We start from the raw sequence: 144179 nt of genomic DNA, 5'->3' as shown, positions 1-144179 counted from the left end.
GCTTTCTGGCCTTCTCAGCCTCCCGGGAGCCCTGCAAACCCGCACCGATGGGTCAGTCCGACTATCCGTGGTCTCTCCTCTGTAAGCGTGCCCGAGACCCGGCTCAGGAACAGGCACCACCACAGGGTCGTGGAATCTGCCATCCGCTACCCCCGCTGCACCGCCCGGTAAAAGCAATGCCCCTAAGCACCCTCAGTCAGCTGCTTTTCCATTCGTCGCCGTGGCTATTACAAACATTCACTGTGCCATGACCTCCCCCACGATGACGACCCCGGTACCTACTTGGCAGAGCTCCCTCAGCGTCCCCCTCACCCCCTCCACAGATAAGCAGGTCCAAATACCAGCCCTGCTCACTGCCTCCTCTCCAGCCTCTTTCCTTCCCGTTTCCTCTGGGCCCTTGTTCTGCTTTATCTTTAACCTCTCCTTAGTCTACCGGCTCCTGTTGCCCAGCACCTCATAGGAACCGTGCTCTTGTCTTTCTCATCTGAAAACTAAACAAAGCAAGAAAAAAATAAGACAAAAACTCACAACTTCCTCCAATTATCACCATATTTCTCACTTTCTTTTTATAACTAAGTGTCTAGAAAAACAATCAATGTACGCTCATTTGTCTTCACTTCATTACTTCACATTAATTTCAATCCACTTAAATCTGACTTCCCCATCACCCGCTCCACTGAAACTCCTCTCAAGATTCTGTCCTTCGTTGGGGTGTCAGAGACTTTTAGTTGTCCATTCCATATTTATTCTTCCCCATTTCCCTACCCCAATGTTGTCAGGAGCACTGATGTACCAGCTGGAAGCCCACAGTCACCAGACCCAATTTCCACCAGAGACGATCAATGAGTGAAAGCAAAAGCCACCAGATGGGGTTTCCAGTAAAATTCTTTAAAGGGGACTAACCCAGCGAGGAGGTACACCTCTTCTGCCTGCCCCTTTCCCCTCCTTCCATACTCTGTCTCTTCCCTCCTCCTCCTGCCTGAAATGTGGATGTGATGGTTAGAGCTTCATCAGCCGTCTTTCACCCACGAGCAACCCTGAGGAGGAAAACTAAGTGCTAAGAATGGAGAGCGGAGACAGAAGCCTGGGACACTGAGGGCACTGTGGAACCACCAGGCCTGCTCGGGACTGCCTGCCTCTGGGCTTCTCCCGTTTATGAGAAAGTAAACCACTTTCTGTTTGAGTCACAATTTTCGAGTCTCTGGGACAAGCAGTCAAATGCAACCTCCAGCCAATGCACTTGGTTTTCATGGTCCTCTTCTCCCTTGACTTCTCCTACTACCACACGGGCAACCCTTCCTCCATCCATCCCTACAGGGTGGAGTTTCTGGTTTCAGGCCCCATCTCTCTTCACCCCCTATGTGCCTCCACATTTTATGGGCTAAGTATCCTGAACAAACCACAGTTCTGTAAATGGGCCATGTGCTCTCACTCTCTTTATTTCACTCCAATTCCTCCTTCAACACTGAGCTCAACTGTCACCTCCTCCCAGAAGTCTTCCCTGATCCCTCAAACCTGAGTCAGGTTGTGTCACAAACATTTATCATTCAGTAACAGTATGTTTGTCTCTCCACAGGCCTGCGAATTTCTTGGGGTTTCCATTTCAGTATTTTCATTGTGTATAGCTGTGTACTAAGGATATACAGATGAAATAAAACATGGCCCTGTATTAAAGAGGTACCCAACTACATGAATTTTCTTAGTAAATATTATAGACATGTGAAATGTGCTTAAACACAACAGGTGTTAAGTTAATGTGTTGTTTCCAATGCTTACAGTTCTCCTCTGGCATTTACAACATACCACTCTTGTATAACAGTTCTCCAGATACACGGCTTTTCTTTAAAGGTCAGGATTAGAGCCTGTATTTTCATATCTCCTATAGAACGCGAGATATCTTGTATTTAATTACACCTTTCAAAAATATATGCTGAATGAACAAAATGATACTAGTTGTCACTCATCTTTTTACGGCATTCGTTATAATAGTATTTTATTGTTATGAAATAGAAAATCACACTCACCTACGGTTTCAATAAGAATGATGTCATATCCCCCTCCTTCACACAACAGAATAGCTTCATTTGTGGTCCTTGTCACACCTCCTAAAGTACCGCTGGTAGGAGATGGCCTGATGTATGCATTCATATCTCTTGATAACTCCGTCATTCGGGTTTTATCACCTAAGAGTGATCCTAAAACACAGAGTTAAGATTTTCTAATCATGGAACACCTATAAGCGCCAATTATCAATCAGCTAATTCCCAGGTGAAGTGCTTTATGACATTTCTCCCCAAATCTCAAAATGATTTCATATTATTGAGCTTTAGTGCAACACAGCATGTATGATGCCAAATTAATCGTTTTAACATTTCAAGCCCTTCAAAATTTATAATGGCTTTCCACTGACTAGACGTTCAAATCTAGATTCTTCAGCCTAGCACTAAAGGCCCTCAGAATGCAGCCCTGCCTTACCTGCCCATTTTCAGCTTCCACTAGTCCCCAAATCAATCTTCCATTCCAGCCAAGATGGGTTCTTTACTGTCATCTTAACATGGTTGTCTTTATGGTTTTCAAATGGGGATGAGTTTGCCCCCAGAGGAAATCTGGCAATGTCTAGAGAGATTTTTACTTGTCACAACTGGGGGTAGGATGCTACTGGCATCTGGTGGGTAGAGGCCAAGGATACTGTTAAGCATCCTTCAATGTCAGGAAGCTGCCCAAAACAAAGAATGTCATTAGTGCCAAGGTTGAGAAACTGCTTTAATAGAAGGTCTTTGCCCATGGGACCATGTCTTACATATTCTGTAATGAGTGTTTATGCACAGTAGGCAATTAATTAATTAATTAATTTAAAAAAAAAGATTTTATTTATTCATCTGAGAGAGAAAGAGAGAGCATGAGCGGGGGAGGGGCAGAGGGAGAAGCAGGCTTCCTGCTGAGCAGGGAGCCCAATGCGGGGCTCGATCCCAGGACCCTGAGATCATGACCTGAGCCGAAGGCAGACGCTTAACCGACTGAGCCACCCAGGTACCCCTAGAGTTCTCACAGGTTCTAATTCTAGAGCAGACACCTACCACATATCTCAACTACCTTATTTATTGCACACAAAACTTTTTTCTAAAGTGATTTTCTGCATGAAATCCTCTCTGTGTAAGTCAACAAGCTGCCAAAGCCGTACTTTAAATTATTATCACATAGATCCTAACACACTGAATTAAACATTATGAAATTACTCTCCCGTCTGTCTTAGCAGTGAGTCCAAAACTGTCAGTTGCAGACCCTTAGGGAGGTCTCCAAGCTACTGCAGGGGGTCTGTGAATCCAAAGCACAACAAGGACTGAACTACAGGGCAATAAAGTAATGCTTTTCAACTTTAGCATCTTGCTGCTTTTCAAATGTATGGTACTGTAGCAATAATAAAGTAGAAATGGAAACTTACGGTTAATCCTCACGTATTTTTTCTTTCAAAGTCTACATATATATTTTTTTTTTTACCTGAGAAAGGGACCTTCATTTTTAGTGTAAGAATTAAGAATCACATGGTTATGCAACTTTAATCAGGCTATCTTGTCACCGTATCTGCTATTACTATCTCAAGCTATTATTTTCTTTTGCTATTGCAAGTATTCTAGAATATTGCAAAGGTAAGAGAAAAAAGGCCTTCTCCCCTGTATGAAAATGAGAGCCACTATAAAAAAATTCTTTGTTCAAGTCCTTACCTTTAACAAAGAAAGTTCTTAGAATGTAAATAAGACGATACATTGACATGGCTTTAATCTTGAACCTTGTGAGTATAATTTTATTTTATGGTTAACATTTTTATTATTGTGACTCAAAAACTGTGCATGTTCTCAGCTACAGTTCTCAATGGGTGGTAATAGGAATTGTTGTCCACCTCTCTACTGACCTAAAGCCCTTGAAATATGATTATATCATCTCTATTTTTTTTAGCACGAAACTCACAGTATGCAAACCAAACACTTCCACAAAGGGCCCTGTATTTTCCCCTCACAACACACGTTACATTGTAATGGCCTGTGTTCACATGTCTGTTTCCCTCATTTGATATAAAGCTCCATAAGGCCAAGACGACTGTGTCTCAGTCACCATTACATGACACAGTGCCTTCCTTGTACAATGCCTCACCTATATCAGACATTCGAATACTTGTTAAATGAATAACTGCAATGTGAGAGGGGTAGGGGGAAGAAAAAACTTTCCTGAGTATTTATATGGAATGCTTTATGTTTTCCTTAAATGATCCTTTGGGGAAACAAAGTTTATTCATTTTCTCTCTGAGCTGCAAATTAAACTAAACTCGGAGTGACTGTGTGCCCTCAAACCAGTAGTAGTTGCTGAGCCTGAGATGTGATACACCACACTAAGTGCTGTAGGGAGAAGAGCGGTGTATTACATGGTCAGTCCCTCTAAGAGCTTTCTGTTTCACTGAACATGTAATATGAACCGGTGACAAGTTAGAAAGAGCAGTAAGATTTTCTTTTAAGCTTAAGAGATGTTACAACAATATAAGAAAAAAGCGAACGAGGGATGGACCCATTTTCTGAACTGTGTAGGGGCTGATACAGCCAAGGAAAAAACAGGAGGGAAGAGGGCCTAGTGTCAGCTTTGATAGACAAAGAGCTGAAAGTTGCTTTTGATTATCTTCAACTTCTGGCACCCATTTTCCTAGTTCTCTAAGTACCCAAGCTCGTCCTGGACTACCCACAAGCTAAGGAGCCCAAGGCCCCAAACCACCTCCCTCCATCGCCACCTCGCCGCCCCCAAAACTCCCTTCTTTCAGTGAGATCAAACTCAGAGAGAGATTAGAAGTCACCAGACTGTGCAAATTCCCATTAAATTATAAGAGAGCCCTATGAGCCCCTGCTCTGCAATTTAAAAAAAAAAAGAAGTCAGCGATACTCACCACCACTAGTACAAGAAGAAGGGTCCACAGCTAGCACAGATAATTTGTGCCCTCTCTCAGTAAGCATTTTTCCAAAATACTCTATAAAGGTTGATTTTCCAGCACCAGGGGGCCCAGATAATCCTACAGTAGAGAGAGACCTTCTAATTTAATGAAAGAAATGAGAGCAGCACAATGATAAGTTCTATTCAAATATTAGATTTATCTTCTATTTCTCCTCATGTATTAAAACCATCGTTAATATATTTTAACATTTCCTAAAGTAAACAAAAAACCATTTATTTATCTAGTTCCTGAGCAATAGGGACATGGGAAGAAAACAATTCTGAGTTCCCTATGTTCTCCAAATTCACTTTGTAAAATTACAAAATATGATCGGCCCTTTTACTATAACATAGATCTTTCTGGAAAGACTTCATTGCCTATACTGTTAATGTGCTGAGTTTCCACATCTGCCCACCTCTCACCATGATCAGTAATTATCCCACCTACCCCAATGCTGGACACTTTGCTCTTCCCACCAGAAAAACAACTCAGTACTCTGGAAATTCCCAGGGATTGAGAAAATAATTTTCTATTTATGAAAGGTAATTTTTTTTCATCCTACCTGTAACTCAAAATATAGGATTTAAACTGAACCCTGAAAAAATTAGCTTGTCTTAAGAAAGGCAGAAAATTCCCCTGCTTGGAGAGTTCACAGAGCATGGCAGATAAGAGCACGCACTCTGGAGCCAAGTGGCCGGTTCTGGTTCCAGCTCTGCCTCTTATGAGCTGTACAATCGTGGTGAGGTTACTCAACCGTTCTGTACCTGAGTATACTCTGCAATAAAATGCATGCGATAGCACCTATCTCTTCAGGTTGTTGTAAGAACTAGAGGAGGTGATATTTGCAATGTTTAGAACAGCACCTGGCACAAAGTATATAACACTGAAGCATTTAATTGTAATTACATTCAAAAGTATGCGTAGGTCATACGGCATGCTTGGCTCCTTACTGCAATTTTCAGGGCAGGTCTCTGTCTTAAACATCGGTATGCCGAATAAACATTCGTTACTTGTAGTTATGATGGTGATAAAATAGCTACCATAAAGACACAGGTTTATCTGGCCTCATAACACCAAGATGAAAGAACCAGAATAGCAATGAAAATTTGTGAGTTACTAGCTACGAGTGAGTTGCTGGTTAACTGTATATTTCTGGGATGTTTTCTCTTCAAATAGTGTTTAGGCGTAATAAGTAAACACTCTGTCATAACAGGAATTTCTCTTTGGGAGTCTACTATTTTGTCTGTCTACAATACATAAAGATTATTAACAGTCAACGTAGTACTCTCAAAACGAGAGTTCCTTCAGTGAAGGAAGAAGCCTAGGATGCCTGAACAATGCAGACTAGTACCAATATCGGGTTGGTGAACTCTTTTTGAAATAATCTTTAAAGATTCATACCCTGTTACCATAAAATTAGAAGGTTTTAATCCCATATCATTAAACTGAGATTTAAGTCTAATATAATGCCAGTCAATTTTTAAGTATTTACTCAATCCTCACAAAATTTCGGCACTTTGTCCACCATTTCAAGTTTTAGTGGGAAAGTTGGTTGGAATCACCTACTTTGCCATCATGAAGAGCTCTCATCCCACCTAAACATATCTAAACTGTTTAAAAATGCACAATTAAGAAAATATAGCAAGCTTATTTGCAATTGCGGAACCTAGTCAATTGTTCAAGAAATCAAGTGACTTTCTAATATTTTTAGACAGCAAATGAACATGGTCTCTCCTTTAAAACACATTTTGGTATTGAGATGGCTGCGCTTAAAGCCAAGGAACTCCCAGAAACTCTAACAAAAAGTACCTGAAAGAAGAGAGACTTGCCCTAGAAAGACTAATGAAACACCTAAGAAGTAGAATGTTGAAATGTGATATTTAGAGTTGATATAAATACAAAAACAAGGCATTCACTTCAGACTCTCAAGCAGAAGGACTACCAAGAGAAAGGAGTAAACCAGTTAACAGTTCTTCATATGCGTATTCTATTCTGGGAGCCACAGGTTCTTGCCAAAATAGAAATCTTGTATTATTCTCTTAAAATACAGAGACTTGGTTCAAATGACCATAACATTTTCCCCCCCAACATAACAAGACCAATATTTGCAAAAAAAAAAGGGGGGGGGGATTAAAATCCAGCCCCAAATTCTGAAAAGAAAAAAAGAATTCCCATTAGATTACAAACTATGTAGACTTATTTTAAAACAGAAAATTTAGAAAAATATTTGCTGAACAGACTGAAAGGAAAAAAAAAAAAGACTGACCCACTCGAAATGCTAGTGGTTTTCCTTTATTTATTTGTTCTTGTTCTCTGTGGTAGACTAATACTTTTTGAAGAAGCACCTGGGCTAACTCTTTTTTCCTCTTGTGTGTTGATTCTATAAGAGTTATGGCCTCTGCTAAGCAGGCCCTGTGCCCTTGGATTAAACCAGTATAAAGTTTATCCACAAATCTTTGTTCTTTATCAGAAAGTTCTTCTGTGTGTTCCTTTAAGGTTGTTTGTACACATAATTTTCTCTTTAAACCATTTGACAACAACATCCATTTTGTACAATGGAGTCCAAGAGAATTAAATGGCCGAGCACAAGGGATTCCTGATCCGAGATGAGTACTTGAGTGAAAGATGAAGTGGTAACGACGGAAAGGTGTTCTTAAAAGGTCTTTTAGGAAACGCTGGTGAGAATGTTGCAGTAGCATGGGAATATTCATTTTGTTTGTAACTGCAGAAAACACTGGCTGCTTTTTGGCTCAATGTGATTTGTGACTCCCTAGAAGAAAGAAAAACGTATTTTTGCCAGTTCAATATACAATTAAGATACTGAAGTTAGTAAAACTGCAAGCTTAGTGTTTCCCCTATATTCTAAAAACACACATAATCAGGCTTCTTAGCCGTACAAATGGGTGAAAGTTTCTTACCAAACCGAAGAGAGAAGATCCCCCCTTGCCTACAGTTAATATTCAGAGTAGCCCAAATGATGGATTATTGCTCTACTGTAAAATAGAATGTACATTAAAATTTTCTTCCAGGGGCACCTGGGTGGCTCAGTCATTAAGCGTCTGCCTTCGGCTCAGGTCATGATCCCAGGGTCCTGGGATGGAGCCCTGCATCGGGCTCCCTGCTCGGCGGGAAGCCTGCTTCTCCCTCTCCCACTCCCCTTGCTTGTGTTCCCTCTCTCGCTGTGTCTCTCTCTGTCAAATAAATAAATAAAATCTTTAAAAAAAATAAAAAATAAAATTTTCTTCTAAACAAAAAGTAAATATACAAAAACCCTGTTAGGGTAGAAATTTTATGTCATGCTTATTTTCTTGTCTACAGACTACAATTTCCTCAGATCAAACAGATCAAACAGACCTTATTTTAAGGCTCATTCAAAAGGTAAACAAAACAAAACAAAACAAAACAAAAAAACACCAAACTTCTGATGCTAGCCTTTTATTCTTTCTCTACCAAAAAAAAAAAAAAAGTGATTAATAGTGTAGGCACTTGAGGCATAAGTTTAGATAAATGTATGTCTTCAATGGGCTCACCCTGGAACATAGATATATGTAAAGAATGGCCTAACATAAGCACACCATTAGCATCACCACCACCAACGCCACCACCCTGGGCCTTCATGTGAAATGAACGGTGAGGTTTGTATGGTAACTAGATCAATGTATTTCCAAGTAGGACCCAAACTGCCTGGTACTTAACTAAAAATGCATATTCCCAGCCCCACGCATCAGAATCTCTGTGGGTAAATAAGCACACTGAAGTCTGAACCACTATGGAATTAGATGAGGATGCTTTACTTAGATTTACTGATAATCTCCATTTCAAACTGTATTCAACAATGAAAGCTGACATAGTACATGGAGAGTCAGAAAAGTACAGAGGGTATGAGCCATGGCCACTTTGAGTCTCTGCCATGTCAGCTATCGTGATATTGACCACTCCGTGCCTCAGCATCAACTTTGAGTTAAGAGAACAGGTAAAGAGAATAGGATGGCTGTGAGAATGAATTCAGTTAATTCATGTAAAGAGCCTCATGCAAAAAGCTTGGAACAGTGCCTAGCATAGAGCAAGAGCTCAATAAACATTAGCTTTTATTATACTAATTTTTAAAACATTAGTAAAAATTAGGTCATAGACCTAGCTTCCAGTGGCAAACCAAAATTTACACACAAATGATACATAGGGCCTACCAAATTTGGCTTTATAATGACTTGAAAATTTTGCTTTTCAACTACCTCATAGCAGAATGAAATAAATTACTTTATTGCTCCAAAGTACCTCTCTAAATTGTATTTCAGGGCCAATTAGCACGAAATTAATTTTACTAAATAACATTCTAACGGGAAAAAGAAGACATATTTTAAGTTTTTTTTAATTGTTAGAACTGTAACTGCTCATTTTTCTGTTTTGGGGGGAACAGGGGGCATTATGACTTCTATATTGACAAAATTCATCTTATTCTAAAAGGAAAATTTATGGAAAACCGTGTAAAAATGGTTCTAAAAAAAAACAATTTAAAACATCCACTACCACCCTTCACACAGACATACAAAAAGACATTTAAAACAACACAGTTAAGAGGGGATCTATTTTGGAAGCTCTCTTTAAGCACACTTCTTGACAATGCCATGGACAACACACTGGAAGCTCATGGGGAAGAACTGTATTTTTACTCAACCAGTCACTATTTTCTGAGCATATACTGCTCTTCAGGTCCCATCCTAGGTTTAAGAATCACAGTGATGACAGTGTTACTGTTGGTGATGACAATGATGTTTACTACGTTCCAGTCATTCTGCTATGACCTTCTGTATTAGTTTCCTAGGGCTGCTGTGACAAATTACGACAAACTGGGGGTGCTTAAAACAACAGATCTATTCTCTCACTGTTCTGGAGGCTGGAAGTCAGAAATCCAAGTGTTAGCAGGCCTGCGCCCCCTCTGAAGGCTCTAGGGGAAGCCTCTCCCCTCTTCCCCCAGCGCCTGGTGGCCGTGGGTGCTACACAAGTGCAATCTCTGCCCCTGGCTTTCCATGGCCTTCTCTTCTCTTTGTGTCTCTCCTCTGTGTGGAGATTTGTCCCTGAATTGGCTCCACTCAGATAATCCAAGATGATCTCATCTCAAACTCTTTAATTTAGGGGCGCCTGGGTGGCTCAGTCAGGTTAAGTGTCTGACTCTTGGTTTTGGCTCAGGTCATGATCTCAGGGTCGTGAGACTGAGCCCCAAGTCGGGCTCCGCACTGGACGTGAAGCCTAAGATCCTCCCTCCTCTCCTTCTGCCCCTGCCCCTCGCCACTCCGCTCACACACTGTGTCTCTTAAAAAAAAAAAAAAAAAAAAGATCCTAAGGGCATCTGTCATCTGCAAAAACCCCTTTTTCCAAATAAAAGTCACATTCACAAGTTCTAGGGATTAGGACATGGGTATATCTTTTTGAAGGCCACCACTCAATCCACTACACCTTCTTAGGTGGACTATCACATTATATTACCCTAAATGACATAATCCCAGCACTTCAAAAGCCCACAGAATAATAAACACTATGTCCAAAAAAAAACCACAAAGTGCTGTGGGAACAGACAAAATTATAGAAACTAACTCTCCTTGGGGAATAGAAGGTTCAAGTCATGGAGGGGTCAGTGTCAAGGCTGGGTCTGAAAGGATACAAAAAAACAAAACTGGAGGAGGCAGGCCTTCCAGGCTGAGGACTTAAATGTACAGAGTCACAGGTGGTCTCTTCCCTGCCATATCAGAGAAGACTGAGCAATTCAGTGAGACAGAAGCCTGGTGCCTACAGGGAACTAGTGATAGGAAATGAAGCTGGACCAGGATGTAAACTGAGTCTCCTTGTTGGCAGTGGAGAAATGACAGAGATCTTTACAGAGATTAGTGACATAATCAACTTGGGTTTTTAGGGAGATAACACCAGGAGCAGTGGTGAGAAGTCCAGAGGAATCAGACCCTGGTAACATAAAGCCCAGCTTAGGAAACCCTAGCAAAGACCCAAAAGAGATGATGAGGACCTGGACTTTGGCAGGGCATTAAGGGAAAGAGAAGTCACATTCAAGACCTTGTTGCCCACATTAGAATCCTCAAAGCTCACGATGGAGGCTGGCACATTGCAATTGTTGAAAAAACACAAAAAAAGGCTGATCTGAACCTAATTTCATTTCCCACCAGCCTGTCACTCAAGAGTTTATAAACCATTTCCAAATACTTCATCTCACTTTACTCTCCCAGACAATTTTATGATGACATTATTATTTATTCTCATGTAACAAGGGAGGGAAAACAAGAGTGAGTTAGGTAACTAATGTCATAGCCAATGAGGGCCAGGACTCAAACCCAGGTCTTTTGACTCTCTATGGCATTTTTTCTTAATAAATTATTTCAGGATCAAGAAGAAGTCCTTTGCCTAAAAGGTAAAGAGATATTAGTAACCCTGCCCCTTCCAAAGCAAGTAAAAAGCATTTTTAAAAAGTGTGCAGTGAGGGTGCCTGGGTGGCTCAGTTGGTTGTCTGACTCCTGGTTTCAGCCCAGGTCATGATCTCATGAGTCATGGGATCAAGCTCAGCGGGGAGTTTGCTTGAGATTTTCTCCCTGTGCCCCTCCCCCAACTCTCTCTCTCTCTAAAATAAATAACCTTTTAAAATTAAAAAAAAAAAAAGTGTGCAGCGATAGTGATGGCATTAGGAAGAGCCAAAGACCAGAGGAAGAGGAAATGCTGACAAAGATACAGACCATTCTTACCACCAAACCAAGTCCTATCCTTCCATAGGAGAGATGCTATCTATGTAGTCCAAGAAAAAATTATAACGATCTAAAATATGCCCTTTAATTAACAAATCTTACCATGACTACCTCTTGTTACCCAACAAAGCTATGATCAAAAAAGAGAAAGTAATATGTTGAGAGAGAGAGAAACAAGATTACAAAGCATTCATTCAACAAAGATTTGACCATTTACCATGGGTCATGCAAGAGTCTAGCACTGGGGATACAACAATGATCAAAATAGAACAAAGTTCTTGACCTCATAAAGCCAACATTCTAGTAAGGGAAGACAGACTATAGACGTATAAATAAGGAGGCCAGTGTGGCTAGATGTGAATAAGCAAGAGAAAAAGTATAAGAGAGAAGGTTAAAGAGGGGGTCAGATATACAGCCATAGATATGACTGAAGAACTTTTGACTGTGAACGAGAAGGGAAGCAGTAAGACCAAGAAGAACCTGATTTGATTTCTGTTCTAAAAGGATCTGATGGGGATGCAAGAACTGAAATGGGAAGACCAGCTAAGAGATTAATGTAATAATGCACATGAGAACTGATGAGGACATGGACCACATGGGGATGGTGTTAAATCAGATTCTGGATGAATTCTAAAGGACCTGCTAATAAATGAGATGTGGGATGGAAGAGAAAGAGAACAGTCAAGGATTCAGCACAGGTTTTACTCTGAGCCACAGCAAAGATGGAGGTGCCCTTTAATGAGCTGAGGAAGACTGCAGGAAGTCAAGTTTCAGGTAAGATCAGGCATGTTTAGTTTCCGATACCTTAAGTTTGAGATGCCTACCAAATATCCCGGTGGGATCCTGAGTGGGCAGTTGCATTACTAACATAAGGAAGAGGTCACAGCTTCCGTGTAAATTTGAGAATCATTAAGTATTTAGGTGTTAATTAAATCCATGAGACCAAATGAGATTAGCAGAAGAGTGGCTGGAGATAAAGAGGTGTTATATCATTTTTCATAAAATTTTACACACACACAAACAGAAATACATATGTCAGAATGTTAACTTCGTCTATAGGTAAGTGGTATTACAGTGCTTACATGTTGTTTATTGGCTAATCATATTTTTCTGTTGAAAAATAGAATAATGCCACTCCCCCAAAGACGTCCATGTCTTAATGCCTGGAATCTATGAATATGTTCCGTTAAATGGCACAGGGGAATTAAAGTTGCAGATGGAATTAAGGTTGCTAATCAGCTGACCTTAAGATAAAACAATTATCCTGGATTATCCAGGTGGACCCAATATAACACCAAAGTCCTTTAAAGAAAGAGGGAGGTGGAAGAGCAAAATGGTGTTATGTGATGAGGACTCAGCCCACCCTTGCTGAACCTCTAGGATGGAACAAAGGGCTACCAATGCCTTGATTTTAGCCCAGTAAACCCCATGTCAGACTTCTGACCTACAGAACTCTAAGATGGTAAGTCTGTGTTGTTTTAAGCCATTAAGTTTGTGGTTATTTGTTATAGTAGCAAAAGAAAACTAATACAGTTGCTATGGCAAAAATATCTTTTTTAAAGCTAAAACATTGAATTTGTATACTTTTAATAAGAAATGTCAATAAATTCTCATGATTAAATTTTTACCTCTGACTGTATCTATAACCTGTAACTTGCTTCCTTCTGCATTGAGATTTCTTCATAATGTGAGAATCAAACTTGATGAGTCCTTAAACAGTTACTATGACCATCAGCATTACATTCAATGTGTATTTATATGTCAATTTCTAAATTAAACATAAAATTAGCATATATACTTAAAAACCTAGTAAAAAGAATTATGTACAAGGTAAAATAGTGATAATCATATTTTAGCTATGCTTCTATGCACATTCTATCAGAATCATCACATTAAGATATGAAGTCTAGTAGTACTCTGAAATGATGTGATACACACGGACTAGTAATCATTTTGAGCACGGTAGCTTAAAAAAAAAAAAAAAAAGTCTAAGGGTGCCTGGGTGGCTCAGTGGGTTAAGCGTCTGCCTCCGACTCAGGTCATGATCCCAGAGTCCTGGGATCGAGTCCCACACCAGGCTCCCTGCTGCTTCTCCCTCTCCCTCTTCCTGCCACTCTGCCTACCTGTGCAAGCTCTGTCAAAGATGAAATAAAATCCTTAAAAAAAAATCTATATGCTTAATAAAAATTAGGTGTCTAGAACGCTTATCTTCCACTTTTTTGCCTGACAAAGTCCTACTCAGTTCAAATATCACCTCTTCTAGCACACATCTTCGCCACCTTTCTCAGGCAGTCAACTGTTCCATCTGCAAGGCTCCACAGCCTTTTATTCATTTTGTTTTCTAATTCATCTGTTTACAGATCTCTCCTCACAAATTGTCCTCCCTCAGCCCAGTTGATGATCCTCCCAGAGAAGAGACAATGTCTTATTCTTAGTTTCCTCAGAATCCAGTACAGTGTTAGGCACATGGTAACCTGTTAAATTTTTTTAAGGTTCATGAGTGGGTTCTCTACTTTATGTTGATCTAATATACTAGAAAGGAAAGTCTGAGTAATGTCCTTAACCTGTGTGATCTGAGAATCTTTACTAAAAACATTCTAAGTTCCCGGTTTTGAATCAAGGCGACTTTGACATCTAACTAATGTTCCCAAACAGAAAAACAGATAAGTTTGTGAGGAATCAAAACCCAGTAACAAGAGCTTTACTAGATGAAAATATGTCCACTGATAATAATGCAAGCAAACAATATCCCCTAAATAAATGAGATGAATAAAACTTGTCTAATAAATAGTACACAGGTTGCTCTAACATTTAGTTATTTCTTACAACAATTTAATCAAAGTCTTTCCCAGAAAATCCATGCCAACAACCTGACAAGCTTGTGGTTTATATTGCAGGGTTTATCACAATTTGGGATTGTGAAGTTCTCTATCCTCTGATGCCAATACAAATCTTAAAAGGCCTTTAAGTGAAAACAAAGAGCCAGGAAAAGGATGCTATCATTTTCCCCCATTCTTCTGCCAAAACCAAAAGGCTACCCAGATGTACATAATTCAAGGTTTTTACCCCTTCAAATCTCTCCATGGGGGCTGATTTCCTTGGTGGCCCCAACCCTTCTGGACCATGTGAATGGCAGAACAGCAGCTGCTACCTTTCACTGACCGTTTATTATGTGTGAAGCATTTCCGCATATACTTCTACAGCTAAGCCTCACAACCGTACACAGGATTCTATTTTACAGGTGAGACTCAGTAAAGTTACACTGATTGACCAAGGCCTCACAACTAGTGGCAGAACTTGGGAAAAACAACGGATTTTAAAAATCCAGATGTATATGAAGAGAGGTGGTATCATGTCACACCAAGGGAATATGAAATAACCCTTTACATTTAAATATGGAATGATTATGGCAAGCTGTTTATCTTCATTTTGTTTTTTTTTTTCTTTTTTGCTTAGGCCAAAATGAGAAATTGGTTTACATTTTCTGTGCAAACCTTATCAGTAGGCCATCCCAATAGTGTATAAGGTGACAGAACAGACCAAATTTCTACAATTTTTAAATGTTTTTCACTCCACAGAGAATAATTCACACCTGATAATTAAGTGCATAACACACTTAAACTGATTAGTTTAACCTCAGATTTTAAAGAAGTCCATAATTTCTGGGCGCCTGGGTGGCTCAGTTGGTTGGGCGACTGCCTTGGGCTCGGGTTACGGTCTGGGAGTCCTGGGATCGAGTCCCGCATCGGGCTGCCGGCTTAGCGGGGAGCCTGCTTCTCCCTCTGACCCTCTCCCCTCTCATGCTGTTTCTCTCTCTCTCTCTCAAATAAATAAATAAAAATCTTAAAAAAAAAAGAAGTCCATAATTTCTTTTAAACCAATGTAACTCCTCCTTTATGAACAACTCTCTACCCTTATGTCACTGGCAGAACCGACTACTAGAGTGGCAAAATCATGGAGGTAGGGAGAAAGACTTCCCATCTGCTTGTGTAACTAAGCATCTTTTCCTGCTTTCTTATGGAAAGAAATTTTAAAACTTAGCCAATAATCAAACTGTTTCAATGAATTTTCATGATTCCTGAGAATCACGGAGGTCTCATCCTACAATTTTAAGTTGAGTACTACCAGAAAACAAGAGAAATTTCCAGCATTTACAACATTTAGTAAGAGCCCTCAAAGCACTGCCATTCTTAATAAACCAGAATGTTAATTTATTAATATACAATGAAAAATATCAAGTGGGCAAAAATACTAAAATGAATAGGTAAGTGGACCCCCCTTTCAGGCAAAAAGGTTCCTATGGACAGCAGCATTTTAAGATTCACATTTGTTGGGCGCCTGGGTGGCTCAGTCGTTAAGTGTCTGCCTTCGGCTCAGGTCATGATCCCAGGGTCCTAGGATCGAGTCCCATATCAGGCTCCCTGCTCTGCAGGAAGCCTGCTTCTCCCTCTTCCACTCCCCCCTGCTTGTGTTCCTGCTTGTGTTCCTGCTCTCGTGCTCTCTCTGTCAAAAAAAAAAAAAAAAAAAAAGGATTCACATTTGTTTTACTCCAATCTCTTTTTAAATTTTTTTTTTTTTTTTTGAGAGAGCGCGTGCGCCCGGGTGTGTGTGTGGGGGGGGGTGCAGAGGGAGAGAATCTTAAGCAGCCTCTATACCCAGCATGGTGCCCAAAGTGGGGTTCTATCTTACCACCCTGAGATCATGACCTGAGCCGAAATCAAATGTCAGAGGTTTAACCTACTGAGTCACCCAGGCGCCCCTCCAATATCTCCTTAATATCCATCCCCTCTTCCCCAGCCACCTTCCCACATTTCTCTACTATAATGGCTTTCAAGCTTTGATCAATGTCCATAGGAAGAAATGCACTTGCATTAGTGTACATGTAGGAATATAACTCAAACAAAAGTTTCAGAAAACATTTCTTACTGCTAGTACATGTGATACACTCTAATATTATCTTTTCTATTGTTTATTTTTTATTTTTTAAATATTTTTATTTATTTGAGAGAGAGAGAATGAGAGAGAGCACAAGAGGGAAGAGGATCAGAGGGAGAAGCAGACTCCCTGCTGAGCAGGGAGCCCGATGTGGGACTCCATCCCAGGACTCCAGGATCATGACCTGAGCCGAAGGCAGTCGCTTAACCAACTGAGCCACCCAGGCGCCCTCTATTGTTTTTTTTTTTTTTTTTAATGCACACTACCACAGGCACGATCTTAGGTTTGAAAAATGCTGATCTACTCTAGATACCTCTATGACCATTATTAATTCATCTTCCATATTACCACTTAACAACATAAAATGTCAATCTATTTTACTCATCTGCTTAAAATACATAAAACGTTCCCTCTGCCTTATTTGTAAAATACATACATTAATTAATTTTTCTTTAATTCAGCCATTCATTTACTCAGCAGCTATTTATTGAGAACCTACTGAATGCTAGGTACTGTGCTATACATTGGTACATGGGTCCAACATAGGTCCTAACATTGTAAAGTCTACAATCCAGCTAAGACAGTTACTACAAAAATATTACATACTCTTTAGGAGTGCTCTTATCTACCTCTCCAACTTAATTCATTCCCCTCCTTCACTTTTACCACATTGCTATAGCTATTCTGATTTGCACACAGGTCCCAGAAAAACCACATACTTTGGCCATTGTCCACAATGTTCCTTCTGATTAGAATGTCCTTCTTTCCTTTAATCATCTCACAAATTCCTCTTCAGCCTTCAAGAATCAAGTGTCTCCTCTAGCAACAGTTCTCCACTCCCTTTCCATGCCCTTTCCGTTGTCACTCCTCTCTTGTCATCATGTATAGGTCACATCCCTCCATTATAAAGCTGGTCACATTGTTTTAAGTTGTTAGTCTTGCCTAGACTATGAGTTATCTTTGTACCCACAGCACAGTTTATTGCTCACAGAATAAATTAACGTTTACTGTAATTGTATATGGGTCAATAACTCCATTATGCTGATTACCCAATGTTTGAAAACATATTTTTCTAGATATTTACAGTAAATATATATTTATTTTAAGGACTTTCTTTTTAAAGTCTTATTTCAGTATGTGGATGTTTTTCCTTCATTAAAAATTTGCTCAGCAGCAGCCAGTCTGACTTGGGATATTTGTCTTGAAATTGATCCAATGAATATTCTCAATTTCAATAACTACTCTGGCAAGAAAAAGCATATAGGATTTCCAAAATCAATACATTAGGTCAGTGTCTGCAGCACAGCACAGTTCATGCAGGCAGGGCAGTATTACGCCATGTGTTTCCATTTCTCAATGCTAATCATTTTTGATTTGAAGATAAACTGTCAGATGCCATTAATCTGTTTACTAACTCCCACCATCCCCCACAGAGGGTTTTACATTGTTCTTTTCCAATAATCTCAGGAAATTTTGGTACAGCAGGACTTCTTAAATAAGCAACCTTTAAATAGGTCATTGTTATATGAGTAGCATCAAATACATACTGAACTCATGCAGGGTATATCCTATGGTTCTCTGTCCACTTTACCTTTTATCACTTTTCCAGTTAAGACTCAGATCTCCCCACTTCCACTTTTAGGATTCTAAATCTGTTTGGGAATCTCTATTTTTCTAAATTTCATCATCGTTAAACATTTTCATTCATTCCCATTGCTAACACTGAAGTTCAAATCCAAACTGGTCTTAGGGAGCCCTGTGTACAATCCGCATATGAGGGACCCACATGCCCACATGGCAACGGGCAGCTAAGGGGCAAATGTTTCAAGCACTCACCGGCCCTTTCCATGCCAAATACAGGTTTTCTTTGGACATCATCAAATATCTCAAGTTGAGATTTACATTTCTTATGATTATATAATGTTTCACGTCTGTTTGGCCTCTAATAGAATACAGCCCTTAAAATAATTGAGTTGTTCCCTTTTTAAAATTCTTATTACCTTGAACACAAAACGATATTAAGTGTTACCAATAAAAGAGTATTTTGGACATTGTAGATGATCCCAAAATGATTAAGAATCTGCACAGGCTTTCGGGAAACGTGGTTTCCTACCAACTTGGAAAAGCTACAGTAATCTATTTGTTTTCCAGAGTATATGTATTTGGGCACAGCTCTTAAGAAAGGTACTATAAGTTTTATGCCATTTTTGCTTAGGTGGTCTTTCATTTCTAATGAGAAATATAAATCATTTGAATACAGTACGTCTGCCGGAAAGGACTTACCCCACGCCTCTCCAGGGTATTTGACAAAGCCTAGACACTCCTTGCGACTTTCAGTTTGAACCCTACTTTTATATCTTGGATTTTATTCCATAAAAGAGGAGTTTTAATTTCACTCTTGGGGAGTAGCTATCGTGCCTTTCTCTGATCCATTCTCTGGTTAACCATTCGCCAGGTTTGGCAGCGGCAAGGGACCAGCAACCTTACCAAAACCTCCTTACTGTGGTACAACGGTAAGCTCACAACCCTGCCTAGAATGATGTAAATTTTAAAACACTGCTTACAGAGTATTTCCTTTTTAAGGAAAAAAACAACGAAACTTCCCTCTGAACCCATTTTGCCGACGCCTGCCTGTCAGCACATATCCCGCATTCCCAGTATCACCCAATTCAACAATATTCTCCTTTCCTTCCCCCACCCCAAATCCTCCAGGGGGCGCCCCCGACACCGGGGTGGGCCCCCACCCGCAGCCCGAGGCGGGAGCCCAGCTTCGGATCCGGACTCGCGCAACCCCCGCCCCACACTCACCCGCCGGACGACAAGGAAGTGCGGCCCTGCCCCGCCCCTTCCGCCGGACAGAGTTCGCCCCGCCCCGCGCTGGCCGCGGCGCGCAGGCGCAGGGCTCACTGCCGGACGCGAGAAGCCCAGGGGCGCCCGGGGGCCGGACGGAGGCATGGGGCGGGGCCAGGGTCTCGGCGGACGTGGCCGCGGAATTCCGGCGTGTGTGGAGGACGCGTGTGCGTGAAGGCCTGCGGTCCTGCGTCGGGGGTGGGAAGTCGGTGGGGCGCCGGGAAGCTGCCGGGAAGTGAAGGGGGGGAAGGTAGTTTACGGCTTTCGGGTAGCTTTTCTCCGGGTCCCTATTCGGTCATCTGCCTCCAAAGCTGGAGGGTAACATTCATACCCTTCCGGCCTTGGCGCGTTGAGAAGTCCGGGAGACGGAGCCAGAGTGCAGCCCCGGGGCCCCGCGGCATCGGCGGGCCGCAAGTGCAGACCCCTTTTTTCCAATCCCAGAAGCTTCGAGTGTGGGGTAGAGGGCGAGACGTAGGATGTTTGACAAACGGTAACAGCAGGAAGACCCCAAAACTTCGCAAAGCCATTTCCAGCCTATTGGAATAAATGCTCAATCGAAATAGAGCTCAAGTGTTTAAGCCATGGCATAGTTTTTTTTTTCTCTTAAGAGTTACCATTCGTATTAACATTTGTACCAAAAGTAAGGACCCGCGACTGCCCTCCGAAACTCGCCGAAGGGGAGAGGCTCCCGGTTGAAATGGAGATGAAAACGAACATGCTTAGTATTTGCGACCCCACTGCGGGACTGGAATGATAATGATAACTACTTTTGAAAATCTGTTGGATTATATAATAAGTAGTCAAACCTGAGTTTTACCTGAGTTCTAGGATTTTTAGGGGGAACTCAAGTCTCCCAAATGTATGCTGTGATGTGATAAAGACAGCACCAATAGGCATTAAATATAGCGAGGATCAAATTATGGCAAATAGAAATGGTCCTAACTGGGGGCTATATTATAATTAGTATCTGGAGCCAAGACCACAATCAGCCCCCTCCCCATGATAAGCATACTTGAATGCATTTGTGAGGGGTTAGGCCTTCCTCAAGTACTTGGTATGGGTTCGTTCTTGTTGGGACATAGAAGAATAAAAAATAATGAACTGTTGGTTTTCATTACTGTCTTCGTTAGTATTCAGACTAAAAGACAACCACTTTTACCCCAATTGTAATTGACCCAAGTATAGTAAATTACGGAAAACTAAACAAGTCTTAAGTGAAGTAGAGGGCCTAGTGGAAAACATGGAAGTAGATCTGGTTTCAAATCTCAGCTCCTGAACACTGTAAATACAATAAGGATAAAAACTTGGTAGAAGTTACTTCCTTTCTTTAAGTTTGGAGTTATTCATCTGTACAATAGTTTGTGTTTTGTTTTTTATTTTTTGGTATTTTATGAAAGCCCTGTTTGCATTACCTAAGGAAATGAGGAAAATTTGTTCATTTAAAAATGATTTTTAATCCTTACCTGGTTTTTATTCTACAAACTGTTAAACACTTTAGTTCATTTCACCTTTTTTTTTTTAATCCAGGTGTTTCCTAAACTGTTCTATGGAACATTAGTCCATTGCAAAACGTTAATAGATGCTTCGTGGAAAAATTTTCCAGCATCAGTACTGGGAAAACACATACCTGTTGCTGTGAGGTTATTGCACGTACATCCATGTAGCATTCTTGCCAAAAACATTTAGTCTGAATCTGTGAGGAACACTCGGATAAATTCACAATGTGATTTATTTGGACTTTTCAGTATAAGGTCGAGGCACAGAAGAAGTGAAAAAAGGACCAGTTTGCAGGTAGGGCAACTGAACTGGATAGGATCGTGGATTTTTTAAGTTTTAGAAGAATTCTGTGGACAAGTGAGGAAATTTGAACATGGAAGCAAAATTAGATACATTGTTGACTTAAGTTTCTCAGGTATGATAAATTGTGTTTATTACAAGCATGCTTTTGTTCTTAGGAGGTGCATGTTCAAGTCTTTAGGGGAGAGATCATGATATCTGTATGGGAACTTCTTTCAAATAGTTCAGGCCAAAAAAAAGTATGTATGTAAAGAGAAAACAGCCCTGTGTTAATTATGGTTCTAGGTGAAGAGTATATGAATGTTTTTTCAACTCTTCTACAGGTTTGAAATTTTTAAAAATTAAAACTTTTAAAAATTAAAAGTTGGGGAAGAAATTATAGCTAGCAGCTACTAGTTTTCCTTTTTTTTTTTTCCTAATTAGCAATTACTTTAAAATATACTGGTAATGCTTATTTATAGGAAAATACAAAATTCATTATATACTAGTTTTCTTATAATCTGACCTTGAGAAATGGTGTGCCATGTCTCAGAACTGTAGGAAACTGAGAAATTACCTCATTCTTAAAGGCATAATATTGAATCTACACTGAGGCCTATTCACTGGGTAATGTTCAGGTACATCATCCAGTGACCCCTGCTCTATGCTGTGTATGTTGCGTTAGAATTTTACCAATATTAATGAATTCTTTGTAATCTGTTAATAGTTTTTAAAACGTTCGTTTATTCCTAGAAATATTTCTTTACTGCTGTGTGCCCAGGCACTGTACTAGGTTCTAGAGATAAAGCTGCCATCAGTAATGTACAGATAAAGTTCCTGCCCACACACAGTTTACATTTGGGGAACAAGAAAGAACACAGAGTACAAGCAAATACCCATCAAATGATAAGTGCTATGTAGAATAATAAACTAGGGTTTAGAGGTTAGGGGACACCAGGTAAGGGTGGGCAAATACTATTTTTATACAGAGTGAACAAAGAAGACCTCACTGAGAAGGTGACAGTTGAGCAGAGATCTGAAGGAAGGGAAGGAGTGGGTTGTGGATATCTAAGTCAGGTGCGGACTGAGAAGGAGACAGCATGCTTGGCATGTTTCAAGAATAGCAAGGAGACCAGAGTGAATGAATGATCGTAAAAAAGAGAGTCGTAGTCGATGAGGTCAGAGAGGTAGCCAAGGCCAGATTATATAATACGCTTTCAGAGATATTTTAGCTCCTTTTTAAATAGAATTGTCTGGGAAGCCTTTGCTGTAGTGCTAGTATATGTAGAACATAGTAGCTGCCAGCTGTTTTGTATTCGTTTTCTATTCCACAAACTCGGTGGTTTAAAAGAACGCAGATTTATTATAATTCTGTAAGTCTGAAGTCCAACACAGGTCTCACTGGGGTAAAATCAAGATATCAGCTGACTGCATTCCTAGAGAGGACAGAATCCTCTCTAGGGAAGGCTCTGTTGCTTTTGCCTTTCCTGCTTCTAGAGGCCACTTACATTCTTTAGCTTGTGGCCCCTTTCTGTCTTCAAAGCCATTAACATTGGTCAAAGATTCTCCACTGTTCAGGATTCCTGTGATTAAATTGGGCAAACCCAGATAATCCAGGATAATCTGTCCATATCAAGGTTCTTAACCTTAATCACATCTGCAAAATCCCTTTATCCTTATAAGATAACATTCACAGATTCTGGCAATTAGGGTGTGAACATCTGGAGAGGCATTCTTACCACAGCCCATCCTCCGACCCCCAAAGATTTCATGTCTGTTCACATGCAAAATCTCACCCCCCTCTCTCAGTCCCCCCCAGTTCTCAACATATCACAGCATTTCATCTAAATTTCAAAGTTCCCAAACCTCATGTAAATTATTTACAGGTAAGGCTCTGAGTACAATCCATCCTGGGGCAAAATCCCTTTCCATTTATAGACTGGGAAATGAGAAAACGAGAGGTCTGCTCCCAAAATGCAAGGGAAGAGGAGGCACAGGAGAGTAATTGTAGCCATTCGCATTCACAAAGGGAGAGGTGGAAGGAGAAAAGTAGTCACCAGTCCCAGACAATTTCAAAATCCAATCAGGCAGCCTCTATTAGTTTCAAGGCCAAGGGATAATCTGTGGTGCTTGGTTCTGCTCTCTGGGCTCACAGGTCCACTCTGGGCACTGCGGATCACAGCATGGCTATCCTTGTGGGGGCTATTATTAGGACCATCACAAGCATCGTTATTAGATTTAATATTTTTTTACTAATCTTCATTCAGTAGTGGTTCCTTAGCTCTTAAATTTCTCCATTAGCCCCAGTCAAGAGGTTAATTACCTTTACACAAATACACAATCAGTACTTGAGAAGCTCACCATTTTAAGGAACTTTATTGTACATCATTTCATGGTATATGCAAATATCCCATCTAATTTCTCTTAGATGAAAAATATTGCACTCCAAATTTTATACACAGACCATATTTTCTTTACCTGCAGTTAATTAATTCTAAAATTCTTGATTTCTGAAAAAATAAAATAAAAATAAAATTATTGATTTCTTTCAGGCGCAAGGGTACCTATATTATCCTTCATTTTATGGGATAGGCAAAGTTTTACAACTTCTAAGGTCATCGCCCTTGCCCTTTAAGGACACTGGAAACTCATTTCTGCCTCCCAGCAGGTGGCAGCAAATCAATATTCGATAAGGTGCAGTAAACTTATAATTTTCTTGTCCTGATAAACGTTCTGAGTGTTGCAGACTGTGGCTATTCTTAGCTAGAAGAGCAAAAAGACTATTGTTACCAGATTGTAGGAATTTATATCGGTGTATCAACTACTTGGAAGAATGTACTTACATGACTAAATTTTATTATGTAGTTATATTAATATTAATTGTCTCTCACAGAACCCAAAGTCCATTTGTAAGCAGTTTTGTTGGAATAACAATAATGCTCATATGTTCTCTCCATAGATAATAATTCTCCATTGCCATTATTTGGCTAATATTCATCAACACAACACAACCTTCAAAATTTATGGGATACAGATATGGTATTCTTAGAGGAAATATGTATAGCTCTTTTATTCCTTTATTAAAAAAGAACAGTTAATGATCTAAGTCAAGGTCAGCAAAATGATCCATGGGCCAAATGTGGGGCAGAGCCTGCTTTTGTACACCCTACAGATCTCTTAACAGAGCTCATTTAAAAATAGAGACAAATTACCAGTGTCTGGAATGAAAGATCACTAAAGATCTTACAGACATTAAAACACTGGCTCTCAACTGGAGGGGTTTTGTCCCCAAGGAACATTTGACAATGTCTAGAGACGTTTTTGGTCATCACACCTGGGACTGCTACCAGCGTCTAGTGTGTAGAAGCCAGGGACACTGCTTTGCACAGGAGAGTTCCCCATGGCAATTTTCTGGCCCCAAATGTCAATAGTACTGAGGCCAAAAAATTCTATTTAAAACCACAGAAGGAGACTATTACAAATTTAATAAAATTTGATAACTTAGAAGAAATGAATAAATTCTTTGGAAAACAAAACCAAAACTGACTAAAGAAGAAGTAGAAAATCTTAGTAGTTGTACACCTATTACAGAGCAAAGAACACTTTGCAAAGAAAACTTCAGGCCCCGATGCTTTCACTGGTGAATTTTATCAACATTTAAAGAATACATACTGTCAATCTTGTATAAACTCTTGGAGAAAACAGAGGAGGAGAGACTACTATCCCACTAATTTTATAATAACAGCATGACCATCATAGAAATATCTGACAAAGACATTAGAAGGAAAAGATCACAGACCAATAATCACTCATGAATATAAATGCAAAAATACTATATAAAACACTAGCAGACTGACCCTAGCAATAAAGGATAAAATACAATGGCCAACTGGGATTTTTCCTAGAATGCAAGGTTTGTTCAACATTTAATAAGTTAAACAATGTACCTTACCATATTAATAAAAGAAAAAATGTTATGATCATTTCAATAAACTTAGAAAAAGCCTTTGACACAATTTATTGCCAGCTTATGTGGGTGGAAAACATTCACAAAACTAGAAATAAAAGAGAACTGACTTCATTTTATACAGGGCATCTATGAAAGACCAATAGCTCCTATCATGCTTGATGGTGAAATATTCAATCCTAGGATTAGGAAAGTTGAAAATGTCTGCTCTCACCACTTCTATTCAACTTTGTCTCGGAGGTCTTAGATACTGCAATAGGCAAAAATAAAATTATACAAGGTGTAAAGATTAGAAAGGAAGAATAAAACTGTCTATTCACAGGTGTCTACATAGAAAGTTATTTTTAAAAACTATAATTACTTGTCTTTAGATTAATAACTGCCCATATAGAAAATCTTTGAAATCTACTAGAATCAATAATTGAAATTAGTGAGCTCAGGATAAAAGATCAGTATACAGAAATCATTATTTCTATATATTAGCGAGCAGCAATTAGAAGATGGATTTTTAAACATAACATTTAAAATAGCATTATAAATACCTAGGAATAAATTTAATGAAAGACATGCAAGAACTGTACTACTCTGAAACACTGCTGAAATGAAAGACCTAAATAAACGAATATGTGTGTGGATGGATCTCTCTCTCTCCCCTATTTGTGCACACAGAACATATACCAAGAAAGACCATATTCTGGGCTATAAAACAGGCTCAATTGATTTGTAAGGATTGAAATCATGCAAAATATGTTTCCTGACCACAATAAAATTAAAATAGACGTCAATAATAAGTTTCTGGAAAATTCCCAGATCTCAGTAATCAAAGGCATAGATTTTCTAAACTACTGGCCAAAGAAGTTCAGGTTGACAGTGAAGACATGTTTCTTCTCTCCACAACCAGTTGAATCACATAGGAATTGACTGATTGATCAACTGATCACATTCTAACCAACTGCGCTAAGCTGGCACTGCGCTGAGATTGGGGCATACTGTGAGCAACTGTAGACGGCTGTTACATACTTGAATCTTGCTCTGGGACAGAGTTTCAGCATATTTAAAATTCATGAGATCATTCCCATTCCTTGCTTTCTTTCCCTCACAGCCTGAAAATACTGATGAAAAATCTGGGAACAAGACTGTGGGTGTAGTTGACAAAACAGAAAATCTGTTCCAGAACAGCTTTTGATGAATTTAATAAGTGAAAGATAATGAACATAGACTACATTTGCATAATGGCATAACAAAAATGCATTGAACAATGCCGACTCTCTGGGGAAACTACACTTTGGAAAGTGAATGTATGACTGGTCCTGGCAAGACTATCCATTCTATCTAAGGATGTGCATGGTTTGAAAAGAGGGGGGGAATCCCCCACATGCTTTATTCTCACTGATCTTAAATATCTTTCATCCTATTTTTCTGGAAATAATTAAAATTCATTTTCTAATAGAAAAATTCCCAGCATCTGGAGTCATCCAAATGTATCTCTTTCAAGGATTTATAAAAGTATACATTTCTCTTTAATAGACCTTCAGAAGGATTTGGTATAAATCATGTTCAATATTAAAAGGTATTTTTCCACCCTTGAAAAGAATTTTAGGTTACCCCCCAAATTATTTATTTTGACTGTCAATTATGGTTAATTTAACCAGATAATTTTCAAATTTCACTTTGTAAGAATAGTTTAGAAGACCTTTCTTACCAGAAGTTTCCTTCCTTTTTTCTAAAAAGGCACTATTATTTGAATGTTCTTTCAGTATCTACCTTTTGCAGTTTTTAACTTCATGCTACTTCTGGTCATTCTAAAGATAATTATACCATTTGGGTATAATGTTATGCCATTTTGGCATAATTTTCTAAAATCTCAGGGGAAGTCTTCTTTTCTGATACTCATTCTATTTTAGATTTGAACATAAAGAAAAAACCAAATGTGGTGGTTTTTTAACAGTCAATCATAACTGATATTATTGAGCTATTTGATGGCCATTTTGCTATTATCATAAGAGTAATTTTTCCTCTCAACATTCCTGTGGGATAGATACTACTGGTATCCCCATACTTATGAGGAAACTGAGACTCAAGGAGATTAACCAAAGTGCCCAAGGTCATATCTTAATGAATAGGAAAGCCAGGGTTTGAGCTCTTGTAACTGACTACAGTGTCCACATAATTCATCATTGATGTTTACTAGCTCTCATTTTGCTGTGCATTAACTAAAGTAATAGGACTACTGTTTCAGATCCCCAAGTTATTATGAATCTCCAATTTCAGGGCTCTCTCTCTCTCTCTAAAATGTACTATAATGGTACCTTGTCTTCCTCTACGTGGCAGGTTTTCCAATGTGATACACAATTTCACCACATGGTGGCGCCATTTGCTGATAGTAGTTGACGTTAGGCTCAGACCAAAATAGAAATGTAAACGGAAAATAATTAAAGGTGTTAAAAAAAATAAGATTAAAAAAAAAGTGGCCACAAAGGATTACAGTCTAGAATATCTTTTTAAAACATAAGGAATGAAAAGATCATAATTATAAAAAGGGTAAGAATAAATGACTCATAAAAGCTAAAAATAAAAAGATAAAAGATGAGCCTTTGTATTCATAAAGAAGTATGTGGGACAGATGTCAGAGACTTCCCACAGGAAGGAAAACACCAAAGGAAATGAACTAAATGAGAGCAGGTGACTTACAAAAAGAAGAAGAAGAAGAAGAAGAAGAAGAAGAAGAAGAAGAAGAAGAAGAAGAAGAAGAAAGAAAGAAAAAAAGAGACCAGCTGTATAGTGATGTAGCTCCAGGGTCAAATGAATAAGTAAGATTCCACAGTAATTGCAAATGTGGTAGCAAAAGCCAGTGAGTAAGGATTTTAGAGAACCTTTTAATAGACATTACTATTTCTTTTTCTAACCAAGATAAGTATTATTATTTTTCCCCCTGCAATATCAAAGATAGAACTTACTGTGGAAGGAAGAAGCATTGTTTTTCAGAAATGTATTGAAACTAATCTGTATGCATTCTGTTCATTACAGCTATTCCAGTGACCCAAAATGTTATCCCTGGACAATCTGCATCACCTGAAGTTGTTATAAATGCAAATTCTTTGGCCCCATCCCAGACTGAATCAGAAACTCTGGGCATAGGGCCCTTCAGGTGCTTCCGATGCAGCTGGAAAGATCCAAGTCCACTTGTATCACTTAAGAAAAACAGAAGAAGAAAAGAAATCCATCGAAACATTATTAATATAGAGATATTAAAAATTATAACATTAAAGGAACATTAAGTAAATAATGAAATGTTATCAGGACATTTAAACAAGTCTGATGGATAGTTTTTAATAATGGAAAATATATATCATAGTGGAAAATTCAGAATACAACATTGATCTCAATTATGTAAAAGTAGTTCTGGAAAAAATAGAAGGAAACAAGCAAGACCAGTTAACAGTGGTTGCCTTGGAGTGATGGGATTATATGCACCTTTCTTTTCTGCTTCTTTATATTGCAGGTGCTGTTTTCAAAAGTTCTATGAGGAGCCATTTTACAAAAAAAAATAATAAATCATTAATATACTGATTTTTTAAAAAGTAAAAAGAGACTTTCTAAAGTCAAAATACTATTTACAGATTATATTTTTGCTCATTTTTTTTCTGCATATGCGGTTAATTAGGAAAAAATTGACACAGTGACAGTCCAAAGCATAAAGAAGAAACGCAGTCATGATGTTGCTTACTGGAGAGACAAAGCACAGAAAGACCATGGAGTTGATGTATTCAGTGTTGAAAGTGGTACAGGAAGTAAAAATTTGAGAGGGAGAGAAAATAATCTTTTTACAGACACTAACCATGTGCTTTACTCTTTCAAGTATCATTAGTTAGTGAAAATATTAAGCATTCTAAAGAAATGTAAAGGGAAATGTCTTCAAATTTAAAAGAAAATAGGCTTAAACATGTAACCCCTAAGAAAGCTGCTTATTTCGTCCCTATGTCATTTGAACTCACGGCCTGACAAACCAACTAGGGGAAAAAAATCCCTCATATGACTACAATGGTAAAGATTAATATCTATGTTTATGAATATCTTGAATATCAGACCCTACATATGATTCTTTTTTGACAAGTGCCTGTAAAATATATGTTAAAATTGATAAATATATTAGGCCACAAAAACTCAGTAATTTTTTTAAAATCTAAAACTAAACAGGCTACACTCTCTAAAAATAATAAAAAACAATAAAAATCCATAATAAACAAAAAACAAGAGGGGGGAAAGGGAATCGTTTGAAAACGGAGGAGGGAAATGATTCCAAATAAGTCTTAGGGTAAAAGGGAAATCAAAACTACAACCCTTAAGAAAAGGCACATGTGAAATAACAGAACTAATGGATGTATCCAAAGTTGAAGTCAGAAACACATTTATTATTTAAATATTTTCATTACTTAAAAAAGAAAGCTTAAAGGTAAATGAGGTATTCAGACAAGGAAAGACTCTCCCTGAGACCTCAGAGGGAGTACAGCTTGACCATCACCTTGATTTTGGATTCCTTGTTTCCAGAACTATGAGAGAATAAACCTCCTATTTTAAGCCATAAAAAAAAAAAAGTAAATGAAGTATTTAACTCAATAAGTTAGAACTTTTTTTAGTTAGAATTTTTTTTAAAAAAATCATAAGAAAGCAAATAAAAGTAAAAACAGAAATTAAAGAACCGTGAAATAAAAACTATTAAGAGGTATAAGTGGACCAAGATTTGTGTCATTGGAGGAAAAGTACTACAGAAATGCCCTGGAAATTTCTAATTAAAACACACACACACACACACACACACACACACACACACACACACACACACACACTCTAGTACATTAAAATGAGGAAGGGGATAGAAATACAGGTTGAATATAGTTTTTAAAATTATAAAATAAGACCTACCTTTCCAATCATAGGGCAGGCTACATTATTCAGGCCAACCCTCACACCTGGAGGGAAGAACAACTTAAAAAATGAATACACAAAAAACCAGTTCATAAAAGCAACACAGATCTGCTGAGACAGTAAGGAATTTCCAGGCCAAAATCTAAATAGAGGAGGACCCTCAGAGATGTTAGCAGAGCACTTCAGTTGCTTTGCCCTAAGAGCCTTTGCTAAACTAGGCAAATTTTCACTTTAGTGGCCTGCAGAGTGTGGACAATGGAAATCAAAGCCCAGTGTTTACCTATGGTGAAGATCTAAAAGGAAACCCTCCCTGAATAAAGCCAAGATACTCAAGGGATATCCCCTCAGTCTAAGAATGAGCCAAAAGTTAACCTACCCCACTTCTGCAAGGAAGGTTTTCTTAGCTCTAAGCAGAGCAGGGATGGGAAATGAAAACCATCCCTGAGAAGTTTTAACCAGATGAATGCTTCAGGAGCTTGCATACCATAGTTACATCACCAAAGTGGTTCCAAAACCCTTAAGGCATGAATTTAAGCTTTTTCTGAACTGGTAGTGTTCTTATGTACCAGGCAGAGACAAAAATATCTTCACTTTCAGCCTGTAGGAATTCTTAAAAATAATTTTCCAAGGGAAAACAAAAAGCAGTTCACAGTCAAAAGTAACAGAGTGCCACAAGGAAATCACCAAGAACAAAACCCAACAGAAACAACAAACTGCAGAAACAAAAAACATATGTTGAATTTAGCTATTTGAATTTTTCAGGGACAGATAATACAATTACTATGCTTACTATGTTTTTAAAAATAAAAAACAAATTTAAAACATCTTCAGAGAATAGAAAACTATAAAAATAGAAGCTAGCACATTTGCAAGAGAACTAAACAGAACTTGTAGAAATAAAAAATAATTAAAATAAAACACTCAACTGGAGATTTAACAGAATTTTTATTAAGAAGTAGTTGAAAAAAGAATTAGTGCATTTGAAGACAGGTAAGAAGAAATTATTCTAAATGCAGAGATACAAAGGGGTGTTAACTATGAACAAGAGTTTATCTAACATGGAGCTTAGAGTAATAAAGTCTACCACACATCTAATAACAGTTCCAATTAAAGAGAGAAAAAGAGATGTGGCATAGATAATGGCTGAGAATTTTCCAGAAGTATACCCAAAACACTCAAAATAAATCTCCACCTGGAAACATAGTGTCACTGCAGAAAACGAAAACTTAAGATTTTTTAAAAAGCCAGAAGGAAAAAAAAAAGACATTATATTCAAAAATCTTCGGTTAGATTGACAGCAAATGATGAAAGCCCATAGATAGTGAAATATCTTTAATTGTTGAAAGAAAATCACTAATCTAAAATCCTACATCAAGTAAACATTTTTAAACAAAAAATGGAGAGAGTTTACAACCACTGCAAAATCCCAAAAAAGAAATTGCAAAAGATATAATCCGGACTGAAGGAAAGTGATTTGAAAGGAAGAGCCTGATAGGCAAAAGGAAATAAAGGGCAGAGGAAGGACCAAATGGTATGAGTAAATGTGAACAAGTATTGCATGTTTCAAACAAAAATGATAGGTTTAGTGGAATGAAAAATAACTTAGACTTAAAATCTATTAAAATAATGAAATGTTATTTGGGCACAAGAAGTAAATGGACTTAAAAGTGTTGTAGGTCCTTGTAGATAAATATATTGATTAACTTTAGGTTTCAGTAAGTTAAATATTTGTATTGTAATTTCTATGTAAAAGGAATGGGGGAAACCAAAATGATAAAAATGACTGAATCAACTCAAAAGAAGACCCAAATGTAGTGAAAAGGAAACAGAAGAAATAAACGCAAAGCACAAAATAAAATTGTAGTTTATAATGACTTACACAGATAAGCCCCTTATCTATTAGGAATTATATTTAATGTAAATGGATTAAATACTCAAGTTAAAAGACAGATTCTGAGACTGGATTTTAAAAAATCAAAGCATATGCTTTTTACAAGGGGCACATCTAAAACGTAAGGATACAAAAGTATTGAAAGGAGGAAAATTGGCAAAATTCAAATAAGGTGTGTGGTTAGTGTATAGTATTATATAAAGATTAATTTCCTGGTTTTGATAACAGTACTATGATTATGTAAAATGTTATAATTAGGGAAATCTTAGTGAATGGTATATGGGAACTCTCTGTACCATTTTTACAACCTTTCTTTTTTTTTTTTTTTTGAGGGTAGGGAGGGGCAGAGGGAGAGGGAGAGAGAATCTTAAGCAGACTCCACATCCAGCCAGGAGGGGACCCATTTTTAGAACTTTTCTAACAGTTTAAAATTATTTCAAAATGAAATTGTACACATGCAAGTCTTATGATGCAGTAATACCACTCACAGGTGTATACCACAAAGAAATGTTTGCAGTCATGTCCCTGGAGGAACGTATAAGAATGTTCAGGGGCACCTGGGTGGCGCAGTCGGTTGTGTCCAACTCTTGGTTTTGGCTCAGGTCGTGATGTCAGGCTCATGGGATTGAGCCCTGCATCGGCTCCGTGCTCTGCATGGAGTCTGCTTGAGATTCTCTCTCCCTCTCGTTCTGCCCCTCCCGCTTGTGATCTCTCTCTCTCTCTCTCTTAAATGAATAAATAAATCTTAAAAAAACCCAGAATGTTCACAGAAGCATTATGCCCTAAAATAGAAAGAAACAAATGTCCATTAACAGTAGAATAAATAAATTGTGATACTTTCAAATAAATAATCTGCTACATGGGTGAACACTAATGAGTCACAACAACCAAATACTCAGGGAAAGAATCTAGATATAAAATCTTTATGCTACGTGATTCCGTTTAAAGTTCAAAAATAAGCAAATTATAATGTTTATGGATACATACTTGGGTGGGGAAACTAAGGGAAAAAATAGAAAAGTGATTATTTTAAAAGTCACTATTATGGTTACCTTTAGGAGCTGGAGGGGCTTGCGTCTGGGGAGAGGAATGAGGGAGCTAAGAGAAGGCATGGAAGCTCCGTGCCCCTTCCTCATATACTCTGCTCTACGCATCTCCTCATCTGGCTGCTGATTTATATTCTTTATTGTATCTTTTAATACACTGGTAAACTAAGTGTTTCCCTGAGTTCTGTGAGCCATTCTAGCAAACTAAAAGGACCTAAGGAGGAGGTCGCCAAAACCTCCAAACCTCCAATCTGGAGCCAGTGGGTCACAAGCATGTTACCAGCCTGGGACTTTCTTGCCACTGGCATGCGTGGGGCATACGTGGGACACAGTCCTGTAGAACTAAACCCTTAACCTGTGGGATCTGATGCTGTCTCCAGGTAGACAGTGTCAGAAGTGAGTGTTTTGTGTGGGGTTCCCCCCAACCCATGTTGGGATTGGGTCTGGGGAACCCAAAAAGAACTGGTATCATTAGAAGGCAGGACACAACAGAAGGAACACTCTGAAAGTATAGAGAGGAGATGAGCTGATTTAGGACCCCAGAACAGGAGAACATCTAACGCATTTATCCAGTTTTGTCGTTGCTGTCATCGGACCCAGAGAAGTCTTTTCTAAATAACTCCAATAGTAGATAAACAGCTTTGTTCCAAAGAGGTTTTAAGCAAAGAAAACGTAGGGGTACCAGATTTAGCAAATAAAAATACAGCATCTAATGCAATATTCCAAATGCTAAAAATGTTTTTATTATTTATCTGAAATTCAAACTTAACTAAGCATCCTCTATTTTATCTGGCAACCTAACCTAAACCTAAATGCATTTAGGACTTCTGTTCAAATGGTTACATTACCACAATTATTACCTTAGGGCAGTGGTTCTTAACTTTGATGACAGATTATAATCAACTGGGGAGCCAGAATCTCAGGGGTGGGAACCGGGCATCGGTATTTTTACAATCAACCCTCTCCGCCCTCTACCCCTCTCCCAACCAGGTGATCCTAATGTGCAAGGTGTAGAAAAACTGGATCAATGTTTTCAAATGTTTAAATATTCTCCAGTTTACACAAAAGTCCATAAAATGAAAAATCAATTTTCCAAAATAGTTGTCATAATTTAATTTTAAATGTCTTTAAATACATTGTCTTAACTTGACAGTAGTACGTGCAATGTATCTGACATGACCATATCGCTTTACAGGCAGCCTGGTTTTTACATTTCTCTGGAAACATTCAAGCTTCCTTTCCTCTCATTCAGGAGAAAAATTGCTAAAGGTGATGCTATAAAAGCAAGCAAGGGCTCTTCCCTAAACTGAGATGAAAAGCAATTCAATGTATTTTTTAAATTGTATTTGGTGATGGACTTTTATTTCAAAGTAGAAGGAAATACATTTTTAAAAAACAGATTATATTAAAGTATGAGAATTGCTTTGAAGCATAATTCAATATTTATCAAATTGTTTGTGTATTTCTGCTGAACTTGGAAAGAGTAGCTTTGGTCTCAGAAGACTAATATTAAACTGTCTATGATAAATATCCTTAGTCCCTTTTACACCAAATCCAAATGTGCTTATTTTGTTTCTTTTCAATTTCAGAAAAAAGGGAGACGAGACCGAACTGCCGAATCCTTTTTTTTTTATCTCATACATTATTTCAGCTTGTTAGAATAAATAAAAATGTCTATTTATTTAATTAAAAGAACTCCATTGGCTGTGTTAGCCCGTCTTCCTACTGATAGTGAAAGCAACTATACTTATAAAAGGAAAGGATCAAAAGTTGCAGGTTCAATTTCTCCAACATTTTCTAGTCTATTCTGACAGTTCTTTGGAGTATCAGCCAATGTTTTGAAAATGGTTTCTTCTGAGCCTTGAAATAACCATTTCTTACCTCACATTTTTAAATCATTATTTCCTCCCTAGGGATAATTGATGGAGTGCCTCCCAAATATCTCCTGATTATTGATTAATGCAAATTGCTGATTGGAAAGAGAAGTTACCCTAAGCCAGGAGTCTCATGGGGAAAGCCTGCTGGTCAACCCGACATGACTACCAGGGTGTGCCACCCATGGTTGACTGCTCTTCTCTATCCAGGGCCAGACTTCAGCCTGGCAGACTCACACTTGATTTATGATCTCTCAGGTAAAGACTCATTTTAAGCACACTCATGGACACTGAAGTGTGTGACAGAACACCAGTTTATTGATTGGTTATAAAAATATAACGTGTACTTCTGAATAATTCTCTCTACAGGCCAATTTCCATTTGAGGCCAAATTTCAATCAGAAGAGGAGTAAGATGATTTTAGTAGTTAGCATCATTGATCTATAATACCTGATATACCAGCTCCATTTTAGGGTTTTATCTCCTATGTTGCTGATCACCAGTTTTGAATGTTATATACTTTTTTTCTTTTTACATATATCTAAACATTCGGTCAGATGACAGTGGAGTGTTGTTGGGCAAGAGTACTTTTCTTTATCCCCATGGTGAATTTGTGTTATTGATGAAATGATACTTCATAAGCTTTTTTAATGGCTTACTCCAGAGTTTAGTCATATTTTTTTTTTCATATTCTGAGAAGCATCTCAACACTGAACAGAAGCTGCATGAGAACAGAACTCTTGTCTGTCTCATTCACAAGTATACCTCCAGAGTCTAGAACAGCGTCCATAACATAAACACGAATAATAATAGTAATAGAACAAAGGAACAAACGCTGTTTTTAGTTACTTCTACATTACACAAATATTATTAGAAAAAAGAACATGGGGGCGCCTGGGTGGCTCAGTCGGTTAAGCGGCTGCCTTCGGCTCAGGTCATAATCCCAGGGTCCTGGGATCGAGCCCCGCATCGGGCTCCCTGCTTGGCGGGGAGCCTGCTTCTCCCTCTCCCTCTGCCTGCCTCTCTGCCTACTTGTTCTCTCTCTGTATCTCTCTGCCAAATAAATAAATAAAATCTTTAAAAAAAAGAAAGAAAAAGAAAAAAGAACATGCCCTAAGTTCCCATGGATTATTCGTCTTTGAGGATCTCAAAGGAAATAACTCACATAGAACTTGCCTTTGACCCATCAGTTTAAATTGGACCTTTCCATCCCCACCCACCACTTTCTTATTCTCTCTCATCTTTTTTTTTTCCTTCAGCACTTACCACAGTTGGTAGCTTGCAATTTATTTAAGATCTGAATCATAAGACCTGGAAGGTAAAGACTGTCTGTTTTATATATATAGTCCATGTCTATAGCTTATCTTCATGCTATGGGTTTCATGATATTTAATAAAAATCACTTGATCTGGGTGCCTGGGTGGCTCAGTCGGTTAAGCATCTGCCTTTGGCTCAGGTTGTGATCCCAGGGTCCTGGGATCGAGTCCTGCATTGGGCTCCCTGCTCAGTGCAGAGTCTGCTTCTTTCTCTGTCCCCTCCTCAGCTCCTGCTCTCTCTCTCAAAAATTAGTAAATAAAATCTTAAAAAAAAATCCTTCGATCTATCTTGAAGTTGTAGGAGGAATAACAAATGACTTGGGGATTTTGGATGTCAGGCTAGTTGGATGATGAGCTATTTTGCCAGGTAGCCATTCCAATACCCCAAAACATACCCCACAGAGAAGTGCTGCTCACAGGCAAACCATGGGTCATTGGTGTTCCCCCCGCTATCTATAAGAAGGAAAGAGCAAGGAAACAATTTCATGTTCATTTTGTAAATTTGAAAGTTAAGATTAATTTATTATATTCTCTGGAAATCTAGTTGCATACTTAATAATCATTATGTTCCTAAAAGTTGTTCATCCCAGCTACTGTTCCGTTCATGGTGCCCTTTGCCTTGACTATTGCATTTTATACACTGAAGTGCTATTTACATCTGTTAATTTTACGTGTTTTATTGCATGTTATGATGGCCAATTCACAGAAATAAATCAAGTATTCACAGGTAGTTAAGTGTTAAGAGTTGTGTTGCAATGATAACGTCAACATAACAGAGCCCTGTAAACGGTGAACAAGAGTCCAATGCAGATATCGAACATGAAACCATGTGTGCTAGAACAAGGGAATCTTGATGAATATGTGAAAATTGGATTTTATCAGACCAGCAATCAATTTGCCTCTAGTTTCTATTGCATTGTCTGTTACAAAACTTTGTTAAGGAATGGCAAGAAGCCACAGAAGCTTTTGCATTGCTTTCAAAGTACAGTGACCTTTCTGATAAACCAATTGAGTTTTTCCTGAACAAGCATAAAATAATGCTTTCTAATATGAAATTGATAAATTTTGTCATTTAAAGGTGAAGAGACCCAACCTAAAGAAACATTATTCGAAATTGTAAACCGAAAACCAAAACCACCACCACCAACAACAACAAATAAGGAAGTCACCCTGTTGCTAAAAGGTTTATAAATCCAGCTGTAAGGCTAATGATAATTACCATGCCCGGGAAGAAACTTAAATTCGCTACTGGGAATTTCATAATCAAAGAGTGCCATTGTACATCATGTAATATTCATGGCATATAGCACAGAAGGGCAATGTTTATCATGAGTGCCCACTAGCAGACATTTGGCTTACATTTGGAGAGAATCACAGATGTGCAGAGTATCAATCAACACTTGGCAGAAATATGCAGAAATGTAGAGAAGGGAGGTGCTCAAGGACTCACCGGTGAGTTTAGCGCTCCGCCCTCGTGCTAGAGGAGATATCTCACGTAATTGGCAATTATTTTGTAAGCCATGATGCAGGCTGGAAAGACACCCACGGTATCAGCCATGTTTTCAACAAGGAAGTGTTTGCCCGTTGGAGAAATTGTCCCTTTACCTATTGCTTCATCTCAGGACATAGTTGGTGAACATGGTTAATGTGTTCAAACTGTGGTCACTGAGTGTTTACCTTTGAAGCCTGCTTTGTGAAGAAACTGTCAGTCAGTACAAGCCTTCTTTTCCACACAGAAGTAAACTGTTTATCAAGGTGAAAGTGTTTAGACAAGCTTTTGAAATCGGGGATGAGATAGAAGCATTTCTTCATGACACGGATAATGGCAATTTTTTTAAATAAGTAAGTAGTGTTTTCAAGTGGCACATTTCAATGATATATTCTATTTTTTAATAGCCTCAGGTTATCACGCCAGAGTGTAAATTTTCTCATTTTAAGTATTGTCACTATCAGGACTTCTTAAGAAGACCAAACTGTGGGGTAAATCTTTTAATCAACAAGTTTGATTTTAACACTTGATTTTTTTTTCATTCATTGGGGAAATCCAAGACAGTATGGGACATCCTTATATGTCATATTCTCCAAAAATAAAATAAAAGAAAGCAATCCAAATGCTTTTCCCAAACTAGAAAAACACTTTTTAGAGCCAAATGAAATCAAAGTGAAGTAGGATTCCATTTACCATCATCTCTGAGGTTGAAACAAAGCATTCCAAGTATCAGGTATGGACCTCCTTTTTTTTTTATTTTTCACATAGCATTTTGTGGGACCTGTGGTCTGGGAAGCACACTTTGGGAAAGGCCAGTCCTACAGAATTGTGAGATTGGGATTTATAATAAGAAATACACATGTGGTCTTCATCCCCATTTCTGGCACAGAGCTCCCTAAACCCTTGGAATTTCCTAAGTGATGAGAGCAATGAAAGTGTGTTGATATGCTTAACAAACCCTTTTCAACCTCACCTGAGTTTATGTTAATGAGGTGACTTATGGAAAGTACATAAGGCTGGGAGCTGGCTGCCAGGGGAATCGATCAGTTGCTAAGAGGGTTGAAAATACCTGCTCCATCCCACCGACCTTGGAGATGGGAGAGGAGCTGGAGGTTGTTGAATCAATTGCCAGTAGCCTATGATCTAAATCAATCATGTCTATATAATGAAACCTCCATAAAACCCCCAAAAAGATGGGATTTGGAGTTTCTCTATTGCAGAACATGTGCAGGTGCTGGGCGAAAGGCTGGTCCACAGAGCTTGTAAGTTCTGCCCTTTCCCCCACACTTTGCCCTCTGCAGCTTTCCGTCTGGTCCTAAATTATATCCTTTTGTAATAAACCAGTGCTCTAGTAAGTAAAATGGTTCTCTGAGTGCTGGGAGCTGCTCTAGCAAATTACCCAAGCCCAAGGAGGGGTCGTGGGAACCTCTGATCTATAGCTGGTGGGTCAGAAGCACAGATGACAACCTGGACTTGGCATTTGGCATCTGAAGTGTGTGTGTGTGTGGTGGGGGGTGAGAGATGTCATAGGACTGAACCCTGACCCCATGGGATCTGAGGTGATCTCTTGTAGATAGTGTCAGAATTGAATTGAATTGAATTGAATTGTAGAACACCCAGCAGTGTTGGAGAATTGCTTGGTGGTAGGGAAAAAACCCACACGTTGGAACTGGTGTCAGAATGAAAGGAATCATTTATACTGCCATTTGTTTGTTTTTCACCTGTTTTATGCGATCACTGCAGGTTATCAGTGGCTCAGTTGCTGTCAAATGATCTTAACACTTTTTGTTATACAGTATGTTTAAATGACATTAATTTTTTTTCTTATTAGAAAAGCAATGTGATCTTATGAAAGAAAAGTTGGAAAACACAGATCAGCAAAAAGAGTAAAACACCCATGATCCCACCATTTGGGGGTTGTCACTGTTAACAATATCTAGGTATCAATTCAGCCCTCTTCTTATTATAAATATACACATTTATATACTACAAGAAGATCATTCTGTACACACTTTTGAAACCTGATGTTTAAATTAACAGTCTACCACAAACTTCTTGCCATGCCAGTATTTGTCTACAGTATTATTTCTAAATGGCTAAAAATTCCATATTTGTGAATATGTAAGTATAATACTAAAATGCAGGTCTGAACTATTGGCACAGACTTTGTAGGTTCAGGAAATACATAAATGTCTCCATTCGTTTTATCTCTTCTGGGTTGCATTTTAATGCCATTATTTTAAGGAAGGATTTGGTCAGCTTTTCCTAATCCCTCCACAGCTGCATTTTGATTTAGATAGAGCCACAGCTGATCAAGGTTATGTGTGTCTCTAACATATTTGCCTATGACCTAGCTCTTAGATGAATCCCGAAAAGTGACTATAATGTCTAGAGACACCTGTTAGCAATTCATGTATATTTATTTGTGCATTGGTTGTCATCTCTTGCGCACTCTGGACGGACGACTGATGGTGGTTAGCAAGAGAAACTCAAAGTTCAAGGGAGAAAATGGGAAAAATGCAAACCATCTTCCAGGAAAGGAATTTGGCTTTTGAATTGAAATCTGTAGAGAAATCACCATCTTTTCCAAAGATGATGCTCCCTAAGTATTTCCATGTGCCACCCAAAACCTTATGTGTAATTATGTTCCTATTTCAAAGGCCCTTGGAGATCAAAAGGGATTGACTTGGCGGAACCACTGTTTTCAGGAAGGAAAGGATGAGCTGGTGAAAGCCATAGTCTTTTGCAAGGACTTGAGTGAGGGCTCTCCCCTGCCCTTGTCATCATGTCTCCTCCTTTCTCACTGCCTCAGCAACACCTATAAAAGTCATAGTACAGCAAGGTACTTCTGCGAGTACGCACTGCAAGGTACAGTGCGAGTACACTGCACCTGAGTTTCTCACACTGACTGTGAGTAGAGGGACGGCTCCTCTGGTGAAATAAACTCTCTTAAATTTGAGGACCCGGTGGGTCACCAACCCTAAGCTCCTGAAGGATAGAGGGTTTACTCCAAAGTAGGAATTAGAAGTAGGGACACAATCAGGCATACTTTGAAATTAATTTCAAAGATGGAAGTGTGTATCTTTATTTTAAAAAATATATGGGCAGTTGATTCACTTAGGGATATCATTGTTTCTAAACCATAAACATTTCTGATCAGGTATAACAATAAGCACAAACAAATAGAGGATTAAAGATCACACACTTTAAGAAACAGAACTAGCTTAATTCTAAAATCTATTTTGGCTTATTGATCACGTAGAAGTATTCTCTTTCAATTTGCCAAATCACTCAGTCCATTTCTAAGGATGTTTTTATGGACTTAGAAAATAAATCTTGTGTTGCTGCCAAGGAGGGCTTTTGTTGCCAATAAATAAACTCCATACACATGCACACATGCACATAGACACAAGCTTCAATCTAGTTTCATGAACAGTCCTTCAAGAGCAGTCAACACTATTGTATGTTAATAGTTTAGAAACTTTTACAATTTAAAGTGAAGTCAGCAGCAAAAGTCCCAAAGGAATAATTAATGCTCAAAAAATAATTGTTGATTGAAACCCTGTTCAGTCAACACGTCTTCGAGAAAGAAAATACGTATTTGCCGACATAGAGATATATTTCTACTTTCACTTAAAACGGCTCATCTTACTCACATGTGCTTAGTCGTTCCCTTGTTTCTCTCTACATGCTCATGCAATTAGATAATATGCACTCAAAAGATATTTCTTGAACAAATGATCCTTAGAATTGCAAAGTATATGTACCTGACCTGAGCAGAATTATTTCTTAAGTCAAGACACTTAAGGGAGACAAAACTCTTAATGAAATGTACATATCTTGAGAGACTTTTAGATCAGAAGATGACCCAACAGATCATTTCATCCAATCCCTTCATTTTACAGATAAAAGGACTCTTGCCCCGGGGAAGTCAAGTCGAATTGTCTAAGGCCAGAGAGCCATCCATTGGCAAAGCTGAAACTCAAAGACTCCGGGACTCCCAGGTCTCCCGACACTTAGGCTGAACAATTTTCACTCCTACTCTGACCATTTCTCACGTGGTGTGTGTTTTAGGAAATCCATATATGCAATAATATTATACATCCATGTTTATAAAATATACACTGGCATGTATTGAAAGTTAAGCTACTCCTAAGTCAGTTCCTTACAGAAACCTTCGCCTATCCCTCAGACTTGGTCAGCAAGCTCCCATGCACTCTCATAGACTAATGTCCCAATCATTCAGAGCACTAACCCTGGTCATAATTTTACATTTTCTTGTATGATCACAAGACTGTTAATTCTGTGAGGACAGGAAACACATCTATTTTTGCTATTATATGCCAAGCATCTAGCACAGCATCTGGCACTAAACAGCAAACTCTCTGGGAAGAACTGGGTAGCCACCGTGGGTCTTGGACTCCAGAATAAAACTCTACTCATTTTGGCATTTAGGATGCCCCTAACATAATGGTTATGAAGGGACCCCTCCTGGTCAACAAGCCCCTTGCTGACACTCAGAGGGTGTTAGGCTTCTAATCAGCCTTTTCTTTTTGATTGCCTATTTCTTTAGGATGAATGGAGAATAGCAGTTCAACAAACATTTGAGAAAAGCAAGCACCATGATGTAGAAAGTCCAAGATTAAACATCAACAACAATAATAAAAACCCAGAAAAATCTGTAGCAGATAAAGAAAAAAAAATTAGAAGATATTTCAAAAATTTTCGGAAAAAAAGAAATTTTGAAAATAAAAGATATTCACTTTGAGATTCACTTTGAGATACTCTATCCGAAAGAAGATACATGTCCATAAAGTAAGAATTGGATCCTATAGAAGAGAAACAATCAAGGAGTAATAGGTCTTGGAAATGAAATACGATATCTGAAATAAAGCATTCAATTGAAGGGCTGGATGACAAAGATGAATAAATGTCTCAGAAATCTGTATTGGTTTCATATTATTGCTTTAACAAATTGCCACAAACTCAGTGGCTTAAAACAACACAAATTTATTACCTTATAGGTCTGGAGGTCAGAAGTTTAAAATGGATCTTCTTGGGCTACACTCAAGGGGTGGGCAGGTTCCTTCTGGAGGTTCTAGAGGAGGATCGGTTTCCTTGGATTTTTCAGCTTCTAGAGGCTGTCTGCATTCCCTAACTTGTGGCTCCTTCCTCTGCTTTGAAAGCCAGCAGCATGGTGTCTTCCATCTGACCCCTCTCTCTCACTTCTGCTTCCCAGTCCCAGCTCCTTCTTTGATTCTGACTCTCCAGCTTCCCTCCTTCCCTTATAAGAACATTTGTGATTTCATTGGACCCATCTGGCTAATCTCTCCATCTGAAGATCTTCAACTCACATCTACAATGTTCCTTTTGCCATGCTAGGTAACACGTTCACAGATTCTAGGGATTAGGCTGTCCCTAGCAAAACTGATGAAATAATTTTAATAACAGCTAGAACTATCATTGTGACTTTCACCATGACGAAGAATGAAGAGAATTCCACAAGCTTTCAGTGGAAAAAGAGATCCTCTAAAAAAGATTGATAAGCAGTCTGGCATCAGTTTCTCACCAACAATCCTAGATAGCAAGGAAAAACTCTAACAGTGCCTTCAAAGTTCTTTGGGGGAAGTATTTTCAACTTGCAATTCTTTTTTTTTTTAAGATTTTATTTATTTATTTGAGAGAGAGAGAGAATGAGAGAGAGAGAACACAAGAGGGGGGAGGGTCAGAGGGAGAAGTAGACTCCCCGCTGAGCAGGGAGCCCGATGTGGGGCTCGATCCTGGGACTCCAGGATCATGACCTGAGCCGAAGGCAGTCGCTTAACCAACTGAGCCACCCAGGCACCCTTCAACTTGCAATTCTTTAACACAAACTATCCATTGGGGGGAGAGTGAAATGTAAGACATTTTCTCAACGTTGGCCTTTATTTATTTTATTTTTTTAAAGGAAATAACTTTTAGCTGAACTCCAACAAAATGAGGAAGAAAGCCAACAAAGAGGATGATACAGAATCCAGGAACCGTAAATTCAACCTGGGACAGCAGTGAAGGTAAGTCCTGAGAAAGTGGTCATCCGCGCCTGGGCTGACTTACATAGACGGAGGGCCACGGAGACAGTTCCAGGAGGGAGGGCCCCAGAAAAAAGGGGGGGCATTTGGTAGACTAAATAATAGGATGAAGACTTTGGTAAAACTTGAAGATGTGACAAAGGACCAGAAGTGTTCAAGGAGAAAAGAACTAGTCAGAGACAATAGAGGATTGATAGATAATAGATTAGATGTAGGGATAGAGAGATGAGAGGTAGATAGAGAGAGAGATTTGTTATAAGGGATTGGCTCGCACGATTGTGGGGGATGGCTCTACAAGTCTGAAATCTATAGGCCAGGTTATCAGGAAGGGAAGATGACTGCAGGTTGAAACCATGGATACAGGCTGAAAGCTGGGAGGAATTTCTTCTTTTTTTCTGAGGGAAACTTCAGCCCACCACTTTAATCTCCCTTACTTAGAATCAACCGATTGGGGGCTTTAATTGTTATCTTCAAAATCCCTTCACGGCAACACCTAGATTGGAGTTTGAATAACAGGACTCTAGCCTAGCCACGTCACAATATCAAAAACCTCATGACAAGCAAGTCAAAGAAAAGAAAAGAAAAGAAAAAATCAGTAACTCTAAGAAAAACAAAAAGATCCCATCATTAGAAAGTTATGGTCCCGGGGCACCTGGGTGGCTCAGTCGGTTAAGCATCACCCTTTGGCTCAGGTCATGATCTCAGCGTCCTGGGATCGAGCCCCGTGTCAGGGTCCCCACTCGGCGGGGAGTCTGCTTCTCCGGCTCCCTCTGTCCCTCCCCCCACTCCCCACCCCCGCTTGTGTGCACTCTCTCTGTCTGTCTCAAATAAATAAAATCTTAAAAAAAAAAAAGAAAGTTATAGTTCAAATAAAAAGCAAACTGCACTCAAATGTTATTTTGATTACACAGTAGAACACACAAAAGGAGAACCCATTTGAAGTTCCCTCCAGAAACATTTCCCTCTGAGGGATGGTGTTGTTGAGATATTAGAACCATAGAGCCGCTTGGCTCTAGCTGGATATTATTTACATAGTTATGATAATGTAAATGCTGTTTATTGGCTTGGAACAATTAGAATCAACCTGGGGGCAAATCTCAGGAGACTTGACTCTGTTTAAGGAACACGGTGTAAATCCCATCAACCCTGACTTTGTGAAAATAGAGGTTCAGGTTACAAGGCTGGGAGGAGAAGCTGAGGGCAAAGTGAAGGAAACAAGAATCATGAAACTGCTATCCTGGGCGGAGGCAGGAAGGGGATGTGGGAGCCATAGAGTCTAGCGAAATCGTCTGTCCCGGGGGATCAATAAACGAGGTCTAGAGTCGATAAATCAAGAAATGGAAGTAGAAGCTTATTATTTAGAGCTGCGGAGATGGCAAGCAAAAGAAAAACAGTCACGGATGACAATGATGGCCTCAGGGCAGCAAAATTAAGAAAGGGGAGAGCAGAGTCTGACCCTGTAGCTTTGCAAGGGTAAGTCCCTCTGTACTGTTCGTTAATGAATCACAGGCATGTCACCTGAATGAAAAATGTAAACAACAGTGTTTGTAAACAAAAATCTCAAACAAAACAAAAGGCTGTGTGAGAGAAGTAGAAGATGAAAGTTCGAGAACACTGTAGGAATCACCATATTTACAGTGGAAATCCAGCATTACCATCCAATCCCATCTTCTGTCTCCGTCCCCAGTGAAGCCCCCCCACCCCCGAGATTGGTGTTTGGGGGTCAACATTCAGCATCGGGCACACAGCTGGCCTGGGGGTTGGGGAAGAATGCTAGAGGACAAGTCAAGTATCACGTGGTAGTAACATAACATCTGACCCCTGGTCAAGATCACAGGGCATTTCTCCAACTGCCCGGCTTCCCAGGCCATCTGCCTTTTGGCCACTCACATGCACAGTCAGCTCTGATCAAACGGCCACTTGGCCACCACGGGAAGGAACCTGGAGAGAGGAGACTGCTCTGCCAGTGACCCCAGTCCTCCTAGAGGGTCACCACATGCTGCAGGTGAGTAAGGCTTTTGTTGGAACGGTGCCAGGTCTGACTTCCTCATCGCAATTTCCTGGCAGCTGTGCTCCAAGGCTAGATGAAATCTTGACTCTTCCCAGAAGCCACTCTCAATAAACATTTGCTGAATAAATGCTTGCATACATGAATGAATGATTAGAAGGTGGAGGAGAAAAGCCTCCAAGACGGGCTTGGAGGGGAGCGGGGCGGCAAGTGGGGGCACCCCATTATCTCTGCAGGTGCAGGAGCAGGGTGGGCAGGAGGAGAGATGTGGGCGGCACGGGGGCAGGCAGAGGGCAGACCACGGAACGCTGGCTTCTCCTATCAGTCTTCTCCTCTTCGTGCTGTCCGCTCTGAACTCCTCTTTCTCTGCTGCCCTGTGACGCTTGGCCCCGGGCCCCGGGCTCTCAGGCCTCTTCCCGGCCACCCCTTGGTTCTGCTCTGCATCTGCAGTGTGCATGCAGTTGTCCCTGCTGTGCACATAATTCTAATGCTTGGCTTCTCCACATTCACAGAATGTTCCTCTGCTCTCCCTTCTGGCCTTTCTTCCTCCATACCATCTAGTCTTTTCTAGGAGTTCTGAGAGAGGGAAGACAGGTCCGCACACACGGAGCCCTCGCCCCGCAGCTGACCGGCTCATGATGGCGACATACCTCATTGAGCTGTTCTGCGGTCGGGGTTGGGAGCGTTTTTCTCCCTCTCTCCCCCCATGAGAGCACCTCCGGAGGGAAACTTTTTCAGCGGTAGTTCCGAGCTGCAAGTCGAATCCCCACAGGCAGTTGTGCAACCGGGGAAGAACCTCCTGTTCTTCGGTGTTACGGCAAAGCTTCGAACATGGCTGCCCCGTGCTAGACCGTTCTTGCCACTCTCCACGGCCACTGTCTCAAGGCTGTAATTCGTTAAGAGAGGCGCGTTCCATGAGCAAAAAAGAACCTCAGTTTTACCATTCCAAACCGAAGGGCTGTGAGGCTTCTCTCTAAAAGCATAAAAATGGACTTGGGACAAGAATTTTCAAGGGAACTTGTAACTGTCACTACCTACAGAGAGAAGGAAGGAACAAAATGCATAGTCCTTTTTTAAAAAGTTAAATAACTTGGCCCATGTATAAATAAAGCAAGTCATCACAATTTCAGAAACTAAGAGCCTATGAAACTGCAATTTTAAGAGCTGCAACACAGCTCAGTAATTTTATTACAGAATTTGCATTCTGACCTGCGGTACAAATTTAAACGTAATTCAGAAGTATCTCCAAAGTGTGTGTGTGTGTGGGGGGGGGGAATAAATGAAAGTACCAAATAGCACTCAGTCGTAGTGCGGTTACATAATCCGGTGTAAAACAGAGATCAAGCGCAGTAAGCAGATGCCTTAGCCCCAGTTTTAAAGTGGTACCCTTGATATTATAGTTAATCAGTTTAAGAAGCCTTTCTAAGAAAACTGCCGGAAGCATCAGGCTTCTCTGATGGGAAGGCAACATGGGCAAGCAGTGGAAAGATCCCTGGAGACCGGCTTCCAGACAGAGCTAGGACGCTGAGGTGCCGCGCGGCCGTGGGCAAGTCCCCCAACCACCCAGGACGAAGCTTTCTTCATCGAGGGAGGGAAGTCGATATTGGGTGAGATCTTAACCTTTTATTGGCCACAGATGGTTTTGAGAATTTAATGGAAGCTATGGGCCCATCCATCTGCGGGGAAAATACACCTCAATACGTGCACAAAACATTTTAACTGCAGTTTCAGGGGCTCATCGCACCCCCCCACAACCCTCCTCCTCTTATCCCGCGCGCGTGGGTATCTGAGGGTTTGTGGCCTACCCGCTCTCCCTGGTTCTTCGAGGTCTCTCCTTCTGTGACTGTCTGCTGGGCCGCCTCAGCTCAGTTGTGCACCAGGCTGGGCCACATCCTCCACTCTTGGAACCCCCCAGTATAACCTTCCGGTCACAAATGCCCTTGATGAAAGCTTGTTGAATTAAGCCTTCGCAAATACTCACCTGCCTTCACGCATCTCCTGTGTTTTTACTGAACACTATTCTGAAGAAGTAGAACATGAGAATCCTAAGGAAATGAAGCTCAGATCTCACATTCAGACTCAGGGTGAGACTTCCCTGTGGAAAAAGCAAATCGTGTTCAAGGGTGAAAAGACAAAAATCATATTTAAAATAGCAGTTTCTGGGATGTCAGTTTACTCCAGCAAAAGATCATAAACCTTTAGTAAATTCATTTTTTCATTCAGACAAGCATTTACTGAGTGCCTATTGTATTCTGAACCTCAGGCAACACTCCAGCGCCTAAGAAGATGAACGAGATACGGTCCTGCATTGAAACAGCAGCTAGTGGAGTGGAGGACTATGAGGAGAAAATTACAGTAGGAGCATTTTGTCACTTATGGTGGGAGTATGTCGAGAGTGTTATAATACCATAATGGAGGGGGCAACACTGCCTGAGACAGCTGCAGGAGGTCCCAAATACTACTACTACTACATTTTTTTTTTAAAGATTTTATTTTTTTATTTGAGAGAGGGAGAGACAGAGATAGCAACAGACAGCACAAGCCGGGGAAGTGAGGGAGAAGTAGACTCCCCCCTGAGCTGGGAGCCGGACATGAGGCATGATCCCAGGACCCTGAGATCATGACCCGAGCCGAAGGCGGACGCTTAACCGACCCCAGCCCCAAATACTTCTTGATAACGAGTTGGAATTTTCTGGGCAGCAGAAGGACCTCTTAGACGCTGCGTAAAAGCAAGTGGTCGTCAAGGATGAGGAGAACAAATTTTCCAGAGTGACTGGAGCTTAGGGCCTGTATGGGGACACACTAAGAGGCAGAAGCAGCCAGACTATGCTCTGCAAGAGGGTGGCACTTCATTGACCTCATTATTTTACATGTCATATATGGTGATAAGGACTAACTGAAGGATTTTCTTCGGAGTAGAGTGATAACACTGGTATTTTACAAAGAGCGCATAGAGGATGGATTGAAGATGGGGGAGCCTGAAGGCAGGTTAGTTAACACTCTTTACACACATCTCTCTTTGTATGCTCTCTTGAGAAAAGTTTTATTTGCCTAAGCCCTATGCTTATATGCCAGTTTTTGATAAATATTTCTTTGCTTAATTGGTAATCACGGTTTGCTGGGAGACATTTGACCTCATATTCATCCATGATGATTTTGTTTTTCACCCCAGTTTGAACAAGAAATCATTTATATGAGCTTTTATACCCGGCATATGTGACCACAAATATATTTTAACTAAGAAATACCATACTTAATTGGAAAAAAGAGCCTGCAAATCATTCGTGAATGTACATTCAGTTAGCTCTAATTTGTAGTCTCTGAAATGGTGAGCATGGGTGCCATTGATGGCACCATATTGTTTCAAATGTCTTAACATTTTATTTCGTAATCCAAGCACTTACAGTTTTATATGTTATAAAACTGAATGCTAGTTGTGTGCTACCACCAAGATGCTTTACCTTGCCTCATGTTATTCATTCTTTAATTCCACAAACATTTACTGGGCCCCTACCATATTCCCAGGCAATGTTCTGTGTTCTGCTGTATCCGACAGAGAGGATCCCTGAGCAGGTGGTGACCACTGGTGATGTGATGGAGAGTGCATTGGGACTACCACGGCCAGAGAGGTCAGCAAGGACCGAAGGAAGTAATACTCCAGGAGGAGTCATCGTGCAAACAGCAAGGAAAAGAGCATTGGAGGAAGGGGGTGGCTGGTGCAGAGGTGTTCACGTGGGAATGAACCTGGTATGTTTGAGAATTTGGATTGGGGTGGGATGAAGCCGGGTGGGAAAGGTACTTCAGAGCCAGAGCACACAGGACACAGGACACTGAATCTCAAACCTGAGACCCACTGCCTCTTTAAAAAGAATTGTAGTGCTCCTGCTACTGCTGAAGATAAAATTCCTATATATGTTAATTTCACCTTCACTGTTTTAAAAGTTAACAACATATTAAGAAGACAAAAGCTGTCTAATTCCCCTAGGAAATGTAAGAATGGTATTAAACCATAAATCCTGCCCCTACTTTGTAGGTGGCCAATAAATTGATGGACCTCATCTGCATTTTTTCCCATGAGAAGAGTAAGACATGTCCTACGAGGCCCGCGTTGATTATTGTTTATTTTGTTAGATGATTGTTATGACAACCATAGTCTATGCATTGGGAAATAATTTATGCTTCATATAGTAGTTCCCTCATCTCATCTCTCAATGGATGAATATAACTAGCCCAAAATTTTTGCTCATAAGCCCAAACTGGTATCATCAATCAGCCATTACTTCTTCTTAAAAGAGTAATTTTTAAAAAAGCAATTTATAATAAAGTACTTTGTATTTCAACATGTAAATGCTTAGGCACAACTCCGTTAGAAGACATACGTAAGCACCTAACGGCCTAGTTAGGCAGAACCAATGTGCATGTGAAGGGATGTTGCAATAGTGAATTAAACACAGCCAGGGGCTTCCTCAACAGTGAGGTGATTTTCTGAAATGGGCAACAGTTCCAGAGAAAACTTGGAACAAAACACAGCACATCCTTTTCTGCTTTGCATTTAATATATAGTATCGAGTCCAGATCCAGCCTCAGATAATGATCGACAGGTAGAATGAAGGCCCATCCTGCAACTGTAGGACATCTAGCATTCTTCACCCTGCCCACTAAATGCCAGGTGCGGCACCCCCTCTCAAATACTATGACAATTCCAATGCTCCCACCAAACTCCAATCTCTCCCTAGCAATGAGAACCACCGAGGCATGGCCTTATGAGACATAGGAAGGAGTTTGGATTTGATTCTAAGCACCTATGGGAACTTAATGAAAGGTTTTATGCTAGGAAGTAACATAAAATGATTTGCATTTTTAAAGGATTTCCCTGGATGCCCTGTGGAGAATCAACTGTAGCAAGAGCAAGACTGGTGATAGGGAGACCAGCCAGAAAGTGATGGTTGTAGTCCAGGCAAGAGATGATGGTGCCTTGGGCTAGGATGGAAGGAGCAGAGGTGGAAAGAAATGGATAAAGATATGCTTTGAGGGTAGAGGTAAGGGATCTACTGATGGAATGGATTGGGATGAGAAAAGATTTTTGGCTTTAGCAACTGGATGAATGATGGTGGTCTTTGCCAAGAAGGGGAAGAGCATGTGGGGGAGTGGCATGAGACCGTGAGTTCAGTTTTAGCCATGTTAAATTTGAGAGGACACCACGTGGAGATGTCAAGCAGACAGTTAGATGTCTGAATTCCTAGGGGATGCCCTGGCTGGAGATACGTCTGTGAGTCAATGGTATATAGAAGGCAACCCAAGCCATGGGACTGGAGAGTAGAGGAGGTCACCTTGAGAGAGTGGGTGTATGAAGGAGAGGAGGACAGCCAGGACAGAGCCTTGGGGCCCTCCAACACCATTAAATGAGGCCTCTGCTCTATTAATTATTCCATTAAGAGAAATACCGAAGTTTTTACATTAATTTTAATGGGAATATTTAATGATTAATGACACCAGTTTTGGCTTATGAACAAAAATTTTGGAACTAATTATACTCATTTATCAAAGCATGAAGAGGTACTTCTTCATGAATTTCAAATTATCTCCCAAAGCATAGAGTATGATTATCCTAACAATCTTGTGATGCAAAAGTAGTAATCAATGTTTGGATCAAGGGCAGTCTACATAAGGGAGAACTGGGGCTTGTGTTCTCATGAAAAACTATAGATGAAGTCTATTAATCAATCTTTATTCGTCCCCTACAGAACAGGCACTGAGATTTTTCAGCTGAAAAATCACTTTTATATTTTCTAAGGGAATTTGATAGATTCTATTTTCTAAGTTAAAAAAAAATTTCTTTTTCACAGCTTTATTAAGATATAACTTTCATACCATACAACTTTAATTTTTTTAAAGATTGATTTATTTATTTTGGAGAAATTGAGAGAGAGAGAGAGAGAAGCAGAATCCCCACTGACCGCACAGGGAACCTGATGTGGGTCTCGATCTTACGACCCTGAGATCATGACCTGAGCTGAAGGCAGACGCTGAACCAACTGAGCCACCCAGGTGGCCCCATACCATACTACTTTAATGTTTTTGAATTTGAAGGCAGTTACAGTGAACTTTCGAATAGACATATATAGGTTAAAAAATAAATCACCCTGGCAGCCTAACCAAACATAACAATGACATCTCTTGTTTCCTGGGCACAAACTCAGGTAACAGTAGGACAAGCCGACTTTATATCATCGTCCCTCTTATTCACAATGTTCCTGATAGGTATGCCTCCCATTTTACAGAGAGAAATCCGGGCCCAAACAATTGGAGAACTTCACAGAGATCACAGGAGGTCATCGGGGCCAGGGTTTGGATGCAGGTCTCTGATCAGACCCTTTCTCTCTCCCTTACTTCCTCTAGCTCCCAGTCTCCCGGAAGACAGAAGCTCCAGCCTGGAATATATATAGGAACCCTCCACCCATTTTAAGGGTAGATCAGTGTCACAACCTATTGGGATTGGCGTCTCAGTGATTCAAATTTTAAAGCGTTTTACTGTCACAGGGGATTAGCTTTAGAGCCATTTCTTAGTGGTGTTACAGTTAATGCCTTATGCTTAAGTAGCATTACATATCCTATAAAGGTTAAATTGGTTTATCTTGTCTCCTTCCTCTCAAAAGGCCCTATGCGAATTCCAATTTCTAAAATACATTTAGGCAAGTGAGGGGGTAGAGTAGGAAAATTGGTAGGGACGTGAGTTAATGGATTTTACTAGATGCCAGTGAGTTATGAATATATGATGACTGGTAACTGGTAGAATCTGCTGTGTATTTAGGCAGACACCCAGGGCAGAGTGGCTGCCAGTTCACCCAGTTAGGAATCATGCACTTCCAGAAGTAGAATAGGAGCCTTCCATGTCCTGACCAGAGGAGACAGAATTACACTACCAAAATAAGTCCTTGCCTAAAAGGGATAAACAAGAATTTGGAATGTTGGAACCACACAGAAAAAGAATGGCTAAGGTTGTGGGAAAGGCATCCACTGGATGTGAATTTCCAGTGGGGTCGCCTTTCAACAGACGGAGCAGACTCTGGGTAAGAACTGAAGAGTAGCTTGAATCCTTTGGGGTCAGTGACACTCTAGGTTGGTTAGTGTGTGTGTTGGGGGGAGTTACGGTTCTGTGATCAGGTTTGGCGAACATTCGAGATAGAAACCACCAGGATGGAACTGGTAATAAAGAAATTATTTTAATATTGGCAAACACAGGGTAAGAGGTGGCCTAACGTGCAGCTAGCCTATAAGTTAGGGGTGGCGCTGGGAGGAATGTAAATCAATATTTATAAGTACTCTGAAAACACAGTTATTTAGTAAATAGAAAAAAATGGCAATATTGTCACATCAAGATTCCTCAGTCAAGAATCCATAGGTGGGATTCTTGTTGGAAGCCGCAGGGGAAAATGGACAAGATTTATGTTTTATTAACATCAGCTGTGCTATATACACTGGGCATTGCTTTTTTTTTTTTTTTCCCCTTCTACTCTAATGCTTACTATTGTTGTGGGGATTTAAAAAATTATTGCTGGGTTTCAAATCATCTACCATATCCGAAAGATAGTGAGAATACTCAAGAGTTCATTAGGCCTGTATTTACGAAGCCCTCCAGGTCATCATCATCACTGCACCCAAGCCACTATTAAGTGCTTACTGTGTGCCTGGCTCTGTGCCAAGTATTTAGTGTACATCACACCTATCACACAACCTATGGGCCTGACTGTTCTTTTCCCATTCACGGATAATGAGACTGAAGCTCGTACCTTAATTCACCTGCCTGAGATGACACAGCTGGAAAGTGACGGAGTCAGCATTAAAAAATAAGTCTATAATAACTCATGTGCCCAGACTCTTTAACTATGGCATCGGCGACGTTAACTGTAAATCCACGGGATGGAAATATGGTAGAGGTGAATCTATTCTTTAGTTTCCATCTGACCCAAGACCAAGGGAAGAAAGAAAAATTTCTCTCGTGTTTTCACAAGGCATCTAGTCCTAAAGAAGAGCAGCAGCTCAATTTCAATTTTTTTTTTCCTAAGAGAGAGAGTGGGTGGGGGAGGGGCAGAGGGAGAGGAAGAATCTCCAGCAGCCTCCCCACTGAGCAGAGCCTGCCTCTGTTTTGGGGCTCCATCTCAGGACCCTGAGATCATGACTGGAGTTGAGATCAAGAGTCAGATGCCTCATCGAAAGAGCCACCCAGGTGCCCCCCCCCCCCTTTTTAAACTTTTTCAAACTTACTCTGTGTTTAGGGACAAAGAAGGCTATGTTACTTTGATTTACTTGTTTTTCGGATCAAAGTGGAGGGGGGGATTTACAAATTATCAGCTTTTCACAAATTCTTAAGGAAGTCATTTCCGAGCTTTTAAATATAATAGGACCCTGCCTTTTAAATAGCATATTGCATCTCGACAAGAATGTATGATGGCTTTTCAGTTGCTAGCACTGAGCTTCCAGATCTGCTGTGAAGAGGTTTTCAGTTCCAGTGCTTGGAAACTGCAGGCCTGACAATTCCCTACATCACCATCCTTGGGGACCACTGCCTTAAAAACCACTTAAAAATTATAAAAATTATAAAATTACAAAGTCAACAGACTCAATAAAAAAAAGGCTGTTTTCAGTAAACTGCCTACAATCCCAATTCTCCCAGAAAAATAAGAAATGTATTTGTAACAAAGAAATCAATAAACATCAAGGCCAGCAGCTCATCTGCGTTGGGTGAAACCTCAGAGTTAGGAGATCTAAATCTGGTACAATATTCGCAAGGCATTTGGCAACCATCCCCTCTGAGAAGTCTTCCCTGACTCTTCTGGTCCTGTTTATGTTCCCTTCTGTGTCCTTTGCTGACATAGCACAGTGTTATTGTCTGTTTGCTCGCTTCCCTTTCTCTTTAGAGTGCAGGCTGCTTAGGCGGGGCTGAGGATTTATTCACTTTTATCACCCAGCACAATGGTCGGCACAGGGTTGGTGCCAGTAACGGCTCAACAAAGGGGGCCGATCACCATCTCTGGACTAATGGGACTAACCTTTAGACCTGAATTTCCTATAGCGTGCTGAGGATCTCTGTGCCAGCTTATCATAACCACCTGGTTCAAGGACAAACTAATTTAATTACCAACGGTTAGTACAGGTGACTTGGTTTCTTGTTTCTCTTAGACTTTTAAAATCTTTCGTGAACAAGTATTGTTTTGGCTAAAAGAAAATTATCTACAGAAATGATCCTTTTTTTAAAAAAAGATTTGAGAGAGAGAGAGAGAGACAGCACTAGATAGAGAGCGAGCAAGCACAAGCAGTGGGAAGGGCAGACAGAGGGAGAAGCAGGCTCCCCACTGAGCAAGGAGCCCAATGTGGGACTGGATCCCAGGACGCTGGGATCATGACCTGAGCCGAAGGCCGGCGCTTAAAACGACTGAGCCACCCAGGTGCCCCAGAAATGATCTTTACAAAAGTATGTTCATACTGTATCGCATAAACCACACACTCTTGCAGGCTGACAAAAACTCAAACTACATGAAGCAAAAGAGGGATTATCCATAAAGATTCTGGTGTCCCAGGAAAACCAAGAGCAGGAATGTGGGAGCAGTTGTTAAGTCCTACACCCCACAACCTGGATGCCCTTACCTTCTCATCTCCAGCCTATAGAGGGCCAATCCCAAGGTTTACGTGGCTTCAGCCAGGCACAGGATAACCCTTCCTTACTTCCAGTCCCAGAAGTCCCAAAGAGAAGAGGTCCCTACCTAGACCATCGAACAGTGGCCAGAGGGACTGTACGATAAATCCCACAGAAACACTGTGGGTTGGAGGCATGTCTTTAGAAACTGGTGGGCAGATGCTGGGGTGTCCCAAGCAACAGGTATGTCACACATACTTCTACTTAGACTGTTCTCTTGCCCAGAGGCTTCTCCAATGATCAAAATGTTTTGCATCCTTCAAAGCTCAACCTTAAATACTTCTTCTGTAAACCTCTATTGATCTCTACTCACCCAAGTCTGAACTATATCTTCCTTCCTTTGTGCTCCTCTGTGCTTTTCATTCTGCCTTATTTTATAGTAAATTTTTATGTCTGCAAACTAACAAAAGGAGAATGATGCCTGTTGCATGGCAACTATGTTTCCAAGGTATTTTCACACTTTTTTCTTCTAAGAGAGCTTCACCTTGACTTTGTGATAAGGAAACATTATCTCCTTTTTACAGGTAAGGAAACAGAGGTTCATGAACGTTAAGTGACCCAGCAGACCTGCATAAGCGTGTGTTATAATACAAGTATTCTCTCCAAGGCTTTCTCCACTTGCACCACGATGTTTCTGGAGACAGCAGGATGCAGTAGAAATTTCTGCGTGGTCATCGTTTGGGGAATCAATAGGGCTGGTAAACAACTGTGGGAAAGATGTATAAAAATACAAAGGAGAGGGGCACCTGGACGGCTCAGCCAGTTAAGCGTCTGCTTTTGGCTCAGGTCATGATCCCAGGGTCCTGGGATCAATCCCCGTGTTGGGCTCCCTGCTCAGTGGGGAGCTTGCTTCTCCCTCTCCCACTTCCCCTGCTTGTGTTCCCTCTCTTGCTGTCAAATAAATAAATACAATCTTTAAAAATAAAATAAAAATACAAAGGAGAAGGGGTGGCATCATTCTGGCCAGGGAAGACTCTAAGTCTCCTCCAGCCTGTGTCCTTCCAGGGAAGACTTTTGGGGCGAGGGTGGGGGATGGGAGAGCGGCTGTGGCATTCCCGTCATTCCCGCGGTAAGCAGATGGGCAGGTGAGCCCCGTCTTGTGGGGGTTTTAGTTCTCATTCTTTCCCAATATTATACTTGCTTTCTTGTGTGAGGTTTAGATATTGGAACTTTGGTTGGCTGTCCATCAATAATTGCTTGTGCTGCAATTCCTCACATAAGTTTATATATTTAGGTCTAAAATTCCAAATTTTGCTAGTTTTTTCTTAATTTCCGAAGTTCCACATGTCCTTTTCCGATTAAAGGGACTCTGCTCTCTTCACGATTCAGTTTCTCTGTCTCTGTGTTAGTAATTTAGTTTGTTAACGTTTGGCAAGGAATATTTGAGAAAAATCTCTCAAAAGAGAGCAAATCCTATTATTCCTAAAATCTAGTGTGTGAATTCAGGAAGGAAACAAAAAAGTTTTAATCAAAGTAAGCAATAATGACAGGTTTATTTAAAATTTCCAGTAGAGAAAACCCACTAGTTTCGGAATAAAAGTACTCAATGTACGAGAGCGTTAAGTGAATATAAAAGATTAGCAGAAGAGAAATAAAACCAAACATAGTACAAAAAAATTTAAAAAGTTTGAAATGGATTTAAACAGGGATGTTCTTTAAATCCTCCAAATATTTAACAGTTACTAGGTTTGGCAAACAATTCACTTGAAAATTAAAGCCTATTTCTGTAAACTCCATAAAAACTGCTTAGTTACATTCAAGCACTCCATACAATTGGTATTGAAACATACAGGCAGTCGATTTCAGAGTAGCAGGAATTACTCATTTGCTCTCACAGTTACATGAATTAACCAGCTGCATAACTGCTTTTGGAGAGGAAGGGATAGAAGACACGAAAAAAAAAAGAAGTACGATAAAATCTCTAAAAAATGGGAAACACAGCAAAATTCAGACATCAGTTTGTTTCTTGAAAGCAACAAACTGACTCTTTACAGTATATTCTACATTTGCAGTTGTCATTTCCCTCTCCCCCACCCCCCTCAAATGCTCCTAAATCCACTAGTCTAATCAATTCTTAACTTCCAAATATTCTGTACATATATATTTAGCAAAGAGCATATGCCTAACATTATTCTGACAGCAGTATGGTCAGCATACAATTTTAGAAAGATTACTATGTATATCATCAAGATTAAACTTTACTTAAAAAACAAAAATCATTACTAAACAAATAGTTTTAAAATATTATGAAATCCCATGAAAAGAAGACTCAACATGGGTTCTAAACCTGATAAAAACACACTTCAGAGAGACTATTAATGCTAAACTTTTGCCAAACGATGACCTTAAAGTGCCAAACACAAAAGAATCTCTTAGGATCGTTTCTCCAATAGATAATTTGTCCCTGGCTTGGCCATCTCTCCTTTAACTATACACGAAGTCCTGCTAAACGGATGCATTTTAGTTGATTTTACCATAGAATGTTACAATGTAAACTAAACAGGTTCTTGATATCGACAGTATGTTACCAAGGTTTTTTTTATTTCTGAATCCAACAGTTGGTCACAGAGGTCAAGTATTATCAAGGCTCCTTTGTCAGTTCTCGATTGTGTCTGACTCATCCATCCTTCAAGTACATGCAAGGCTCAATAGTTTTCAAGAGGCAGAAGCCTGAGGCCATTTAAGACACAGATGAAATAGGATTGTGAGGTGAACCCATCTGAGTAAGAACTTTATCCAGCCACTGGAGCGGGCCATGCAGGTGGATCTCAATCCAGCAGGGGGTGCTAGTAACATCCTGGCGGTGGTATTCTGCTCCCCAACCCTAGAAGATACATTGGAGGTCATTTAACTTGCTTAACTCCGTGGTTAAACTTTAAGTAAGAGTTCTCATAACCAGACATGCTGATTAAAGACATGGATGCTTTCCATAAGACAGATGCTTGTGCACACAAACACACACACAATTTGGCAGACAATTTCAGGGGATGGGTGTATTCAAGGGTCCCTGAAGTCCCTCCATACATTCCAGGTTAAGAAGTACTGGTCTTGGGGAATGAAGTTTCAAATACATTATAAGGCTGTTTTAACGAAGGCACTTTTTAACTTTCATTTTCATTTCCCACTATGTTACTGATAGGATTGTAACAGATATTAAATTCTCATTTTATCACCAAGAAAACAAGGAAAAAGTTATGGTACACAGACTGACATTCTGCTTCTCCCCCACTCAGTCACCGATGGTCCTCCTATCAACACAAGAGCTCTTGATCTTTCAATCTCGAAGCAAACTGGCAGAAGCACATACATATCCAAAAAGCTATTACTGACACCTAATCATTGCTTTGAATCAATAGATTTCACTATACATTTGTACAAGAAGGTAGCTTGCCAGACATCTTCAGTATTACTGAACTGGGACACCAAAGCTGCAAAAGAGAAAGACAATCTTGCAATTGCAAAGATCAAAAAAACTCATTGGTGTGGTGGGCAACGGAACATAAGCTCTGATAAACCCTTGTTTCACGAGGGATGTCAGAGAAGGTTGGGTACTATTTATCTCTGACACCTACCTACTCCAGGAATTTCAAAGAAATACATATATATATCAGAACTTTCAGCTAAAAGTCGTGATACATGAACTGCCTATGTATATACATCCATGCATTTCTACATCTATCAGTACACTGCTAACTTGAAGGTTTGTGTGCATGTTTCCTCCATTTGATAGTAAGTTCTTTGAAGGCAGGGACCAGATCTTATTTATCTTTGGTCTCAAACATCTAGCACAGTGATTGGCACAAAGCAGAAGCCCTAGAGATAATTGTTCAGCTAAACTGACTTGGATTTTTCGGATATATGGGGAGTTTACTGTGCAAATAACTTATAAAATGTGTGCTTTAAAGTCCAAAATGATCGTCTTCAAAATAGCACAAGATAGGCTATTAATATGAGTAAAATGTTCTATATCATTTCTCTAAGATGCTAAGTGTGACAAGGGCAAGGTATGCAATCCTTATGATAAAAAAGAACAATACTGTACAAACACTATGCAATTTTTTTTGTTGTTGTTGCAAACGTATGATAAGCAGCTGCCCTTTATCATGTCGGCAGGAGTTTTAAAACAAAATTTGTTGATCCTTAACTCCAAATCCAGCTTCCCAGATATGTTCATTATATCTTATATTACCCCCATTCCAGTATATATCACATTATTTTATGATTAAATATATACTAGGCCATTAGCATTGTGAACCTAGAGACATTAGGTGCTTTTTCAATCTTTGCATTAATTCTCTGGAATAGTGCTAAAAATATTTGCTGAATGAATGAAATCTAATACATTTTTAATGCATGTCCTTATATCACAAACACTTTTTATTAGTGTAAAGTTTGTTTTTATGTGTGTAAAGGTAAATAATTAAAAATGTACAAAAGTAAAACCATTAAAATTGGGTAATCAATATGAAATGAGCTTGAGGAGAAAGCCAGGTTGGAGCAGTAGAGTCATAAATTCTTCTTGAGTGGTCCTTCAATAATAGTAGACTACCACAGTTCCCAACTCCATCCACCCATTTTAAACATGATGATCGTGAGGATCAGTAAAGGATCCCTGTGCCTTAATCGCACAGTTAAAATGGCAGCTAAAACTAGAACCTGGGTCTCCTGACTCTTAACAGGTATTCTTTCCTCCATACCAGTAAAACAACAAACAAAAAGCATTGCTGGAAAGTTACTGTCCTCATTTTAAAATTCATTTTAGCCAAAAGGCAAAGTCAAAAATTAAACAATGACTGTCAGTTGTGGATGAGTAAGATCTCTGTAGTCTCACAGGTATATAGAGTATTGGTCAACCTCTTTAAAGGGTAAAAAAAACCTTTAAGACTAAAAAGGGACCAGAGCAGCTACACACAACTGTTGAATAATGTTTTGAGAAAACATTAAGAGAACACAGTCAAAATCTGCTAATATGATTCAAAGAAGTAAGAAAAAAATGATACTCAGGGAAAGGTATCTTTGATCTAAAGGATGATTAACAAAGGAAGGTTCCAAAATTACCCTCTGTAACACACACATTACAAAACAGGTTTGACAACAAGTTAGGTGAGCTTCTGAAGAGAGGACATAAAAGGTGATTGCCTCACCCAAATATATAATTAGTTGTTTCTCGAGGTAACAGAGGATGAAAATTTATCTTTGAGAATTCAGAGACAAGTCAGTCACTAGCTTAAGTTACAACATAAGTTACAACTCTTGAAATCTAATCAGATATTTACTTTTTTTTACATTTCAATGACATCTTAAAATTTTTTATTTCTCAGAGGCAGAAGAGAAGGCAGAAAAGAGATTATTGTGAGTAATATCTTTAACCTTCTCCATCCTCAACCCTAACAATAATCTTAGAAGGAAGGCATCTACTACTCTGTGGGCAAGGGTCTTATTAATTTCTGAATTATAAGAAAATGATGCTTACTGAAGACATTAAAAAAAACCTGACCAATCAAAAATAAACCCCAGTGTGATGAATTTTTATTTACAAAAAGGTCACTTGTTTATTTGCTGAGACAAAAGCAACAAATGTTACCATCATAAAGGTACTAAAAAACACAGAACGAAAAGGAAGGGGGGGTGTGTTGACTGAATTGATCTCTTAAGAAAATGATGCATTTAAATTATACATGTTAAATATATAACAAAATATTTTCTTATGGTTCTACAATAGTTAAAACAGTGCTTATTCAAATAGGAAAAAGTTATTCAAGCCTCCTACACCGTTGACCTTTAATACAAACACTCCTATAATTCTAATTATATCCTTGTAATAACTGACATCCTTACTAAAGTTCCAAAATGCCTCGGTAATAAGCTGGCTTCTATGGATCCATGTCAAGAAGACACAGATTTGTACACTGAGGGGAAGTGCAGCAAGTGTGTCCAATCTGGGCTCACTTACCTTTACAAAGCTCATGCGGATAGTGCACATTTTAGTGAGCTCATAGACTGTCTCGAAGCCATGGTTCACAGACTGTGCCAATAACTGAGCGAATTCTTGGTTATTAAAAATTTTCAAACTACACCCACTAGGGATCTTGCAAACAGTAGTGGGGTGAAATCCATGATGGTAGTTGCAGTTCCGACTTTGCACAAAGATGCTGCTGTCGCTGAGACATTCGGCATACACTTCCCCTCCAACATAGTAAAGATGCACTCCTGTAGGAAGACAACGCATGCAATGTCTTCATTGTCATTTTTCTCAGCCAAAAAGCATCTGTGTATCTTCAAGATATGAATTTGCATGGATTTAAACTCTGGCTAACTAGATAGATACTCTCCAAATCTTGCACAACTGATAAAATCTTAGTTAACCCTCTTAGGTCATACAATGTTCTTTTGTTAACACGGATGTCCAAGATGTTTCTAGGAAATAACAAAGAAAGGAGGGTCAAGACAAGTAAAAGACTTAGAAAACCAGAGGCGGAGGAAGTAGTGCTGGGAGCTGTAAGACGTAAGGTCCAGGGGAAAATAATTATAAAAATAATTCATACTGTGTGCAATCTGATCTCCCCAAACTACCATCGGCTCCAAACTTCTTCCTGTGACATCTTAGAGTGCCAGGAGTGTAGGAAATTGATCCTACCCAGCCTTTAAAAAAAGGAAAATGAGGGGAGGGGGGCTTTCTGACAAAGCCCTACACCATTAAGGGAGATTATTATAGTCCATGCAGCGAACAGAATCACATCCCATGTGGCTTTAAACAATCTACTGTGCAGGTAACTCTGGCATATGCCTCAGCCAATGCTAAAACTATTGTCTCCAATCCAATCCAAAAAATTATGTGTTGTGTTTACATGAACACACAATGGCTAAGACTTCTGTAACAATTAAATAGCTGCTGGAGCAGAAGCCCACCTTCCTGCCTGATGTAGAGAAAACAACTTAAGAGACAGAGAGAGAGAGAGAGAGAGAGTGTGTGTGTGTGTGTTGACTTTTTTCCAGATTATAAAAACGAGGAATTTTCATTTTGAACATTTAAAAAGTAAAACAAAATATAAAGAAGCAGAAAATATCATCACTTGTTTAGTGACACAGAGGCAAGAACTGTTAATAGTTGGACACACTGGATTACAGGTTTTGAGTATTACTAACCTTTCTCTGCAAACATTGAAAGTATCTACATGATTATATGGATACAACAATTTACTTTAGCAATTCTCCCAATACTGGACCATAGCGTTGATACTAATTTTCTGTTATAACAATGCCAGGATAAATGTCTCTGGATTATTTTTGATAACATCCTTGGGAGAAGTTCCTGGAAGTTAAATCACTGGATCGAAGGCTCTTGATTCACTTTGCCAAACGACTTTCCAGAATGCTTGTATCAATTTACACCCTACCAGCAGTGTATGAGTGCCTTTCTCGTTTTGCCTGTGCCAGGACTAAGTTTAAGACAAAAACAAATAAATTAAAATAAATTACAGCTAAAAAACAATATTGTTTTAATTTGCATGTGAGACTGGATATGCTCTCATATGTTTATTAGCCATCTGTGTTTCTCTTATGAACTTACTTGTTCATATTTCTTACCTATTTATCCCACTGGGGTTCTAGTATTTTTATTGTTTTTTTATGAGCTATGTGTAAGCTATAAATAATTTATTTCCTATTTGCTTCCCCATTAGTCCTTTGTATTTTTTTTAATCCACAGAAGTTTGAAAGCTTTGAGTCAAATCTCTTGTGATCTTTTCTATTGCTTTTTATGCTTAGAAAATTTCTACCTCTTTGATCAAATGTATTTTCTTCTAGCTTAATAGCTTACCATTAAAAAAAAAACAACAAAACTCAATTCATTAATCTATTTGCATATATGAAGTGAGGTCAGGGTTTCTCCCTATAGCCTCACCTAAAAGCTAACTTTGTTACTGCAGGACCACTAGAAGACTATGGATTTGTTATGCTTCACTTAACGTACATTAATTTTGAAATACAATATAGTCTGAGTTTAATTTCTTCTACCATTTTGTCTAAACCTGATTTAATTGTAGTTTCATAATATTTAACCTAATATCAAGAATTTTTTCTTTATTCTTCCATTAAAAATTTTAGCTATTTTCACTTGTTTATCCTGCCAGGTAATAACAGAACACATTTTCCCACTTTCAAAAAAATAACACATTGTGATTCTGGCATGGATTGTTTTAAACCATAAACTGAAATTAGGAAGAATAGACATCCTTAAAATATTCTTACGATATTAAGCTTTCTCCTTAAGGAACACTGTTTATTTATATACCTAAATTTTCTTTCTCTAAAATTTGGTTTTCTTTACATAATTCTCATGTATTGCTGATTCAGATTATTTCCAAAAAATTACATTTTCTGTTGCTATTGGAAATGTGATTTCCCCCTCCACCATATTTTCTAACTGGTTAAAGAAAACTGGCATATAATTTCTAAAAATAAATTCTTTGGAAGTTTCTAGATAAACAACCATAACTTTTGAATAAACACAAGGACCATAAATATTACCAGGTCAGTATTACTTATGTAATACTAACATGGGTGAAGGAGGAAAGGCATTCATACACAGACTTATGGGGCAAGTGGAAAGTAATACAAGCTTTCTGGAAAGTAATTTGGCATAGTATATCAAGAGCTTTAGACCTACTAATTTCACTCCAAGAATCTATCCCAAGAATATTATCAATTAGTTAATCACATCATTTGCAATATTGATAATTTTGGCTTATTTCCATTATCGATAACTCTACATTTAAATACATTAGTCAAGGCATCTGGAACAATTTTAAATAACCACATTCCCAGAATCCTTATTTTCTTCCTATTTTTTGTTTTTTTAAAGTAGTCTCCACACTTGGCATGGAGCCCAATGTGGGGCTTGAACTCACCCTGAGATCAAGACCTGAGTTGAGATCAAGAGTCAGATGCTTAACCAACTGAGCCACCCACGCGCCCCTCTTCCTAATTTTTAATAGAAATGTTCCAGAGTGCAATGGCTTTTTAGTACTTTGGGGTAATGGTCAACTTTAGAACTTAAGGAAAAATATATCCCTGCATCCCAAATGTATGCAAAATTGTGTTCATGTACAATTTACAGGGTTTACAGATCCCAGATCTCTCTGTTACGAACCTAGGTTCTAGCATTTCATCATCAAAATATGGAGGTTAGGGTTTATTTTTTCTCCCTTAATCATATAAAGGAACTATCTATTAATTCCTGTTTTAGGCTTTTTTTTTTTTTTTTTAAGGATCAAGTGTTGTATCTCAAATGCCTTTTAAGCATTTACTAAATAACCACTTAATCTGGTCCACTATTCTAGATTTTATAGGTCATTTTTAAAAAATGTTTACTATTGAAATAATTTCAAACTTATAGAAATAGAACAGCCAGGAAAAACAGAACAAAGAACACTCATATAACCACTATCCTGATTCATCTATTGTGACAATTTATTCCATGTTTGATCATTTGCACCTCCTTCCCCTCTATGCTTTTATACACACCCTCCTATACATTCATATATACACATCCACACATATATACATGTATATGCATATATCTATATATATTCTGACAAAGGATTTGTTTTAGATGGAGATATCTTTACATATATACATAATGTGTGTATATAGATATGTGTGTGCATTTCCTAAGACTAGGGATATTCTCTTATATAGCCACAGTACAGTTAGCAATGCCATTGCATGTAACATTGATATAATAGTTTTATCTAATCTATCACTCATGTTCTAGCTCTACCTGCTGACCCCAGTAAGGTCCTCTGTGGTATTTTTTCCCCTTTCTGGAACAGATCATTACACAGCTTATTGTAATGCGGGTCAGTGGGTCAGCTTATTACACAGCTGTCATAGCTCTTTAATCTCTTTTAATGTGGAACATTTGTAGACCTTTGTCTTCTGACGTTGATATTTTGGAAGAATACAGTTCCTCCTCACCCTTTTTAATAGAATTTTGAGTTTGTCTGAAGTTTCCCCACTGATGAGATTCAGACTGGCATTCTCAACTGGAAGTCTGCATAGATGATGTTACTTCCTTCTCAGGGCATCACATCCGGTGGTATATGACATCCATCTGTCTCTCACTGGTGGTGATAATTTTGATCTCCCAGTCAAGAAGCTGTCCAATGTCTCCACGGTATGATTACTGATTTTTATTCTCCCTTGTAACTAAGAGGCAGTCTGTGAGGAGACACTGCAAGACCATGCAAATATCCTGATTCTTGCAAAAAAATCCTCTGTTTAGCTTCCACCGAGGATTCCCGACTGATGGCTGCAAAATGATGACTTTCCAACTCTAGCACTCACTCTACATTTCCCAACCAGCCTTCCTCATTCATTCCTTTATCCATTTATTATTGGCATGGACTTACAAAATTACTGTTGTTTTTCAGTGGCTTAAAATCCACAGCTGTACTTAATTACCTTGGTGCTCAAACCATCCCAGAATTGGCCCAGGGAAGCCCCTCCAAGTTGGCTCCTGTGACATGCCCCCATCATTTTCATAAGCGTTTCTTCACTGTCTGGTGTAACAAAATGTTCCAGGCTCATCATTGTCTACCTGGAGTCAGCCCTTTCCCCGAGAAGCCCTGGATCCTCTCTCAGTGGGAAATGGTGTTAGAGATGATGGGCCGAGCACCAGATGTGCTTACTGCTCCTGGGTGTCTTTGCTTGTTGGCCCTTTCAGCTGACAGATCACAAACTATATGCATGTTTGAGCACATGTACACACGCACGCACACGCACGCAGCCACGAGAACACCAACAGGCATACACACATACGTACACATGTTATTAAATCATCATTTCACCCTGATACCTCCACAGGGTTTATCTTTTGCCCTCCTCCACACCTGTGTTTCTTACTCCACAGTGAACAGCCAGGCTCTCAGCAACATCCACACACTCAGTCATTTGCTTCATCTTCTATCTCAAAGATCCCTAACTATTTTATTCATACTGCTACCAGATAATCAAGTCTACTAAAAAGGGTTCAGGATTTGTTTGCAAGTGCTCCACCCTACCTGGCCCGGCCTGGAGATTCATAGCCGAACACTATATTCGTAAGTTATTCTGGATTGGTTCTTTCTTTCTTTTCCCCCGTGAGTTATGGTACTTATTTGAAACACATTAGGTTTACTTGTTTTAACTTGCATTTAGTTTTAGGTTGTAAGTCACTTTCGAACAGCTGCTTTTATCCTGCAGCCAAACGTAAGCTAGAGCAGTGCTCCCCAGATCACTATTTCAGCTAATTAATACCAACTCCGATGAGGCGGCAGACCATGAAAACTGCTGATTGGAAAGTGAGCAACGTCCTGCTAATAGAAACTGAAAGAATATTTACCAACCAGAGCCAGTGTTTCCTACCTGATGTTTGCTATATGAGTCTGCTCTAGGAACGACTAAGTCGGTTCTAGGGGAAAAGGGACACAAGAGACAAACATTTGAAAGAGGTTCAAGTGCAAACTCACCTTTTCCAATGTGCCGCCTGGTGTTTTCAATAGTGGAATTCCGGTTAACATTGGAGAGCAGCCCAAGGCAGAAACGGTTCTTATTGTTGGAAGGATCGGTGAAACCATCCACCAACACACTTGTGGAGGAGGCGTGGAACGCTTCACCCACACGATTATTGAGCTCATAGTAGACAATAGAGCACCAGTGTTTTGGTTCCTCATAAGCAACCGCCTGAACATCTGTAAGAAAGAAAAGCTTATAGTCAACCTCGGTTAGTGCCTCGGGCTCTCAAAAACTGAAACTGTGTTGTAAAACTGGCTCAGGATCATGGAATGAAGATATGGAAAAGCAAGGGCCATTATAACATATATGGTTTCTCTATGACATCCAAAATAGGTCCTCCTTACTAAGTGTGACATTCCCCTTTAATTGGAAAATAATTTTCTCCAATTACTATCAGATCACCAAAACGCCAGCTAAGCAAGCATACCAAGAGCATTTGCTGAACACTCACAATATGCTACCCGCTCTGTCATATGCCAGAATGAAAGTCACCCCCACCACAGACGCTGGCTCCCCATCTAAAGAAATACAAGTAGCAAGTGAAAAACCAATGGGAAGAGCACAATAGAGGACAGGAAATGTGCCAAAGGTGCTGGCAGAAAAAGGGCGACTTTCAACAAAGCCTTCACAGGCCTAGGCTTTTTTCAAAGCAATGAAAATCAGTTTCTAATGATTGATAAGCAGTTCCCTTACTTCACATTCAGCTGCCAATAACGATCACAGCCACAGCTCGGCTCCAGTCCTCAAACGCAGGAAGAAATCTTGCCAGCTGGCCATTTTTACAGAATGAATCATATCTCGCTCATCCAGATTTCATGCTAACTTCCTTATATTTGCTTTAAGTCATGCAGAGCAGGTGTGTTTTGTCTCTCCATTCCCAGAATGGGCCAACAATGGAAATTACCCAACTTTACTGACAGGATGCAGCTTGTTAAGTCAAATCTCTTAAGACTAACAAATCTCCAAACAGAACATGCTTCTAAACATTTGCAACTAAAAGGTTCTAAAGATAAGTTCCTTCTGTAGTAAAACCTCTTATACCACTGCTTTAGAGATTCCAGGAATACAAACCACGTATGCCCAGTATGCCAATACGTAATGATCTGAGGTTTACGAGGTCCTGAGCGTACAGTCGTAAAAAGAGAAAGAATATCCGCATTAGAAGCATAAGCTGTAACTGCTTAGGAAGAAGTACTTCTGTGTTCTTAACATCAACCTCCACGGATATCCCAATGCACTTAATTTTAGCATTTGGTAAAGAAAACAAAGAAAACGATCATTAAAAAAAAATCCACGCAAACGTTAGCCACTCTATACACTTAAGCAGGTGAGCCCAATACAGGCGTACGCTATCTTCTCTGCTGAGCAACGATCCCAGGTCAGCTTGCTGTATTTCAAAGCGCAAAATTTTAGTGATTTACCTAGTGCTAGATCTTAAAAGAAGGCTGCAACATCATTACAGAAGGCTTTTATAAGCTATTGGGATTGTTCAAGATACTATTCATTTAGGTCGGAGGATGACACATTTTTTCCTGTAAAAGACCAGAAAGATTTTGTGGGCCATCTGGTCTCTACTGCAACCATTCAGCTGTGCCCTAGCAATGCTAAAGCTGCCAGATCATACGTAATGGACGTAGCTGTGCTCCCGTAAAAATTTATTTACAAAAACAGGCAGCGGGCTGAATTGGTCTGTGGGCTGTAGTGTGCTGACTCTGGTTTTAGGAAAACCACCAAAGGTAAACCAGTAACAGAAAGGCCAACATTCCTTCCTCATGAAGATATTAACTGTAAACTTATTCTAATGGGGAAATTTCAAAAAACTATTTAAAGGAAAAATTTTATAGCAACTTAAAGGCCTATTTCCTGACAGCAGACATTTTAGGTTTACCCACGATCGCCACAGGGTGCACACGCTCCTCACTAGGCAGTGGTGCTGTGCTGGTCCTCTCCTGCTGACCTGTTCCCGAAGTACAAACTCCAAAGATGGGGGAGACAGGACGGTTTTTTTCCCCTCAGCCAGCATTTTTATTTTTTGGTTGATAATTATGTTTGGGAGGTTGTTCGAGAGATTATGAGGAACCATAAGATACAGAGCCAATAAGACAGATGTAAAAATATTTTACAGATTAAGTCGTACATTCCAATTTATTACACTGCACATCTAAGAAAGGTTCTTTAAGTTTACCATCAGGTTTTAAGAACTTAAAAAAAGGTAAGCAACTCTGATAAAGTCTGAGGTACCTCCCATTTTAATAAAAAAGTAGTTAAGAACAAAATGAGACATACACCTAGTAATGAGATTGCACTGTAACTTCAGTTTGCATAAAATGCATATATATTGAGAAATGGTCCATGCCACGGGGCACCAGGGCAACACCTTCTTCCACAAGAGGTTGTTTGGGAGTTTTCTTCAACAACGTGGTCATGACCTCCTAGGGTACTCAGGGACTCTCCCAACACTCACTGACCCGAGTTCTCTGCTCGGCTGGGCCCACACCACTTGCCAGTGCAGAACGATGGCGTTTTCCCCTCAGTCACTGCCGGAGGTATGGTGGTATGACAGGGCTGGAAACACACCCACTCTCTACCAGAAAGGGAAAGAAATGCTCCATCCTGCTTAGAGATGCTGCTTATGCGCTTCCAGGTGAGAAGAGGAAAAACATGTGCCTCCGCCCCTTTTGTAATAAGGTTAGAAACAAATAAATACAGCAAGAAAGAAACAAATGTTATATTAGTTTGTTCCAGCTGCAGCTGTATATGGATGAGGGCTGGAAAATAATGATATTGATAAATATCAACAAAAGAAACTTTGGAAAGCCTTGTTCTATGAACTTCTAATTTTGGAAATGACCAAGACAACTCCACTTTAGTAATGTTAGGCTCACTGTTTCTTACTACTACCCCTCTGTCCTTCACTTAAAAGTATTCTTTTATTACCAATTCAAAATTATCAAGTATTGTGCTCTCAACAGAAGACTGCACAATTATACTCAGGCCTTCATTAGTTAAGTCAGCGTGTTCTTCATAGGAAAGATTTATTTGTAATCCAAAAAATTCTATCTAGCTTCTCTTACTGAGCTCTTTCACCAATAGCTATCTTTTTACAGACTAATAAACATTTGTGAGAGAAAGTAACATTTGGACAGATAAACTTTAGACACTAAAAAGGGAATACACAGCAATGCATTTTACCTCCTCTGTTGATTTCTGAGGGCAGGGAGGGTGCCATCATATTTGTGTCCATTGGCTGAGAGCCATCCTGGGTCATGGGGTCTTCGGGAGGCAGGTAAGCAGGCGGGGGTGTATCAGCTACAAAGTTTAAAGAAAATGATTTCTTTCTCCTTAAATAAACACACACGCTTAAAACATATATTGTGTGAAACTGAGACTGAACTGCCCATTTCAACTCCCCCATCAGAAAATGGCTGCTACAGACACTGAACTGGATGTACACTTTCTGTAAGTGCCTAACACCTCACGATCTGGTACAACTGTAGTCAAAGTCCAGTGGGAGGAAAAGCGCTCTCTGCCAGGTCCAGGAGCAGTCTGCCTATCTGGGCTCGTGCTCTCTTAGAATAATCAGAAGAGCATTTGAACACACTTCCATACAAACCACTTTGAGAGGACCTCTGCATTTCAGTTTCACTGGTGGATGGAAAAGCTACATAGGATTTCTTAAGAAAAAGAGCTTCAGGGTCTCTTCCATTAAACTCATAGGCTCTTAGGAATTTACCAACTGACTTTCATTATAGCCAATTTGCTGACTTCGACTGTTAATTTTTCCTGACTTCAAGCACTCTGTTAGGACTACCTTCTCCCTACCTACTTTAATAATCACTAGTTTTAAAACCCCTCGTAGCAGAGTAATAATCAGTTTATCACAGCTATTTTCTATTTCAGAATTTACATATGTTCTTCTAGAAAGCTCAGAGCCAGCTGGCAATAAGAGGCCAAGAGCATGACTTTTGAAACAAAGAACACTAATATGGGTCTTGTGTTTTTCTTAAATAAAATAAGGGGTAATGGGTTGCCCACAAATAGTCCTTTGTGATCAAAAAGCAAGTCCCTCACTGGCTATCGGGAGCCCATCTAGCACACCTGACACGGCAGGGAACAAAGCTTTACCTTAGGGAACCATGAACAACCCAGAGGAGTAGCCGAGATCACTCAGGGCAACTGCGGAATACAAATGGCCAATGCTGCTGCTCCTTTAACAGCTTTTCAGAGATTTCCAAGACCGAGTCTCCAGCTGACTCACAACCCAGGAACTCCCACTGTCCAGCTGACAGCAAGCAAGGACTCACAGCACAAAGACAGGACTATGGGGACCTTATCTGGATGCCTCTGTCACCCTTTCTCCATCTTCTTTTAATTCAGCTTCTTCCCCTGCAGCTGTAACACTGACTCTGCTTTACTTCCAGCCAGGAATGAAGACAATGAGCATTAAGCCTCTGAGACCAAATCCAATAAATTTCTGCAAATGAGCTGGTGAAAATTTCATCAGCACCACTGGGAGAGACCACCAGATAGCGATGGGTAATACTCTGCTATTCCCACAAGTGCCTCCTCCCACCCCTGGCTGCTTTCTCTTTTCCACGTTTCCTTTACGTGGCCTGTGGCCTTAATCCCTCAGAGCTGGGGACAATGTGTAAACTCAAGCAATAATCTTTGAGTTTCTCACTCTTGGCCTCACCCTGGCTTTGCCACTACTCAAAAGCTTCTGAAACTATCTCTTTACCACTTACCTGTTCATCAAACCCAACGGGTCTGGGAGAGAGTCGGGTGAATAGGAGATCACCAGATGATACTTAGTTTGACTTTTAAACTCATCTATATCCCTGCTGCCCTGCCTCATCCTAAACAGTTTTGGATTGAGAAACAAAACAATGCAAGATAAAAGGCTCAAAACCAAAAGAAGTCACAAATATGGAAATAAAAGCAGTATCAAGTGTGGACCACTTTTCAATTTTTGAGGCCCTACCAGCACTGTTGTCAAATTCGCATTTACTTAAAAACATTTCAAATGGCCTAATAAACAGGACTGTCCACCCATTTTTCCCTTCTTGAAGTATTAATCAATGTTAAGTACATCTTTGTGTAGAGCATCTTTCTTGAAGTCTACTGGCAAGAAATTTGGCACTAATCATTTTTTTGTGAGATGCTTTGCTTACTAACCTATAATTTGAAAAATATAATGTCCTAATTAATCATTTATTTTGATAAACATTACACTATCAGTTAAATCTAAAAAAGGAGGATAATTGTCTTTGTCTTTGCTAAGTTAAACAAGCAGATGGTCTCCAATACTTCTGCTGCATTTCCTTTGTTGCTAAAGTATATATTTCTTGGGATTACATCACCACTTAAGTGAATTTAATTAAGTAGGGGGGTGTGATCCCTCAGGAAATATCTTTTCTGAGGTTGCACTTAAAACAGGGTTTTTCTTCCCCCCCACGTACAGCAATGTGTGCAACACATTATTTTTCTTTCTCTCTTTTATCAAGAGCAAAGACTGTAACAATTATGCCACTCCTAGAAGGATGCAGCTGTTTCAAAATCAAAAATAAAACTTATTCAAGCTTCTGTGCCTGACAGATAAAACAGGACATTTGCTTGCTTGACCACAGCGGCATCCTGCATCTGAGAGCAGAGCGCCGTGTAACAGAGCTGAAGAGCACTCTGCGTGCTGGTGTACCCGGCTCCCCCCCAACCCTTGCAGCAGCACTGTCTACCTGACCCGAACGATGTGGAACGTTCCAACCCACCTGGCATCTGGAAAGGGCTTCCTGGGTCTGAGCTGGTGGGAGAGTGCGGGTAGGTACCACTGCTGCTTCCAGGAGAGTTGGGGTAGCTGCTACTGGGGGAGTGAGGGAACGGATGGCTGTTGGGTTGCTGGAAAGAATCCGGGAAAGTGGCGTTGAGGGGCATGTGAGGCTCATTTTGTCCTAAGTTACGGAACTGAGCTAACAGGCTGTGCTGAGGATTATATTCGCTGTGTCTTGGAACCAGCACTGGAGGAAGAACTGGAAAAAGGGAAAGAAAAGTGAGAGATAAACATGGAAATGATGAAAATCTGTAATAACGTCACAATGAACCCTGCCCTGCTGCCAACTCAAAAGCGTCATTCAAGCGCAAAGCACCTTTCACTCAGGAATCAATGTGGTAACAGATGGTCTCTTTAGAACGGCTGTGATTTGGGCTCGAGACCTACAGCACAAACTGCCCAGGGAAAGTCTGCAAAACACCTTCTATGTTAAAAATGTTAAGGTTGGTTAGCCTGGTGATGGTATTAAAGAGGGCACGTACTGCATGGAGCACTGGGTGTTATCCGCAAACAATGAATCATGGAACACTACATCAAAAACTGATGATGTAATGTATGGTGATTAACAAAACACACACACACACACACACAAATGTTAAGGTTGCCCCATTCTTAACGTTTTCATTCACTAAAAATTGAAGTACAATTAAGAACATATACCACCGACGGTTCCAAGCTCACAGCTCTGGTTGATATTACGTTGAAAGAGTTAATACTTACTGAATGGTATGGATTATTCACCACAAATGTTTTAAATTGACATATTAACTCACTTTAAAACAAAAGGAGGCACAGTAAATAAGATTGAGAGGATAAATACAGTGAGCAGCATAAAATCCAAATGCCAATGAAGGTAGTTAATTAGATAAAATATGATGTTTTGTGGGACAGACTTTATGTTGTGTCCAAGCAGTCACACTTCACAAAAAACCTTTTCCCTGAGGATATTAATGCATATAACCCACTTCTCAGTAATCCTCAGCACTACCTGACAGGCAAAGGAAAAAACAGGTTATACAATCCACATTTTGCTAATTGGATACTCAAGGTATAAAGGCCAAAAACATACACACCATTAGAGAAGGAAAGAAAACAGCTCAAGCCATTCCTAAAAGCTCTGTATGTTAGGAACCTACGGAGTTAATAATTAGCAGGGTCTGCAACCTCCAGAAACCTCTAGAGGCAAAGCCACTATAAATAAGATGCTAATCGAAGTGAAGGCCTGGGTAACAAGCCCTAACTGGGTTAGATCCTCAACTTCCCACCACAGTCTCCAGATAGTTCCTCCCCAGGAACAAAGGCCCTCCGAACCCCTACTACTCTCATGGCCTTGGCTAGAAAAACCATCCATTTGGAAATCTGCATGGAGGAGAGGGGAGGAGATCTAAAATCTGCTACTGTTGTTGGGAGCTGGAATTTAGAATATATTCTCCCCAAGAAACAATATTTAGTGGCATTAGGGATTAAGTAGATTTTTGAGGGCTTTCCTGGGAATCTATCTGTAACTTACACCATTTCTGCAGGAAAATGTGCCCTGATCACTTAGATTATCACTTACTCATGAGCTGAAGATTGTTTTTCTTTTAAGTAAAAATAGGTTCTTCAAGGTCTTAAATGGTCTCACAAGCTATATCTTAAATTGCTGATCTGTAGAAATAAATTCCCCACTAACTGATCCTTTAAAAAACAAATCTTTTTAGTATAATACTATGTATTTCCTTTACTGCACAGTGATGGAATCTACCCAAATTAAGTCATCAAAAGCTTAATTCCTCCTTCTACCTTTCAATAGTCACCTGAAATATAAACTATTTTGATGAAGAAAAAATTCCTAATTGTCATAAAGGCTCCCCAATGTCAACAAATCTATATTCCAAAATAAACAAAGGTTCTGAAATAGCACAATACCTTTGAATTACCCATGCAATTAAAAACATTCTTCTTCTTTGAGCTGCTGCAGCTGGAGTCACTACTTTCCAGCTTGCCTTTCATGGTCATCTAGCGATAGTCTCAATTCTGATTAGGGCCTCTAAAAGGGGGTAAATACCGGCCTCTAAACCCTGCCCCCAAAATGCAGCACCAGACAACACCTGGAGTCCATCCTCCATCTTGACCCTTCAAAGGACACCTCCCCAACACACACACACACACACACACACACACACACACACACACACACACTCTCTCTCTCTCTCTCTCTCTCTCTCTCTCTCTCTCTCTCTCTCTCTCTCTCTCTCTCTCTCTCTCCTTACTGGAGCCCCTGTTTCAGCGACTCCTCTTGCCTATAATTTGAGAACTGGGAATTTGCTTCTTCTCATTGCTCACAGATGACAGTGGCAGCAGGAGGCAATGTACACCTCGAGTTCGTGTTTGGCATGTGTGTTCCTGCAGCAACTCTGTTGTGTGCTGCGGTGGTCTGGCTCCGGGGCGCAGTGCCCTCCTTAGTCCACAGCGCAGATGACATCATCAGCTTTTGCAGATGACCTGGGAATGAGCCATCAACTACAGCAAAGCACCACCCTACAGATAAACTTGAGGAGAAAAATAACTTTTTCCTCACCTCTGATTAATAAGATCAATTTTGCCACTGCCGACATAGGTACAAGTATCTTTATTATTTTTTTTAAGCGGGCTCCACGCCCAACGTGGGGCTTGAACTCATGACCCTGAGATCAAGAGTCCCACACTCTACAGGCTGAGACAGCCTGGTGCCTCGGTACAAATATCTTTTAATAAACTTAAAAAAAAATGTATTGAGGTATCATAGACCTATAGTAAAATGCACAAGTGTTCATATAAATGGAATAATATAGACTCTTGTGTCTGGGTTCTTTGGTTCAACACTATGTCTGTAGGAGCCATCCAATGTTGTGTGTGGCATCTTATTATGTGTGTATTACGATATGTTTACTCAGTCCCCCATCTAACCTCCTTAAAGGACAATCAATTTATTTTTATCCCCTGGTTTATCCTTCCTGTATTTCTTCTTGAAAAAGTTAAGCTGATAAATATGTGCTTTCTTTTGTCTTTACTACTAAACAGGAAAACAGCCTACTCTATATATTGTTTTGCACTTTGCTTTATTCACCTATATCCTACAATTAACTTACTAATTTAGAGAGATCTTCCTCATTTGTTTTGCAGGTAATACAGCACCATAGTTTCTTCAACCAATCTCCCATGTCTGGGCAGTTTACAATATTTTACCACTACATGTAACACTGTAATGAACAACCGTATGCACACATATACTGCTGTATTGTTAAAGGAGTACCTTCTGGGTAAATCCCTAGAAGTGGCCATAGTGGATGAAAATGAAGATACAGCTTTGTTATCGTCAAGTACCCCTTCACAGGGGTTGTGCCATTTCGCATTGCTACCGGCCATGTATGAGAGTGACTTTTCCCCCACAGCCCCTAGGACAGACCATCTTGTCAAGATTTTTTTTTTAAGGAATTTTTTTCTTTTTCTTTAAAGATTTTATTTATTTTAGACAGAGAGTGGTGGGCAGGGGCAGAGAGAGAGAGACTCTCCAGCAGACTCGTGCTGAGTGCAGAGTCCAAAGTGGGCCTTTACCCAATGGCCCTGAGATTCTGACCTGAGCCGAAACCAAGAGTTGGATGCTTAACCGACTGAGCCACTCAGGTGCCCCAAGATTTTGATTTTTTGGACAATGTGATGGGTGAGAAATGGTATTTTGGTGCAATTTTAATTTGTATTTCTCTTATGGTGAAAGTCGATCATCTTTTCATGTATTTCAGGGGGTATTTTAATATACGGTTTTGCAAATGGTCTGCCTGTGCCTTTTGCCCATTTTTTGGTCTTTTCATTTTTCATTAAAAAATATAAATAAATATATATTAGAGATCTTAGCCTGTGCTATTTTATATGTTACAAATATTTTATCACAATCTGTCATTTGTCTTTGACTTTACTTATTTGAAAAAGCTTATTTTTTTTTTTGGTAATCAAATTTATCAATATTTTCCTTTATTGCATATGGGTCTTGAGTCACAGAAAGGCTTCTCCTACACCCAGACTGTGAGGAGGAATTCACGCATGCATTCTTCCAGTGCATATAAAGTTTTCTATTTTACTTAGATCTCTGATCCATCTGTAGCTCAGTTTTATTTATACTATGAGGAACAGATCTAATTTTATCCTTTCCCAAATGGTTGGCCAGTTGCCCCAACACCATTTATTAAAAAGCCCATCTTTTCCTCAGTGATTGGATATACCACCTTTTTCGTAAGGTTCCCATATATGTTAGGGTCTATCTTTAGACATTCCATTCCATTCTATTCTAGTCGGTGCCCCACCACCACTGTGTTAATTATAGAGGCTTTATTAATATGTTTTAATAGCTGATATGGCTAGTCCCCCCTCACAGTTCTCTTTCAATGGTCTGCTTGCATGCTTACTCCTCCATATCAACTTTAGCTATCACCTTGTCTACCTCCAGAAAAAAAGAGATTTTGGTGCTTGTACTGGGGTCACAATATATTTATAAATTAACTTATTGGTAGGAATATCTTGATGTTCAGATGTCCCATTCAAAACCTAGGACGGTTTCTTCAAGTTTATGTTTGCACCTTTTAGGAACATTCCATAGTTCCTCTTCGTGTTCATCTGCTAGGGCTGCCATAACAAAATACCACAGACTGGGTGGCTTACAAAACAGACATTTATTTACTCAGCGTTCTGGTGGCTGGAAGTCTGAGCTCAAGGTGTTGGCAGTGGCAGGATGGTTTCTCCTGCGACCTCTCTTCTTGGCTTGCAGATGGCTATTTTCTTCCTGTGTGTCCTCACGTTGCTTATTTCCCGGGTGTTTCTGTGTGTGCCCTAATCTCCACTTACAAGGACAAACTGAATTAGTACCCACCCCAATGGCCTCACTTCAACTTTTTTTTTTAATTTAAATTCAATTAGCCAACATATATTACATCATTAGCTTCAGATGTAGAGATCACTTTAACTTTTTAAAGGCCCTATTTCCAAATACAGTCATATTCTGAGGGACTTTTGATTAGGGCTTTGACATATAAGTTGGGGGGGGATGAACAAGTCAATCTAGAACACCGCATTAGGTTTTATACATTTCTTATTACATTTACTCTCATTTTATCTTTTCTGTTGCTACTTTAAATGGAGTTTTCTCTTCCATTATATCTTCTAACTGGTAATTATTTTTACATATGAAGGTTATTGATATTTCCTTGCTTTTATATACTGCTACCTGGCTGAATTCTTTTGTTGTCTTAGTTTTATCATTGATTCCTTACAGAATTCTCCAGGTAAATGATCATGTCACTGACAAATAGAGTTTTCCTTCTTTCCTTTCCAATTGTTTTCTCTTGCCTAGCTGCATTGGCTAATAGTGCCAATATAACGTTAAAAGGTACTGGAGCCAGTGAACTTCCTTGATTCTTGACCTGGGTGGGAATGCCTCTAGTATTTTCCCTTAAGATGTTGATTTTAGAACTCTGGTATATATATTATGTTAAGAAAGTATCCATCCATTCCTATAGTTCAGTGCTGTTATTAGGAACAGGTGTTAATTTTTTTTTAAAGATTTATTTATTTTGAGGGAGAGCATGCCTGTGATTGGGGGGAGGGCAGAGGGAGAGGGAGGGAGAGAATCTCTAGCAGACTCTCCACTGAGTGGGGAGCCTGACTAAAGGCTTGATCTCATGACCCTGAGATCATGACCTGAGCCAAAACCAAGAGACAAACGCTTAACTGACTGAGCCACCCAGTTGCCCCCAGGTATTAAATTTTCGTCAGAGAATTTTTCAGCATTTCTGAAGATAGTTATTATGATTTTTCTTCTTAGACCTAATTAATATGATTAATTATTCTTGCATTCCTGGCATAAAACCTGCTTGGGTCATGATATATTATTTTCTTAATGTGGGATATTAGAGTCTAATAACTGATATTTAGGAATTTTAGCCCAATATTCATATGTGTTACTGATCCAAGTTTGTGTGTGTGCGTGTGATCGTTATCAGGTTTTGATATCAATGTTGTACTTGCTTCATAAATATTTCTGTACTCAGAAAGTTTATGTTGCTAACTAGTCTCTAAATGTTAGGTAGACATTCCCTGTTAAATTATCTGGGCTTGGTGCTTTCTTGTGGAGTAGCTCCTTAATAACTTTCTGTATTCATTCCACAAAAATAAATTTAAACTTTCTATGATTACTGAGGCTAATTGTGGTTAATTATACTTTTCCTGGAAAATTATCCATTCTATCTAGGTTTTCAAATTTACTTGCATAAAGGTATGCAAAGTAATCTTACAATGAAGTTTTATATCCTCTATCAATAACTGTTTCCCTCTTACATCTTTTTTTTAATGTTTGTGCTTTCTCCCCACCTGGTCTTTTTTTTTGAAATGAGGATTTGTTGATTTGACCTCTTTTTTTTAAATTCTCTTATTTTTGCTTTCATCTTTATTCTCTTCCCTCATACTTTCTTTGACTTACTTTGTTCTTTTCCTAGAGCTTTTTTGACTGGAAGTTTAAAAGTAATCTATTTTTATTCTTTCATTTTTGCTGATAAAGGTGTTCAAGGCTATGAATTTTCCTCTGATCACTGGTTTAAGTGTATCCCATTGATTCTGATATGTGTTTTTGTGATTATTTTCCAAACATCATGTAATTTTTGTTTATATTTGCCCATTCACCTATGGGTCATTTAATAGAATAGCTTTTAAATCCCCAGGTGTAAGAGCTTATTTGATTTAAACTTCTAGGTTTATGGTATTGTGGATAAGAATGCTGATTGCACTATTCCTAATTTATGGAACTTGCTATTTTCTTTGCAACTTACAACAAAATAAATTTTTGAGTGTTGCTTGTACACTGAAAAGAAGGTATATTTTCTATTATCAATGTGCAGTGTTAATAGGTATCTGTAAGAGCTACCTTATTAAAAATGTTGCTTAGGTCTCCTGTATCAGGGGTCAGCAACCTTTTTCTGCAAAAGATCAGAGAGTAAATAAATGTTTTAGGTTTTGTGGGCTATATGGCCCCTGTCACAACTTTTCAACTCCTCTGTTGTAGCAAGAAAGGCATAAATAACATGTAAAAAATTGGATGTGGCTGAGTTAGGAAACTTCACTTATAGGACAGGTAACAGAAGGGATTTGGCCTGTGGACTTAATCTGCAAAACTCTTTTGATATCATTACTTATGTTTTTTCCACATGACCATATTTAGACTGGTATGTTAAAGTTCCTATTATTAGTGTGCTTTGTTTTTAAGATTTTATTTATTTGAAAATGAGAGAAGCATGAGCAAGGGGAGGGGCAGAGAGAGAAGCAGACTTGCTGCAAGCAGGAGCCCACTGCAGTGCTTGATCCAGGACCCTGACGTCATGACCTGAGCAGAAGGCAGATGCTTAACCGACTGAGCCACCCAGGCGTGCTGTTATTTGTTTTTGCTGCCATGTCCTATAGTTTCTGCTTTATACAGGCGGTTGCTGTGATATTTGGTACCTATATGTTCATTATGAAGTGTCCTTTGGGTCTGTACTTTTTGGTCTGAATTCTATTTTGTCTGGTATCAATCAGACTCACAGCCCTTACTTCTTGTTTCTATTTGCCAGATATAACTTTGCTAATTCCTTTTTTTAAACCTTTTTAGTCACTTTTCTTTTTATCTTTTGAAGGGATGGATCTCTTGAATACAGCACAGAGTTTTGCTTTACGAACTTGAAAATTTAATTGTTGAGTTAAGCACATTTAATTTACTGATATGAATGATGACGTGCTTGGTCTAAACTCCTGTCATGTTATTGTATAGTAATTGTCACATATTTACCATATTTCTCTATGTGATGTGATTCTTTCTCTTCTATATTTTTAACAGGAGTTCTGAAGATAGCTTTACATTTCTGCTGCATGATTATTTTTGTATTTGTACTTTTAGTGTCTCCAATCTTTCTTTGTTCCTTACTTACTTGTGTATTTTCCAGTTGCTAAGTTTTAAACGGTACCTTCTGACTCTCATCTATTATCTATACAACCAATAATCTTATTCTGCTTTCCTCTTTTTCTGTTCTTCTATTCCATTTTTAAATTTGCACTCTTTCTACTTTGTCAGAACATCTAGGGTTTACATATTACTTTTCTACCCATATAATCATTCTTATTTTTGCCTTATCTCTACAACTTCATCACCAAATTTTCCAGTCATCTCTTAGTTGAATAAAGTTACCTCATCAGATTTCTCAGGAAGAGCTCAGTGTAACAGTATTCATGCTTACACATTTAAAATTTTCTGTACTCATGATACTGAAAGAGAGCTTGCCTTGCCTTTGATTTCCTTAAGCTTCCTGAAATGCTTTTTCACTGCTGCCAGTTTCTGTACGATGCTTTTGAGAAGTCTGATTTCAGCACGTTCTTGCCTTTACAAGCTATGACATACTCTTCTTGCCTGCAGGCCCTGAGGACTTTTGTCTTGAAAGTCTAATATAGTTTTACTAAGGTTTGTCTTAAAGTTCATCATTCTAGATGAATTTTTCCAAGTAGTTGGTGGGTCCTTTCAATATGCAGATTTAGGTTTTCTCTAACTTCTGTTCCAGTCTCTAGGACTTTAGGAGCTCCAATTATACATCTGTTAGATCTTCTTTGTTGTCCATTCCAACTGCTTTCTCGCTTTCCAAGTCACCCATTCATTTGTTAGTCGTTTTCCTGCCTTCTTCAGTGAATCTTCTTACGTTTTAATAATCTATTCTCCCATTGGCACATTGTAATTTCTTTATTTATGAAGTTTTGTCTTAAAATTTGAGTTCTATCACTCTCATTAATTTTCTTCCAATTTTTGTCCATTTCTGTACTTAGTTTCTAAATTTCTGATTTTTCTCCCAAATGCTTGTTTGAGGATATTCATTTTGAAGTGTGTCTTACACTGACACATTCAAGCCATACACTCAAAGAAAATGCTTGCAAATCACCTAGATGATAAAGATTGTATCATGCATAAAGAACCTCAAAACTCAAACCAATTAAAAATTAGGCAAAAGATGTGAACAGATGCTACACCAAAGAAGATGGACCTTAAAATCACTGTGCTTAGTGAAATAGGTCAGACACAAATGGACAAAGACTTTGATCCTATTTATATGAAGGACTCAGAATAGGCAAATTCATAAGATATAGAAAGTAGAACAGAGATTAGTTACCAGGGGCTGGAAAAAAGAAGAAAAAAGTAGTTATTGCTTAATGAGTACAGAATTTTTGTTGGGATGATGAGAAAATTTTGGGTATGGATAGTGATAATAGTTATACAACACTGAATTTATTTAATGCTATGGAATTGCACATTTATGAATGTACAAGTAATAAGTACTATGGTATATATATTTTACAATAATTTTTTTTAATTATTAGAATCGACCATACCAAGTGTTGGCAATAGGGATTCTCATATATTGCTGGTTGTAATGTAAAGTGGTACAATCATTTTGGATAACATTCTGGCAGTTTCTTACAAAATTAAACATATCTACCATATGTCCCAGCCATTCTCCTTCTAGGTTTTTACCCATGCAAAATGAAAACATATCCATACAGATGTGTGTGTTTTCTCTGTGATAGCCAAAAACTGGAAACAAATGTCTACTGACAAGCAAATGAATAAATTATGGTATGTTAATACAGTAGATTACTACTCAGCAATAAAGAGGTATGAAATACTGATTCATACAACAACTCAGATGACTCAAAATTTGTGGAGAGGAGGCAGACAGAAAAAGAGTGTAGGGGCGCCTGGGTGGCTCAGTGGGTTAAGCGTCTGCCTTCAGCTCAAGTCATGATCTGAGGGTCCTGGGATCGAGCCCTCCTGGAGCTCCCTGCTCGGTGGGGACCCTGCTTCTCCCTCTCCCTCTGTCCTTCCCCCCGCTCATGCTCACTCTTGCTCTCTCTCAAATAAATAAAATCTTTAAGAAAGAAAGAGAGTGTATACTGTGTAATTCCATGCATATAAAATCTAGAATATGTAAACCAATGTATGGTGACAGAATGCAGAGCAGTAGTTACCTGGGGATGATAGTAAGGGCCGGAGGGAGAGATTGCAAAGGTGCACGAGTAAATTTTGGAGGTGATGTGTATGTATGTTCCTTGTCTTTACTATGGTGATACTTTCACAGGAATATGTCAAAACTAATCACATTGTACAGTTTAAACATGTACAGTTTAGTCTATATCAGTTATTCCTTAATAAAACTGTTCAAAAAGTAAATGTGAAGAGGCAATTTAAACTGTCTTCTATCAATTTTTAAACATGGCTAAAATGTTTTATTATCAATTCCCTTTTCTAATCCCATCGTCAAAGTTTTGGAACCGTTACTCTGAGCTCTTCAATAGTGTATTAATACCCAACTAAAACAACTTTATCCTATATCTCTACTTCTGGCACTATATGATGTGTAGCCCCTAATGCACAATCCCCATCCAGGAAAGGAATTCCAGTTGGTTATCAGACACACCAGCTCTTACAGTGAAAACCAGCTGAAGATATCAAAAGTAAAGAGCTGCAAGGAAGCTCCATGTTAAAGCAGTGATAACACTTAAGACATGCAGTGTCTTGTATGGGCTGTTAAAAGTTAATAAGCAGAACTGCCAGGTAAAAAGTAAATGGATATCGTATGTACTCTTTTTCCCCCCCCCCCCAAGCAGGCTCCACACTGGGCGTGGAGCCCAACACAGGCCTTGAACTCATTACCCTGAGATCAGGACCTGAGCTGAGATCAAGAGTTGGATGCTTAACTGACAGCCACCCCAGGTGCCCCTCCACTTGAAAGACGACTTTTCTAAAAAAAAAAAAAAAAAAAAAAAAAAAAAAAAAGACTTCTCTGTCAAATTTATCTGAAGTTCCATTTAACCCTCTAACAAATAGCTGCCACCACAGTGTTTTAGAGCTTCTCACATTACCCTCAGAATCTTTCTGAGACATTTTTGCAGTGTTTTTCAACATTTTTCAGTGACAGAAAGTGAACTCATCTGGGATCTCAGCAGCTCCACTGGAATTGTGAAATTTTTCTTTACCAAATTCATACACATTTTATGCTCTACTCCTTACTACTTACCAAACACAAAGGTGATATTTTAAGTAACTTAAAATCAAGTAAAACTGATAGTCCAAGGAGACGCAGGCTCTGAGTACCCTGAATGGCACACTGTGCTGAAGTGGGTGGCAGTACCCTAGAGTCTGAATGTATGGGTTTCCTATTGACTCGGTGTCACAATTCTTAACAAGTTATTAATTTCTTAGAAAACTATAGCCAACAAGTGACCAGTAGCAGCCAGAGGGAGACAAATAATATACAGAACAGACTCTAGAACTAAGAGCATTTATGTAGAAGGAGACTCATCAAATCCATTTTAGGTGATCACCATATTCCACAAAATTTACATTAACATATTTGCTCTAAGCTGGACCCAGGCTAACCATGTTGTATCACTTTGGAAAGAAGAGTGCTTACAGGGTAACTTCCCTAAGGTCACACAAGAAGTGTCAAGAATTAGGAAGGCATGGAGCACTCTCAACCATGACATTCTTCTGCTGCAGCGACTCTAAGTCTCCAAGCATGTTAAATTACGTCCTATACAGTTTAAGGGATGGATAAGTAGAACAAATTTCAGAAGTGTTTCTGGACAAAAGAAAGTTATGGTCAGACAATTTAAAGGAAGAAACTCTAGTCCAATTTAACAAGTTCAGTTACGAGATACTTCTAACTCCCTGATGATACAGAATATATGATGACCAAATTCGATTTGTGTAGTTTGAAGACTTAGAAGTAGGATGTCTGTATGTTCTGGTTTGCCTGGGACAGTCCCAATTTGTATGTGCCGTCCAGTGGAATTATTAATAGGTGACCCATGTCACTCTCAGAAGTGTCCCAGTGTGGACAACAAATTATATGGGCATCCAGACTATAAACAGTAACTATTTAAATTCAGGAGAGGAAAGATCTGGGTCTGGGATCTGGAACAGCTGCCAGCCCCAAAGAGAAGTGTTAGCGTGCAAGAGACACACGGTGCCTTGTGAGGCAGGGCTGCATCTACGTGCACAAGCTTCTCTGAGAGGACAGGCCCAGCCCCTCTGGCCTGGGTGGGCCCTAGAGGACAATGCTGCCGCTCCCTCCCAGACATCTCTTCCCCTTCACCCCCCACCCCCCTTGTTCCCTTCACTCAGTAATATTTCAGGTAAGGAAAGATTAAGAGAGCAGTTTTCTACTGGGGGAAAAGGAAAAAATAAACATCCAGATGAATTTTCCATGTTTAAATGCACCTTCTATGTCCAATTCTTATTTCCTAGGCGAGAGGTGGATGAACTAGCTGAAAGAAATAGGATTTGCAAACTCTGGGCCTGACTCAGGTCAGGAATAGGAAGGCAGAGAGAATGAGAAATGTCTTCCTTTTAATATTTCTTTCCATGTTTCAGGCGATTTCTATTCTATGGAAAACAGATACGGAAGCACGGACTCTTCTGGGGAACCAAAGTTTTCTTTGGTGCCCCGAAAAGGTTACTCCTACTTGGCAATTTCAAACAATGACTCAAATTTGTGGCTTCTCTTTCCAGGGCTGCTCCTGGTTAATTTGAATTGCAAGAATTTCTTTGGAAAGAGAAACCCAATGGGTAAAACACCTTTCTTTATACACACAAATTTCTTTTTGATTTCAATCATTTAAAAATCAGACTGTGTTGTGTCATTCCTGTATTCTAAGAGTCCTAACCCTGGTAAGAACCTTGACTGGCTTCACACCACCTCTTCCGGCGTATCTGGGAGGTGGGGGTGGGGGAGGACTCCTAGGCAGTTTCACAATGCCTCCTTCCACCCACTTGAAAATCTCTAATTGCTGTATGTCTTTAAGACGAGGACGCTCTCTTCCCTTCTCTTCCTGACTAAGCAAGGGGGGAGAAAAGTCAGATTGCTGCCTTTTCCCAGAGATGGACCTCTGCTTTTCAAAGTTTTTAGATGTCTATTTTAGTAAAAAAAAATAAAATAAAATCCCTTTCTCAGTCAACAGGGAAACCAAACTAAGAAAGTTTCAGGAAGTGAGTTTCAGGAGACATTTGTGATTCTGCTACTGGACTCTGCTTTTCTGCGTTGCCAAGGCACAAGGAAAAGGCATGAAAAAGAAATAGCTAAAATTGGAAAGAGGAGCAGAGCTCTGGAAAGCATTCACGCACACCCTCTAGGTTTGTGAGCTTTTTCAAGATTTTGAAGTCCTGTTTGATATTCTATCACCCAGTCAGTGGTAGCCTAGTAATGACACTAAGGCTGACAAATCCCTACCTAAATTGTGACCCACCAGATGCTGGTGAACACTAGTTTTTTTTTGTTTTTTTTTTTAAAAACATGCATGAGAGTTTTGATAACAAAGTGGCCAGGCCCTTGCCTCCATTTGCCCACATTCGCATGATGGCTAACAAGCTAGATGCTACCCAGTGGTACAAAAATGCTTTTGAGTTCTAAAGACTTGGAAAAGGCATTTAGGTAACAGTCAGGACATCTGAGTTCAGCCCTGGCTAGGATAATAACTACTTTTCTGACTCTGAGCAAATTACTTAACTTTTCAGAGTCTCAATTTCCTCACTCAAAAAAACAAGGGACTTGAATTCGAAAGGACCTTCTTGCCCTAAATTCCTCAAGTCTTCTGATGACAGTGCTGCTCTATGTCTATTTGGGGCTTCCCATGTATAAAATTCAGCACCAGACCCCATCTCAGTTGGGTCTCAGGACACCTCAGGAGGTCACCTAAAAAGCAGGAAGGTGGCCCAGGGCTAATCGAAGAATGGCTCGAGGGCGAGGCCAGTGGCGGCCGTTCCCCGTGAAAACAAGGGACGGTGACGCTGCCAGAGCAGCTGTGCCCGGTACAATATCTGCACTAGACAGATGTCCCCAGATACAGTGTGTGCTCAGTGACCTTCTCAACAGGAACATTTCGAAGAGAGAGTGGTAGAGAGGAGAAGACCATTTAAAAGTTCACAGTATATGCATTTATGAAATAAAGTTCCTCACCTCAGGATGTGTCAGGGAAACTTCACACTGAAGACAAGATTCTTAGAACCTTTAATCAAGGTTAAATTTTAATAAAACATATAGCCCCTAATCCCTGAGTGCTGGCATTTTCTCTCTTTGTTTGCTTAGTGGTCGTGAGGCAATAATAAGGAGGGTGTGAAATAATATTAATGTTCACTGAGCACTACACACACGCCCATCAAGTACCGACTACGGGTGGTACATGGCACGACCGATGCAGAAGTCAATGGGACAGCCATGTCCCTGCCTACACGGAATTCCTAGCAGATCACTGAACCTTCACAATGGACGAGGAAGCGGGCTTGGCCCAGGTCAGTAAGACATCCAAGGTCACTACAGATGCTGTGCTGAAGGCCAGGCTTTCAATCAAGGCCTGCTCATCACCACCACACTGCACCGCTCAGTCCTGTAATACTGGAAGGAGATTCTGGAAGTCATTGTTAAAATCCTTTTTCCGGTCCTCTGTTTAGTTTTTTGGGAGAACATCTTTTTAAAGGTTAAGATAGTTTCGCCTAAAGGGAGTAACTTCACAGTATCTATTTTCTAGGAATACATCAATTACTCTTCAGTACAAATACATTAAGAAAAAACAAATATGTGAACACAGTTTGAATGTAAGTAGAGAAATGAGTTGTATTCAATAACAGTATCTTCAAGCTTAAAAAGAAAAAAACAAACAAACATTAAATTTACTTAAAAGTAGCCACATCTAATTCAACTTTGAGAACTCAACTTCCTAGATAATTCCAGGCCAGGGATCCTTTTTGTATACTACAGCTGATTTCCGTGAAAGACATCTTATCTGTGAACGTATGCACCCACGGTACATATTCTGTGACTCCACGACCTAGGCCAGATTCCAGTTCCAACCTATCCTTGGGGGGATGTGTCCTCCTACCCTCTCTCCGCCCAGCCATCCCGGGCTTCCTGCAGTTTCCATCTGCTAGTTTCATACTTCTGTACTTTTGACCCTATTTCCAAGTCTCAGTTCTAAATGTCATCTCCTTTATGGTGCCTTTCTTGGTTTTTCTACTCACCCCCAGTAAAAATGAATTCCTCTTTTCTTTGTGCCCCACTGTTGCCTAAAAAGACCTCCATCACAGCATCTGTAACATTTAATTGCTAATTTGACTTTACCTCACCCAGACCCTAAGCCCCTAGAGGGTAGATCTGAGCTTTTTTTTTCCCTTCTGTATAATTTAGTGCACAGCATATAATAGATTCTTACTATTTTTTTCAATTAGTGTATGTTTGTGAATTATATTACTATTCCTGGACTGTTTATTATGAGCTGATTAATATAGACTGATCTTTCTTGAAATCCTCAGACTACCTGCAACTGGATTAGCAAGATACTTGTTTAAAAAGCCAGATTCTTGGGCGCCTGGGTGGCTCAGTTGGTTAAGCGACTGCCTTCGGCTCAGGTCATGATCCTGGAGTCCCGGGATTGAGTCCCACATCGGGCTCCCTGCTCGGCGGGGAGTCTGCTTCTCCCTCTGATCCTCTTCCCTCTCGTGCTCTCTATCTCTCATTCTCTCTCTCTCAAATAAATAAATAAAATCTTTAAAAAAAATAAAAAAAATAAAAAGGCAGATTCTTGCACCTCATCCCAGATTCGTTAAGTCAGACTGCCCGGGAGCCGGGGTGCAGAACGATGAGGGGTGACTGTAGGCACTGGCAATGACTAGCTTTCTCACCCTATGTCTCTAGGCAGCTGTGAAACCTGGAACTTCAAATTTCTCACATCATTCCTCTTACCCCTAAAACTCTATACACTACCCGTTCCGATTCGCAGGTACACCGATTAAAATGAGAATGATATAGAAAACACCAGCAGGGTCTGACACGAAGCTGACCGCTGACCAGAAAATTTATCAAGTGTCCACATTTTTGGCCAGGTGGCATGGTATCATGCACAGGCTTTGGATCAAGACCGCCACGAGTGCCAGCTGTCTGGATCGGGCAGGGTAAGTTCTCCCTCGTTTCTGTAGGGATAATGACACAAGCCCCCCAACAGCTCTGTGAAGCCCCAGTGCTGCGGCACAGGGTGGGCTCTCAAACGCTGCCTCCCTCCCTGACTCCTCTCTCCCTACTCTGAGCCCAGGTTCCTTTCTTCTGTGGAGGGTTTATTTACTTAACTACCACAGAAGGAAGGTGCTATGTTATTAGAGCTTCGGAGTTTGTTAGAGGAAGACGAACTTCAGAGTGTAAGCTAAAAATACCAGGAGGAAAAAAATCCTTCATAAGGTGTGGATGAAGTAGAACAACAATTAGAGGCCGGTTTTAGTTTCTGGCTTCCGAAATTGGAATTCCTGCTCAATTCTTTACTAGCCGATTATTAGGACCGCACTTCCTTACAAGTAAAATGGGAGTAATAGTACTTCTCTCAGATTTTCATTTAACATTTATACAGTGCTTCTATATGACAAGTGCTGTACAAACCTCCTTCCGTTGTCATGACTCTGACCGAGGCGCTGTCATTACCTCCACTTTATAAAAATGGACACTGAGGTACGGAGACGAACTTGCCTTTAAGAACACAACCAGTAACCAGTGGAGACAGGATTCAAACCAAGGCATCTGGCTCCAGAATCTCGGCTCATAACCACCGAGCCGTGGTGTCTTCCCGTGTTGCCCAGGCAGGCTCCGGGGCCATGGAGGCCCTTCGTGAGGGGCAGTTACCATTGCGCAGGCAGTGGCTGGCCGGCCCTAGACACTACTTATGTGTAAATGACCATCCCCAGGGGTTGCACCAGGCCCTGTGGCTTAATTTGTAATTGCCGCTGAATGTAATTAGTTCTCATTCTGAGTTCAAATTTGATTCTGTTAAACATATTCCATGTAACAGATACTTGTTATTTAATGATGAAGCTTACTGACCAATGGGAAATAAACACAAGTAAAGCCTCCATGAACACCTGAAGCACAGGGGTGGACTCACTTGACTGTGATGGATGGACCCTGACTTCAGGCAGCTGGTATACAGTTCAGATCACATGCTCTGCTACTAAAAACCGTAGATGCTCTTCTCCTTCATTAAAGAGAGAAAACCGGTTAAAGTGGTGGAGAAAGCGACTTCTTTTGGCAAGCAGTACAGTGCGGTGATTAGCAGTATGGATTTTGGAGTTAGACTTCAATCTGAATCCCGGCTGGCCTGTTTTAAGTTGTGTGACGACTTAAAGTGCATCTCCGTGGCCCTGCTGGTACCTCTGCCCCTTACAGTTGTGGTCAGTATTAAATGAGAATACAAGGGATGTGACAAGCACAGTGCCTGGCACATAGCAAGCATAAAAAGTAACTATTCTAATTTTCACTGTTACTATTATTATTATTATTGTAACTATTATCATTAGTTTTCCAAAAATTTGTTTAGTCAAACTTTACTTACAGTATGAATTTCATTTTTAGTCTGCAGATATACACAGAAGTTATGTTCCTTATTTCAGCCATGTTGTGTTTCAAGAATGCATATAGAGCCTTTTCACATGCATTACTTAATTCAATCCTTGCCACAACCCTGGAAAGTAGATATAATCAGACCCTATCTCACAGGTTAGCAAACACAAATTCAGAGGACAAGTAACTGGCCCAAATTTTAGTCCAGGTTTTTGGATCCGAGACGCCTCCTAACCGTATTTTAACCTTACAACCCAAGAGATAAAAGCTATCTGCTTTAAATTGTCTCATTTGTCCTGAATATCCTAAAGAACTCCACTCCATATTTACCAGTCAGCAACTGGCATTCTATCGTGAATAAGAGTCCCTCCCCCTTTCCCTCCATTTATTTATCATCAGGATTCCTGTTATTATCCCTAAAGGGTTTATAATTACTTTCTGTCCATAATTATTTTGTTGATCAAATTGTCTCTGATTAAGCCACGGGCAGCCCTCTTCAGGCTGACTCGCGTCCTTGTGACATGCTCCTATCAATTTTCTTTTTTCTACACAGCTCATTTTAAAATGAGCACTTCCTTTTCCTATTTAAAAGCTGTAGGTTATATTGTTTCAAAAGCATGTACCCCAAACTATTTCCTACCTTAACCATCATACTTAAATATCTGTCTGGCACACCACCACACACTAAACTTTTTCGACACTTAAGGAAAGATACTGTCACAGAAAAAATACTGCTAAATCTCCTAAAGAGCTAGCTAGACATAACTGTAAGGGAAATGAAGGGAAACATGAAGGAAAAAACATCCAAGACTTCCACTCTGCTGTCTTACATATGTTTATGTTTACTTTACAAAAAGCTGCCTCAAGACCACTTATAGAAATTATAGGCTCTCCTTTCGCCTTACTGTGACTGAAGATCCCAGACAGGCAAGCAGGCAGGTGGTCGGAGGAAGGTGATGTGTGACTCTAGAAGTCAGACGACTACTTGGATAAGAATTGCCTCCTTTGTGCGAAGGGGTTAAGAACCAAGGACACTGAGCAGTGGCGTATCCTGGGAAGCGGTGTTAGAACCGAGGTAGTGATGGAGAATGTGAACCTGATCTTCCATTGTAAGGTCTGCTGAGATTCCAGAGCATGAAGCTGATGATACAAAGAACGGGAGGAAAATCTGCCAACAGTCCTTGGTTGCCCTAAATCTTTTTATTTAAACATGACCCATGTTTCTAGACTCTAGATCTTTTTTCAGGGAAGTTACAGTTACTTCCAGTTATATAACCCACGTCACTCAGAGCAGATTTATGAAGAGCAGACCCGTAAGAGAGTATGAGAGCACTGATAATGAGGAAAGTGGAAAGGGTTAGCGGCAAGTTAAGTGTTTATCTGCCCACCTCCCACACATGGGGAAGAATCGCTGTTGACACAGTGGAAGCCCAGACCAGACTAAACTCAGGGGGGAAACAGAAGTCTGCAGCTTTCAAAGGGGTCCTAACACCAATATCTAAAAATGACACTAATCCCCAGCCAAGCTGCCAAATTAACAAAATTGGTTTTTCTTTCTTTCTTTTTTTTTTTTTAGCTTTCGATTCTTCAGGCCCTCTAAGATTTTTAACATTGTGCTCGTGGCACCCTATGGCTTCCCAAAGTATCCCAGCTCTGCCCTTTAAAATGAACATCCTCTCTTTCCTTCCCTATCTTTTCCCCAAAGAAATATTTTTCCAACCATCAGGACAGTGGTCTGATCATTTGGCTAATTTAAGATTATTACGCATGATGTGGAACTTTTCAGAACATTTGCATTTTGAAGTAGAAAAAGACAAAGGAATGAGATATACATTTTGGGGAACGAAATCTCCAGTCTTCTTTGAGCCTTTGATACCTAGTACCAAGGAGGCTAGAAGTTAACACTGAGATACTCGGCCTAAGAGCATTATATAAGGCAACCTTCCCTTTTGTAAGTAACCATTAAGAGCACAGGGCACTCCAGTATGGGGCAAATCACCGGTCACTCCCCTATCCCAACCACATAAAACATTCCCAAACCTACCAAAAAAAAAAAAAACAACACAGTTTGAGGATGCTCCACATGTGGGGACAATAAGCTAAAAAGCACAACTCACAAGTCACATTATTTCACCCAAAGCTTGTCTTGGAAGCCAAGTTTTTCCTTTTATTATTTTTACACAGTTGCAATCCTTATATACACTACTTCTTTCATTCATTATGATGAACTTTCTTATGGTTTTTGAAATCGTTTTTCTTCATTAGCCATCATTGTTTGTGTTTTGTTTTTAACAACTGCTAGCTGGCGAGTGTTCATTTGGCCCTAATAAACTAGCAGTGGTGGAGGGAAGAGTGTCGAATTTGGAATGAATCAGAAAGATCTGAAAATACCTTCTCTTGGCACACCTAATGTTGCAGAGGTAGAAAAAGAATGAAATGGAAGACAATGGTCAGGAAAGCAAAATGATGAGAATGATACTTTGTATAAGCTGTATATTCTTAATATTTCAAGTTGGAGTGTATCTACCAACAGAAAAATCCCATCCAGAAACAAATCACATAATTGTCCAGATATCTGCCTCAATTTATGCACTTTTACAACTTTTGTAAAAGTAACACATAGTAACTGTTATAACTTTTCATATGTTCATCAATTAATAAATAGCACAAAACCAATGCCCCAAATAATGCACTGAAAACAGTTGCTCAGGAAAAAAAAAATCAGAATAGACTTCACAGTTTGCCTTTAAGAATATGGAATCTGCTAGAAGATCTGGGTATAAAATCCTACTCAAAATTATATTACTTCATCTGTTTCCAGTAATATGGTAGATGGCAATGATGAAATTATCAAACACAAGCCAAAGGCCAATGATAATAGCTTGGAGAAAAATTCACCATCTAAACTCCATGTCCGCTTGGCTGTGTGTTGAGCTTTTACAGAGGAGGATTAGTGATCAAACAGAATGGAGCCCTGAGCAGACTCTGGAAGAGCAACTACAAAGGCAGGGACATTCGTGCCCCAGGGTATTCCAACTGCAGTCAACCTCTGCAAAGGGCCTCAAGGTCCCTCCCCACCACCCACCCTTCACAGGTACAAATGCTTTGAAATGTACCTCTTACAGCTTTCAAAGCATTCTTCCTTCATCTAAATATTGTACACATCTCTCTCCCACACTGGAAGAATTAGAGAACCACCCAGACTATGACAGGAACATATAGTAACTAAATATAGCTGTGTATCTATCATAGTAACTCTTATGGAATGCATTATGTGCTGATTTTCTTCTTAGTCTTGACCTTCCATTTTAATTTGTTTTCCCTGGTCTACTTTATTCGGAATACTTTCTACTTTCCGTATGTCTCCTTATAAATGGATTTAAACCCTGTGTACAATGAAATATACATACATATCTGCACCAACCACATAGACTGGAACACAATGTCCAGATGTGTTAGAATTGGGTGAGCTTTTCTGTTGCCACTCTCAGGCTTTTAAGAGTTAGCTGCATCCCTTGTCCAGAATTCTATTATTCAATTTCGCAACCTGTGCTATAACCATATACCAGCCTTTCTTGGGCAGACACAGTTCCTGAGGATTTGTATATGCACCATAAATGTTTAAATGAGGAGAAATTTAGATGTAGATAATTATAAGGTGTGACCGTTAATTTTATGTGTCAACTTGCCTGAGCTACAGGATGCCCAGAGAGCTCGTAAAACATTTTCTTCTGGCTGTGTCTGTGAGGGTGTCCCCAGAGGAGATTAGCATTTCAATCAGCAGACAGAGTAAAGATGATTGCTCTCACTAATGCAAGGTGGGCATCATCCAATCTGTTGAGTGCCTGAACAACAAAGAGGCTGGGGAGGGGCAAATGTGCTTTTTTTTTTTTTTTAAGCTTGAGCTGGGAAACCCATCTGCCCTCAGAGATCAGTGCTCCCAGTTCTCAGGCCTTTTGGACTAGGACTGGGACTCAGACCACCAGCTTGCTGGTTCTCCAGCTTTTAGACAGCAGATCATGGGACTTTCTGGCCTCTGTATTTCTGTTAGTCAATTCCTGTAATAAATGTCTTCTTATATCTATATCTGATTGGTTCTGCTTCTCTGGCGAACCCTAATACACAAGTCATAATGCTTTAATTTTTATAGTTAATACTGTTGGCTAATTAATCCCAAATCTTGAGAACACTTAAAATGATTATATCCTGATATCTGGTTTACAAGTTCAGTTATCAGACTCCTATGAATCACCATTCAGATAAACTTGAAGGAAAAGTCAATAATACTTCTCCTCCACTCCCATCCTCCAAATGAATATACTAACACAAGCCTAAAACAACAACAACTTTACTTGGATATAAGTTTTTGTCACCATTGGCTCAAGTGAAAACACATTCGCAATATGAAGAAACATTTTAAAAAAACCTTTCATTTTGGTTAAAATGTTAATTTTATTAAATCTCAATCCCTTAGTATGTTTTTTTAGTAATGTGTTTGGAAAATAACAAGTGTGCATAGTGCACCTAATGCATGTACTGAGGCACAATGGTTTTCCTGAGGAAAACCACTAGCATGACTGAGTCATGAGCTGAACTAGGGACTTTTGCACAGATCACTATTTTTTAAATTAAGGTAATTGTAGATGCATTCACATGCAGCTGTTAGAAATAATACAGAGAAATCCTCTCAACCCTTTACCTAGTTTCCTCCAATGGTAACATCCTGCAGAACTACAGGACAACATCACAGAGTATCAACATTGATACAGTTAATACGCAGAAAATTTCCATCAACCCAAGGATCCCTCATGTTTCTGCCCTTTTATAGTGACACCCACTTCCCTCTGGTCCATCCCCTACTCAGCTCCTTGTGAGCACTAAATTCGCTCTCCATTTCTAGAATTTTAAGACTTTCTAAGGTAACATTTTCCAAGCCACGAATTACACGGTGACTGAGGCAGCCAAAGAGTCGAAACTCTCATTCAGCCAACAGGTGAAGAAGATTTTAGGTGTATTTTAATTTTAACAGCTGGGAGCCATTATGCTGAAAATAAACGCACCAGAAGCTAACTCCAGGGTGTTACTTTAAAGATTAAAATTGAAATCTCAGAATTTCGAGGTCAGGTTTAATGTGGCCTTTCAAGTTGATTAAATTTAAAGTACAGAAGATAGGTTTCAAGAGCCATGTGAAAAATATAAAAAAAAAAGTAAGACCAAATGACAGGAAGTCTCCACAAAGGCATGTTAGTTATCAACAGCTAGCCACTGAATGGTCTTCTTAACACCACAGTTAGAGGACTGACTTTACCACTGTCAGCATTTACTTTGGTAAAGAAAAAGAAAACCTATATTTAACCCAACCACTAATAAGCAGCCTTGATTCTAAAGGCTACTAAAAGTCCAAGTAAACAGTCACCTGTTACATCATCAACAGGGTCACAGTCAGAAGCTGCAAGAACTTTCCTTCCTGTCACTATCCACACATTTGCAGAAAAAGAAATCCTGAACATTTTTTACTTTCCCAAAGATATATTTTTCAGTAATGGCCAAGGTAATACCTTTCACCAAAAGGAAGGCTGTCCCCCCTTTCACCCCTTTACCATTGTTAACTGTGATGAATACAAGTTGCTGCAAAGTGCTTCTGTAACTTCTGGTCCCCTCTCCCCACTACAATTTTTAGACCCTTTTATTTATAACAAAATAAATGACATAGGTTATAGAAAAACCACTATTCCTTAAACCCACAAAAGTATTTTTGGTCAAACAAACAGTATCAGATAGCCAAAAGAACAATTATAAAACCTGCATTGGGCCAAATCACAAAGCATTCCTCTCTCCCTGACTCCTCCATCACCTTAAAGATACCTTATGATATTTTATCAGAGTGCTGATCTTAATGAATATCAGAGAGAAGGAAAATTCTGGGAAGAGGTCAATTTTATATCTGTAACAAAACATGCAAAGTCCAAAAGGATGAGTGACTTCAAAGACAAACCATTAGCACCTCTTTTCAATAAGAGACAACTTCATCTAGTCAACTGGACTTGATGACTTGCCTGGATACCTTAAATCAGTGGTTCTCAAACTGTAGCCTGCGTCAGAATTACCCAAAGAGCTCGGCAAAACACTGATTGCTGGCTTCATCCCCAGAGTTCAGTTCAATAGGTCTGTGGAAGGGTCTAAAATTTTGCATTTCTCAAAAGATCCCAGGTGATGCCGATGCTACTGGTCTGGGGAGCACACACTTTGAAAACCACTACGCTAAACCTAGAGACACCCAGTTTTTGTAAAACTTTTCTCTAGAGGTCTTAACAGGGATCTCTGCAGAAAACACCAAGTTTGGGAGACCTAACTATCTTATGCTTAAACTGCTAAATTGCTCTTTGAAATAATTCATCTGAGGTAAGTAGTTACATAGTTCAAAGTAATTCAGTATTGAGCTGTGTATCTGCAGCTTAGAATTCCAGACCCCTTTTTCCCTAGTTCACAGAAACGATAACCAGGTGTGCTCCAAAATGCCTACTGAACTCTGGGAGAGTAAGGGGCTTAGGCTCCCTTATACTTCTGGTGGGGCTTTGCCCCAAAAAGTGTAGTGGCTGCTTCATAGTGGTCTCTGGAAAAAGTCCATTTGTTCTTATTCCCACATCAGCCACTTTAAGGTATGAAAAATATAAGTAAAATCCTGATATGTTCAAATTCAACAGATCTTGGCCTCAAAGTTTTCTAAAACTGTTCTATGTTTGTCTCACAAAATTCTTGGCTACGTGGGGGGGGGGATGAAATGACATTTGTGGAGTCTCAAATGTCTTATTTTGGCTGGTTTTCCACCCCCCCCCCAACAAACCTTTTACATATAAGTTATTCAGAGTAACAAAATCATCTCAGTATTAACTTTTAACTTAAAAAAAAAAAAACTTTCCATCGTGTGTCAGAGATGTTAGTAGTAATGTTAGGTGTTATTTCATTGTCAGCAACAAATGAACAAGGGAAGATGATGTTCAAAGGGTACAAGCTGAAAACTCACCTCCAAAAAAATGGACAAATGACCAGAGAAATTAAAAGCAGTATTTTCATTTAACAGCAAAAACTGATCAAACTGTGCTAGTTGCTAAAGTAAAAACACTAATAATATATATGGTCCCTGCCCTCAAGGAGCTTTTACTATCTTGCAAGGAAGACTAACAGAAAGATAATTGTAAATGTGAAGAACATTATGAAGAAATTCAGATTGCTATGGGAAACAGAGACTAGCCTACCTGGGGGGTGGGAAAGGAAGTATCAAGGGAGGCTCCTCAGCAAAGCTAACCTCCACCAAGCTTAGAGCTGAAGGATAAATAAGAGTGAGCTAGGCAAAGAGGGAGGAGAAATGAGTTACAGATGGAGGAGAAGAACACTGAGCGTTCCCTTACGACTCAAACACACAAAACATGGAAAAGTGGGAAAAGCTGGAAGGGTAGGCAGGACCAGAATGTGCAGAGCTCTGTGTACGTGCAATGGGAAGCAGGAAGATAACATGATCATAACATGCATCTTAAAAGAACTCTCTCTATTGTGCAGATATTGGCCTGAAAGGGTGGTGGGTCAGGAGGCACAGGATGCAGTATTCCAAGGATGGAAATGGCAGGAGGGTGGAGGGAGGAAATACAGTGAATCTTAAGTTGTCTGACATACAGGTCACTTAATTTAGAGGGACCTCAGTTTCATCACATGAAGTAGGATTAGAATCTTTCCTGTGTAATGGTGATAAATCACACATCTAAATAATCTTGTTTGTACCTATTACTTACACACTACTTTTTTCTTCTCCCAAACTCTTAACTCCAACTCAACTTCTGGCTAAAAGACCATGTATCTCTGCAATGAGGTTTTGCTTTTTTTTTTTTTTTTAAGATTTTATTTATTTATTTGACAGAGAGAGACACAGCGAGAGAGGGAACACAAGCAGGGGGAGTGGGAGAGAGAGAAGCAGGCTTCCCACAGAGCAGGGAGCCCGATGCGGGGCTCGATCCCAGGACCCTGGGACCATGACCTGAGCAGAAGGCAGACGCTTAACGACTAACTGAGCCACCCAGGCGCCCCTGAGTTTTTGCTTTTTAATTTGCATCACAGCACATATAACAGGCAGAAAAAAAAGTCTCTATTAGAATAAAGAGAATTCAGCAAAGTTGTTGGAAAAAAAAGCAAGTGCCGTCCTAGCCAAGATCAACTCTAACAAAATATAACTTTTTCAATAAAAACCAACCAGTTATCTAGACATTAAAGAACTTTATGGAGGAAACTTAAAGAAAAACACCTAAATAAATTTAGAAAAAAACTAAGTCAATCCTTCCCAGAAGAAACCAATGAAATTCCAAAAAACATTTCCAGAGGATTTTTCACAGAATTTGACAAGGTAATCTTACAGAATGTAATACAAAAATCACAAAAACATAATGTGGAATGAATATAACAAGTTGTAGAAGGATCTTCCAGTATCATAATACTTCTAAACATCTAATATTACATATTGTCATAAAGTCACACAAGCAAGTATGTATGTATACGTACATAATAACAGTATAAACACATGCAAGGGAATGACATCAAATTCTAACCAAAAAATTCAGAATAGTTACTGAAGGGAAAAAACAGGACCAGAGAGGCATAAACTAGAGTTTCAGTTTTATTTGTAATCTTTTATGTCTTAAATTGAGTGTATACAAAGATGTTTATTACATTATTCCCTGGTCCTTAAACTTTTTGTAGGTCTTAAATAGTCCATAAAAAAAATAAAAACAGAAAGCCTTCTATTTGAGAACCACATTAGAACATGATCTAGCACAGTAGTTCCTAACACCAGTTCAACAGCTATTCGACACCATCTGAAGTATTTGTTAAAAACACAGACTATCAGGCTGAGCTAGAATCAGCATTTCTGGGAGGGGAGCCATGTGATTCTAATGCGCAGCCTCATTTGGGAACCCCTGGTAACCACAAGCTATTAATAACTAATCCATCAACAAAATGGGTTCCAATCTGACAATGAGATATTTAAGTGCTTAAGATTGCCTAATTACTTTCCAACTGATGTAACGGTCTAGAATGTGGATTCTCATGTGAGGGCAGAACCATACAAATTTTAATGTATATCCTTTACTACAACCCCGCCCCCCAAAAAAGGTCATACATGTAAAAACTCTGAATATCCTATAAGGTAATAGTATGTAATGATTCCATAGCAGAACATAATTCCTTCACACCCTCCACAGGGAGCAAAATTCCACCAGAGGTGATAAAAGATGCTCCCCTTAAAAATGAAGTGGTACAAGTCATTGGCAATTGCACTAAAGATTTATTTCCCTCAAGCATGTAGATGGTAACCCCATGTTTCTTTCCTTTCTGAATTTTCTTCTCTTGTAATAAAATCACAGCTAAGTTTAAGAGAAATGCATGGAACCAATGAGAAACATAAAAAATAAATTTAGAAAGAAAACTATTTATTTATTTATAGTTAGAGGTGTTAGTTGTTGCTATGACAATTTTGCCCTGCTCCTAAGAAATAAAATTAACTAGAAAAGACTAAGTTGTTAGAATGTGGAAAACCTTCAAAGACTGACATATTTTCCCCTAATACTTAAAATCACAACTAAAAATACGGAAAGGGATGATTTTCGTATTTTAAACAACACAAGGAATAGTGTGGAGGACCACAGGGGAAGGGAGGGAAAACTGAATGGGAAGAAATCAGAGAGGGAGACAAACCATGAGAGACTCTGGACTCCGGGAAACAAACTGAGGGTTATAGAAGGGAGGGGGTGGGGGGATGGGGTAACAGGGTAAAAGGTATTAAGGAGGGCACCTGTGATGATGAGCACTGGGTGTTATACACAACTAATGAATCATGGAACACTACATCAAAAACTAATGATGTACTATACGTTGGCTAATGGAACATTAAAAAAAAAAAAGGCTCACTTACCAGGGCTTTCTACACGCTTATAGTGGTAGGGATTGATGCACACCTCCTTCTGTTTGGAACCAAAAGGAAACTCACAGCATTCCAGTGGTTTTAGTTCATGGTGGCTCTGAAGATCAGGCCAGCGCCACACACGGCAGTAAATGACATGAGGCAGTCCCTTCCGGTGGGAAACTTGCAGCCTGCCATCCAGAGAGCGGGGAATGGTGACACAGTTACTTGGCTGCCCCGGGCAGCTCAAGGCCTTTTCCAGTTCCTCCATGGCACCTTTCTTTTTCTTCAGTTTTTTCACCAAAGCATCAACAGCTTTCTCTGCCCATTTTTCTTCTTCATCACCCTGTTTCCACCCAAGGAGTCTCTTCACAGCTGGACTTGTGAAGGAAAATAAACTTGTCACATTCATAATGACTGCACTAGTTACAGACTCCTTGTGTGTGATGAAATAAAGAAGTCTCCAAACGCAAAAGGACAACAGAAGAGATTTCACTTTATTTACATAGAATTCTCTTTAGCTTCTTGGTTTTGAGGTCCCGAAAAGGAGAAATTACCATTCCTAGTGTTTTAAAAGTAATCCAAAGTCAGCACCTAGAAAAGAAAAAAGGAAAAAAAAAGTTTAAAATAATTGCTACCACAAAACTACCATTCACTAAACAACTGCAATGCGCCAGGTACTATTTTAAGTAATTTTCTGTATTATGATATTCTATGGACTGAATTATGACTCCCCCTAAAATTCATGTTGAAGCCATAACCCCCCATGTGACTGTATTTGGAGATGAGGTTATGAGAGTGGGGCCATAATCTGGTAAGATCAGCGGTGCTGTAAGAGGAAGGGCCCCCCCACCATGCACACATACTGCGGAAGGGCTAGGTGAGGACACAGAGAGAAGGCAGCCTACAAGCAAGCCTGGGATGGAGCCCTCACCAGCAACCAAACTGGTGGGAACCCTGATCTTGGACTTACAGCCTCCAGAACTGTGAGAATCAATTTCTGTTGTTTAAGCCACCCAGTCTGAGGTATTTTATTGTGGCAGCCCAAGCTAACACTCAGTATTTAGTTTACTTAGTCTTTTCCATGAGGTAATACAATCACCCCCTTTCACAGAAGAACAAACTGAGACAGACTTTAAAAAGCAGTATGTTACTTGTTCTGAGATAGAAGCAGTAGAAACCTCAGTGCACATAAGTCCAAATTCTCAACAGATACTGTAACGTTTCATTCTTAGATTCATTTATAGGCTCTAAAAATGCATTTCAAAACATACCTCAATCAACAAAAACTGAAAGCAACAGGGAAAAAAAAGAGTAGTCTTAATACCTGTTTTTGGTTTGCTCAAGTATCTCTTACAATAAAAGAAAAAGTAGTTATGCATCTACTGTGTAAACATTACAACATTTTAGGGTATTTATTCAGTAAACAAGCCAGTGCCTATGAGATATAGGGCAGGTAAGGTATGAATTTTGTTTTTATTGATATGAAAGGAATGAAGGACATGAACACGTATGTACCAAATTCTTTCATCCAGTTGTCTCATTTAAACCTTCCAGTTACTCCTCACCAGACAAAAACAGAGAAGATGAGAGACCTTCAAGAGGATAACTGCACAAACTCCAGCTAAGATGCAGTAGAACATGTATCACATCAACCTCTTCCCAAAAATCACTATAAAAGCTAATAAAATATAAACAAACAAAAAAGCCCCACTTTAATTTTAAAGATATCAAAGAGCAACCAAGGTCCTCAGGACTAGAGAGGCCAAGATGCTGAGAACAGAAAAGCAATGAAGTGAGCTGAACATTCTTTCCTGCTCTTCTTCTCAAGGCACTTCCCAATGCCTGTGCTGTAAGTAGCAAGGAGACTGGCAGCCAAGCTGCAGGAGGCTCAAGAAGCAAGCAGAGACTTCAGTGGCCTCATAGGGTGGAGGAGATCAAACAAGCAAACTGTAGTGGAGGGTCTGTGGAGAAGGAGGCTCTCAGTTGAAACCGAAAAGGGGTATGCTCTAGTGTAAGGGCAAAAATGAAATGGACCAGGTTTTATACTGAAACACAGCCTGAAATCTTTTTTTTTTTTTTTTTTAATCATCTTAATACTAGACTGGATCAAGGTAATGGGAAACGAGGAGAAAAAACTGTTGCAGAGGCAATATTTGTAGATACTAGCCAAGGATTTTCCAAAACTGACAACAAACAACTAGATACAGATCCATGAAGCTCTACAAATCCCAAGAAGGATAAATACAAAGAAATCCACAAGGTTTGATGTGTCCTCTCACACAAAAATTGCTGAAAACCTATGACAAAAGTCTTTAGAAAGACACATTACTCTCAAATAAGTACAATACGGCTGATAGCTGACATTCCAGCAGAAACAATGGAAATAAGACCATCCTTAGTGTGCCAAATGTAAACAAATAACTGGCAATTCAGAATTCTATACTTAGTGGAAAAATCATGCAAAAGTGATTGTAAAATAAATGTGTTTTCCAACATATGAAATCTGAGAGAACTGACTTCCAGTAGGAATCTGTGAGGCAGAAGGAAAAAGATCCCAGAAAGAAGCAAGGAATGGCAGGAAAGAATGAGGAGCTCCAGAAAGGTAAATAAAGGTGAGTCTAAATGATACTGACTTTACAAAACAATTATAGGAATCTCTTGTGGTTATTTAAAAAATAGAATTAAAATGCATGACAAAAAAAAAGCAGAAAGGGGCAAATGAAATTAGTGTTCTAAGGTCTCTGTATTACCCAGGCTGTGATAAAGCATTGAATTATTATTGATAAAGTTTTGTCATAATAAAAACCTACTGAAAGAGGGGCACCTGGGTGTCTCAGTTGGTTAAGAGTCTGACTCTTAATTTTGGCTCAGGTCGTGATCTCAGGGTAGTGAGATGGAGCCCTGCCTCAGGCTCTGCACTCAGTGGGGGTGGTCTGCTTCCCTCCCTCTTCTTCTCTCTCTGTCCCTCCCCACCACGTGCATATGTACACTAATTCTCTCTAAAATAAATAAATCTTTTAAAAAAATAATAAAAAGGTACTAGAGAAGTTAAAAAATATGAAATTATTTTTTAAAATATGATTAATCCAAAGAATGTAAGGAGAGAGAAAAAAAGAGCAAATAGATGGGACAAATAGAAAACAATAAGATTTAGATCTAATCCCAAAAGAATCATTAATTATTTAAATATAAACATACTAAATATGCAAGTAAAAGATCGGTAGGGATGGATGGGGAGCACCACTTAACTGTACCGTACTTACAAGAGACACACATTACATACAAATGACAGAGAAAAGCTGAAAGAAAAAGGATGGAAAAAGATATACTATGCATACTCTAACCAAAAAAGCTGCCATAACTATCTAATAATCAAACAAAACAGACTTCAAAATAAGAAGCTTCACCAGAGATTAAAAAAGGGACATTTCATAATTTTAAGAGTTGATCCACCATGGATATAGCATAATCCCAAATCTTCACATTGCAACAGTGTCAAAATATATAAAGCAGAAAATGACAGACAAACCCACAATCTTAGTGGGAGATTAAAATAGTAACTGATAAAACGAGTCAACAAGAATCAATAGATACAGAAAATTAACAACATATTTAAAAAACTTGATCCAATTCATGTACATAGATCACTGCACCCAATGACTATAGAATACATAATACTTTCAAGTAGACATAGAATACTTACCCAAATTGACCATATAAAGATCCATAAAGCAAATCTCTATACATATCAAAACCATACATACTGGTCTTGAAAATAATTGCACTTAACTAATGGGTCAAAGAAGAAACTACAGTGAAAATTAAAAAACTTTTAACTTAATGATTATAAAAATACGACACATCAAAACTTGCAGGATGTGGCTCAAGCCACGCTTGGCGAGAAAGCTATAGTCTTAAATGCATATATTAGAAAAGAAAAAAAGAGATGAAAACTAATGTTCTCTGTATCTACCACAAAAAAACAAAACAAAACAAAAAACAGTAAATTAAACCCAAAGAAAGGAGAAAGAAATGAGAGCAGAAACTGGGGCAGTGGGGGTGGGGGTGAGGGGTAGGGGTGGGGCAAGCATAACAGAAAACCTGCAAAATCAAAGCTGCTTCTCTGAAAACACTAAAAGAATTGGCTAAACTTCTAGCAAAACTGGTCAGTATAGGAGAAGGCACAAATTACCAACAACAGGAATAAAAGGGGAAAATCATCAGTGATCCTCAGAAGTTAAAAAGGTAAGGATTACTAATAGCTGTCACAGCAAACTGCATCTCTGCAGCGACTCCGTGGTAGTCCGCATGTCTGTGTTCCCCACTACAGGAAACTGATTGAGGAATTCCATCTTACTACTCTTCCTGTCTTTAGAGCCCAGCACTGTACCTGGCACACAGCAGATCCTCAATAAATGTTTAATGAATAATTTAGCTCCCTGAAGAAATCAGAAGGCCAAGTGTGGAACTTCAACTTTATTCAATAAAATATGAATTAATATTACTAAATATACGTATCATTCAATGGGCTGTAAGGAGTCCGTTGTTTCCTTTCTTAAAGTTTTACCCAAATTTACCAGTCCTTTTGAAGTTGGCATTATTTTCATCTAACAGGAAAAGAAAGAGAAAACAAAGCTGTGCCACTATCAAAAGTCACCCTTGGTCAGAGTGTGCCTACTGAAGTAATCATTTACTTTTAGGTTAGCTTTGCAAAAGAACAAGGACGACTTCTCTCTAGTCCTCTGGTAACAAATGACAAAAGGAATACATTTCTTCTTATTCTATATGGCCTTTTCTTCTACTCCGATAACTGCTTTTTTTATATTTTAGCCAATGATTTTCAAAGAGAGGGGAGTGAGTTTCTATCAAAATCATCTGGGGGTATTTCAAACTCTGTCAGTGATGGGTTAGTTGTACAAGGCAAGTATACTGGGGGGGGGGTAGGGGATGAGATTAAGAACGACCATTTCAGAGCCTCGTTTTTACTATTCAAACTGACATTCATTCAACAAAGCTGTACTGAGTGCCTGCTGAGTGCTTGGCACTGTGCTATACACAGGGGCAAGGGCAAAAATGTCTATCTCCTGAAGGGGCTCACAAGCTAAGGGGAGAGCCGGGGGTAAACAACTAACTCTGACTGGGCAAGTCGGTGTCCCTGCATGCTAACGCTAAAGGATGGGGCTGAGAAGGTCAGGCCAAGTGTTAGGGCCTCCTCCAGAAGGAATGTGTGACTGTACCAAGGTCGACCATGAGCACAGGAATAGAAGGGGAGGCCCATGTACTATGCATTTGCCCATCTCCCATGAACTAACTATAACACTGTATGATAAAAGCTCTAAAGCAATTATAAACAATAATATATAAAAGAGAAAGAGAGAACAATGAATTCCACGGATTTCAGGAAGTTTTCCCAAAAAGGTAATATCAGACAGGTCTTACAGGATAAGTAGAATTTTATGAAACAGAGCTAACATTCTGAAATATTACTACATGATAGACACTGTTCCAAGCACCTTCTATCTCCCAACTAGTTTAAGCTTTGCAACAAACTCTCAGAGTACACACTATCATTTCCCCCGTTCTACAGGTAAGGAAAGTGAAATATGGAAAGGTTCAATCACCTGTCCAAAGTTTACACACACAGCTGAATGCCAGAATCAGGGTTGGAACCCATCTTGTCTGGCTCTAGAGCCTCAATTTTTTAACCACTTGTTTCAATTGCTAGTTCTCACAGACACAAGACAGAAATGCTGGGGTTCAAGGTGGCTGGTGATGACACAAGGCTGCTAAGAAGGACAGGGGCAAGACTATGAGGGCCAGTGACGCATCTACCCTGCAGACGAGTGGAAGGTTTTACATCAGAGCCCTGCTGCGATTAGCTCTATGATTCAGAAAGATAGTTAATGTGTTAGCCTCAGTACAGGAAGCCTTCTCCCAAAAGAGAACAAAAAACTCTAAACACTGTAGGAGTCAGCTGGGGGATGCATGTCCTGATGCCACTCACAAAAATTAGTGGCTAGATCACAAAACTTTACGTATAAATGTGCGTAGATGAAACAAAATGTAGGCCGATGACTAATTTCTGCCTATTTGAGTTAGGCATTTTTTTTATGTACAAGTCAAACAAGACACCTACCTCCCCATCAGGAACTCAAATGAGTCCATGATACTATGGCCTTGGCAAGACAACTCATTTTTTTTCTGCCCCTTTTTGTACTTCCTGCTTTAGTTTATGTCAAAAGCTAAGTGGCCTTATCAGTTTAAAGTGCAAAATAAAAACATGAGTCAGCAAACAGAGATTTCCTTCCCTCTTCTCCAAATACAAACATTTCACACTGACACACACATACACACACACACACACACACACACACACACACACACGCAGCATTCATCTAGTAAAGAACCCCCCAGAAGCCTTAAAAATACTATCTTTTGTTCCAGCAACTTCACTTTTAGAAACTTACTCTAAGGAAAGATTCTGAACTAGAAAGGTAAAATGTTTCTGCACAAAGATTTTCATCAAAGCGTTATCTATTTTAGGGGAAAAAGAGTAAGATCCAATAACTGGAAAACAGGTAAGATACGGTACAATCCACTCAACAGAATATTATGCAGCCCTTAAAAAATTATATTCATGAAAGCTATGTAATAACTTGGAAAAAACCTTAAGCACAACATAAAATGGTATATACAGCATGAACAACTACGTAAATATACCAAAATATTAACAGTGGCTGGGTTTGGAAGGTTAGTAATATCTCTCTCTCTACTACTTTTCTAAACTTTTCAAATACTTAATGAAAAACTTTAACTTCTGAATTTTAAAAAAGCCTCCATATGCAAATATTTGCAAATTACAAAATCAATTTCATGAAGTCAGGCTACATACAACCTCTACTTCTAAAGTCTAAAGACTTACAGCATGATCTGATTTTAGAAGTAATAAAAACACAGTCTAAAGCAGGGTTCTAAATTCGGAACTTTTCTGTATACAGTCTTCCCTATGGGAAGGATTTCTATTAGCATTGCTAGAGGCCAAGCGAGAAAAATACTCTTATAATACTCCGTTTGACTAGGCTATTTAATTTTGCAACCTATGTGCTATTCCTTAATGTTAAAAGGAAAAAAGCGAAAAATTTTAAAATACCTTTAACTGCTGTGTAACTTGCTTTATATTTAAAGGAAACCTAATTAGCCAATTGCACAACAATGGACATTTTCTTCATCCTGGCCTCATCAAGTAAAGAAACATGTAATTATCCAACTGTGTGAATAAAAACAAAATACACTATCTGGTGTTCAATACCTTTTAGACCCCAGATTCCCACAGAGAGTTTTAAAAGAATTATTCTAATTTGTATCTGAAAATACATTTTTAAAAAGGGCAGAGAGGGCGCCTGGGTGGCTCAGTTGGTTAAGCGACTGCCTTCGGCTTAGGTCATGATCCTGGAGTCCCAGAATCGAGTCCCGCATCGGGCTCCCTGCTCAGCAGGGAGTCTGCTTCTCCCTTTGACACTCCCCCTTCTCATGCTCTCTATCTCTCATTCTCTCTCTCAAATAAATAAAATCTTAAAAAAAAAAAAAAAGGGCAGAGAGAGGGTAGCTGCCAAGTGGTACAAACCAAGTGCCACTGTAAACTGATGAGGGAGAGAGGAGACAGATCAGAACCAAATTAAATGCCCTCTGTAGCTTCAGACCAGTTGGTTTATAATTCTTGCACTGGCATGGAATTCAATGAAGTAGACAAAATAAATGACTCCATTAAATATTGAGGGAATAATTAAATTATTCAATAAAATAAATATAAAATATAGGCTCCAAAAAGTGACTGGGGAAAAAAAAAATCAAAGACTCCTAGTACCTTAAAAAAATAACGGACAGAAGATAAATGGTCTATTGTCAATGAAGCAAGCAACTCACTTTTTTTTCACTTCTTGTTCTTTGGTTCATTACTCTGTCTTAACTCTAATGGTAAAACAGCATGGCACAGAGATCAAAAGAATCAAGGAACTAAATGCACAGGGTATTGATTAACTTCACTTTGGAACTGTTTAACAGTTGGATAAGTTATTTAAGGAAAAAAGACAACTTTGCAAAAATTAATCTTCCTATAAAAATGTTTGAACCATTTTTTAGGAAACAAGTATTTCCAAGTAACAAAATAAACTGTGCACATTTCCTGACTTATACCACTACACTAGCTTTCTTCTTAAACAGATGATCCTGTGAATAAGCAGGAAAAGACTTGAGGTGCCAAAGAAGAGCTACACTGGGGCTACAGAGAAATCATAAGTCAACTATAGGATTTTTGTAGTGCAATAGTTTTTATATCTAAAATGTTTCAACATATACCAACATACACCATGGAGATATAAAATACCAGAGATGTGTTGTATAAAGCAACTGGTGGCAATATTAGTACTATGGAAAGGTATGTCATCTATCCTAACATCCAATTTTCAACAGGATTCAAGGTCTGATAAGAACTCTTGCCTCCTCTGAGATGCCTGGCTAAGTCAAAACATCAAAAAGGGCCAAAAAGTGAACATGCCAGTGGATCTGTAATGTAACTTTTCATTACTCCATTTTTTTTTTTAGCCTACTTGACTTTATCTGGGTACCCAAGTCAACTGCATACTTTTACCAAAGGCAGAACTGCCAAAACAGATCATGATTCTCAAGAAGAATAAAACAAAGATAAACTAAAAATTCCTGACACTCACAGAAACCATAGAATCACAGAAGAGTAGGGTTAAAAATGCTTAAAAAGATGAAGGCTGCAAAGAAAAATATTCCAGAGATTCAATGCCAGTAAATATTATAAAACATAAAGAGCAATCCATCATTAAGCCAAGAATTACAATGAACTTTGCTGGTTAAGAGTAAGATGGAGAATTCACAAAATGGCAGAAGGGGGTGGGGGGAGATCATAACCATATTCACTAGACCCAAGTAAAATTAGGCTATGGAGTCAAGTCCTGAAGAACAGAGATCTTCTAAACTTTTGATGAAACTAAATTACTTAGTACTTAAAAGGGGAACAGCAGACAATCCCACACGGTGGCTTAGAAACGCTGAAGCAGAAGCAGCACATAACACTCACATCTCCGGGTGGAAAAGCAATCCTGGGAACAGTACCTGTGAAAAACAGTAACGAACACAGACAGAGACAGTACTCTGAAACAAGTAAAATACAGCCATAAGCGGTATCAACTCTAAACAGTTCCTAACAAAAGCATGAAAGACTATCATATAGTTCCTCAAGGAAAGCGATACATCTTTATCCACTCTTAAAGCAGACAGGAAAAAAAAGTTTAAATTTGCTATGCAAGTATAATGCCATTACAATGAATATCAGAACAGAGAGAGGGTTTCTCTAGCTATCTTGGTCTCAAGACAAATACCTCACACTTATAATGCTCTATGATTTGGTTTCAACAAATAATCTGCTCAAATGTTTCATTTCCCCAGTTACTCCAATTAGGAACTAACTTCATTTTGAGATACTTGAATTGTAGGAGAAAACAGGTGAAGTGCCTCTGCATTTTTTTCCTGTTTTAAAATAGCAGTTAGCCCTCGACTTTCAATTTCAAACAGGTCAAATGCAGCTAAATAAAACTCACCACTAACCAAAACAAGGCGGGGGGGGGTGGAAATCCTAGAACAAGAAAATGAGGATGAATAAATCTTTCTCCAGCTTCTACAGATTTGAAAGCACTTTTTAAACCACCTACTTCGCTGCTGGGAAGTTCAGCTAAAAGAAACTCTACTTCAACTGAGTCCTCAGAAAACACAAGTGTATTTAAACAAATTCCTACACAAGAAAGTGTTATGAAGATCCACCGGAGATCTCAGAAGAAATCTGCTGGTCTTAGATCAAAGCAGCAGCAAAGTCCCAGCATTACAAACACCCAGAAGTCAAATTTCACGTTACTCAGTCTCTTGTTATTAAGCCTTGTTGTTGTTACTTCCAAACATTTCCCAACTTTCTAAACGTGTAATTAAATGACACAGAATAGTTTGCCATTTTTTCAGAGATTAATTTTCCAGATCTGGGGTAAGGGGGGAGGAGTGAAGATGGGGGGGAGGATAAGCTCTTGAAAGCCTATTTTTAGCAGTAATGCAATTACGCAGGTACTACCACCTTAAAAACACGTGCGCTAACAGCCAGCTTCCCGGTCTCGCAGGTGTGACGTGACTAGCAAGAACTGCCGTGAGGTCTCTCAACAGTGTTAACCGAGTGGGAAACTTTGGAATCAAAAAGGAAAGGAGTAGCAACACATAGACTTTGAATAGCAGCTTCCCACTTCCCACTTGTAAGTTCACTGCAAGCTGTGATTTCGGCCAGATAATTTCAAAAGCAGCATCCCTTTGATGAAAATGAAGCAAGGAATTTATGGAAGTCACAATTACTTGAGACTCTAAAGAGGACAGGGCTCTAGTTTACATACTTAGGTGTGCCAAGTACACTGTTCAATACATCTTCCACTGTGTTAGAAAATTCTTGAAGACGAGAATGCTCTCTGGTTCTGTTCTGCATACTCAAGTCCTTCCATCCTGACAAACCTAGGCTGCTTATGGGACAACTGGTCGATTTTCCCTAGTCACAGAGACTCCACAGAGGAAAGCAAGTGTCGGCTGTGTTTTGTTTCATTAGATGATTACTTGTTAAGTAGACTGAAGGCACTTAGAAGTTTTCTTACTGTCCCCAACTAACAAACAAATCTGGCTTATTTGTACATCTCCTCGCCACTTCTTTAATCCCACTGAATCCCTGTTCTCAAATTCATGCTTGTAACAGAAGACTATTCTTCAGTTCATGGTAGCCTTTCAAGATATCCAGGTCCTAATTACCTCACCCTGATAAATTTCATCTGCATTCACCTCAACTCAAAGACTGGACAGTCATTTGGCCTTCAAGGGCTCAATCCTCAAACACAGGAGATTGAAGACCAGAGGCATTTGAAACTTTAATTTTGTTGAGTACAAGAAGAGAAACTCTACCATAGTTGTCTCTTGGAAAAAAGAAAAATACTGTCTTTGAGTCACTGTTAATGTAGAATAGCAATTTCATAGATTGCAAAGAATGCTAAATGTGGTAAATTCCCACAAGTGGTCAGTTATGAATGATTCATCACTAACAAATGAACAAAATTATTCTAATTGCATTATTACCTTATGGAAGTATTATACTGGTTGTTTTTACAAACATTATCTTACTGATTTCTACAGCAATCCTTCAAGCTATATATTACCTCAATTTTACTAATAAACCTGAGAATCAGAGGTCAAGTAACTTTCTCAAGACCATATTCTAATAAGTGGTAGATCTACATTTTAAACAGATAACTACACAGAACAGGTGCTAGAGTCCATTAATTAGGTTTAAAAAAAAAGTAATCCAAACGCCAAATTCACAGATGAAAATGGACTAGGCTAGAGAGGAAAAAAACTGCCCTATTTAAAAAAAAAAATCCTGCTGTACTTCATTTTTTGGAACATATTTCTCCTTCCCCACTGATCTCACAGGTGCTGTTTATGACAATAAACACACATCTGTAGGGGTGAGCTGACATACACAAGGCAGGACAGCCTGAACCCTCTCCCTAAATTTAGATCCTTCTGCTCAGCTCTCAAGTGAATAATTTAATCAGGACCCTCTAGAAGGGAAACACATCCATATTCATCACAGGCATCAAAGGAAACATCTTTACAAGTTATATCCTTTTACAAACCAACATATGGTCTCACGCCATTCTCCCAATTGTTGAACTCCTCCTCTGGGAAGAGCATGGAATTTTATTTCTTTTTATCACTTGAAAAAATCACTTCCCTCCTAATTCAGTAAAACTGGGTGGAGGCCACTTCCTCCACAGGTGAGAGAAATAAAACTTGTTGATCTGTCATTGTCAGGAATTTTAAAGTTAACTATTTATTCTATGTACTTTCAAAATAGAAACAAAAGGCAGACTCAGTCCAAAATAAGAAATCAGGGCACATGTCCCACACTTTTAAATAAACCCCTCCAATTTTTCTGTCACTGTAAGATGTTTCTAAATGAGAAAACAAGAGCCCTTCACTTGGAGTGAAAAGAGAGGTAGGCTGAAATGGTAGCTTCCACTTTAGAAGCTGCCCTCTGAGCAAAACACCAAACACCGCTCTGAGCAAGACACTGCTCTGAGCTTCAGTGTGCTTTTCCGCAAAATTTTGATTCCATCACCTATCCTGCTGGGTTGTTACGAGGCTCAAATATGAACATGCAAAACTGATTTGCCAAAAAATGTAATATATTTTATTAACACAACAGCTTCACAAACAAGGAACTAAATTTGAATACTTTGTACATACAAAAAACACGAAGTTTCTCTCCTAGTTTTGTCTGTTCCATGAAGTTCTAACTTTATAAGACATAAGGAAAGACGGCGGGTGCGGGAAGGAGGGAGAAGCACTGGGGACACGGCACTGAACAAAAGAGACCAAAAGCAGAATTTTAAAAGTCTGTGCCTTCACGAGACCTACATTCCAGTGGTCAGGGAAGGCCTCACGAGGAGGGTGCTATTTGAACAAAAGCCTAGAAAGGTGACGGGCTGCGCCACGTGGACAAGGGGGGCAGCGCACTGCTGCAGGGGGAACAAGGCAAGGGGCAGGCGGGAGAGTGGAGGTGGGCCAGGTAACGGGGGCAGACCCACGGGGAGCCGACCCACGAACTTCCCAGCCTGCATTCTGAACCGAGCTGGGGACCACGGGGGAGATGTGAGCGGAGCTTGACAGGATGACCACGGGTTGGCCCCCTGAAAGAACAGAAGTCGGAAGCAGTAGGAGTGGTGACGGCTGGTTGTGGTAGTGGCAGCAAGAGCAACGGAGACCAATTAGGAAGCTACGGCAATTGTTGTGGTTGGAGAGGGTCAAAGGTTTGGATCAGTGTGGCCCAACAGTCAGATCCTGGATATATTCTGAAGGGAGGGCCGTGAACAAGTAACACTTTATTGCTGAAGTAAATAAAGAAAATAATTAACCCCAAAGCTGGAGAAATCGGTTTAATTTGTAGACATGCAAAATCCCATATTATGGAACTATGAGGCGGAGTCTCTGAGGTGGGGTCAAAGGTCACCGGAGAAGGAGTCCAAGAATTATCACAGGAGCAGGAGGGAGGGAGGAACGACTGGAAGCTAAAATCTCGCAGGAATGAGGGTGAGTGATGGGGACCGGGGCAGTAAAGCACTAACAAGGAAGGAAAGTGAGAGGTGAAATCTGACGTGATATTCAAAGCTGGGTGTTTCTATGGAGGACAGAAGAATGGTGTGGTGGTGGCAACGAACGGGGCCCCCGTTTCCAGGCACCATGGTCCGCGGGTTATGAGAGAGAACGGCCACACCTTAAGACAGCTGCAAGGGAAGCGACATCCTCAGATGAACATACACAAGCATATTCATGTTCTAAATAACCCAGATGTCTAACAATAATGGGAGTGATGAAGTCAATTAGGGTACATCCGACAATGATGTAACTGTTAAAAGAAAAAAAAAACAAACAGGGAAAGAAAACCATACTGTAACTGTTCAGTTAGAAAGAAATTGCAGACCAATATATACAGTATGGGTCCATTTCAAAAACACAAAGAGAAACAGAACCTGTACAGGTATAACATAGGTACATTTTTAAGGGCCTGGAAGGAAATGCACAAAACCAAATAAGTGATTCCCTCTAGGAGTGAACTGGAGGAGGGGAGTGCAGAACATTTTCACTTACAACCAATTACTTTTTCAATTTTAAAACCCAATAAAAATAAATAACTGAAGAGGGTACATTTATTCTACATCACTCTGTAAGACAGTATTATGACCAAGAGGTGGCAAGATTGATCTTTTTATAAAGAAAAAATAATTGACAGTGTTTCTGCAGAGTGGAAATATCACTGCAGTGGGATTTTTAAGAGAAATCTATTCCTGTATACAGAGTTGGAATATATGACTTAATTCTGGGTGAATAGGTGGGTGGAAATGCACTTTTTTATTAGGCAATTCAGCCACATGATCAAAAAATTCAATTTTACAAAATGCGTATTATAACAAAAAATAACTTTTCTTCCCATTCTAGCCCCTTAGTCCCCTTCCCATTAACAATTCAAATATCCTTCAAACTTTTCAATGCATGAATTTCTTACCCCAAAAAAGTTTTGTATTACTCAAAAATCTTCAAAAGCTATTTGGTCCTTCACTTTTCCAGCATATAAATCTGTTACTTGGAAGAACGAAATAGTTTCTAAAAATCAAAGTTTACACAATCACTAAAACAAACATTGACATTAGCCAGATTTCACTCTCCTCCACATGACAATCAATGACAGCCTGTTTTCGATCTGCCAAAAATTAGACTGGACTTAACAAAGGTTCGTTTGGCCACCTCAGAGAAAAAACTGAACAAAACAGTAGCAGCCCTCTTCCAGAACAGGACCAGCTCCCTCCAGCTAAGAGCTAAAAGAAGCAAATGCAACATCTCCCACTGGGTTAGAGGAAAAATGCTTTGGTTATAAACAAGCGTAACCAACGGAATTAGATGAGAGCTGTACCATAAGTCCAGACTTTCTCTGCCTCAGTCACGTGTTCAGTCCGGTCCTCCATGAACTTTTCCACAGTGACTGACTTACCAGTCAGAATGGAAACACCTAGCGAAGCTCTCAGAAGGCTTCGGAACCCAAATTCTCCTCCTTTAGACATTCAACTATTAAGACAACTTTAGTCTTCACTAATTCACTACTTAATTGAACAAACTCTTTAAGCACTTACCACCAACATAAAAGTGCAGTAGAAAGAAAATTGAGTATGGTACAGTTCCCATCACCACCAAGCTTAGAGTTAGGAGGTATGTCAGTGAGAGATGGGAGAACCATCTTATATGATGACTGTAATAAGAGCCACACAACGTTTATCTAAGGAGGAACATACACACAGGGCAAATGGCCAACAATCTATGCTGTTTTCTTTGCCACGACTACATCTCGCATGCCATCTTGGGCTTTGTTTCCTACCATGCAATAAAAATACAGATTGAGTTCAACTGATTGTTAAGCAGTCACATCAGTAGGAACAATAAAATGGATAATCCAAAGCAGCCTTAATAAAAATTAGCCACTGTAGACATTTTTCCAAAGAAGACATACAGATGGCCAACGGGCACATGAAAGGATGCTCAACATCACTAAGCTTCAGGGAAATGCAAATCAAACCACAATGAGATATCACCTGACACCAGTTAGAATGGCTTTTACCCAAAAAAAAAAAAAAAAGGTAAAAAAGGCAAGAAACAAGTACTGGTGAGGATATGGAGAAAAAGGAACCCTTGTGCACTGTTGGTGGGAATGTAAATTGGTGCAGGCACTATGGAAAAGAGTATGGAGTTTCCTCAAAAAATTAAAAATAAAAATACCATATGATCCAGCAATTCTGAGTATCTACCTGAAGAAAATGAAAACACTAATTCAAAAAGATATATGTACCCCTATGTATACTGCAGCATTATTTACAATAGCCAAGATATGGAAGCAACCCGTGTCCAACTATGGATGAATGGATAAAGATGTGGTACACACACACACACACACACACACACACACACACACACACAGAAATACTACTCAGCCATAAGAAAAGAATGAAATCTTGCCATTTATGACAACATAGACAGACTTTCAGGGTATTATCCCAAGTGAAACAAGCCAGATGGAGAAAGACAAATACTGCAAGATGTCACTTCTGTACAGAATCTAAAAAACAAAACAAACAAAACAAAACCCAGACTCACAGACACAGAGAATAGACTGGTAGTTGCCAAAAGGGAGGAAGGTTGGGTGAAAGGGGCAAAATAGGTGAAAGGCATTAAGAAATACAAACTTCCACTTATAAAACAAATACATCATGAGGATGTAATACACAGCATGACAGATACAGTCAATAATATTGTAGAATTACTATGTTGTACACCCGAAGCTAAGATAATATTGTACGTCAATTATACCACAGTGAATTAAAAAAAATTAACCACTGTTTTTGGAATGTATTATACTTTATCAAAGAAACATTTTAATTCCTTATCACAGTTTGTTTACACTAATATTATATACTTACATTGTTTACATTAATATTATATACCCTGAGAACACAGCAAATTCTAAAGAAATGCCTGTTCAAGATTCAAATACCACTGTGGAAAATCTCTAAGTGGATGACGCAGCCAGTTAACTAGAATGGTATTATAAAAACTCACAAAAGCAAACCTATTTTGTCATACAAATCTCTCCTCCTCTTGAAATTCTGACTACAGGCAAGAAACAGCCTTAATAGAACATCTGAAACACATCAATTTGAAGACTTAACAAACTCATCACCATCACTACCAACTTCAAAAGGAGGGAGTTGCCATGCATGGGGTTCGATGGATGACATCATATGAGTGCATCCATGAAAACTGTCTCCATCAGTTTTCAACACAGCTCAAATATTCCAAAAGAATCAAAAATCATCCTCCTATCACCACCACCACCACTCACAATGAAGCACCAAGCACTGTTCTGATACTTTATACCTACTGCCTCTCATAATCCTTACAAGAATCTAAAAGGACTATTTTAGAGATGATGAAACAGAGGTACAGAAAGGCTAAGGAGTTTGCCAAGGCAACCAGTCTACCACCTTGCTCCTCCTAAATAACCTCCTCCTGTGTCTCATGCATAAAGCAGAAGGACTGGTAAGCAGGGATTTGCTTATACTTTTATTTTAATCCCTCCAATCCTTCCCTTCCCAGCTTATTTTTATTTTCATTGTTCTTTCCTTCTTGATAACTTCCCACTTTCCTAGAACCTGGGAAAAACCAAGAGTTTTATTATCAGGGCAGCAATGACAAAATTAAGTTCATTTTAATCTAAAGATCCCAAAATAAGGATAAAAAGTCATAAGCTACAACTCAGTAAGACGTAAGGAAATTGCACCATGGCTTCACACCAATAGACCATATATTTTTCCAAATCTTAATATTCTTTTCTTATATGTCTGTGGAACATTAAAATTAAACTCCTTTTATGAAATGCATTTTCTTTACATTCCCACTGATTATTCTTAGGGTTCTTCACTGAAAACATAAACAAAACTACTGGCTTAAAAAAAATAAGCCGGTAGTTTTGTGAAGGTAATACTTTTCCACTCAGGCAAATGTAGAGATGGAGGAAATTTATAGGTAAAATATTAAAATATTCATTTTAATGGCTAACACACAGCTGACAGTCACAATGCTATCTATACATAATGGCAAAAACGAGTACTCTGAACTCTGGAGGATGTGGGTGAGGGCATGAGCAGCAGAGGGGAAGATAAAGCGAACCGTGTACTGGTATGGCAGCAACATCAGCTGGGGGCACTACCGCTTCAACTCTTATCTGCTTCCTAACCCCCTTCTTCCCCCCCTCTTCATGCCCTGTGGCAGCGTTTCTCAATCTTAGCATTATGGGATGTCAATCAGCATCCCCGCCCTCTACTGACTGGATGCTGGTAGAATCACTCCTGCCCTGCCTCCCTGATCGGTGACAACCCAAACTTTCTCCAGACACTGGCAGATGAACCGCTGCTCTATTCTTCTACACTTTTCCTCTCCTTTTCTCCTTGTAATCGAAGTGCCTCAGGCCTCAACACCTCTATTTAGCTCCACTTCTAGACACTAGGACACAAGGAATTGCTGACCTCTTCAAGATGGGACAAGAGTAAGAGGTCAAACATACACATCCTTTCTTCCTCTCTTTTTCTCCTCAAACAAAAAAAAAGCAGGGACAGGGGAGCCCGGGTGGCTCAGTTGGTGGAGTGTCCGACTCTTGATTTCAGCTCTGGTTATGATCTCAGGGTCCTGGGATCCAGCCATGGGTCAGGCCTGCGCTCAGCAGGGAGTCTGCTTGAGATCCTCTCTCTCCCTTTGCCCCTGCCCCCACTTGTGAGCTCGCGCTAATATAATAAATCTTAAAAAAAAAAAAGGGCAGGAACAAAACAGTCAATCATCAGAATTAACTGGTATGGCTTGAACACCTACAACTGGTATTATACAGGGCCAAGTGCTGCTGGGTATAAAAGACATAGTTCATACCCACAACGAACTTAAAATGAAAAAATTCACTCATCAGGTACCTACTGTGTGTCAAGCCAAAAGTTCTTAATGCTGGTAGACATTAAAATTGCCCGTAATAATTTTATAAAAGCTCCCCACCATAACCCTTGAGTAGAATCCCCTAGCGGCAGGTCCATGGATTTCTGCAGTGATTGTTCAAGGGATGTTGATGGGCAGACCAAGGGAGAACAATCCTGTGATCATAAAGACACTGCCCGTTACCCCCAAGTAACTCAGTCGAAAGGGGTAATAAGAAAACCATAACAAAGGCTATTAAAACAAAGGCTAGACTAGACAAGCTGGTTTGTACTGTTCGTCAAAGTTACAAGATTTTTAGTACCCGTCTAACATTTATGACCACTGATTCCCACCTTATCAACTGTATAAAACATACCTTAGGAAGTACAGACACACTCAAAAACTGCTGAAGGACAGGAAGCAAGAGCTCCACCAATGGCATCAGCTTTCTTTCTCAATCCCTTGATTTTAAAGGCTATTCCCAATTATAAGAGAAATACCTTCAAAGTAAGAATATGTAACAGTAATGATGGTTTGTTATTTAACTTTTCTTACTGTAGTCTCCTCTTACTGATAGGATTGCTTCTTGGAGGCAGAAACTGAGTATACATTTCTCTATCCCTCCCACAAATATAGCAGACACACAGCGGGAGTGCACAAGTTACTTGCTGAATTGATTTTATGGGCTTAACAAAAGGCAGAACTCCACAGTGAGGCTGCACCTTCTTAAAAGAGCCCTTCCCAAAATACAAATCCACATCTCGGCCTACACAATCTGACAAAACTCTTCAGTGTTTAAATGCAAATAAACGCTATAAATACAGTTTGTGTGCCAATCATCTGAATGTTAATCAAGTTAATTTTGTTCACAGTTAACAGGAAAACATTTAAAACCAATCAAACATTCCCTGGAGCTTGAACAAACTAAATAGAAATCCTGAGCACACAAACATGAACACAAGGAAAATAAAGAGGCTGTTATTAATCATGCCAGACTGCAAAGCCAGCAACGGGCAAAAAGCACAACAGGAAGCTGCACCAGATGAGATGGCCAGCCATACACGATCTGCCATCCTGGGTGTTCCAGTCGGGTCTAGATGCTAGCACAACATGCTCTGCCATTATTACTCCCTTTCATGAAAAGCTACAGTCTCTGATAAAATTAAGACCCATTTTCCAGGCGGTCACCCTCCCTGTCCCGCTCAGCTTTTAAAGAGTCTGAGACTGACCAAGGCATATCAGTTCAGGGTTCCTACTCACAGTCACCCAGAAAAAGGAGGGGATGGGTACTGGCCTGAGTGGTAAGTGTGTAAGTGAGATTTAAAAGTCTTTCCCCCCCCCCAACTTTGAAATATTCACAGATCATCTAAGGGGCGCCTGGCCGGTTCAGTTGGTAGAGCATGCGACTCTTGATCTCGGGATTGTGAGTTCGAGACCCAGACTGGGTGTAGAGATTACTTTAAAAAAAAATCTAAAAGAAAGAGGAGATGGTGAGGCAGAAAATGCTGCCAAATCATTCTACTCTGTCTAGCAGCTCAGTAAGAACTCCCTTAATGCTGAGGTAAGACTGAGTGTGCTTCAGTCAGGTATGGACCTCACCCACATGCAGCAGATGTTTCCCTTACAGACAGCATATGAAAAGCCTTTTTTTACATCCATGATCGCTGTTATCCTTAAGAGAAAATCTGGGAAATTAAATGCTGATGCCTAACTTTTAAAATTAAGAACTTCTACACGAGAGGACTTTTCTCACTTTGATAGCTTATAAACTAATCAATTTCAACAATCAAAGCCATATTCCAAGACCACCATCGGGTCTCCTATAAGAAAATGCCAGTATAAATAGAATCTAATGCTGCAACTCAGGTAGGAGAGAAAGCGGCCCATTTCATTATACTCTGTGAAGCACGGGTGTCTCTCAGGTTCATCAATCACGTCAGTTGATTGAGAAACCGCATATAACTGATACCCCCTAATGGGCTGGGAACACCTCACATTCTTCCAAAACTCTGACCCCAAAATCATGTCATGGAGAGGAGCAGGGTATGATGAAGGAAATAAGATGGAAAAAGCTTGTCTTTTATAACCCTGGCTTATATATACCATGTACCTCCCAGTAACTCCAGCTTTGCTTAGGCAGCTGGGAAATTCTGGCTTCAGTGAAAAAAAAAAAACCAGTTTTCCCAGACCAATACTTCCTGGTACATAAAGAGTAACACAATAAAGTAAAAGGCATCATCCCTATTCCAGTGAGGAATCTGGCCAGGACACAGGAGAACATTTTTTATTAGTAGCTAGCATTTCATGTATTTTTTAATTGTTCACGTCCTTTACCAATCTTGTTTTTTAGGGGTGCTGTTTTTCTATTGATTTTAGAAGTTTCTTCCATAGAACAGTAAGTAACTTGCTGCAAATATCTTATCTAAAAGGTTATTTGTAAGTCCATGTTTAGTTATTTTTAAGTGTGTATTTGGCCACATAAATGCTGTAAAATCTATAAAATTTTCCCTTATGGTTTCTGCCTTCCACCTTTAAAAGGGCTCTATAGCTGGCTATTAATTACCCCCTCCTGTCTTTTGATGAAATGGCACATATCAATCACCCCCTTTCCTTCCGACACTATGACAAGATTCCATGCCAGAATCTTTCTACACTGAGTGTGTATTACTCCACTGGGAAAAAAAAAAAAGTAACACTAATGAATACTATAAAAAAAAAGCCACAGATAAATTTGAATACTTATCTTTAAAAGCTCTGGGCAATTTAAGTAACTTCTTTAAATCATTAAAGGACATTCTTCTCTTAGTTCAATTACTCTATTTTTCTCAAAAACCTTTATCTGCAATTGTCAGGGAAACGTCCATCTACAAATTCCCAAACTTGGTATTTCACAATTTCATTACCAGGATTCCCATTGCTTAACTCTTCTCAATTCATTTAAGTCCATTAGACTCCTTATAACCTGTGACCCCTTATCTAGATTGGATTCAATACTGATCTCATTAACATTCTAGACTCTAAAATCACATTGATTTTTACAAACAGCTAATGTTTTCTGAATGTTTACTATGCCAAATCCTATACTGAGCATAAAATGCACCTCCCCTCTCCCCCATTTTAACACCTCTGAAACCAGGAACTTTACAATCAATGGTAAGTCATATCTAATTGACGGGTATTTTTTTTTTTTTTAGCTCGAGTAGCACATGAAATAGTACAATGAAATAATTAGCAGCATCTTAATTAGATGAAATATGAAAGTATATTATCAATCCTGAGGCTGATACTATTATCTCTATTTTTCAGACAAGGAAAAGCGAGGTACCAAAGTGAATGGTAGCTCCCCCAAAGTCATAAAAAGCAAGTAAGTGGCGGGGCTTAGACTTCAACCCAGGCAATCTGACTCTAGAGCCTCGTCTCTTAACTGATTTGCTATGGTAGGCCAGAATCATCTTTACCAGCATTTCTCTCCAATCTTACTATCAGGCCATCCAGTTATTCCAGAAAGTAACATTTACCTAATCCACAGCCACATTAAACTTCCCACCAGGCTTTGCCCTTGCTGTTTAGGCTCTGAATTCTCCATAGACCTCCCTACCCGCAATGGTTCTTTCAAAACTTCTTCATTATTCTTAAACTTCCAATACCATTTGCCGAGTCGCCCACCTCACCATCCCAGTAAGGGACTCGTCTCCCACACCACTGGGAAAGTCAGCGCAAGCTGGCAGAAGCTCCGCCATCTCCTTTCTTCTAACTTGAACCCCATCCTGCTTCTCTCTCGGACAACTGTCCCGCCTTACCATGGTTAATATGTTGTCACCTGCGCCCTAGATCACTCATTCCATCATCTTTAATTGCTCTCTGTCCATTAACTTCTTTCCTTCAACCTTCAGAATCAAAGAGATCGCATCTATTTTGAAATATAAGTCACTTGAGGGCATCTGAGAATCTCCTTCTCATTTTTTTTTAAAAAAGATTTTATTTCTTTATTTGACAGAGACAGACACAGCGAGAGAGGGACCACAAGCAGGGGGAATGGGAGAGGGAGAAGCAGGCTTCCCTCAGAGCAGGGAGCCCGATGTGGGACTCGATCCCAGGATCCTGGGATCATGACCTGAGCCAAAGGCAGACGCTTAACGACTGAGCCACCCAGGCGCCCCTACTTCTCATTTCTTAATATGCTCTGTGTCTCTTCACACCTGCATTCACTTGATTACCCTGACCTTTCCTCCTTCCAACATGAACCATACAACATTTTCCCACCTACTTCTGGAATCTCTCTTCCCCAGGCTTCTGGTTTCACTGCTCCTTTGACCCTGCATCTTTCTTCCAATTTCTTCTTCCATCCACTTTAAATATACCTCTTCCTTCTACTAATTCCCAATTGTGAATTTCAGTGGAAGACTCGACCCACCAGCTTTTTCCTTTCCATGGTCCTCTCAGAATACCTATCCACTCTTGGAAGGTCATCCTTCATTTCCAGGACAGGACTCCTGATAATCTTTCGTGAAGCTCTGAGCCCTTCCCTATTCTTTGGTTATGTATCTCCAACTTGCCCGTAGGATACTTCTACTTAGAGACTCCACCTTAATTCAACATGTCAATTCAATCTTTATTCCTTCCACAACCAGTCCTTCCCTATTCTTAAGAAAAGACTTTATGAATTTTCCAGCCACTCAGGTTAGAAACAATACTCTGACACCTCTCTCCTGTTACTCTATAGCCAAATAACCACCAACCATTTTTTTGCTCACAAAACCCATCTCTATCACATAGATAACTCAAATAGCTTTCTTATTAATCTCCGGGCATCCAGCCCTACCTTCTCCAATCTACACTGCATGTTCACCTTCAGCGACTTCCCAATGCTTCCTTATTCTGGCACTGTAAGGTACTCAAATTCTCACCCCAACTTAAGCCTTCTGAACGTGTCTCCCCCCCTTACCATACTAAGCCCCATTGGGAATACCCACTGTGGTGAGGTAGGGCTGCTCACTAGCCTCTAGATCTGTGCTGTCCAATATAACCGTCACAGGATAAACACAGTTATGTTTAAACATAACGTGATTAAAGTTAAAAAATCAACTCCCTTCAGTTGCACTGGCCACATTTTAAGTGCCACTAGGGCTAGTGGCTATTATATTGGACAGTGTAGATAGCAAACATCTCCATCACTGCTGAAAGTTCTGTTGGGACAATGCTACTGTAGAGATCCTCAACACTCATGCCTAACCTCCCTGGTCTTTCATACCTAGAATGTTCCTCCCTTCTACCTATGCAAATCCACATGTCCTTCCATACCACAGTGGTCCTCATGTGAGTTGTCTGCGTTAACTTCTTCTTATATGATCGTGTAACAACTCTTGCAATGTTGTTACACTTTTTCATTTTTGTGTGTCTTCTAATTATTGGACCACTCAGAACTAATGAATATTCAAGGAAATAAATGAAGCATATACTCACTATAATACTGAATCAAAATTATCAAATTAATGGTATACGTAATATCCCTCTTCCATTAAAAAGATACGTTTTCTTTCAATCTAAACAAACAAAAGATCATGTATTTAGCTGACTAAATGACTTAATTTAATGCCTAATTATAATACTTGAAAGATAATTAGTTCCCCTTTTTTTTCCTTGTGGTGTTCGAAACTGAAAGAAAAAAAAAACCTTGAAGGTCTGAAATACTTCCACTTTGCATAAGCACACCGCAAAGAAACCACAAAAGATAGACAAGGAAAGGAAAATGAATGAATGGTTTGAGTAACTACACCCTAACTACCTGAGATTATAGGAAAAAATATCTATTGTATGGCTACCCTAAAATTAAGGAGAAACTACAAATAAAGTATTTAAAAATTATGTATATAAATATATTTTTGAATCAAAAGCTAGACCCTTCTACCCTCCTCTTTGCAAATATGACATAGTGAATATTTATTTATATTGAGCTCAACAGCATATAGATGCATAACTAACTGCTGTGTATGTATGTGTTCTTTAAATTCAAGATTATTGTCTCAAGAAAAATAGTTAAGAAACCAATCCACCACACCATAGATCTGGGTTCCTAACAAGGGAACAAGGCTGCTTATCTGAATACTAGAACTGAGCAGAGATTTGGGGGAAATGGCCAGGTAAGGATTCCTTCAAACCTTCAAAAGCTGGATGCTTTATTTTCAAGAGGGAGTCTCGATTTGAGTTCTGATTTGAGCTTATAACAAAAAGTATAAAGATGTAAAACTGCTCAAATACTGCAGTTCCCAGTATCTTCCTAAAACTCTGATGTGATCACTGGAGTTGAACTATTTATGAAAGTCTTGGCTTTTTCTGTCTGAAAACAGCCCCTCTTATATAAATGAATGTTCTACAGGCTGTTCGTTTCTGCAAATCAGCCAGCAATAGCCGTAAAATGTTACTTTTTTACCTGATAGGACTTATACATCTCTAAAACTGACTCCATCTTAATAACGCATGCCAAAATGAAGATTTTAATTTAGATTTTAAGTAATTACATTCATGCTACTTAGCTTTGCTTTTTTTTTTTTTTTAAAGGAAGTTACTCTGGAGTAAGTGTTAAAAATTCTTCAGGTATTTTTGCTGCAAATCAGATGACAGATCACCACTATCTGCACTACCAGGTAACAGCAGAAAAGGAGTATCAAGAGCCAAGAGATTTCAGTTTGGGGGAAAAAGATGATGCCCTTATTTGTTATCAAAGCATCCCCTGCTAATCTTGGTACAAAAAATGAAACCAGAGCTTCCAAGTTGTTGAACACATCAAAGTGAGTGGCAAGCCTGGAGAGGACACGGAGGCTCCTCACCCCTTCTTCTGTACCTTCCCCTCCCCTCTACCCTTCTTCCTTCTGTTGTTCCTGAGCTGAATCCTTTATAATAAACCGGTAGTCTGGTAGAGAAAGGGAGGAGAGAAAGAAAGAAAGAACAGTAAAACCACATATAGAAGTACCATTACAGAGAATACTTCATCAACCTCATTTTATGACTTAATATCAAATTCCTCTACCTCCTTGTAGGTAAATTATCCTTCGTCTCCTTAGACCTTTCCAATTCTCTCCCTAATACCTGCTAGTTCCTTCCTTAAATACTCTTAACTTTAGCTTTTGGTTAAGAATGTGATTTGCTTTTGAGAGTCAAGAGAGAAAATTTGTAGAGCAGAACTGCCTGATTTAATTTGATCTTGATACAATCTTAGATCTCCCATTTTCTAGCAAGGTCCCATTGATTAAATGAGACATAGGGCTTTTCTTTTCCATCTCTACAATGAAAAAAATCAATTTTAATCTAAAAAATATCTGAGATTGTCAGACTTGATTCTTATTCGGCTCAATGTTAGGTACAAAAAAGTCGATGCCAGGCCAAAAATTATCCTTTTCTCCCCTCCCCAAATTACACTGGATATGCTCAGAGCAAAACCTTAGTAACACAGTGAGCATAGAAGGAAAGGATAAACAAATGAGAACTCAACAACTCTAAGAGTGGTCTGGGTTCTGACTTTCCCTCTTCTAGTCACTTAGGTGAGTGACTCCAGGCAAGTCGGCTGTTTTCTCTGGGCCTCAGATTGCTCAGCTTGATATGAACCAACGGGATTAGAAAATCTTCAAAGCAGCTTTTAACACTAAGTATCTCTATTCTCTACAAAGGAAATTACACATCTTAATGTTTATGAATGCACTTGGCAAGACTGTCCCATGGATGTCCTTCACCTGAAATATCATGCAATTTGGGTACTTGTGTATACAAGCTCACCAGGGCATGTAAACATTTTTGCATTGGAGGATCTTTGGATTGGAGGATGGGAATGAGCAGATACTGGATCCATGGTTTCATCAGATTCTTAAACAAGCCTGACCAAAGAAAAACTGCAGTAACTGCAAGACTACAAAAAAGTAGACATTAAATGTGGGAAAAAAAAATTCCAGGATTTGCCATTAACTATTTTCATCTCAAAGTACAGGATCTAACAGCTAAGAGAAAACTAATTTTGATGAGATAAACTGAACTACTAGAACTTTTCTCTTCACTACCATCAGCTTGTGATACTACAAGAAGAACACAAGGGGAAAGTGGCAGGAATTATCCAGAAAAGCAGAGATGAAAATAATTCAGCACTGAAATGCCTTACTTTTTTGTCAGATTTTTTCTTCCAATTATGTTCTGCTTAAATATGTATAATGTAAACATTATGTTTCTTCTTAAGCACTCAAAAGAAGACAGCACCAGAAGACAGCCCGGAAAAACACAACAGAGAGCAAAAATCTGTCTAAAAGCCTAAAAAATAAAAGTCAAGTCATGTCCATACTGGAAGAGTAAAACCCAGCAGAACAATGATTATTTGAATATTCTAGACAGAAAAAGTATACATATAAATATAAATTTAAAAAAATATATAGTTAGTTAAAAGTGAGGCTCTAGAGTCAGACTGCCTGTTCATAACCCAGCTAAGATTATAAATCATAACCACTCACTAGTTATGTAGCCTGAGGCAAGACACTGAATCACTCTGAACTCAAGTTTCTTTGCCTGTAAAATGTGATAACAACAGTACTTAGGTAAGTTTTGGGGTTTCCAATAAGGTATGAGTATTAAAAATAAGCATACAGTAAAAACTCAGAAAAATATTAACTCTATTCTAAACCAAATTAGGGTCTATGATAAATATGATCCAGAGAAAAATCAATCTCATTTTATCCAGTACTTCAATTATCACTTCCAAACTGTTTTTTATTTTATCAAGAGCAACTAATAGGTGGAAAAATTAATGATACATCCCTTACTTTTCCTGACCCCACAAACTCATAAGGAGTAGTAAGCAGAGAAGTAGCTGAAAGAGTAGAAAGAAAAAGCAGAAGGTCCTAGAGCAGCACTGTCCAGCAGACCCTTCTATGAAAATGGAAATGTTCAATATACATTGTCCAATATGGTAGCCCCTAGCCACATGTGGCTAGTGCTACTGAGAAGATGAATTTCAATTTTACTTAAATATCCATACATAGCTATAGCTACCTTATTGGATAGCACCTCCCCAGATGACCCATAAACTGAATAAAGATTGCCAGAAATTTCATCAAAAAACAAGTCTTCTTTTCCTGACTTGTTCATACATTCAATTCAAATATCTTTGCTTTCAGTGGAGACCTGGTAACCGTGACTAGTTAAAGAAATAACATGCCAGCTGATCCATCAATACAGTGCAACTCAGTGCTAATGAAAGGATCAGAGATAAGTATGTGGACCCTAAGAAGGTCCCTAAGGCCACGTTAAATTCAAGCTCACATGAAGCCTGATTCAGTATACAGGATCAAGAGCTGCAACGGTCCTTATCAGAACCCCCAGTGCATGTCTCTCCACTACCAAATGGAAAGCTACTTAGACAATGCAGACTGAACATCCTTTCGTTTATCTTCAACTTCTTCGGAAATTCAGAGTTCTGTAAGCCTTTCCCTCTTTCAGAAACACCAGCGTTCCTGGGCAGCTCAGCCTTTCCACTATAAACAAAATCCATGTACCACCCATATCTGAAGTATAACGCCAGACTCCTGCTTAGCTGCCCCTGTAATATGGTTTAATTATGATGACTGAACTAATAGGCTGACATCATAGACTTTTACAGGCTGACCCCATGTCATCCTGATGTATCATTTTGCACCAGTTCAGTGCTGTAAATCAATTTAAGATCTCAAGCAGGTTGAAAAGGCTGGTAATGATGCTTTCTCTGCTGTCTCTGGAGACTCTACATTATACACAACTTACATTATTTATAAAGTCTCAACGATGCCTCCATTAGCCTTGTAAGACTACACAAATGAGATCTTTTATACACACAAAACTTGGTCTTGATTATGTAGGTGACTACAGCTTAAATATAGTCATCTAATTACACCCCAGTTTCTTCTTTTTCCTATCTAACCAAGTCATTAAATTTTATCTTTAAACCAGAATTACATCAAAATCACAAACTGAAATTTAGTTTTTAATAAATTGCATGTGGGAAAATGGGACTTACTTAATGCTTTAATGAACTTAGTAGGAAAAAATGACTTAAATTCCAAGAGCTGTAAGAGGTTAACATTTTAATTGCCTAAAAACGGTCATTTCTCTAAAATGCAAAGGTCATCAGCTCTTCAAGGGTATAAAACCAATGGATACTACAAAAAGGAAAAATGTATTTGGTTACCTACCTATGGTTGGAGGGGTGAAAACTAAATCAAGGACAAATCCCTATCCTCAGAAGAAACCTGATCCTGCCGGATCCTCCAGAGGCTCTGGCATCACCCACCTCTAGAAAATCATCTCTCACGTCCCTGGTTACAGTTTCCTAAGAATTGCAATATCATACAAATGTATACCACCTGCAGAGAACTATCAGATAACTGCAAATGGGAAAGAGAGAGGGACAGAGGACAAACACCTTAATCAGTTCAGCATACTGAGGCCTGGCACCTACATCAGAATAACAATAATGCAAAATATTTCTACTACATGAAAATGCTGGGGCCCTGAACCTGGGTCCTGCCTCGATTTTTTTTTTCTTTGTTTTGTTTTGTTTTGAAATAGTGGTTCCAATACAGCTCAGCTACCTCCCATAAAACGTAAAGTGGTAATTATAAACAAGATGAAAAGTCAACACGGGCAGAGAACAGTTTTCTCATTGTTACTGAAAGTAGGCATGTTACCCACCACAGGCAATCAGAGCAAGAAACGTTCTGGAATGAAGGCATTCTGTGATTGAGGTGCCAAGAGTTTCAGCAACAGGATGACATACTGAAATCATGCGACTTCTATATCATTCCACACACTCTGAAACTTCAGACACAACGGAAAGAAGAGAACAGGAGGGCAAAGAAAAAGGCCAGCTACCCCAGCACTCACGAAAGCGATGCTTTCTCAAGGAGATGGTGCTGAGATGCGCCTCAATTTCCAGCAGGGAAGCGTCTTACTGGCTGTCTTGCACAGCAGACTGAAAAATCGTATGCGCCTCAAAATAAACAAAAGCCGCAGCTACTGTAGTTGTAAGATCCGGCAGGCATTTGTTCTTCCTCCCTTCCTAAAGTACATCAAGGAAAGGTTCTCCCTTTAAGCCTACATGTATATTAAGCAACTAGAAAAACAAGCCCACGTCTGTCTCTCTCACACCCACTCCCCCCGCCACCTTCCTACGGCAACCACCCCGAGAAACACTAACAAAGACAGAGAGCGGAGTAAATGAACAGTTGTTCAACAGCGAACTCACAAATACACATGCAGTGAGGCAATCGAATCCGGTAAAGGGAAAGGAATGAGACGACACTTGGGAGACGCACGGGGTGTAGGCGGAAGAGGAAAAAAAAAAAAAATTACGCGCCGCCGCCAATCCTTTGAATAAATTAGAAGGAATTTCGGTGCGAACTTTCCTTGACCTCGACCCCCAAGAGGCTCGCTGGGGCAGAGAAAGGACCCCGTCTGGGATGCGGAGGGGCGCGGGGCACCCCGTGTCTCCCTCGTGCCAGACCCGCTCCGCGAGGCGCCGACCGCGTAGAGGGCAGCGCCCGCCGCTGCCCTCCAACTCCCGCAAGGGTCGCCCGGGCCAGCGCGGGACACAATGGGCCCGCGGGCAGCGCGGACCGGCCTCGGCCCGGCTGCGGAAAGGGAAAGAGAAACGGGGAGCGGGCGGAGGGGGAGGGAGGGAGGGAGGGAGGGGAGGTCCCGCCGCTGCCAGGGCCGGGGGCGAGGCTCGGGGCCGAGGAGCGCGGCTTCCCCACCGCAGACCCAACAAAGACGGGAGGGGAACCCCGGCCGAGCCCTGCCCGGCCGGCTGGGCTTCAGAGCAGGAGGAGGTGGCAGGTTCGCTCCTCGGAGCGGCCGGGAGGCGCCATCATGGGGGGGGGGGTCCCCCAGTCCGCCCCACGCGGGGAAGAGCCCCCTCCTCGCCGCGGCCCGCGTCACCGGCCCCGCACAACCGCGGCAGCCCCGCGGGCCCGCGCTTGCCCCACAAGAGGCGGCGGCGGCTCTGGAAAGCCCTGGGCGCCGAGGGAGGGCGGGGACGCGGCAAAGGAGAAAGTTGGGTTCGGGTCTGTTTCGTTTTACCGGGTTGGCGGCGCGCCCGTCCGGGCGGGCGCACGAGTGGCCGGGCGAGCGGGGTCCCGCGGCCCCGGTCCCGCCGGCGGGGCGCTGCGCCGCGCTGCGCTCGCAGGGTCCCTCCCCGCGCCTCGGCCCGGGCTGAGCCGCTCGGCCTCTCCTTCCTCCTCCCGCCCGCCCGTTCGCTCGCTCGCTCGCTCCCGGAGCCTGGATTGATCTGGTCGCGCTGGCGTCAGGGAGTCGGAGCCGCCCAGCCTCCACTCTTCGGCTGCCAATACCCGGCGCACTCGCCCGCCCGCACGCTCGCTCGCTTGCTCACACGCGCACCCGCGCGCCGCCGCCGCCGCCGCCGCCGCCGCCGCGCGACCAGGGATCCTCTCCAAATTCCCGGCCGGTTAGCGCGAGCGCGGGGCCGCGGGGCCAGTCACCCCCACCCCCCGCCTGCGGCCCCACGCCCCATTTATTCCGAGGAGAAAAAAACAACTTTCCTCCTCCTGCTTCCTTTAGTCCCGGTGGAGCGGACTTGGTGGTGCATTATCCTCAAATGAAGTTCGGTGTTCAGTATTTATTTTCTGAACTGCTCATCACCCGTCTACCGCTCGCTCCGAACCCTATCGTTAAACGTGGAGTGCGTTTTTGACAATTATCTTTCGAGGCTCCCCTTTTCATGTCTAGTTTCCATTGCCCTTCACTAACTTTTCGATGTTTTGCGAGCCCCAGAAGTTGCACGTACCCAGAATTGGATAGCCTGGTACTTACTATTGCATGTGCTTATACCAAGCCCCGAATCAATAAATGTGCTTTGTGCCAGTTCAATATCTAATGATTCGAGTAGGTAACCTAGTTGTTCCAAATAGTGACAGATGCCACAATGGAACTCAATTTTTGATCCAATTTCTACTCTTTTATATGACACCCACCCCCTAAAATAAAAACAAACTGGCTCTCATCTAATCTGCATAGACATTGAACATATCTTTTTGTAAGAATTAATTTTTCCCTTGGCTAGCTCTCTGGAAGCTGGCATGAAATCTTGGATAATTACCATAATGTTGAGTTATGTTTAGAGAGGAATAATTACTCTGAGGAATAAATTTCTCATGAACCCAAAGAATCATTACCATCAATATAAAGAAAATATCAAAGACCGAGGTAAGTTAATAGTACTCTCCAATTGTTCATGGACCTTTACATGCCCACATTCTATTTTAAATTCTTATTTCTTTCTTTATTTTTGCATTTCATGTTTAATTATTCAAAGGAATTGCAACAAATCCCATAAAACATAAAATACCATTTATAAACTATAGATTGGAATTATTTCAGTTAATTTCTTCATTAAACTATTTGAGCACTTACTGGTTGAATCTTGGGTCTCATCTTATTTTCCCTAAAAGCATCATTTGACACAGTTCATCATTCTCTGCTCCTTGGAACAACAGCTGGAGTGAGCCTTGTGAAATGCCACTCATATCAGGTCACTCCTCTGCTCAAAACCCTTCCCTGATAAATAGCATGTGCTGTATACACAATGGAACATTATTCAGTCATTAAAAAGAATGAAATACTGACACATGCTGCATGAATGAACCTTGAAAACATTACGCTACGTGAAAGAAGCCAGACACAGAGACCACGTATTGGATGCTTCCATTTATATGAATTTCCAGAAGAGGCCTGTCTATAGAGACAGAAAGTAGAATGGTGGTTGCCTGTGTTTGGGGGAGTAGGGAAGTTGGGGAGGAGTGATAGCTAAAGGTTACAGAGTTTCTTTTTGGGGATAAAAAAGTTCTAAAATTATTCTGTGATGGTAGTTACACAACTCTGTGGATATACTAAAAGCCATTGAATCGTACACTTTAAATGGGTAAATTATACGGTATGTGAATTTTATTTCAATAAAGCTGTTTAAAAAAGACATGACAACTAAACACAGGGTGTGATTCTTGATTGGATCCAGGATTGTGGGGGAAGTTATAAAATGACATGATAACACTTATTTTTTTATGTTACAAAAATTATAAAATTATTACATTTTAACCTACACATGACCTTTCCTAGTGCAGTCCTAGTAGCCGCAAGTGATAATTATGAATACTATACATGCTTTGCAATTTGATTGCAAAGTTATTGTCTTTGTCAAGTTATTTCTTTAAATGGTAATAAAAACTTGGATACTTTTTTAAAAGGACATTATTGGGACAATTGTCAAAGCTTGAATATGGCTTGTGTATTAATATCATTGTATGAAAAGATCTTCCCTTGGCTCCCCATTTCATTCAAAATGAGAGTTCTCACCATGTGTACAAAACCCTACTTGATCTGCCCTCCCAACTCTTCCTTTCCCATTCTCACCTGGTCTCCTACTCTCTCCCTTGCCTACTTCCTCAAGTCAGCCTGGCCTCCTCCTCACAAGTCCTGGAGCAACCTGGGCACAGTCCCACCTCGGGGCCTCCACACTAGCTGTCTCCTCCCCTCCCTCCCCTCCCGCAGGTCTTCACCCAAGTGTTCCACTCTCGATGAGGCCTACCCTGGCCACTCTATCTAAAATTCTACCCACCCCTCCCAAACACGTGTATTTTATAATCCTCTTTCCCTATCACTACCTAACTACTTTCTTAGCCAAAAGAGCAGGACTTTTAGTCTGTTCTGTTCATTGTTATTCTCCCAGAGCCTAGAGTAGTATCTAGCACCCTGTAGGAGCTTATTAAACACCTGTTGAATGAATGAATGAATGAATGAATGAACGAACGAATGAGTGGAGCACTGTTCTAGTTACAGGGCATATAGTGGCAAACTACACAGATAAAAATCCCTGCTCTCATCAAAGAAGACAAATAATGAATAAATACACAAATATGCTAGCTAGTGGGTGGTACATGGGATGGAAGAGGCAAAGTAGAAGGGATTGGGAATGGGGGAGGTTGCTGTTTCTATAGGGGTAGGGTAAAGCTCCCGAATAAGAGGTCTTGGAGGAAGAGAGGGGGCATGCCACTGATCTAGGAGGAGGGTCTCCAAACTCCCAAGCAGAGTGAAGAGCAAGTACAAAGCCCCTGAACCTGAGTCTACTTAACCCATTGGCCGGAGAGCCAGGAGGCCAGTGCACTGACACAGGGAGAAGCTACGCACAGGAGGAAAGAGAGTGTGTGGGTCCAGGTGCACCTGCACCGGTGGCTGCAGAGACAGAAAGATAGGGAAATTCTCTTCTACTACTTCTCTTATCTTAGCGAAATAGCCATGGACCTTACTTCCTGAGAATTGTGAGGGTGGGAGAGACTATGGAGGTTGGGAGAGAGAGAAGCAGATATGAAAGAGTTATCTTCTAGGAGAGTTTGAGAGCAAATGGACGAGGCAAATGTGGTAGGATTGCCAGGCAGTGCTATTAAGTGCCCATTTGAGGTTAGTGGTCATGAATTTAAAGCAAGACCAGTCAGCAGGGCTGTGGATTTTTCTCCAGCCATGTCAGCCTAAGGGGACAGCGCTAGGGTTTTGCAGGTGGGTGTGATGGAGGGAAAGAGGGTCAGAGAGCAGAGGGTGTGGGCAGCGGAGTGACTGTGGCGGGCGGGCTGTGGGAAGGAGGGAGGAGAGGACATGAAGGAATGGAGAACAAAGGAAAGGTGATAGGATCAATGGATAGAAGGTCCCATGAAGTCCAAGAATTGGCCGAGTTGGGACCCACTCCCAAATGCTGGGAACAGTCTGAGAATGGGATGCTTGAAATTATGGAGCTGGGGCAGTTTGGGGAAATGTCAGGATCTAGCAGTGTGACCAGAGAAAGTGGGTGGCTAAGGCAGGGAGATGGACAAGCTCCTCAAAGAAAAGGAGGTATCAAGGAACTGAAGGCAAACTAATTATGCTATTGAGCTATCTTGTTTAAAAAACAAAAACAAAAAAACAACCACTAATCATTTATAATAAGGCGAGCTCTTAAAATTGGCTGCAAATATTAAATATGCAAAATATGAACCCAGGAATTTATTTTAAGAGATGGTTCTACTCAATAGAAAAATAAATATGATGTAGGATTTGTGTAACAGCTCCTTAAGTGAATTTAAATGAATCAATTTCCCTGGAGTGAGCCCACCAAGGATCACTGGTGCAGTATTCCAGACACTAAACAGGAATGTTTCAGTGATAACTAAAGTTGGGGGAAAAGTGCAAATTATGAATTTTTGATGTTGAAATCCCTCTATTCTCTCATCACACCTTTTCCTCCGCAGAGTTTTTGGCTGCTTGTGATTAGGAATGTGTTTAGGCATGCTGTTTTGTATACCCATGGGAAGACCCTACCTGCCTTCTAAGTAATATCAGGGTGGGAACTGTGTCTAGTTGTTTCCCCGCTGCATGCCCAAAGTTTACACAGACCTATCACAGGAGACACCCAAATATTTGCTGAAAGAATAAATATCTAATTGAACTGTGGTGAAAATTCCAGTTGGTGTTTTTTTTAAAGTAGGGCATACTTCGCGGTAGGGGTTCTTTCTCATGATTGCCTTCGCTCCCAAGTCTGAATTTCTAATTTATTATTTATTTAAGTGTATTTAAACTTCTAATTTAAAATTTCTGTTTATAAATGCTAGGAATTTGCAAAAAACGTTGTTAGCCCTTTTTCTAAGAGTTTCTTTTTTAAAAACATCTTTTTTAAAAAAAGATTTTATTTATTATTTATTTGAGAGAGAGAGATTGAGAGAGAGAGCATGAGTGGAGTGAGGGGCAGAAGAAGAAGCAGACTCCCCACTGAGCAGTGAGCCTGACGTGGGGCTCAATCCTGGGACTCCGGGATCATGACCTGAGCTGAGGGCAGACGCTTAACTAACTGAGCCACCCAGGTGGCCGTCTAAGAGTTTCTTAACAGTCTGTATGCTACAAGTTCTGTGTGAACATTTTACAGTAATTATTATTGTGACAGAATTTTATAGGAATTCCCACAGTTTCTGAAGTTTGTGGGATGTTCTATAATCTTTGCTTAGCAGAATTGTTCTCTGGGACCCCATTTCCAGGCAGGGGTCAGGCAGGACAGTGTGTACAGCATCTAGACACAGGCCCCGGAAGACTATTTCTTCCTCCATTTGCCTGCCGCACAGAACTTCAATGCTGTTATTCCCCAGAGCCTCCCAGTGAATATTAATGCTACTGAACTCCTAAAATACAATACAGAGTCAGCATTTTCTGCTTATCTGATCTCTATTAATTTGACCATAATTAACAAGGACTGACCCCAATTTTATGAGTTTGCTACCTATTGTTCCAACTGATGTTTCTAACAAATGTTCAGACCCAAGTTTGTGCCCCCACACTAAACTGCTGACTTGTCACATCTACTCCTTGCCAGGTAATCATATGGGGAGAAGTTTCCATGGGTTCATTCCTTCCCTAAGATGTTTACGTCTTTCTCCAAATGATCTCACGTCCTTCCTTTCCCTTTACCCTCAGGTACTTGGATCTTGTGCCTAGACCTCTACGGTGGCCCTCAGACTCTCCTCCATACCTCAAGTGACCCTTGTATCATTCTAATTGCTGAATAATCCCCCACAAGGAGTTGTTTGTCCATGTCATTCCCCTGATCAAAAAGTTCAGTGGGTGAGCAGTGCCTCCCAATAGACTTCTAACTCTGAGGCCTGGTACCCAAGGTCCCTTGAAGTATGACCCAGACCCACATTTTCCTGCCTGGTCTCCTTCACTCTCCCACACAAACACGGGCAAATTTGCAATGATATTCCTCCAATTTTTTTTTGTTCATACTGCTATATGATCCCAGCATCTCCAGTTTTCAAAATTCTACCTGTTCTTTAAGGTCCAATATCATCTCCTAGCCATTAAACAAACAAGCAAACAAAAATACTTCTTAAAGCTGGGATGGATGGGTTTATCGATCTCAAAATCCTCATTTTAACAAATGAAGGAAGTGAAGTCTAGCAAAGTTCCGTAATTTGCCCAAGGTCAAGAAACTAGTAAATGGTAGAATTAAGCCCAATTTTGGGCCTCCTAATCCAGAGTAATCTCTTCTCCATACCAAAGCTTCATCCCCAAGGCCTTCTCTGCTCCCTTCCTCACGCTGTTCCCCATGCTCTTGGTAGCTATGTGTCGCATGTCACATAACACTCATCCTTCGACTCATTAACTACATACATATCATGAGCTCCCACAATACATTGTAGAATTGGATGAATAATGACTACCCTTTTCTCCCACAAACGGCTAGTTTTTTTTCTCTTCACTGACACAATATTTTGGCACAAATCTCACGAAAAGGGCCACATTCCGCTGCTGTTATATATCAAATTCATAACAGCTAGAGTTTACTGGGCATGTACCTGGAACAATGTAAACACCTGAGAGGCATCATCTTACAGTCTGAGAGCCTCCCTATGAGATAGACGCCACTAACCTCATCCGCTGGTAGTATCAGCGCCTACTGAATAGGGTTTGTGGGGAACCATAGTGATAACGGTAATAGCTAATACATATTTAGTGTTTCCAATTTTCCAGGCATTGTTTCGAGCATCTTACATACATGTTACTAACTCCTTTATCCTTCAGAACAACCCAATGGTATAGGTATCATGTTATCTCCATTTTACAGATGAAGAAAATGAAGCACCATGATGTGAAGCGCCTTGTCTAAGGTCACAAAGCATGTAATGCCTCCAACGGGCATGGTATCTGGTATATTGTATGTGTTCGATAAAGGTAGTCAGTTTTCTTTTCACTAAATGTTCATAGTGCCTCCTGCGCGCTGGGCACAATTTCTGCCTCTGTAGTCAAGTGTTTTAGGTGGACTCGTACCGACAAAATATTTAGTGGACTGGTCAGTTTTTAAGTTTTAACGACAACCCGATTTCAAAAAAAAAAAAATCTTAAATAGTTTTGCTTCTGGTAGCGATTTCTCTTCACTAAGCCTGCATCCACTGGCAAGTTTGCCCAAGTTCAAAGGCGAGATTTGGCTGCCTTTAACACGAAAGCTAAATGTCAGTGGCTCAAGCAATAAATAAATTTACTTTATCTCTTGCAAAAAGAAGATCAGAAATAGGAATTCCAGGGGTGGGAAGGCAACTCAAAGATGTCTGGGCTGAGATCTCTGTGATTTCCTTGTCCTCTCCCTTGTTGTTGATTATTTTTTTTTAAAGATTTTATTTATTTATTTGAGAGAGAGCATGAGAGGGTCAGAGGGAGAAGCAGACTCCCTGCTGAGCAGGGAGCCCGATGTGGGACTCTATCCCGGGACTCCAGGATGATGACCTGAGCCGAAGGCAGTCGCTTAACCAACTGAGCCACCCAGGTGCCCCCCTTGTTGATTATTAAATGGTTGCTGCAGCTTTAGTCATCACATCTGCATTCCAGGCTGGAAAAAGAAAAGGGTAAACTGAGGCCGGAGCCCCTTTAAGGAACACACGCTACCACCACCATCTGTGGTAGGCCATCACTACTATGACACCTGCCTACTTCTCTCTCTCTCTTTTTTTTTAAATTTTATTTATTTATTTTGACAGAGAGACACAGAGAGAGGGGACACAAGCAGGGGTAGTGGGAGAGGGAGAAGCAGGCTTCCAGCGGAGCAGGGAGCCCAATGCGGGGCTCGATCCCAGGACGCAGGGATCATGACCTAAGCTGAAGGCAGATGTTTAACGACTGAGCCACTCAGGTGCCCCTGCCTACTTCTCATTAGTAAATCTTGTCATACGGCCCCCTCTGTTTGCAAAGATGGCTGGGAAATGTCATTTTTTGTTTTTAATCCTAGAAAACTGCCACGACAGATGGTATTTCTGCTGGTGATGAAGACGGAGAAGGATGAATGCAATGATGTGCTCCACATGGTTCGTACTGGCTTATGAGAGCCGATGGTTAAATTTTCAGTTGGTTTTTTTGTTTTTTGTTTTTTGTTTTTTTTTAACAAGCCGGTTGTTAAACACCACGACAGCCTGAAATTGGTCACAGTGGGAGTCTTTACACCACAAAAATTGGCAAACACCACAAATTAAGGCCTTTAAAAAAAAAAAAAGCCAGTTGTCAAACACTTATCAGCACACCACTGAATTTGGATAGGTGACTAGGAGTCCCAGAAAATTTTTTATTTTGCCTTATTATATTTGTCATTTATTTCCGACTAGAATGGCTAAGACTTGTGAACACTTAGGCAGGCAATCTTTTGACGTTCTTGGTATATTAATAATCGCCCTCTCTTTATTCCATAGGCATATGCTCTTACATTGTGTTTTGATATTTCCTCAGGGGACGTACAAGTTGTTCTTTGGTAGTCAGTCAGGGATGTCATGAAAATATTGTAAATGTCTCTTCAGGAACTTGAAAAGGTTTTGCGTAAAAAAATAGTCTGTTCTGGTAAGCTGTGCAGAAACACATGCAGAAACAGCCTCTCTGTTTGTATTTGAGGCAAGTATGGGATCAGGCCCTGCCTAAGACAGAGCAGCTTTTCTAAGCTAAGGTATAACTTCACCGAAGTATCAAAAAATAGTTTAAAATAATTTCTTCTTCCAAAATGTATTCCTGGGAAGAGAGTAAAGTGGTAAAGTGGAACATTTTCTCCTTCTGGTTATGAGGAAGAATCAATAGTTTTTCACTCTTAAAGAAGAAACTCCCCAGGTAGGTCTTCTCTGCTTTTCTTTTGAACACAAACAGGCACTTAAAAACACAACACTGATAGGGACAAAGAATGCCTTCCCTTTGGTTTGAAGGAGGCAATAAGAAGAATGATTTCAAGAGCTGAGCCAAAAACGAGAAGAAAATCTCAAGGGCTTGTGAACATGACCCTACCCTAGGGCTCTTGCCTCTAAAATAGAATTTAGGTTATTTAGAAATGAGCACCAGAAACAAAGTCACATGTGAATTAGAGTTGTAAAATGTATCTTAGATTTTTCTTTTTCTATTATTGTGATAAATGGACAAGAAGAAGCCTTTGAAATTTTAAAGTTTCCTTTAAGTTTTTATTTCTCTGGATACTGCATTTTAGGACAGAAATTTTTAGTGTTGTTTTGTCACCTTTAAAGTCCGTTATATAATTGAAGCTAGTAAGGTGGGGTTTTTTTGTTGTTGTTTAAAAGGTTTTTCTTTTAAAAATCTTGCCTTGTAGGATTTACTGTAGCTAATGTTACCCAAATGCCGCAGTTGAGATGATGATCCTTATTTGAAAATAAAAACACTGATCAGTAGTGATCAATCTAGAAGCCTCGGGTATCCAACTGACCCAACCACGTTTGAGCTCTGTCCAGGATTTTTTTGGAGGATGGACAATAAATAACACTTGCTTCCTGTCCTGAGTATGGAGACAAACCAGAACCAAACCCAGAAGTCAGACAGATGGAACTCAAAATATGATCTTTATTAATTATAAAGTGTATTGCAACATTTAGCCATAGACTTGTGGCCAAATTGGCTTGCTAATATTTTACCTCCAAACTGGAAAGTCTCAGGCATCAGCAGAGTGGAACAGCCCACAGGCTGCAATTTACTTGCACAGCGGTAGATCAAAAAGGTCATTCCCTCACAGAATGCTCTTCTTCTAGTTTCCTAGAGGGTTATTTCACTCTGTATCTTCTACTCTGCATATACCCAGTTAGCTCATCCTTCAAAAGAAGGCCAATGTTGCCCTTTTCCACCTGAGACAAAGTGATCAGGTTTTGGTTGTTGGGTTTTTTTTTTCTTCCCCCTTTATCACAGAAATACTCCACTCTGCCTAAATAAAGTCCCCTAAAGTTTGCATTTTGTTTTTAAGGAGTTCAAACTCAAATTTTATCCATTTCAAAGTGTTTGCAGTTTGATGGACCTCCAAAGCTGTAACTGCTGAGTTAAAATGCCTTGTGCAAAACCAAAGGAGAGAAAATAATAAGTAAAAGATGGGATGATGACTATAGAGGGTCCTGGCAAAAGCCAAATAACAATATTGATTCAGTCAGGAAATGTTTATTGAGTGCCTACTATGTGGCAGTACAGTTTTAGGCACCAGGATTACTCTGGAGAACAGTAGCTTTTACTCTTGGTTGGCACATATTTTAATTGGGGAGACAGATGACGAACAGGGGAAGACTAAGTAAGTTAAGATGTGATCATCTAAGCTTTGAGGACATAAAACAGGTTAGTGTGACAGTAGCTTCAGGGAGTGGGCAGGGTTCTACTTTCTTTTTTTAAAGATTTTATTTATTTATTTGACAGAGAGCGAGAGAGCACAAGCTGGGGGAGCAGCAGGCAGTGGGAGAAGCAGAGCAGGAAGCCGGATGCAGGGCTGGATCCCAGGACCCTGGGATCATGACCTGAGCCAAAGGCAGACTGAGACACTCAGGTGTCCCAGCGATCTACTTTAGATAGGGTGGCCAGAGAGGGCCTACCTGAGGGGAGAACTTTGAGCTGAGATGTGGACAACGAGAAGGAAGCTGAAGAAATTATAGGTCATTTGGAGACCCTCATAAAGGCTTTGAATTTTATTCGAAGCGTGACAGGAAATAGCCGTTGAATAGTTTTAAGCAGGGAAGACACAGGATTTGGGTTACATTTTCCTGGCTTCTCTGTAGAAAAGTGGGAACAACGGAAGAATCCAAAGTGAAATCAAGTAGCCCAGGGAGGAGGCTTCTACAGTGGTCACAAGAGAAAATGGTAGATTGGACTAGGGGTTAGTGATGGCGATGGACCAAAGAGGCGAGAATGCTGTAGTAAGGATAAACACCTCTTTTACTATAAGTTTCAGGAGGACACTTCCTGCCATCTCCGTTTTCTTAGATCCCATTCACCCTGTGACCCGCTATAACCTGATTTCGATGTGCACTAGGGCATCCAAACTATTCTTGCTAAGCTAGGGCCACTGCATACTGCTGGGAAAGTTGTGTATATACAACCTAGCCCTGGTTAAGATTTCCTTGACCTTCATATTGCCAAATCCAATGGATGTTTGTCTGTCTTCTGCTGGATGGTTCAGATTCACTAGACACTATTCATCATTTGTTTACTCTCAAAAGCTTTAATTTTGGGAAAGCTGGCCATGATGCTAATATCCATTCCTAGAGAACTAGTTGAATTAACATACTGGAGTACTTTGGAACTGTAATAAGGAATGAAGATTGTTTTCTATATGCTGCAGGAATGTATCTGCAGGATATATTGTTAAGTGAGCAAAGTAAGGTGGAGAAAAGTATGTATAGTTTTCATCAATGTAGATATGTTATCTGTTTTAAGAAAGTGGAGGGATATGAATATATATCTCTATATATTTGCTAATAACAAAACAAAAATGAAAGAATAAACCAAAACTTTAAAAAAATTTATATATAGGGGAGAGAATACATTGGAGAAAACGAGAATAGAAACTAGATTTCACTGAATACACCATGTTTTTTAGATTTGACTTTGGAGCCATGGGAATGTTTTGCCTAACTATAAAGCAAAGACAATTTTTAAAAAGAAACAATAAAAAACTAAAATCAAAAAAAACAAATGAGCCTAACTGTGAATCAAGCCTGTGGCATAAAGAGAGGAAATATTTCAAATGACAACAAATACAGTAATCTGCCTATAAATACTTAGTGGGATATACTCTAAGGACAAAAATAACTAAAAAAAATCAAACTATTTTCATAAGTCATATTGTTAGTGATAATATTGGGCATTTTAATTCTGAAATGGTGATAAAAATAATTATTTTAATATTGTTGCAAACTAAGACGTTCAGCATAAGGCAAAAGCAATACAAATGCAAATTCAATTAGCAATAATTGTGCCTTGGGTAAGCGTCATTGGCTACGATACTGCCACTGCAAATTCAAATGACTTAACTACAAATGCTTTGATCTGATTTTTGAACTGGGAACATCAGTATGAACTTATGAGGTATTTTGTCTAAAAATACATATTGCTTGGCTCATTTGAGGAAAAAAATCCTAGAAATAATTACCAATGTAATAGCAATGAGCACCTTCGGTTCCCAAATTGTGGTCTCTGATTACCATGTCCCATTAAAGAAACTGGAACGTTTTTTGAGAAATAAGTGATTCCAGATCTGGAGTAAAAAATGTATTAGTTAAACTGTGTGAATCATCTTGTCATAGCAGAAAGCAAGGAAGCTAGCAATTGCTCCTGGCTTTATTTCAGAAAACTCAAGAATGGACTTAAAGAGGCTCCCGTAAGCCAAAGATGGGACAATTTGTACGTCAATAAAATACTTGCAATAGATTAAAATACACAAAAATATTTAAATGAATGACTTTATGAAAATACTTTGAAAACATCCCTCATTTGATCACATTAGATACTAGGGAACCAACTTATATTGAAACCCGGTAAATAAAAAGAAAGAATGATGCATTTATTCTGCCTTTCTTATATGACGATATCTCCAGGTAACCAGTAGGTGGTATGGGAAAGTTTCTCTTTATAAAAGTAATCCCATTAACAAATGAAAAAGGGATACATGAAAAAGAATGACGGAATCATACTACTACTATATTATAATTTCCAATCAAATAAAGGATCTAGATAATAATCATCAATGGCTGCTATCTCACCAAAAGAAAGGTAACCAGAAGTGCACAATACCTCCTGTGAGGGTATTCTTGCCAAAAAATGGAACATAAATTGGTCAAGCCTTGCCTCTAGATCTAAACTACCAATATACAGGAAATATAGTGGATACAAGAACATATTAAATGACACAATGGAGACGTTCAGCAAAGTCCAGAATGAGGGAAATTCTACAGGACCCAGTTTCTTCAATTAATAACTAGCCAAGAAAAACAGAAGCCGGGGGTGGGGGGCTGTCATTTAAAAGAGATCTAAGAGACATATTAGCTCATTGCATTGTGCAGATCTTACCTGGCTCCTGCTTCAACCAAAAAAAAAAAAAAAAAAAAAAAATGTAAAACCCCCCAAATTATGAGACAGTTGGGGAAATTTGGATGTTAACTAAAAACTTAATGACATTATGGAATTGTTAACATTTTGTTGAGGTAATGATATTGTTATGATATTTTTTCAAAAGAGCTCTTATCTTTTAGAGATATCTACTGAAATATTTGCTAATGAACCAACATGACACCTATTTTGTTTCAAAAATAATACAATTTAGTTGGCAGGAGGGAGTGGGTAGAGATACAAGTAAAATAAGATTGAAAAAAAATAAGTAAAATAAGACTGGCCATGAGTTGACCATTGTTGATGGCTCTATGGGAAATCATTATACTATTCTTTCTACTCCTTGTGTTCTCAATTTTATATAATAAAAAGCAAAACAAGTGGATAAAACCCCTTGGCTCCCAAAGCACTGAACTCACCCATTCTCTTCTACCTCTCTGACCATTTCCTTTTTCCTCCTTTCGTGTGCTCCTTGTTTGCCTGTCCCATAAAATTTGGTGTTTCATTTTTAGCTCATTGCTCTTCTGACCCTATATACTCCCCTTGAGCGATTTCATTCAGGAATCTCATAGCTCTGACTACTATCTACCTAGTTACCAGAGGATTTCCAAACTGGTATCTCTGGCCCAGAGCTCTCTCTGATCTTCCGATTCTCACATCCAACTGTCTAATGCTTATATTCTCCTGGAAATCTCATACATCCTTTACATGCAACATATCTCAAACTGATCATCATCCTCACTCCAAATGTGC

The 144179-nt window shown here is 39.7% G+C and overlaps 2 protein-coding genes and 1 long non-coding RNA gene across 9 annotated transcripts in view; 1 reads left to right on the top strand and 2 right to left on the bottom strand.

Annotated features, from left to right (window-relative positions):
* Positions 1-17507, bottom strand: part of MMAA (metabolism of cobalamin associated A) — a 21907-nt gene extending 4400 nt beyond the window's left edge. Inside the window, exons 1-3 of one of the 2 annotated variants that reach the window (XM_027599960.2) lie at positions 17370-17507; positions 4928-5050; positions 2025-2195 (exon numbers count right to left, since the gene is read on the bottom strand). In XM_027599960.2, the coding sequence (XP_027455761.1) occupies positions 2025-2195; positions 4928-5050; positions 17370-17427 (352 nt within the window). In that variant the 5' untranslated portion in view covers positions 17428-17507. Of the gene's footprint in view, positions 1-2024; positions 2196-4927; positions 5051-7238; positions 7743-17369 lie in introns of those variants that run through there. The other variant, XM_027599959.2, reaches the window with a different exon arrangement.
* On the top strand, positions 11840-43018 carry LOC113925311. Its single transcript, XR_003520974.1, has 3 exons — positions 11840-12489; positions 35020-35238; positions 42359-43018. It is a non-coding gene; the product is annotated as an uncharacterized LOC113925311 (long non-coding RNA).
* A 14011-nt stretch (positions 43019-57029) lies between these two features.
* Positions 57030-130896, bottom strand: SMAD1 (SMAD family member 1). 6 transcript variants are annotated; one of them, XM_027598110.2, is made up of 7 exons: positions 130587-130896; positions 100344-100925; positions 72877-73134; positions 70304-70420; positions 67066-67287; positions 61509-61765; positions 57030-58379 (listed from the first exon to the last, which is right to left on the bottom strand). In XM_027598110.2, exons 2-7 carry the CDS (start codon positions 100741-100743, stop codon positions 58236-58238), a joined length of 1398 nt encoding a protein of 465 aa, XP_027453911.1. In that variant the 5' UTR covers positions 100744-100925; positions 130587-130896; the 3' UTR covers positions 57030-58235. The 6 variants fall into 6 exon arrangements, with proteins under 6 accessions (XP_027453911.1, XP_027453913.1, XP_027453912.1 ...); XM_027598112.1 differs by lacking the exon at positions 130587-130896 and adding an exon at positions 129754-129879; XM_027598111.2 differs by lacking the exon at positions 130587-130896 and adding an exon at positions 129393-129704.
* Positions 130897-144179: the final 13283 nt, after the last annotated feature.

The sequence above is a fragment of the Zalophus californianus genome, chromosome 2, assembly GCF_009762305.2.
Source record: "Zalophus californianus isolate mZalCal1 chromosome 2, mZalCal1.pri.v2, whole genome shotgun sequence".
Lineage (NCBI taxonomy): Eukaryota > Metazoa > Chordata > Mammalia > Carnivora > Otariidae > Zalophus > Zalophus californianus.
Note: the sequence above shows the minus strand (reverse complement) of the source record. Positions and strands in the feature narration are given on the sequence as shown.

What these genes read in the sequence shown, in the direction of transcription:
- SMAD1 (XM_027598110.2), bottom strand. Translation starts at nt 100,743, where the DNA reads ATGAATGTGACAAGTTTATTTTCCTTCACAAGTCCAGCTGTGAAGAGA. An exon ending in AAGCCCTTTCCAGATGCCAG is followed by an intron (nt 70,421 to 72,876) that starts GTGGGTTGGAAC and finishes TAAACTTTGTAG; the next exon opens with CTGATACACCCCCGCCTGCT. An exon ending in TCCGCATGAGCTTTGTAAAG is followed by an intron (nt 58,380 to 61,508) that starts GTAAGTGAGCCC and finishes TGTATCTTCTAG; the next exon opens with GGTTGGGGAGCAGAATACCA.